The 123,480-nt window shown below is 39.1% G+C and overlaps 2 protein-coding genes across 8 annotated transcripts; one reads left to right on the top strand and one right to left on the bottom strand.

The window, feature by feature from the left end:
• The first annotated feature begins 2,299 nt into the window (after positions 1-2,299).
• On the top strand, positions 2,300-64,334 carry SHC3 (SHC adaptor protein 3). Of its 5 annotated transcripts, XM_032206124.1 has the most exons (15): positions 2,300-2,437; positions 3,095-3,109; positions 3,608-3,692; positions 4,589-4,753; positions 27,895-27,965; positions 38,355-38,418; positions 41,021-41,140; positions 44,377-44,430; positions 48,540-48,591; positions 54,675-54,801; positions 55,908-56,061; positions 57,263-57,359; positions 58,278-58,472; positions 60,778-61,073; positions 64,098-64,334. In XM_032206124.1, exons 4-15 carry the CDS (start codon positions 4,595-4,597, stop codon positions 64,224-64,226), a joined length of 1,518 nt encoding a protein of 505 aa, XP_032062015.1. In that variant the 5' UTR covers positions 2,300-2,437; positions 3,095-3,109; positions 3,608-3,692; positions 4,589-4,594; the 3' UTR covers positions 64,227-64,334. The 5 variants fall into 5 exon arrangements, with proteins under 5 accessions (XP_032062015.1, XP_032062013.1, XP_032062011.1 ...); XM_032206122.1 differs by lacking the exon at positions 3,095-3,109 and having other exon boundaries at positions 2,300-2,608; positions 4,592-4,753; XM_032206120.1 differs by lacking the exon at positions 3,095-3,109 and having other exon boundaries at positions 2,300-2,608.
• Positions 64,335-72,268: 7,934 nt separating this feature from the next.
• Positions 72,269-82,074, bottom strand: S1PR3 (sphingosine-1-phosphate receptor 3). Of its 3 annotated transcripts, none has more exons than XM_032205637.1 (2): positions 81,616-82,074; positions 72,269-76,141 (listed from the first exon to the last, which is right to left on the bottom strand). In XM_032205637.1, the coding sequence occupies exon 2, from the start codon at positions 75,958-75,960 to the stop codon at positions 74,818-74,820; it is 1,143 nt and encodes a 380-aa protein (XP_032061528.1). In that variant the 5' UTR covers positions 75,961-76,141; positions 81,616-82,074; the 3' UTR covers positions 72,269-74,817. The 3 variants fall into 3 exon arrangements, with proteins under 3 accessions (XP_032061528.1, XP_032061530.1, XP_032061529.1); XM_032205639.1 differs by lacking the exon at positions 81,616-82,074 and adding an exon at positions 81,335-81,367; XM_032205638.1 differs by lacking the exon at positions 81,616-82,074 and adding an exon at positions 80,926-81,230.
• Positions 82,075-123,480: the final 41,406 nt, after the last annotated feature.

Raw genomic sequence — 123,480 nt, 5'->3', positions numbered from 1 at the left:
AATTGTTTAGAACTTTTTGTAAAGAGAGCATCATAAGTAGTCCCATTACTACTTTGTGTGAGTTGCAGTCAAAATTCATGGCAACATCTATATTTAAGGTTATCTGACACTTTCACTGTTTCTTATAATTTAGCTAATCCTAAATCAGTTTAGAATACTTTCTTTCCAAAATCATTTTATTTCTAATGCTTATCTTTTGAAAATCCATTTGAATCCAAAAGCAATTTTTCCAGCACTGGGCAGGAATGGAAATGGACTTCTAGCACAGTTTTAACATTGTGTAGTATAAATATATACTGCTTACAGTATATATTTACCCTAATGCTGTACTGGAACGAGGTCTGTTTGCTGATTCTGATAATAAAATTAATATTTCTTTCTATATGTGCCACTGAAAATCACCTGTTTTGCATTCAGTAGAGCAACTTACCAAAGATTGTGTAACACTCTGGTTGTGTTGCCAGCGTGTTCCCTATGTATGGTGATAAAAAAATCTGTATCATCGGTGCCTCCTACCTTTGCATTTGTAGCAGTTTAATCCCTGTAAACCTCATCCTAACAAAGGAAACCAAAATTAAGTTTCTCCTCTTTCCTTTCTCTGATCTTACCCTCTGGTATTTTTTTTTTTTTTTTTAATCTCCCCTTTCTGGGTAATAAAACTTCCTTTCTTTAGTTAAGATACAGAATGAAAAAAGTCCTCAAGAGCCACTAGAACGGGAAAAAGGAGGAATGCTGACATGGAGCAGCATTGTTCAAAAAGGTCAAAACAAGAAATAGCCAGAGATGCCAAAATTATCAATAGTTCCTAAGAAACAGTGTACTTCATCAGAGACAGCGAACAATCCCTCACTATGTATGTACTGCTAGCTTTATGTATTATTTTGCTTTTATCAACACTGAGTGTCCACCTGCCATTTTATTACTGAGTCAACAATGGATTCATTTTTCTATGGCCATTTATTACTTACGGCAGTAGCGTCTGGCTCACATCCCTGAAAAAAAAAAAAAAAAAAAAAAAAAAAAAAGAAAAAAAAAAAAGAACAAAAAGCCGCATTTTTAACTTGGATTCACTTTACTAGCTGGCCTAGCATGGTTGCAGAGAGATTAGAGGGAAGGGGTGCATTGAATGTCTTACTGTCAATGGTGCACTGATAACAGTAGTAACAAGCTCAGTGGGTTTAGGCTAGCATGCTACTGTATGCGTGCAAACTACAGAAATGTTGACAGAAATGTTCAAAGATGCCTTACGATGTTCTGGCAGTACAGACAAAGTACAATTTTATTTGTACAATTTGTACAAAGTACAATTAAAATTGCAGACAAAAGACAATTTTAATTGCAACTTAAAAGAGTTAAAAAGTTTTCCTAATTTCATTATTTCCTGGATTTGGATTTGAACCTGCTGCCTGCAAGGCAAAATTTTCTACCTTTTCTGGTCCCTAGAATTACAATAGGCCAAATTTCCAAATGTTCACTTCTCCCACTTCAGGGACAGATTTTCAAAGGAGACCAGTTGCCAATCAGACACTGAAATGAGGACCAGATTTCAAGCCATTAGGAATTTGATGTCTACTGTTCCTCTGTTCTTCTATAGCATTAAATGTCAGATTTCCAGGAGAGCTCAACATCCATCAGATGTCTTGGTAGCTTTTCTGTGTCCACTGAGGCAGTGACAGAAATTAGTCCTGCTGCTGATGGTCTGGGAAACATTTATCCTCTAGATTTCCCTTCACCTCTCTTTCACTGGCCTGATGATCAAACTTCTTTTAAATATTTTAAATATCCAAATATCCACTGTGCTAATAGGGTAAATAAGAATCTGCTTTTTTTTTTTTTTTTTTTTTTCTTCATCAGAATTTTCTGAATGCGGACCTGTGAAATCTGTGAATCTGCTGGTGCACAGACAGCAACTGAATATCAAACAAAATGTGCACATTCATGTTCCCACCCTGGATGTAAATGAACCAGCTGAATGGATATGTCGGGGAGAAACCCAGGTCCGACTCTGCCATTTTCCTCACCTGCCACCCCTCTAGACATCCGGTGCCTTTCTCTGGCGACACCCTTTCTCCTGCAGGGGCTTTGCAATCCTCTTTCGCCTGCTCTGATTCTGGCTTCACTTTCTGGTGTTGCTGCAAAAAAAGAGATACCGCCTGTGCTGGGAATGGGATCTTCCACTATTCAGCAAGCCTTTGCTGAATGAGTCATCAGAGCCGGCTGGTATTGGCTGGGCTGGTGAGCACCCAAGGGATTGCCTGGCAGAGGCTGCGAGGCCTCGCTTCATTCACAGAAATGTGGGGATGCTAGCCAGCCCTTCCATTCACACACACAGCGTCTCATTCACATTTTGCAGTTTTGCTAGCCGCTTCTAACGAAGAGAGCCATTTGGGAGCGATAGGGTTTTCTGGGCAGTAGAGACAAGTAGAAATAAGCCATGGTGTGTATATTTGCTGTTGCTATGCTAGGAGGATGAAGAGAGGAATGAATGCTGTGTGGATGCTGTGGCAGGTTTGCAGTGTGGTGATGAGAGGCTATTCCGCAGATCACTAGAAACCTGCTCTTACACTGACTAGGACATTGCCATTATTCATCACTGCGGGGACAAGAGGTGCTGACTTAATTTACTGTCATAAAATATACTAATTAAATACCTGTATTTAAGCTGTTTTGGCATATTTGCACTTTGTATACTGCAGCCTCTAGTTATGGAAGAAGGAAAGAATACCAGAGGATTTTTCCTTTAAAATGTGCTGCAGTTAGTCATTTGTTTAAAAAACAACTTTGCACAGTGAAACTTCTCTGGTCTGAATTTGATTTTAATGCAGTGTGTATTGTCCTACATCTAAAAGATATTTTGCAAAGAAGATCAATTTATAGAAAAGAACCTGTGGTTTGTAATGGGCACTGTGTTTCACAATGCTATATAAATTTTGCATTAAAAAGAAAAAAAAAGAGAGAGAGAGAGAGAGAAAACAAAAAGAGAGAAATGAAATATTTGCTTTCTTCATTTTTTTTTTCTACTCCTCATATTAACTGTTTGTGACTGACCTGATGTTTAATAAGAGCTGGTGTGTTTTTTTATTCTTTACTGCAGGACATCTGCTTGCTGGTAAATGGACTTTTGAATATTCTCTTAGTACTTTCCAGTTTTTCAGAATTATAAGAAATATTCCAGTGAATTGAAGATCTCTTACACATTTTTCTTCACAGTGAATATCAGTGGTGAAAGAAAAACATCTCTGACGCTTGTTGTTGGACATCAGAAAAATACTTTTCTTCACACATAGGTACTTTATGTAATCCTGCATTAAAATAGAAGGTGGCTGTGGAGTAACAGAGGAGAAGTATTGCTTTCTCTATAAAAAATTGGATGTGACAATTTCCATGAGAAACAGCATTGACACAAATGCATTTGTAAAATCTGTTATGCTGCTTTCGTGAAAGAAAATGTGTATTTTCTTTAGTTCTATCATCTGCTTTTAAAATACTTGTGTTCTTAAAGGTATTCTGAAAACCAGGGTATCTGTGTTTTGCTGGGGGGAGGAAGGGGAATGTGTATGTGTGTCTATTAACCAGATATTTGTTATCTAATTGTGTCTTCTTTTAGATTCACAAGTATGTGAGGTGGAAGAATATTTAAGCAGAAGAATAAAGTGTGGTGTTTTACAAAGGCTGTTAATTCCTTTTTAAAGGTAATTGCCTTTGGTATCAAGAGGGATGGTGGGGGGGAGGAATTAAATGTTGGAAGGAAATATCTGTTTGAGGAGATAGGAAAAGGAAATTTGAGAATTGATTGGTGCTGGTGTGCTGTAAGTGGGTGGATGGCTTTTTTTTTTTTTTTTTTTTTTTTTTTTTTTTTTTTTTTTTGCTACAGGAAGTGATTTGCAGTGTTCACTGAGCCTTTTGTTGAAAAGGGTCCTTCTCATTTGTGTGAGTCATGCTTTTGCTGTGAGCGAGTTGGCAGCTCTAAGCAGGACTGGGATCTCTGTCACAGAAAACTGTTACTTCACCCAACCTTAACGTGGAACCATAAGAAATTTCTTAAATATATCTATTTTTTTTTTTTTTGTTCTTCCTTATACTCCTTGCTTTTTTACCCCCAAATCTTGTTATCTGTCCGTGTTGCTATGAATCGCCTGCTATGTTAGCACAGGCATCTCCTGCGTTGGCATCAGATTTGCCAGAACATATGCAGGAAACTAGATAGAAGGGCATGCTTCAACGTACCAAGTACAACCGCTTCAGGAATGATTCGGTGACATCAGTTGATGATCTTATTCACAATTTGTCCATGAACAGCAAGGTCTCAGCAGTTGCTACGACTTCAACAGCACCTTCCTACCTGGTCTCGCCAGAGGTTCTTCGCAAGGACCAAGAAGATGGACCCACCACCCTGTGTACCCTCATCCATAAAGTGTCCCACTTGAAACTCTCTCATACAGGCAGCCTTTTGGGTATCAAAAACCTGTCCTCTGCAGTAAGGGAGCTTGCTGTCTCCAAGTTGCAGGGAAACTCGAGTGCTTCTAGCTCAGCAGCAGGAGCTTCAGACAACACATGTAACCTTGTCTCTGCTACTTCGTGTTCTCAGCAGGACATGAGCAAGATGAGTATGGGGAAAAAAACACCCTCAGAGGAAATGCACCCGGGAGGTGAAGACTGGAATCAAAGTAGCAGCTTTGTCAATAAACCCTCTCGAGGATGGCTGCACTCGAGTGAGAAGATCCTGGGACCTGGTGTGACGTACATTGTGAAGGTTGGTCGGATTTCTTCCATTCTCTGTTTTTATCAATGAAAAATTCTCTGCTGGTTTTGATGACAGGCTAGACAGGCTGAAAGGATCTCTATTTGTATGCTCCGTTTTTTTTTTTTCCTGTGCATAATGCATGGTATGTAAATGCAGGAAGGCAGGGTTGGAAAGCAGTGCTAATTTCTTATATTAGAGCAAACCTGCAAATAGGCTTTTTGTCAGATAATATTCTACAGCTGTGTAAAAATACTGTTTTTAAGCTAAAAGCTGTTTTTCTTACTTTTCTGGTTGTTCTCCCTCTCTCCTCCCCATTCCAAATTTAGTTTTTCAGTGTTATCTAGCATACTGTATATATCTTGGATACATGGGCTTCCAATATGTCTGGTGCAATCTACAGTAGGAAAGAAAGATACCTTGATGTATGAAGAACTGTTTATCTTGCATGATATTTCAGTTTCAAAATACCTTTAGGGGCATAGGATATGTTTTTAGACTAAAATTATATTTGAAATCTTGTAACACTAAGACATAGAGTGTAATTCTTATCATGTTCCACAAATAGAAATACTGTTGTGGGTAGAGCAGGAAAATGCAGCTTTTTTTTTTACATAATGAGAATTCAGCCACCTTAAATGCTATTGCTCTTTTCAGTTCATTGATGTCAAGTGCAGCAAATCATAAGTTCCTAAGGTAATGTTTTTGTATGTGTTGAAAGCATTTTGAAATGACCTATTACATTAGAGCCTTTAAGAATAAGGTATATGCAGTGTTTTTTGTAGTCAGGTAAGATACTAGTTACACCCGCCAGCACACTGTGAACTAAGTGTAAAAATAATGTTATTGTCCAGAATTCATTCTTCAGTCACCATGCTGTATTTGCGAAGTGGCTTTTGCATATTAAGTGTTAAACTGTTTAGTAGCAGGCTATTAATAAGATTACAAGCCTATTTTAATCTTGTTTTGGGTGTAAAAGTCACAGCATGACTTTGTATCAGGATGCTTTAAAACTGAATGACAGCCTTGTTGCTTAACTCTTAACAGTTTTTCTCAGGTCTCATTATCCATAGCATAGTGCCTATTTAACAGTTAAACTCTAGGAAGCAGTTTTCATTTCTTTCTGTTAGTAGTATATTTTGTTAGTGATGGTAGACTGAGTCAGTTGGCCAATTCAGAGCACCAGTACTCTGAAATAGCACTTTGTGACTGTTTTGAATTTTACTGGGACTAGTAAAGAAAAGGAATGTCAGTGCTACCTTTCCAAATACTAACTGCTGCTGTTACTGTTCGAGAAGTGTCTAGATAAAAATGTCCCACTGATGCTAGATGTAGTCGTGTGGAGACCCTGTCCTTCTTTTGCACTGAAATATTTTAGTTGACTAAAGATCATTACATATTCTCCCATTATCTCAGGAAATTCAGCTGTTTTATTTGTTATTTTGCTTAAGTAGACAGACATTCACTGTGAGAATTCACTGCTGCTGTTTGTTTTACCTGAAAACAAATATAATATTCATTTTCTAAATTTTTCAGTGGTTGACTTTATGTATGCCAAAGGAAACTAAAATCCTTGACTTGAAAAGAAAATTAAAATTATGTACAAGTTGACTTACATTTAAAATTATACATGAACCCATATCTAATACTCATACTAGATACTGATAGTAGAATAGGTATTTTAATTAGCTGATTTCAAATATATGAAAGTGTATTTATACATATCACATGTATTAGAATTTTCAAAACAAATCATTAACACTATCCGACTCCTGTATTTGGTGCTTTTCCTATTGTTAGAATTTATGGATTTGATTTTTTTTTTTTTAATGGAATATTGTTTCTATTGAAACAGGTGATATTTTTAACTTTGTGTTCTCTAGCATATGAAGTCACAAAGATTTTACTAAAGGTTAAAAAGAAATATCAAAATCACTGGTTAATGAATGAATGAAAATAAACCAGCTCTGGTTGGGCCATAGTTTGCCTGTTCATTAAAGTATCTCAGAATTTTCCTCTGCAACTGCAGCATTCATATAGATAAGAATAGAAGTGAAGTTACCACATCATTAAACACTGTTAGTTCCCAGGGCTTTTATGCATTCAGACCATCAAATCAATACATAGATAACACACACTGAAGGGAAACATTCTTTGGATACCTCGTGACTATATTGACTATCTGGGGGACTCATACCATGTTTAATTAGTACCATATGCCTTGCAGAACATTCCATATGCCATTAGTTAAATGAGACAAAAATTGGATTTGTTGTTAACCAGCAAAGCTTTTATCATTTTGTGTGCAAATGTGCACCGGATTATATTTTCTCATTAAACCACGTTCAAACCTTGAACATTATCAGGGTAAATTGTCACTACTGGGCAGATTGATAACTCCTATTGGAATCTCTTGAACTAAGAGAAACAAAGTTCCTACATGCAGTGTATGACAAATCTATGACATTTTTTTATGACACTCTTTCCATTAATTTCTGTTTTCTAAGCCTACAGTGGTCAGCAGAATTAAACCTGCAAAAGTGTAATTTTGCTAACTGTTTTTTTCAGCAATGCTAATCAGGTTTTGTTTGTTTGTTTGTCTGGCCATTTTTTAAATGGGCAGTGTAACTGTAGCTCTTAAAAGTGAGTGTAGGGTTATGATAAATAGGAGCTGTGTTCTGATCTCTGTGGTCTCCTGAGGTGGAATTATTTTCAGCAATAAAACTATGGGCACTTTCTGTATTTTCTTTTTCTCCCTGTGGATTTTATGTTCAATTTTTATACATTATTTTAATGGGAAAATTTCTTCACAAATAAATAAATAAGTTGTGTAGCAAATTAGACTTTGGCTGTAGCCGTTACCTGGGACTTAAAGTGATGAGGTACAGATATTTTACTTAACAGTACTGTTGAACAGTTTAACAAATTACAGAATAATGAAAAAAATGAAATGATTTACAGTGATGGAAGCCATTGAACAGCTTAATGTTTCTCCACAAAGGGACTGATTACTACAGAGTGATTTTAAATGTTCATGTTGTCAAAAATCAAATACATATAATAAAAAAAGTTCAGACTTAGTAACGTAACAGCAGTTGAATGTTTCAGTGGAATCTATTTGTTTCCAATGATAAATGCCTACTGATGAGTTCAATTGGGTAATGGCATAGATGTTTTGAGTTTTGGTGCATTTAATTAAGAGCACAATTGACAATCATGGTAAGAGACAAACATACATCTGCCTTTAGGTAACTGACAGTTGGGTTTTGCAGTAAGTGCTTATGAGTTTAAAACACTATTTTTCAGCAGTTCAAAACTAAAGAAAGCCAAAGCACTCTATATTTTAAATATACTGTACATAGTATAAGTAATGTATAATATAATTTTAAAATCATGTATGCAGAATACCCAAAAGAGCCTTAAAAAGAAGACAGTGGTGTAGAAAAGACTCAGGTAAATCTCATATTATGTACAGATACGAAGATAATATATGGGAGAAGAAGGAAACAGGACTTAATCCTGAAGAAGCACGGCAATCCTTGCAAATATCAAAGTGAAAAGTGAATTAGGTTATTAAGATTATAGCAAAGTATATAGAAAGTGTAATTTCTGTAACATTTTAATGCATTCATATCTTGGGAGGAGATAACACTGACTTATATCTAATGAGAAAAACGGATATCTTTTGTGAAGCCATTCAAACACGTCACCAGGTGAAGGCTTCCGTTCTGTAAACATTTCTGCATGAACTTACAGGAATATTCTGATTGAAATAATTGAGAATACTAGTATATGTGGAAAGTTAAGTATTTGCTTAAGTATGAACTGTATTACTGAGTTACTTGCTCTTATTGCATCCCTTTATGTTGCACTGTAGTGTTGCCTTCACCATACATGCAGGGCAGCTATGATTTTAGCAGATCTCTGCAAGTAGACACCGAGTTAACAAAATCACTTTCCTTTTTAGTGGCTAACGCAGACTGCAAAGCACAACCTTAAATGGAGCTAACATGGTGGAAACTGCAACATATGTGGCCTTCCTGCAGAAGACCTCAGGAAGAACATTTCACTTTTATTTTTTTAAAATTTATTCTTTCTTTTATTTATTTATATATTTATTTTTCCATCTGTTTGAACAAGAATCGGTTTGCTGCTCATTTAAAGTAGGAGCAAAATACAAATGCTTTATGTCTTTGTGGTGGTACTCTGTCTAGCTGTTTGAAAAGTACCCAGTGTACCTGTAAGAAAAAGAGAAGAGGGTTCTTTGCTTCCTTCATACTCCTTTAAATAGACATAAAGTCAAACTTAGTACCTACTTTTTGTCTTTTTATTTATTTTTCAAAAACAGTAACATTACAGCAGGACATTAGTTTCCTTTTTGATTGATGCTCTATTTATCATCTTTCTTTGTAGAAAAATTAGCATTTGTTTTGTTTCATTTTTTAATTTTTGAATTCTGCTTCTCTCGCTCAAGTCACAGTGATGTTAATGGTTTATTAATGACAGTTTGATATGACCTGAGCAAAAACCTAGTAAGTAGGATTTTGTATACGTGGTTCCGTGAATAAGGAAAACATTCCCCAAACATCCTCTTTGTAATGAGTTTATGTATTAAAGAAGTGGGTTCTGTGTTTCATCCAAATGGTGGTAGTAGCACTGAACACTGAGCCTTTAATTCAGATTGTGCTATCCCAGGTACCCAAACAGTTTTAGCCAGAGTTCAAAGACTAATGAGGTTGGGTCATCATTTTGGATTTTAAAGACGCATGCATGCATTTCGTTACCGGACAGAAAAGAAATAGGTGATAAAGGCAGCATTGGTTTTTGCACTTAATTCCTGACAATATACTATATTACTTCGCAGTAATATTCCTTCACATTTGCTTTGCAGTTTTTTGGGCTGTAAAATAAGAATATTAATGCTTGTTACTCTGTCCAAAATGACTTTTTTGAGCTTCCTGCATCTGAGATACTGTGGGTCTGTTGTACAGTGCACTGATATGAAAAGAGAGTTTCTCACAGAAATTAAATCAGATCCTATGAGCAGAAATCATACAGTAGAGTCTTTAATTATAATATTATTCTAATTACAGGAATCAAGTATTATTACTGTACATTTGCACACCTTTCAGTGAAAGAACAGCACCTAATGATTTCAGTGCTGAAGGATCCAATGCTCAATATCAATGTCTGGTTGGCAGTACAGCTAGGGTGTTTCCAAAATGCCATGGAAGCTTTGACATAATTTCTGCACCTAGGGTTATTTTGTAAGTGACACAATTGGGGCACTGTTAATGTTGATTTGAATAGTTGAATTCAGAACTACATTTTTTTTTAAAGCAAAAATGATACAGTTTTAAAATCCACAGATAAATTTTGCAAATTGATTTAGGAGGCAAAACTGCATTCAGCCAGAATTCTTTCTCTGTTTTTCTCTTAGAAATTGCACTGTTGTGTTCTTTACTTGTTCTCAAATAATGGTTATAGTAAGAATATCATGTGTCCACCATAAATATCATCCACAAATACAAAGAAAACATGGGGATAAAACAAAACCTTCAGACAAAACCCATGGCTTTCTTTGCTGCTAATGCCTTTGCTGCTAGTGGCAAGACAGGCTTTTGTCTTGGCTACAGGGCACTTAACCCAGCCACACAACCGATTGAGAAATGTTTCCATTAGCACACCAACTGTTCTTTTGCACTAGACTGGCTTTGTTTTGTTGTAGGAAGTTGGAGTGCATGCACAAAGCATCAGTATTAAATTTTCTGGGTGTTTGCTATGGGAAAAATGCAGATCGGGCCTGGGACAGTGCCAGAGACAGCAGTCCTTCCTGGCTGCTAACTCTTGGTCAGGGTGAAGAATGCCGTGGAAGAGCAATGAAACAAATTCCATAGTTACAGTGAAACAAGTGGTTCAATACTGCTTCCGTGCATTTCTTTCAGTATTCATATCTTATGCAATTCTGCACACTGACAACAGCCTTCAACACAGCTTTACTTCTGGCTGAGCCAGGCTGGCCTGGGGCAGAGCCCCTTCCTTCTGGGTTACAGTGGGAACAAGGATGGGGCCCAGTGCAGCCAAGTGCCAGTCACCGTACATTTTAGAGAGGGATGGGGGCAATTTCATTAGGGTAATCTAGCATGTTTGTATAATAAGTCAGAGTTATTCCCATAGATTTTTTTTCAAACAAGTTTTTCATAGGGCCAGAAGAGATTTCCATCTCAAAAAGTTGACTCTGACAAGCCAAGTCAGGGCTAAAAGTTATGAAAAACAGGTTGAAAAAACTCTTTCAAAGTAGACAAAAGTGTCAAGTAAGAATACAAAACAAGTGAAAATAAACGAGGTGCAGAGAGACACAAAGAAAATAGTGTGAGGTAAACAGAAAAATCTGCTTAGGCTTTCTTTTTTTTTTTTTTCTTCCCCCCCCAAGGCACCACCACATGATATTTACTGTTAGTGGGGTTTTTTTTGTCTCTTTCTCTCTCTCTCTCTCTCTTTCTTTTTTTTAATCTCAGACCAAATCCTGAAATCTGATATGATAATTGACCAAATACCAGAAATAACAAGGAAAAGACTGAAATGGAGATACAGTATCTTGGGGACTGCTTGGCACCATTTGTTCCCTGGATTTGCTGTTGTACTAATAAATCTTTATTCCCATGTTTTGCTCTTCTTAGCACAGAAATGATACAAAGGAGGGCATGTCTCACCGGAAACCAGCATCATGAGTGGTATTTGACACTGTATGACTCTGATGAAGCAATTGTCGAAAACAGAGCTGTCTCTTTGCTTATAGACAAGCTTTTTCAGTTAGCCACAAGGTGTTTTAAAAGTACCCTTAACTCCCCTAGAAATTAAGTATTTCCGAAATGACACTGTCTCCACCCAATGCACGGGCCAGACTTTATTTCCAGGTGTTGAGCACTGGTGCTGCAATTTCACTCATTTTGGCCTGCTTTCCTGCTGAAGTGTGAGCAGGAATGGAGAGGAGGCCAGGTGGGCAAGTTGTGGGGAGTCCCAGTGTGAGGCTGCCCTACAAACATGGTGAAAAAAGTACTGTCCAGGTGTGGTGAACCTACCCCAAAGTGGGCTAGAGGCAGCAGCTAGGAAGCAACAGAAGCCCAGCGTGCTCCTACTCCTGCTCCTCTTACCCTAACTGTGTTGGGGCAGGACAAAACCCGTCAGGATTAATGAGCTTGACAAGGGCTATGTAAGAAACCTTGCTGCTCTGCTGGCAACACAGCAGTAAGTTTTGCTCATGTTAGAGACTTTGTCTGGTATATTTTGTTGGCTTGATATTAGCAATATTTATGATTTTTTAAAATTATTTTTATTTTTTATTTTTTGGTTCAGAGTTCTTAAATTCAATGCAGGTTGTTCAGTGGTAGGCAGAGTTTGCTATGTGATAGATGTCTGCAGAACTAGAACTCAACCCTTGTTGAAGATTTATCCTTCTGTCATTTTGGACCTTCTGTAAACAAATTTTATAGTCAAAAAATAAGCAGAGACCACTAAGTAAATAGAACCATTACCTCTCTTGAAGGATGTGCAGTTCTGTCAAAGAGCTGGAAATGGAGCTGGTCTGTGGGGAAAGAGCTGGGTGCTGGTGTGCCCTGTTTGAGCTGGCTTCGTCCTCAGGGCCCCTGACAAGGGTTGTGGGGAGGGATCCTGGTAAGGCTGGTGGCCCCTTATGGGAGTCCTTGTGGACCCCTAGCCTTCCAGGGTTCTTCAGGGCTTCTCTGCTGCATGAAGAGGCTGTAGAGATTTGTTGTGCTGGTCCATGATGCCTCTCACCTTACCTCCTCTGTTCTGCATATTGGAAGTTATACATGGGGTGCTCTTATTGCAAACACAACTGTCGAGTACATTTTGTTAAATTCAAGAAAGTTGAAGATTGGTAAAGATTCAGGTATAAAAATGTATTTTAATTGCTAGACTCCTGTGACAAAAAACAGGGGTACCTGTACCATTGATATATGAAAGCACTCTCTCTCCCTCCCTGTGTATTTTGGATTGTCTGTTTTAACACTGACCCTGTCCTTCCAAAATCACACCTTCAAATGTACAGTTTTGAAAACATCAGTATAGCTTTTCAAAAACTTAGCTCAGGTTTAGACTCAGCTTAGTGGAAAAGCACCTGTTACATCTTCCACATTCTGTCTCTGTGCTTTAATAATACTCCTCATCAAGCAGTTCTACTTAATTTCTAAGGTAATGTAAGTTCTTTATTAAAGGGATATATCTACAGTCTCTATATGGTTTTGAATATCTAATTAAGATGTTCAGCTATTGAAGCATAATGTTTTGGCTGCAGAAGCTTTTGCATGTTTGTGTTAGAGGAAATCTGATGCAGAACATAAGCTGCTACAGCTAATCTTCATGGTTCTTTAAAAGGAAGTATATCTTAGTGGTTATTCAAGGTAGCAAGCAAAACAGTCTGGAAAATGTTCACTCAATTAAAGTATGCATCTGTGCAAATGAGACATTTAATTTGTGATATTGTACTGCATATTGTAAGTGTTCACATTGATTAGTATCACATTGCAGTAATTGCATTCACCTTGCTTAATATTCCTTAAAAATTTAACCTGAAAGTATAGAATTAAAGTTTTTCCACATGCAGCCTGCTTTTCACTAAAACTTTTGGCACATCCAAAAAATAGAGGCATAATGCAGAACATGCTTGTATATGAAATGATAGTATAAGTGGTTGTCCAATGTGTGTACTACTGATTCTAGCATTTCTGATTATTTTTTTTTATGCAAAAATATGCATCTATAAGATAATAACAAAAGAAATATTGCACATGCAAAACTACTGATACTTTTGTGTGTATGTGTGTGTGTGTGTGTAATCTTGTGAAAGCCCAATCCATTTGGCATCTGCAGTGTATGAATATTTTTCAGCTAGGTGTTGGCAATCTTCTTTCATCCTCACACCAATAAGAAGTAAGAAAAAGGTCTTTTATTTGAAGATGTGTTGTTTTCAACCCCATTTGAGATGGAGATTAGAAAATTGTCAGAAGCAAAATTTGCTTCCCAGCAGTATCTTTCCCCTTACTAGCAAGAAATGAGACCTTAGAGTTGACTTAAGAAATTGCTTTTCAAGATAAGAAAAAATATATTCTTCTTCCCCTAGCTGAATACTTGGTGTCCCCCCCCCCCCTTTTTTTTTTAAAGAAGTTCTGAATCATTATCCTATGATTTGATTTTGAGATGCTGCCAGAAAGCTTTCATGGGGGGAAAATGTAAAACCAATATTAATGTATTGTGAAAATTATAGTATCCCAATTGGAATGGATATTTCTTTTGATACATTTTTGTTTCTTTGTTGGTTTTGTTTTGTTTTTCCTTCATGGTAAAATGCCCTGCATTCTCATGTTTTGTGAAGCTCTCTACAACTACTTGAGTCTACAACTCTGATACAAGAAAGTAGAAAAATTCCTATTTATTCTAGTAAAACCAAGTGAAAATACATTTTAGCAACAGAATGAAACTATACTTAGAAGTCTGGAGAAAATATTGTACAATGTTGCACAGCTTTTCTTCAGATTTCCCCTTTTCCTAGCAACTGTTAATATTTAATTATGTAAAATCTTAATAATACTTCAGAATTACATTAACAGATGTAGAAACTATTGCTTGATATTGTTCTACCTTCTATCCTTCTGTCCTCATATTGGTGGCACATTTTCTTTGGCAAATGTTGCACTCTCTTTCTGGGCATCATTCTCAAAAATATTTGGAGGCATTGAAAACATGTTCATATTTTCTTTAAGGACTCTGTTTATAAGAATCCCTAGCTACTAAAGAAGGACTTTAAAGATTTTCTGATCTCTGTGGGGAAAAGAAAGGAGAACATATTTCCATCTTTTTCAGTTGGCAAATCCGGGTATCTTCTTATATAAAAATATATAAGTCCTTTCGTTACTAGATATATAGAGCTCATATTTTTAATTTACAACTGTCCACAAAATATTATTATACTTACATTTATTTGTGTGCTCCTTTTTTTTTTTTTTTTTTTTTGGCACTGCATATTTTGGCATACTTGTAGTAAATATAATGGTGTCTGTATAAATATAATTAAAAACATCCATGTGTTTATTTTGTATATATACAATATAAAATAAAAATGATTGTTTGACTTGTTACGGTGGATTGATTCTTTATAATTTGAACAAAATCACATGAAACATTTATAAAAATTCTTTATATAAACATTCTTTAAACAGTTGAGCAAAATCACATGAAACATAGATAAAAATAGTTGCCTTCCTTTGTTTAGAAGCTGATATTTCTACTAGCAAGGTGTCAGACTTAAGAAGAATCTAGATGAAAAAGTTTCACAGTTTTTCTCTATTAATTAGTCAATGTAAGACACTTTGTTCTATCATTGATCTTAGGATCCCTCTGGAAGTCAGTGTCCCTTTACTTATGTGATTGAAATCCTTCATGAAAATCTTCAGGAAATTCTCTGTAAGAGGATTTATATGATTAAAGCTAGGCATCTAGCAAATATGCAGTGACTCACAGTCATGCAGTGAAAATTTTAAAACGTGACCTTTCTTTTTATTATTTTGCACTTTGCATGATAAACAAACACTGTTACTGTTTGGTGCAGTGAATCAAAATATATCAAGACACAGATATACAAAGAAAGCCTAATTTCCCTGCAGTCTCTTAGGAAAGTGCTTTATAACTCTACTATGATAATGAAATCAAGAGCTTATGAAGACTACCTTTTTTTTTTTTTTTTTCCTCCAAAAGAGTTTAGTAGTATAATTTTAGCAGCATTACTGATATTGAAAATCCAAGCTTTCAGTTCAAAGAACAAAACAGAGACTTTTCTGTATTTACACTGTATTTACAATACATTGTAAATCTCACAAATTGCCAAAATATCAAAAATATCATTGATTTATACTAAAAATAATATTTTAATTAAAAAAATAAAATACGTAAGTCATACAGGAGGCATAGATCTCACACAAAATACATGTGTTTGTCTCCTACATCCTTTTATTGCAGTTGTGCAAAAAAATCTTATGTTCAAGTCATAGAATCATAGAATGGTAGGGGTTGGAAGGGACCTTAAGGACCATCTAGTTCCAACCTCCCTGACATGGGGGGCATTTCCGCTAAACCAGGTTGCTCAAGCTTTCAACACCTCCAGGTATCCACATGCACAGTTTCTCCGGGCAACCTGCTCCAGTGCCTCACCACTCTCTGAGTGAAGAATTTCTTCCTAATGTCTAATCTAAACCTAACATCTTTTAGTTTAAAGCAGTAGGGGGGCTCCAGAGCTGAACACAGCACTCCAGGTGGGGTCTCACAAAAGCAGAGCAGGGGGGGAACTACATTCCTCACCCTTCTGGCCATGCAGCTTTTGATGCAGCCCAGGATATGGTTGGCTTTCCAGGCTGCAAGTGCACATTGCTGGCTCATGTTTGGCTTCTCATCCACCAGCACCCCCAGGTCCTTCTTCTCAGCACCAGTCCAATCTCCTCAGCTCTCAATCCATTCTCTACCCAACCTATGTTTGTGTTTGAGATTGCCTCAATACAGGTTCAGCACCTTGCACTTGTCCTTGTTGAACTACAGGATATTCTCATGGGACTACCTCTTGATCCTGTCAAGGTCCCTCTGAATGTGCCCCTTCTCTCCAGTGTGTCAACTGCACCACTCAGCTTGGTGTCATCTGAAAACTTGCTGAGGGTGCACTTGATCCCACTGTCCATGTCACTGACAGTGGTGTTAAACAGTTCTCATCCCAGTACCGGCCCCTGAGGAACACCACTAGTCACTGGTCTCCACTTGGTCATCAAGGCATGGACTGCAACTTTTCAAGTATGACCACCCAGCCAATTCCTTACTCACTGTGTGGTCCATCCATCAAAACCAAGTCTTTTCAATTTAGAGATACGGATGTCACATAGGACAGTGTCAAATGGTTTGCACAAGTCCAGGTAGATGACATCAGTTTCTCTTCCCTTATCCAACAATGCTGTAGCCCTGTTGTACAAGGCCACCAGATTTGTCAGGCATGATCTGCCTTTAGTGAAGCCATGTTGGCCACCCCCAGTCACCTACTTATTTTCCATGTGCATTAATGTAATTTCCAGGAGGATCTGCTCCATTATGTTGCTGGGCACAGAGGCAAGACTGGCCTGTAGTTCCCTGGGTCTCCCTTTTTTGCCTTTTTGGGAAAAGGGGTTATGTTTCCCTCCTTTCAGTCTCTGGTAACTTCACAGGATTCCAATAACTCACATATGATGGAAAGATGATTATATCTGCCAGTTGCTTCTGGACCCATACATGGATTTCATCAGGTCCCAAGGACTTGTGCACCAGCTCTTCTCTTATAGTGGGTGGTTATTCTTTCTGCCACTCCCTGCCTTTGTCTTCTGTGACTTTGGCTAAGTGTCTTGACTACTTGCCAGTGAAGACTGAGGCAAAAAAGTCACTGAGTACTTCAACATTCTCTGTATCCCAGGTAAAATGGTCTCCCATGTCCCACAGTTTCCCTAGGCTTCTTTTTATCAGTGATGTACTTGTAGAAATATTTCTTTTAGCCCTTGATGTACCTGGACAAAATTAATTCTAATAGGGCTTTAGCTTTCGTGACTGATCCCTGTCTGCTTGGACAATTTTTCCGTATTTCTTCCAGGTTACCTGTCCTTGTTTCCACCATCTATGATATTCCTTTTTGTGTTTGGCTTTGTCCAGGAGCTCCTTGTTTGCCAATGCAAGCCTCCTGGCATTATGCCCAACTTCTTCTTTGTTGGGATGCACTGTTTTTGAGCTTGGGAATGTAAGCTTTGAATATTAACAAGTTTTGTTTGGCCCCTCTTCCCTTCAGAGCTTTGTCCCATGGTACTCTACCAAGCAGATCCCTGAAGTAACCAAATTCTGCTCTCCCAAAGTGCAAGGGAGAGGGTTTACTGCCCTCAGGATCCTAAACTGCACCATTTCATGGTCGCTGCAGCTAAGGCTGCCCTTGAGCTTCACATTCCCCACTAGCCCCTTCTTGTTGGTGAGAATGAGGTCCAGAATAGTACCTCTCTTTATTGGCTCCTCTACCACTTGGAGAAGGAAGTTATCAATGTATTCCAGGAACCTGGCTGTGGCATGACTCCTGTAACAATCTGATGATTTTCCAGATTCAACTGGCCCTTTCAAATTCATTCCCTTTGACTGGGAGGACTGATGAAAATACTACCTGCACTCCAGAGACTCTTAGCCACCATTCCCAGAGTGCTGCAGTCCTTCTTGGTACTTCTCAGACTGCTCCTGGCTGCATCACTGGTGCCCACGTGCAACAACTGCAGTGGATAAGAGTTAATAGTCTATGTGAGGGGCTTGGTAGTCTCTTGGTGATATTCCTTATACAAGCCATTGGTAAGCAACATGCCTCTCTGGATCATGTGTCAGGTCAGCAGATGGGTGCCTCTGTACCCCTCAGAAAAGAGTTGCCTACTACTACTACCCATTGCCTTTTCTTGGTTGTGCATATTGTGCTGGCTTAGTCAGATCCAGCATCTCTTCTGATGTTATGGGTGTCTCCTCTTCAGCCTGCAGAGGGTTGAAGTGGTTCTGCAATGTTACCTCAGACTTTGGGGAAAGACTGTTCCTCTTGGTGCTCTTTGCCATTGCAAGCTTCCATTCTTTTGCAATACTGGCATCTCTCCCTTCTGTGTGTGTTGGTGGAGTTTTTGGCTGTGGGTTGTGGGCCCACTGAAGACTGAATCTGTAACCAGCTATCTAACTCCTCTTCAGCCTCCCTGATACCACACAGCCTTCTCACTGCTTTCTGTAGCTCAGCCTCAGGTGCAGGAAGTCCTCCACCTGGGCACACCTTTTGCAGGAAGGTCTGCCACCAGTCCCTGCCACAGGAGAAAGGTCTAGGCACTTCCATCAGTCACATTTCTGCACTGCAGCCCCTCCATTCAGCACCTCCAATTGGGTGGAGGCATTGGCCACTGTTGGTGTAGATGGTGCAAGGCCCCCAGAGGAAGCTGCAGCCTTTCCTCTCAGACAAGTGCCCACCATTCTGCCTTGAGTGTCAGGTAGGATGAGTGCCCTTGACAGATAGATATGATCACAGAATGGTGCCCAGTTGTTGGGTACATGGAGTCTCCCACTTGGCCTTCAAGAATAGGGGACCTGCCCTTGTTCCTTCCCACACAATCTGCCACTCAGAACCCGGTTGACATGCTCCTAAGGCTTCCTTTTGTACATCTGGGGGCTACTCCTGGCCTGACCCAAGCCTCATCAGCTACTCTTATGGGAGATGTTGGTTCCTGGCAGGTCTCTGCACTCCTGTGGTGTTTTGCCAGTGTGCAGGAAACAACCCTGTGCACTACAATTCCCTGCTCCATTGCAGAACATGCCTGAACTGGAGCTAAGAGCCTTGATAGGATAAGATGGTTTGTTGAAAGAATAGGCTAACCTTCACCAGTCAAGAACTGTTAAAAAGTCTGCATATAAAGGGATATTTTTAGTATTTTAACACTACTGAAGCCAGTTATTTTACAGGACAAAATAGGAAAGAAGTAGGTGTTGGTCAAAATTAGAGATATTAGTTGGAACGCTTTGTTTTGCTCTTGCTCTTTGTTGAAGCAGGGAACTACCCATTTTGGGGAGAAATGCAAACCTATTGACAGCCATATCCATCATTGTTTGTACTAGTTCAGAAGCCTGGTTGGTTTACTTGTCTCATGGAACAATTCGTGATGATAAATTTACAGCTGAAGAGTCAAGGCTTATTTGTAGTTGAACCCTGAAGAAGATGTGTTTTTAGATTTTCCGTTCCATTTCCATCCAATCAATTCTTACGTAGAGTTTTCTGTCTGGATTAGAACACACATTCTTTAATGAGAAAAAACCCTTTGGGAGACATATTGGTTCACTGTAAAGCTCTATATATGATTACTTACTGGTATAAAAATTACCAACTGCAAAAGTATGAAAGCACAGAAGAGTGCTTCTCTGTTTCTCAGAGTAGCATATGTTTATGACACATTTTTAGTGTTAGATTCTGACAATGTCTAAATATAGGGCCTTTTCCTCATTCAGAATAAGGCTGCCAATGTTTCTTTCCTACAGCATTGCTGAGCCCTGGAGCAGGTGCTCCATTATGCAGATACTGGGGAAGCACAGGGCAGTGAAGCAAAGCATTTCCCTTTGGCACATGCTGATGGAGCAGAGGCACCAGGCACCCTCAGAGGCAGTCCTGAAGATGTGCCTTGTTCTGGGTGAAAGGAAGAACACGAGGCTGTGTTGGGGCTGGAAGGATATACTGCTCTCTCCTAAGGGACATGTGGACAGGGACACTCTCAGCCCTCTCTAGCTCCAGATGTGTCTCAATACAACACTGTGGGGTTCCTCTGGTGTGGTGCAGTCCTTGCACTGCAGGAGATAATTGCTGGAGAGGATTAGTTTGGGTATTCAGAAAGTGTGTGCATGGGAGAAATCTCTGAAAAATGCGCATACTTCTTTATATAGCCAAGAGTACAATTTTTTTACACAGAAGATTGATGAAATTTCAAAGAATGGACTGTAAAAATATTTTATGTTACTTCATAACATGCATGTGCAGGATAACACTCATGTTAGGTAAGATTTTGATATCATTTTACTTGATAGCTAAGTAGAACATTTAAAGGCAAATATTTTTATCCTAAACTACCAGAGAAACTGAAATCTCTAACAGCTGATTTGAAGCTCTCTGACTGCTGCTCATATAAATGTATTTCTCTCTGAATATCCAGTCTTCCTTCTGCCCACAGCTTTTTCTAATATTGTAACTCACCCTACATTAGAAATGTCACAGAGCTAATCTTCTATTCCATCCTTCTGCTTAAAATATCTAGGTACTCTGACATAACTCTGAATGGCTGTGTGTATGCTGAGCCCTTATTCTCACTGTGCTGCTATCTGCTCAGGAGATGGTAGCCCATGTTTGCCAAAGGCAGCCTCTTTTCCACAGTTAGCACTTTACCTAACCAGCAGGACCTGCAAAAAAGGGGTGTCCTGCAGATGTTCATGGTGCCAGAACTGGGGTACAGTGGTGGCAGGACAGCAAACACTCATTCTTTGCTTACAAGAAGGAGAAGGTTTACCTGTGGTTCGGCAAACACTATCTTAAAATGTGCAAAGGTTAAAAATAAATAAACAAATGAATAAAAGAAAAGAATAAAAAAATTGCAAAAATTTGCACATTTAGAGTGCAGGTCTTTAGAAAATGCTAACTTTTTTTGGTGATATGGGGAAAAACCTCCCTAAACTTCTGTGTGTGTTTTGCTCTGGTGTGGTTTCAGGGCACGTCCAAAGCTCCAGTGCAATAGCTGACCCTTGAGTCCAGCAAGATTTAATGAGCTCCCACAGTGATCTAGGTTCCAGATCAGTATCTGAACCTCTAGCATCGTGTGTATGAAGTGCTTTTATATATACTCCTTTTCAGCATAAATGCACTAACTTTATATTTTAAATTTTCAAGTGTAAATTCAGCCTTGGGAGCTTCCCACAGTGTTCAGTACTCATAACTGATCATGATATCAGCTCATATTCTAACTCTTGTCAACTGTACTGATGGAGCACGTATGGCACAGCTTCAGCCTGTGCTGTGTAGAGATATCTTCCCAATACCCATACTTCTAAAGTGGTCCTTTTATTTGATGTGAATTCAAGACCTACTTAACCTCACTAAATGAACCACTGAAAGTCTTGCTGCTAACTGGCAAGAAGATTTAGTCTTTTTAAGCTGCTGTGTAAGCACATCATATTTTATATCATTATATAAGAGAAAAAATATTTTATCCAAACATACGTAAGAACTGCAAATACCTGTCAGCATTAGCTATGGTTACAGACTAAGCATATAGAAAAACTGCAGTTAAAAGTAACTGTTCTCATGAGGAAGCTTCTGAAGAACTTTGTTGGTTTTGTGGACTTGCAATGCATCTTCACTGTTAATAGCACAATCTCCGTCATTCCTTCTTCAAATTTTGTGTTCCTAATAAGAGACCAGGTGGTTTGAATTCACAAATACAGTAAGTGAAGAAGGGAGGGAGACCAGTTTTCTATGCATGAGCCATTTTTTATGATCAGGATGAAGAACTAGTTTTCATATTAAAAAGAGGACACCCACAGCTATTTGGATGCAGAGCAGTGCCTCCCACAGAAATCCAATGCACTAGCCTCATGCAGGGGTGTGAACACCACGTCACATACACAAAATGTGCCCAACTATTGGCATTGAATGCTTTATGTCCTCCTTATACAGACAGGCTAAGATTAGATTTGTCTGCAAGAATGTTAAGCAGTTTGTTAACTTTCCTCCTGCAGATGTGGAAGGAAATGTCCTCCTGCTGCGTGCCATTTTGCTATGGGTAACTGAACGGGTAATTAGATATTTCAAATTCCAGGTAGAACTCTGTATCCAATTTGCATTAAAAAATAGCAAGGACTCTATTGCTACAATATTAGTAGACCCAGGTGACTTCAGACAATGACTTCTTACTGCCTTTGGTAGTGGAAGGGTAATATGTAGTACTCAGAAGACAGGACAATCAGGGGGCTATTTTAGAGATTTTACCAAGGATTTTATTGCCAGATGTCCCTGAAGTATTTCAGAAAACTATTGTTTTCTCACTTTTTTTTCTTTCTTTTTTTTTTTTTTTTTAAATAAAAGCTCAGTGTTTTAATGAAGTCACAATGCTTCTATGCTTCTAAGATTCCACTGTCTTCACAAAATTAATAGATTTACTGCTATTATGTAGCAGTATTTTGTACATATGCATTATGTAGCTTATCAATGTACATAAAACCAAGGTACAATCTCCTTATGAAATGGAAGAACAAATATATTTTTTTTGATAAGCTATCTTTTCTTTTTGTGGTGATTAACTGAGTAAGTAATTTGTGGTAGATGTCTCACTCAAACCATTAAGATATTCAAGACAATAAATGTTAAGTTAAAGCTAACTTTTAAAAGATTATAAAGTATTTTGGCACTTTTTATTAGTTTTCTTTTACTTAGTTTATTTTATTAATGGGAACACCTGATTGGAATTCTTTTCTCTTTCTCTTTCTCTTTCTCTTTCTCTTTCTCTTTCTCTTTCTCTTTCTCTTTCTCTTTCTCTTTCTCTTTCTCTTTCTATTTTTTTTTTTTTCTTCACTTAAGTGGTTTAGTAAGTTGGCACTGCAAATTCAGTTAAGCTTGGAAAATGGTATAATGTGATATTACAAGGGTTCTGGTTAATTCTTCCTTGTTCATTTGCCAGAGAGAAAAACTCATTGTAAGATACTTGTAGTTAAACCTGCACTCTATAGCTTCGATTTGGGCTGCTTTTTGTTCGGTTTGGTTTTCTCTTTTTCATTCATCAATATAGGTATTAACTGTATGGATATCTGGTTGGGTTCTAAGTTACATGTAGACAAGTTTATTATATTGAAAACAAGTGTTGGCCTGTTACAATTTTTGTATGATACCCTGCTTGTTAGGGTGCATCTAGACATGAAGAATTTGGTGTTTAGGGTAGACAGCAAGTTACACAACCCATTGGGCTGTTAATGACAACACCTGAAATTAGGATGAACTGCCATTTCAATGCAGAAATATATGCTTGTTGTGATAGAAAAAATAATTTGAACTTGAAATAAAAGCTCTTGTTTTGAAATAAGGGAGTCCTTGAGTGGACTTAACTAACAATAGTCAATTCATATTAACTGGCAATTTATTTTTTTTGACATCTTATAATTTTGGGCTAGCTCTTTGTCTAACAAGAATGAAAAGGAAGGAAGGAAGGAAGGAAGGAAGGAAGGAAGGAAGGAAGGAAGGAAGGAAGGAAGGAAGGAAGGAAGGAAGGAAGGAAGGAAGGAAGGAAGGAAGGAAGGAAGGAAGGAAGGAAGGGAGGAAAGACAATGAAAGTGTAGGGGTATGACTCTAAATACACATGAGAAACAGACGTGGCAAGTAAAAAGATGCTCACTTTTGCAGACTTCATAACTAAAAGCAAAGGCTAAGCCTGGGGGTGAAAAACTTGAACTGAACTGTCTGACTTATTACAGTGTACCTTACAATACAGTTCAGGGCTTTCTGTTTTCAAAAATTAGATCCATATACACCACTCAGAATCACAGGATGCTACTTCCATTTTTCTTTGAGCACCCAGGCTGTTATAAACACTTACACAATGCTAGAGAAGATTTTGCATACATCAGTATTTGAAAGCACTGGCTAATTTATGGCAAACTACACCAACTGCATGTCTGTTTGCTGATGTAACCATGTTATCTCTTATATAACTTGCATGATGCTCTGTGTATTGCAGGTGCAATCTGCAGTGCTGTGAGCCACTCAGATTTATGACAGGCAGCTGGCTACACAGATTAAAACCTGTCTGTCTTAATTTATTGTGAATAACCATGCTGTTTTGGTGAGCTAACGGTACTCCATTAGTTTAGACACCTTCCTTTGTCTGAGAGTGGTTGATGGGTGTATCTTCCTGCTACCCATGTTTTGGGCAGAAATTTCTTTGCTAGTAGGTACTGCCTGCGCACCTGACATTCGAGCATTCATTCCTCCCAGGCTGGACTACTGCAGTGCTGTAGGTGGCTACATCTTGTCACATTTTTATAAAAATGTTTGCTGCTGTTGCTGCTACTAGCTTCTGACTCAGAGTGGAAGATTTCTTCCAGTAACTTGGTGTTTTGAATGGTGTTACAGAACACTGAGCAAGGTTTTTGTGTTTGAGGAGAAAAAGGCAATTGTGATGGTGACTACCCACACTTACCTTTCCTCTTTGCTTCACACACATGAATGCATTCAACCCTAATTTGTTGAACTGTCTGTTTCTGACACATGGTGAGAGAACTTGGTATCCTATCTAACACTGGATACCATAAAAATTTTTGGTTGTTAAACAAGAATTTTCTGACTGAGTCATAGAGAAGACAGAGATACTTTAGGGAATATGGAAGAAATCTTCATCTATGTGATGAACTAGAAACCTGGGAAGTATGATACTTATCTGGAAAAAAAGAAAAAAAAAGATGACTATTCAAGATTTCGGAACCTCATGCATAAGACACATGATCCCAAGAGTATGTGACACTGTTCTTTCAGATTCACATCAGTCTCCTGCAAAGTGCCAATTAGAACACAAGGTGTTGGCTATGAGTCTAAAACCTCTGAGTGGGAAGGCATTCTTTCATCTGAAAGATGTGTCCACAGGGCACAGTACCATCCAGTGAAGGTAGACAACCTTGAACCTCATTCAAATATGAAAAAGTAGACAGAAAGCAGAACATTATTTGAGAGAGCTTGGAACTGGTAGTCCCAAATTTTCCTACTTCAAGGTGGGCTGCATCTTGGTGTGCTTGTTTCCTGAGCAATGAGAGGGAGGATGCTAATGGGAGTTCACAAATATCATGGTGCACAGTAGCTGACTGATTAGAATATATATTAATTATTGGGTGAAGAGGAGAGTTTTTAGAAGTAGACTGTTTTATAATGATATTTTAAATGTTTCATGGAATGCCTAAAGCAAAAGATAGCATTTCTTTTTAATCAGGATATATATTTGTTGAAATAAATGAATAATTTATTTACTTGCTATCTTGGTTGTATGTCTTCTTTCTGTGGATCCTTGTCAGGATGTACTTCAAATGGATATTTTTAGAGAGCAATGTTGGTCTTGGGGAATAATTGAAGCATAGCAGTAGGTGAGTTATATGTCCCTGTAGTTGGCCTTTGGACCTTTTGAATGTCAGTATTTATAGTAATTTCATTACTTGAAAACATGCCGTGGTGATTAAGTGTTCACATCTTTTATCCCAGAAAATCAATTGCCATCTTTGCCTTATCAGTCAGGAATATTGCAAGCCTTACTATGTTGTGTTCAGCTGTCTTCATGCTACACATAAAATAAATAGAGGATAATTTTTCCATCTGACTTTCCTTCAGTCTGGTTTTGTCTCTACTTTTGTTAATGCAGATCAGGTAGTATGACTCAAAGAAGTCTAAATGCACGCCTTCTAAGTATGTTTATGGGTATTTGTCTAATTACTTGTGTGTTTACTTCAATATGTGTATGCACATGTGTTTGTGTATTTATTTGCACGCCTGCATGTACTTGTCAAACTACCTTTCAGAGTTTGCTTTTAAAATGTTAGCCTGGATCTCAAAATTGCACAATTATTTACCTTTAAGAAACCTGTGTCAAATATAGACCAGTGAAGGAACAACTGCAATCCAAAAGTCTTTTAGTACTGAGCAGTCTAAATGAATGTGTTGAAGGGATAATGGAAACCAAGTATTTCAGTAACAAACTGAAACATCATTGGGATACCTTTGAATATTTATACCACTTTACTGTATATTTCATAGTAAAAATATATCATATGACATAAATATTTGGGAAAATTTATCTGTAAAAGCGTCGTAACGCTAAAACAAAATGATGCAGAGTATAGGAAAACATCCTCCATTGCTGTATATTGGCATAACTTAACTGAGTTCATCTGATAATCTCAATTGATGCTTAATTCATCTCCAGGAAAATCTAATCACCTTCTGAGATACTTAAAAAATGAGTTAATGGGTTAAATTCTTGCATCAGAGAATGAAAATGTTGTTCTGGATGCTTTTAGTACTCAGGTAGAAGTGTATTTAAAAAGGAATCTGCTTGTAATAAGATACACAGGGTTACCTAATCTTGCAGTGATAAAGGAGTGTTGATAATCTAAAAATTTTGAGAGTATGACCTTTATTTTGAAAGCTCAGTGTGCCAGGACCTCTATCAATAACATATTATCTCTGATGATTTTACAAACTATTCAAAAATCTAAGATAAAATTGCAGGAGGATTCTAAAACAAAACAAAACAAAAAACAACCCTCCAGGAAATTGATCTAATTGATCTTGAAAAACACCTTCCCAAGAACTATGGGCTACTATAATCCAGATTTGAGCATTTTAATGAATAAGAGTAACTTTATATTTTAGTTTATATTATTTACTGTTGTAAAGACAATAACATTTGATAGCAATTAGTTAAATAATAATGTACATCTGAAACCAAGCAATTTACTTCATTTGTAAACACTTTGTGATATGTATTTTTCTATAGAAAGAAACACTGTTAAAGATCCTGATAATCATCAGATCAATTTTTTTCAGTGAAAAAACAGACATAGAATGCTGGTCTTCTTGATTTTTTGCACTAGTTTTAGATTTCATTACACTGCAAATAAATACTTTACTGATAAAAACACAGTGCTAAAATAACGTTATAAGGCTCATTGTCTGAAGAGTCATCCTAGTTTCCCCTAATTTTCGAAAGGCAGGTGAGTGGCTGAGTGCTTAGCATTCATACTAAGATACTGCTGTCGGATATGCCCATCATGAGCTAGTTTGTGCTAAGCCACACCGTACAGATACCTGATGAGAGCTGCAGCTGCAAGTAAGTTTTAGCAGATGCAAATTATGCCTGCTTTTGGAAGCATGTCCAGAAGATTCACATTACATTTTAACATAGTTTCTAACCCTACTTCCTCTTTTTCATAGAGATGCAGGGCAGATATCTGGGACAATCTGTCTGGTCTTTTCCTAAACATTAGCCAACCCTCATGTCTATCCTCTCTTGAAGAGAGGCTTCTGTTGAAGACATTTTCCAGCATTTGTTATTAATGTATTTTCTTAGGATTTTCCTATCAGTGTCATTAATGAAAATCTTAAATCCTGCCTGTCCCTGGATTTTTCTACTAATCAATGCTAGATGAATTTGCTTCAACACACTTCCTTTTTCATTAATATTATTTTCAGTTTGACTAACTTTATATGTAAAATTGAGCAGTTAAGATAGGGGAAAACTAAAAATCCCATCAACACATCATGATCAAGGTGTTACACAGATTAGATTAAACATAAAAAGAAAAGTTGAACCAAACTTCATATTTAAATGAAATAAAATGTTTATGGAAGAAATCTGTGATGTAGAAGTACATAATGATAAAAACCTACCTGGCAGTTAGGATAAAACAAATGTAAAAATAAAAAAATGTACAATGTCTTTCAATGAACATTTTCTCCGAAAACTCAATAATTATAATATGTTTTTCAACATTTTTTTTTTTCCTTACAGTACTTGGGGTGCATAGAAGTCTTACGTTCAATGAGATCTCTTGACTTCAATACAAGAACACAGATTACAAGGTAAGACTTTGTACAAGCATATTTTTAGTCACTTCTGAATTGTGTCCCCAAAGAGGAAAGGTCAGAAAAATAGCAAAACACATACTAAATATATTTGGATACCTCGTCTGCTTTTTATTATGCTTTTACAGGAAATATCTCACCCAATACCAATACAGCTTCCGTGAAGCTTAAGGATCCTCCCTCCCCCATAAAATCCTCCTCTCCCCGTCCCCCCCCATCAACACCATATGGTGTTGATGTCTTCTAGTGAATGGAGACCACAGTTTCAAATGGCCATAGACACATTCTGGCATCAAAGTAATGAAGCAGTCCCTTTCAAAGAAATGCACATAAAATGATATGAATTGAAACAACAGTTGAATTTCAGCTCTTTAAGATGTCTTACTGTCACTAATCATAAATAATTTTTGTACTGTAGACAGCTAAATATTTCCTTTATTAAATGTGAAAAAAAAATACTTATTTTTAGGCTTGGATGCAATTCTCATGAACTACATGCATTGACTTTGAGTTACACTAGCTTTGAAGGGGCCCCTGTGGGTCCTCTGAAAATGTTAATCATTTATTTGTCAAGATGTAGTTTTGATGAGGGACATAAAAGTACATGGACTGGTAAATGATAGAATTCTGTATTTCAGACAACCTAGTATGTGGAGGTATCTGAGCATTTTCCTATTCTGTTGTTTTAAACCGCTAGCATACATTTCTATAGTATTCACAACAGTAACTTTTAAAAATGCTTTCATGTCCAGGCAGTCTTGTAGTTCCAATGCAGATGGCAGATCTGTTATTACCAACTGGAAGCTGAATGATACTGGCTTATGAAACAATTGTTATACCTTTTGGTTTTGTAGTTTTTATCTCAAGGTGGACTGAATTCAGGATTTTATTTTATTTTTTCCTGCACAATCTCTCATACTTTATGTTTTCATTGGCAATGTATCTTTCTTATTATCTAACTTAGAAGCACAACTCTACCTTTAATATGTGAACATATTTGGTGATCTAAAGCAGTATGATCTGCACAAACAAAGTATCTTTGTCTTACAGTTCTCTCAATACAAAATGTTTTTTGGCTTTTACTGTGAAACAGACTTGGAATCACATTTTTTCTGTTATGTTACAGCATATTTGTCTACATGCTGGACATTTTCTTGGCTCATCTTCCCTGATGACATCTAGAACACAGGATATTTTTTTCAAGCAGGAAGATATATTTTCCTGTTTTGTTTGTTATTTTGCATTTTCGGTTTTCCATTTATCATAAAATAATGAGGGCTTATTAACTCATTATTCTGATCACGTAGTTCCTGATCTAAAACCTATTTTAAAGTAGGAGTTGGAATTGGAATCAGGATCTAGCAACTTAATCTGCATTTCATAAATTCATCCAAAAATCTTCATTCCATGTCTTAAGTACACACAGAAAGCAGTCTGTGCTATACTTCATCAATTAACATTTCACATGTAAGCCTATTTTTTATTAAGGAATGATTAAAACTCACATTTGCTGATGTGAAATTGCTCATGTGCAATAAGAAGCATAACATAGGCCTTAAGGTATCTACTGAATTAGTACTGATGTTCTGATATTACAGGCACAAGTTCCCATGTGGATACAAGCCTGTATCACAACTGTTTATTATAATACAGTCTTTTTCCAAGACTTTGTAAAACCAGTCATAGAAGAAACTGATCTATGTTGGGCCAGTATTACTTCTGTTATCATGTGGTATTTACTAAATAGCATAAAAGCCATTTAGAAAAAATGAACCAAGGTATCTGATCAGTGTGAAGGTCTGGATATATACTTTCCTAATAGACATGTGTTGCACTTGACACATACAAAACAGTCGCTCTGTTTCTAGCAGAGCATCACATTCCTGCACCTACTTGCTTTCTTGCCTTTGCTTTTCTTCCACATTGCAAAGCTCCTACTTTGTTGTTGTTGTTGTTGCTTATTTGTTTGTTTTCTTGTATTTTGTTGTTGTTGTTGTTGTTTTTCTTTTTTTTTTTTTTTTTTCTCCTGCCTTCTGGTTATGGTCAGTTTATCTTTCTGCTGGCCCTGAGCAGGACCAAATCCCCAAGGGAAGAGGAGCATCACCGTCTCATAGAAGAAAAAAATCTGTGGCTCAGTCATGGGGTGGATAAATTTTGTAGTCTCAGACACTGCTGCAAACTTTAGACATTATTTTGTAAATTCTCATCCCAGTCCCAAACAACTGTGCAATTAAGTGAATTAGTGCTTTGTAAAGAGCATCTGTGCCATTGATGAACATGAAATTACTTATAAATTTGGTTTACTATTTCCAGTTATCTAGTGAATTAGATACCCATATCACATAGGAAGCTAATAGGAAAAGGTGGTCCAGATATTTTGTATTGCTTTGAAAATTCCAACCCTTATGACTAACACATTAGGAAAGCATATATGTCAGCGTGCATGCATGGACCATTCTGACAAATGAAAAACAGATTTCAGCTCCAGGAACTGGATCAAAGCTGATGAGTCAAAAATCAGACCAGGGGTCTTTCCTTTCTCGTCATGAGGATAATCACATCAATTACCAACCTGTGCCATCTAAGACCGTTGCACTTGACCTATGATTTGGCTTTGTTTCTCTTTTACATTTTCTTGTAAATTGAAATGTTAAACTTGTAGCAATACATTTATCTTTGTGTGAAAGCAGAGAACAAATACTTTCACTTGTCATACTCTTCATAAGATTTAACAACTTTGGTGGTGCCTGACAAAAGGTATTGTTATCCTAATTTTGGTTATGATCTGGGGAAAAATGAACAGCTATGTACAATTTATAAGAGAATTTTCTTTTTATTATTTCACATTTGAAGTTTCAAGATTATTTCACTACAGGACAACTGGAGTAGTATTAACCAGTTCATTGCATTTTTTCTTTTGTATAATGAATATAACATCATGTGAATTTCTGAGCAAATAAATGGATGGGGTCCAAGCCAAGGGTCAGCAGCTATGCATAAAGATAAATAAAAGCCAGCCAAATCCACATGGTGCATCATTAAATATGTGGTGACAATTCTTGTAACACATGTGAGGTCAAGATGACATTCTTGAACAGCAAGATGAACAGAAGCGTTTAATTTTCAAAACAGAGGAGGAAAAGAAGGACTAGCAAGCAAGACTGCTCAGCTAACTGCAGGTGGCAAGTGGTCCTAAGTTCATCTGAAATCTACTCTCATCATCACGGAAAGGTGCTGTTTGGCCCCTGAACTTTTGTGGCCATGCCTTTATTGCTCACAATCTTTTTATATACTAAAGAGAAAAAGGTAAAATACTTTTGCAACACATGTAATATTTGAAATTCCTCTAATATGTTTTTATGCTTATTGTTTAATCTGTTATAGTGTAATGAGTCTTCACTACTTGAATGCATGTGTCTAGTTATGCACTGGATTGAATTAGAATAATGTTGCATGCACTGTTTGTCGTACAGTATTATCTGGACTACAGGGCTGCATGTTCACTGGCATCTAATTAAAAGCAATCAGTTTACTGCATGCAGCTTCAGAAAATCACACCTCCCTTTGCTTGAATAAAAAGGTTATATTGCATGCTGTGATAATGACAAGTAAGTCAGGAGTGAGATACTTCTTAGGAGCATTGAACTCAAATCCAAACTCTGGTCCTACTCCTCTCCTCAGTCACTGCTGGGCTGAACTATTTGAAAGAGATTCCTCTCCAAATCTGGGACCTGGGCCCATGTTTTCTAAGAGCGGAAATCAAACCCACTGATGCCAATATCCCAACCCTCAGGAGGGGAGATAATGCAAATCCAGATTTTAGATCGGGGTTCAAGTCCAGTACTAAATCATGTAAATGACATTTAGATAACACAGTGCGTGCCTCAAACATACCTGTATTCTTTGCAGAAATTCACAGCGAAAAGGACAGAAGACGACACTGAAAAGCAAGAATGCTTCTGCTGTCATTTCTGAGAACAAATAGGTACCATGTTGAATTTTGTGCTCAGCTTTCTCTGTATCATACCCTACAGCCTAGAGGGTGCATGTAGTCCACCCCTGTTTTCTGCTGTGTGGGCTCTGTGCATGGGGCCATGGTTAGGGGAAAGTGCAAGGGCGAAGGCAGTTTTTTTTAGACTTTTTTTTTTCCATCTTACTTTTGTAAGGTTTCCTATGCCTTTCTTTGAAATGCTTGCTATTGGCGACTCTTTGAGAGAGGATACTGTACTAAATGATCTGAAGTAGGACACAGTTTGGAGGTTACTGTGATCCTGGTTCAGATCCTGTCCATCTCCCTGACAACAACCAGAATAAACAGCCAGAGACCAGGATGAATGGAATAAAGCCTGAACATCACAAAAGAAGCTAAAGAATTAGAGCTACCTAACAATCTAGAACTCCAAGTACATTTTTATTTATTACTGTTAGTTTTCTTTTTTTTTTTTTTGGTCATCGTTGACTTTACTCTTGATGTATGTAAGGTTGTGCAGAAGGAAGGTTTTTGTAAGCATGCATCAAGGCTTTGTATATATCTACATGATGTTCACAAAAGCTGTAAATTATTTCAAGACTTTTTCTTAAATTTTCCGCAAATGTTGATTTTTAGAAGATTATCAGAATCTACATAATGGTTAGTTGCATATATATGACTGTGTTCCCAGCAGCCTCTTTGCTGTCACCTGTGTGTAGCATACGTTTGGCTTAAGTATAAGGAAAAAAATGCTGTTTGTTCCAGTTTTACTAAGTGCCAAACTCACTGTTTGTACATGCAGAGTGAAGAGATAACGTGTGCTATTGGATAAACACTTTCACTGTAAATTCCTAAAACCAAACCACTGTTCAGAACTACTGTATCAGGAGAAGCCACCAAAACAGATGGACTTCTCTGTTAGTGCTAAACGAAACAGAGTGAGTTTGTGAAACTTGCACGTTACAAAAGAAGGTACAGATTGCATTGAAATTGCCTCAAATATCCCTTCAAGTATGTATGTTGTTAAACAGCATACAAATGGATAAAAAATATATTTTTGCAGGTAAAAAACAAAGCCACCTCTATTAGAAAATTAATGTTAGTCTCACACTGAAGATGTAGGAGAATAAAAATAACAACTACTTTGCCTTGCCTGAATTACCAATGGACACATTGCATACTATGTACCTGGTGGTGTCCTTAATCCTTTGCCAAAACAGTTGACAAAGACAGCCTTGCTACCTTGCAAAGTTTATTCAATACACCAAAACCGAATTTGGCCAGCTTCCTTTCATTTTCTGCTTGTAGATTTTCTCCATGTCAGAAGACTCCATTTCAAGAAACAAACCAAGGATATGAGAGGAAGATAAAGTGGAACCATAACTTCTTTGCTTCACCAGTTGACCACAACCTGCTTGCCAGTGCAGCCTTCTTCATCAGCCAGGCTTCCCATCACCAGCACACTCAGGACAGGCAACGTGTCAGGGCGGTGGCACCAGGCCTGGCCCCACAATCTGGGGGTCCCTGGAGGGGAGGTGTATCTGCCCTTTGTTCTTACCCTGCCCTTCCTGCTGGCACTCTCTGCTCTGCCTCCTTAGATGCTCTTTCAGCCTTACACCAATTGTCTCTTTGCCTGTTGGCATTTGAGGTTCTGTAAGCAGCAATGTATTGGTTTAGTCTCCAGAGCCTGTGCATGTCCCCTGTGCTAGTTCAGGTAGCATTCGCTTGTTTTGCCTGTTTCACATACAAACAAGTAATATTTCAATCATTAAACAGATTTTAAAATAATTATTTTTTTTTTTTGTCTGTTTTTGTGTGGTGTTGGTTTTGGTTGTTTGGTTTTGTTTTGTTTTCCAGCAGCAACTTATTTTTATATTTAGCATGGACATTGTATCTCCTCATAAAATTCTGGTACATCAGTTGGTAATGATTTATAAATTATTAAAAAAAAAAAAAGGCAGGAATATAAAACTATTAAGAAATAACTAGGAGCCTTATTTATAGCTCTCTAAGATGTGTCATGCTTACATTAAAAAAGTCCATCTTTTGATGTCTATTTTTAAATTTCTGAAGTCCTAACCTTTGGAGGTGGCAAAGAAAAACTTGGGAACTATCAGATGCTAACGGATATTAATGAAAGAATATTAGTAGTTTTTTAGTCTAGCCATACAATGTATTTCAGACTAATAAAATTAGTCCGAGTACCTAGTCTAAATACTTGAGATTGCTATTCTTTTTCCAGATATGTTGAAAAAAATCCACACAATTTTCATGTGCTGTCATTTCCCTGAAATATGACTTTTAGAGTTCTGTATTTTTTTAACCAATTAAATCATATTAATTAAAAACAGCAACAATAAAGCTCAGCATCCCAGCCATAAAATAAAATAAATCATTGAAACCACAGGAAGAGAGGGTATTTTCATGTGACAGTGTTTCATAGAACAGATTTGAGCTTCCTGAGTGGGCTACTTTACATAACTACCAGAGTAAAACAAGACTAAAACTATGAAAAATATCAGGGCATTAGCCTTTTAATGGAAAAAAATATAAATGCAAAATGTCTTTTTTTCTTTCTCAGAGAGATGTCAAATCAATTTCAGGTAGAATAGGTCAGGCTGAGAAAATGCATATTGGTAATTTTTCTCTCAATATATTTGCATGCTGAATTTATATTTCAAAACACACAACATATTTTGTGCCAAGAAAATGACTCCACAGTATGACCATCTGCAAAGCAGAAAATACTCTTGGACAGATTTGGAACTCAGTATGTGGTCCCTCATGAAGACAGCACAGTAGCTAATTTTACAAGAGATCAGGATAACTTTACACTGGTATCAATCTCTGCCCAGCTAATGAAACGGCACATGGCATAGAAAGGTATAATGTCTGCCTGTGTAAAATAATTCTCTTACCAGAAAGTTAGTCTAGTCATACCCTAATTTTCCGAAGTCCATGCAACTGTTCAATTGTGCAAATATATCCAGAACTTTTGTTTTTACATTCTTTAGGCGAACATTTGTATGCACAAGTCAGATAATTGCACTCTTAACCTAGCAGCTGTTTCTATTTCTGGGTAAGGTTTGTGGCTCAGGTACTTATGCTGCATAGGCATTTGCAAATCTGATCGGCTGAAAAAAGATGTCTCCTCTGTACTGCCTGGCAATGCAAGGTAGAGTGAAGCCTTTAGGAGGTCTTCCACATCTCCATTCTGCCTGTGTTAAGATCCCCAAAAGATAATTGAGATTATAAACAGAGAGGTCCAGGAACCTTCCCCAGGAAGAGTGTATGTCTGTGTAGTGGCAGATACTCACCTGCCCTTTTTCTTTCTGTTTTCATCATATACTTCTTTAAGACTCCTTAAATCACAGGCAGAAAAGTACTGCAGCTTTTGTTGCAGGTCCATAAAGGAGTCAAACTGCTCTGATCTTGCTTAGACAGAACTGCTTTAATATCTTTTTCTGAAGTTCCCAGAATTTTCATTAAAGACATTGTTAACACAAAATCTGCCATTGTTTGAATGTATTTAATATTCACAGAGTTTTTAAAAAATGAATTTTAAAACAAATTGTCAAATTTAAGTTCAGATGACATGCCTGACATCTATCTCAATGAGCTCTCACTTTTCCCAGGTCTTCCCTCCACTACTGGTGTTCATGCAGACTTTGGGAACACTGAGTTCAGTAAAACTAAAGTATTTTACTGAAAGGAAGGCCTGTAACTGGAAAACCTATAGTGCTTTGTTATTGAGTGGGAGGATGTGTACCCCATCTTTTAAGCTGCTCTGTGCTTTCCTATTTATACCACAGAAATTGAGACTGCTTTGCCAGCCCCCAGCCTGGGGCTTCAGCCTCTTGAGCAGGTTCATTTAGTTTCCTGTACTCAAGAGATGGTTTTGATTAACAGGGTCCTTGAGTCAGGTAGGTCTATTCAGTTACAAGCTTTTAAACCCCAGTCCTGCACTAGAAAAATAACATGCTTTTGAACAGTTGCTGTCAAGTGTACTGATCAGAAAATTCCCTTTTTCTCCTGCACACTCCATGTTGCTGCAAGAGATAGAATACGGTATAGGTAAATAGGAAGAGAAAGGAAATTATGGGCAAATGTATTCATCAAGCACAGCTTTTGTCTCTGAAATGTAAATCCTTTTTGTGAGAGGCAAAACCTATGAGGGATCTTAATACACTAGTCAGACCACTGATGAAAACAGAGCTCGTGGGAAGAAGAGACAAAGAAGATGAAGGTGGTGCCTCCATATCAGTGATTTTGAGTCAGTGAAGCTCAGACTCACCTGGGGAAGCACGAGGCATGGGTCCGAGGGACATCAGTGAGCTGGGAGGCATGGACTTCTCACCTCATTGCCTTTGAAGGATTCAGTTCGGTTGCAGGATAGAGATGGGAAACCTCAAGTTTTATTTTGGTGCAAAGTTTGACAGGCTACGTCTGTAAAAATAATGGCTGTCGCTCCTGCCTAATTCTAAGAAAAGATTTTAACTGGTGGAGAAGAAGGATATTTATTTTTCATAATTAATGTTTTCACAAGTAACCTACATCTGAATATTGCTGTGTTGTATTTCTAAGACATGAGACCTGCTCTTAAAATAAAACAATTTTTACCTGGTATGTAAGAAAAGTTAGTAACTGCTTTTACTAAAAGACTTGTTTGGATCAAAGAAGCATAGTAGTGAATGTGGGAACTAAATACAAGCACTGAACTGTGAAATGGATTGCTGTTATATCTATGATGGTCTGAGGATATATGCAAGGCAGGGTTTGTAGTGAGAGACAATCTTATTAGGGGAGCAGATGTAGCTGAGAGATAAAAAAGAAAAGACAAGCTTTGGAACAAACAAGCTCTCTTCCAGACCTGAAGAAAGGATTGTGTGCCTGAAAGCTTTTTGATTATCTGTTTCTATAAATCTTGCTCTTCTTCAGAATGACAGGATTTTAAACCTGCTGCAAAGCCTGTTCCTCCCCCTCTCTCTGCCCAAAAAAAACCATGCGAACAGGTGATTTGAACTTTGTATCTACCCTAGGTAACAGTACCCCAGGCATAAATATATAGTAATTACTGATCGCGCCTGGATAAATCTGTGACATTTGCAGAGCCATTATATATTGAATGTTGAAACATATATGACATTTCTTTCCTGGCTCACTTGTTGATCCTGTGCATTGACCTAATGAATGGTTGAAATACCATCCTGCATATGACACACAATTAAAATAATAGGTATTTTTATCAAGGTTGTATTGAGGTGTTGAGTATTTTGGCTGTTCTTTAGCTCGTAGTTTATTGTTTTCCATTCTATATTTATTCATGTGGTTCTAGGTCTAAGAATAATGCGCTGTTAATCCCAATTGATATTTAAAACAAACGAGGTTTACAGCCAACTCTACAGATCTCTGGGCAACTGTTTTGTGCAGTGTCAATTTGACAGGTCTATTACAGCATAATAGTTAATTGCCACAGGAATATCTGGGTGTGCACAGTAGCACATTTTAAACACTGACCAGCTTGATTGTTCCGATAATTAGTTTTTCAATACTGAAAGAATCTAAAATATTTGTTGCAGCTGTATGATTTGAAAAAAAAAATAATAATCTAACATATAATTACTGTCCTAATTCATATTCATTTTCAACATGCTTTTCTTTCATTCAACGTGGATACAGTGGGAAAAATGAAGCAATATTAGAAAACTGAAGAAAAATGCTCAAGGCATTCATTTGTTTACAGTGTAAAAATAGGGGCACAATTAAATTATTCAGGTCACACTGAACAATTTATCAATTAAAATTTTGTATCAAAATATACTTCTCATGTCTTCTATACAATGTGTATATTATCATGAATATTTTGTACTTCTTAGAATAAATTTTCTAAAGCCAAAAAGGTGGGACTGAAAATGTGTATAATACATGAATGAGAAAAATGGTAATAACTAACCTTTACTTTATAGGAAAGTTTTTTTTTGTTTGTTTGTTTGTTTTTAAAAAAATAAAAGCAGTAAAGAAATGTTAGTTAAAGACATTTCTTACGATCAGATTCCTCATGGCTTAATAAGGTACAAAAAAGAGAACTGGAAGAAGGTGTCAAAGTAAGTTTTCTAATTTACAATGAGGAAAGTTCTTTTAAATAGTGAGAAAAATCATTTTTATAATTTGTAGCTCTCAAGATACTCTTCCTTTCACTAATGTTGACTGTTTGCTGCCTTCTGCTTTATGCTAAGGTAGCCTAAATCTGAATGGCACCTCTTCTAGTAGTGAGAAGAAAGCTAACTGACCTACTAAGTATCTTCACCTGTGAGCAGAAATGCCATCTGGAGCTGTTCTCTTCCAGTGCATCTCAGAAGTATGATGAAGAAACTCATGATTTCACTTGCCATAAACCTTTTTTTCTGTCTCTTCAGGGAAGCAATCAGTCGTGTTTGTGAAGCTGTGCCTGGTGCCAAAGGAGCCTTCAAGAAACGAAAGGTATTTTTCTTTTCTTGTAGTGAAGTTGACTTTATTTTCTTAGTTCAACACCAAGGAGACCAGGCACAGCAAGCAGGTGGTTTAAAGCAGCTTTGAGAATTGCAGATCATTAATCATTTCAAGTATTGGCTCTTTTCACCTATTAATTTGCCTCTCTCCCTTTTGGTTAGAATCATCTTTTATAGACATCTTGAAGTATGAGGACATGTAGGAAATACATTGTGGCTTGCCTTTATGTTCATACTGTAGAAACTCTGTTTTTGCATGTGTGTGTGTGGTTGTTTAGTTTGTTTGTTTTTGGTAAATTTGCAGGTGAAAGGCTAAAAAGCAAACAAAAGGGAATGCCTTTTCATAAAGTGTATGAGTAAGTTGTGAAAATCATTTATTTTGGGGGCCAAAAATATACATTGTTTTGAAACTGATTAGATATTTTGATGGAGCATAGCTTTACTGGTGACAATTAAGAGTTTGGAAATTGCTGGTTTCTGGAAAGAGAAAGAATGTACTTGATGATTCCCCATTTCACATACTATTTCCATAAATGCTTGTAGCCAGATGCTCTGTGGCCTGAAGGCAGGTCCAAGTGTTATTATGGCTTGACACAATTCTTTTCAGGCATTCATTCTTACTTGTGTAGTAGGAATTAGGGTCTGAAGGCAGGAAGTGGAGGAAACCTCAGCTCAGCCCCTGTACCTTCTGCTTTTCCACATGCCCATTAGCAAAACTGGAATTTAATACAAAGTCTAAGGGAAAGAGCACAGAATGCAATTAATTCTAGCCCTTGTGCATGTTGTTGGGAGCAGAAGGAGAAGGACAAGGTCTACCTGCTTATCTCCCACCTGGCCATCTGGGCAGAGTCCATGCAGAAGGGGGAGTCTGATACACCACTTATGCAGTGGGAAATCTTCCCCAGGTGAAAGGCAACCACATATATGACAGCCTAATTGGAAACTGTTTCAGAAATTAAGTTGTGGTTTTCTTCTCTTTCTCAACAAATTTATCTTGCTGTCATTTTTAGATGCTCTGACCTTTGTTTTTTAAACCTGAAAGAGGAAAATACCTTTATTGGAAATGCTCAGTGATGCAAAATGTAATTCAAAAAGTAGTTTAAATAGAGCCCTAAGTGCCTAGTAAAACACCTTATCGTATTACTCTTTTAAGAAACAGTAGTGCTTAACAGTTACTGAAAAGATATACTATTTATAAAGTAAGCCTGCTGGCTGAGAAGAAAGTTTGCCCAGCAACAGAACTTCAGCTAAATGTTGAAGGCAATTATCTTTTTTTAACTCTGTACTTTCATGGTTTTGCCACTGCTGGTTTACAAGTTTGGTTCTTGAGGTCAATTTTTCACACTTACCCTCTCGGAGAGGGGATCCTCAGGTATCATCTCGGAAGCACAAGGGTTTAAGGAAAGAAGAGAAACAAGAACATTCAATGAGCTTGTTGTAAAGAGGTGCTAGGGAAAATACTAGCTCTGTAGCATGGTGTAGTAAAAAGAGTGCAGCACAACCGTTGCATACAAATAATATATAAACAGTATGTTTTTAATAAATGAAAGAGGTAAAAAAAACAAACAAACAAAAACACAACAAAACTGAATTAAGCTTTAAAGAGGATCAGAAAAGTGGCCAGTCTGCTAGAAACTTACCAGACTTGCAGACCATAACATAAATACAGTGGCAGAAGGATGCTGCCTCTACTCACAACTCTGCTTTTATACCCTAATTACCAACGTCAGTATTCACCTGTACATCTACAGCAGGTGACTGGACTTGGTCTGTTATTTCTGGCAATCTATTGTTAGGGCTGTGTTTATCTGTTCTCTTGTGGTTGTGAGATTTCTCCTGGCTGCCAGAGGTGTGAAGTTTGTAAGCTCTGTGGTCTCTCGTAGGTAACCCCTTACTTTCGTTCTCATCCAGCTTGCAGCATAGAAGATATGCAGCGAAACTCATGTTGCTACACAACATCTTAGGATCTTATGGGATGCTTACCTACAGAAATGAATATTTTTACATCTCCTCCGTTTTCACACCATTTGTACTGATTTTATGAGTTAGGAGTAATCTTCAGCTGTACATTGTATCCCCACATACAGAGGTTTTAGACCCTGCTGGGCTTTTACCTACTGTTGAGAAGTCTATGAGTATAACATCACTCTATTTTTTGTGAGTATCCCACCACTGTCACAGGAATCCCACTTCCCATTCAGAAAGGGAGAAGAGCAGGCAATCAATGCAGAGCAAGCAACAGATCCTGAAAGGATTTTGAGTTGTTTTTGCATGTCATTTTAAGATAATGATTTATGGTGTTCATCTTAGTCTGGTCGCATAGTCCCTTGATGAAGATAGGATTGATATCTCACAAAAAAAGATAGGTCTTAGTAGGTCTTAATTTGTTAGGTCAAGTATTGTGTATACCTGCCCAGATATCATTAGCAGTATTAGTAGTTTTTCCAGAGGAAAACAGCTATTCCAATTAAGTGATCTTTGAAAAGTCAGCAACTTTTTAGGAACCTTTAAGATTTGAGCTAATCCTACCTGCAAGGTAGGTTGTCCCAAGTAAACAGAACACAAACTTTTTTTTTTTTTTTTCTCCCTCACAGCCACCAAACAAAGTTCTTTCTAGCATCTTGGGAAAAAGCAATCTTCAGTTTGCAGGAATGAGCATAATGCTGAATATCTCCACCACCAGCTTAAACCTAATGACTCCTGATACAAAGCAGGTGAGTGCAAGTGCCATGTTAATTTGTGAGACTTTGGAAGAACAGCCTACTGCACAGGTATTTGCTGTCTGCCCAAAGGTACTGTTCCTCAATAATGTTTATAAAATGAGTGAAAAAATATAAGTCATATTGGGAGTCGTAGTTTGCTCTAGTATTCAGAAGTTTTGATGAATTATTTTCTTCTTGCCATGTTTAGGTTTTGTTCTTAAGAGACCTATAACATGAAAAAGCATTTTCTAGTCCTGGGAGTTCTTTTTTCATACAGTTACAAACTTTCAGAGAGTTCAGAGGGATGCGTTTGGAGTAGGTGACCAAAGGACTGAATGAACATCTCCAATTTTATTTTCATCCTTCCCATTTAGAACCCTAAAGGACAATCTGTTCCTAAGACACTGCTAAAAATACAGCCACAAGGATTTTGCAGTGCAGTGAAATGCCAGTCTTCTTGAAAGACAAGGCAGTCTTTTTCAGGCAGCTTGTTTCTTCTTTATGCTGAAGGTACATACAGGCTTTGGGGAATCACTGCAGTGGATTGTAAATGATGTATGAGATGAGAAAAATCCTTGCTCAGGGTATATATAAAGAGAAAGCAGACAGACTTGCGTAGTCACTGCTGTGCTATTTGCTGTGAGCCACATACTGCGTACAACTTTCTGCCCAGATACAGCTAGAGAGAGAAAAAATAAAATAAAAAAAAAAAATTGCCGTCGTTAGGAGCCTCAACATTAAAGAAGAAAAAACACTGTGTTAAAAGGCTTGCTGTTTATTATTATGTTTTCATTGATTTGTCTTCATTCTTATCCTCATTTAGAAAGCATCTCAATCATCTACAGTGAGCACTGAGACTGTGAGAGCAACATTATGGCTGCTTGCAGTATTTTGGAGCCTTATTATGGAATAGACACAGCAGTGTTTTTCATAAGGATGGCTGCCCCCAGTCAGAAGCATATGAACTTGATGTTTATTAGATCTATCAAAAGAGTAGCAAGCCTGGAAGTGGCCTTGTTTTCAGCTGACATCAGGGTAGAAATTAAGTTAAACTGAATTATCCCAGGGAAGGATCCCAGGGAAGATGCTTTGTTGCCTTTTTTTTTTTTTTTTTTTTTTCTCCTGTGAGTGATGAAATAATTTTCAGTGAGCTAAAAAAAAAACAAACAAAAGCAAAACTAAAAAAGGGTTGACAAAACTGTTTATCTTTCTCACACATCATTCTTTTTGAGATGGACTTGCTCTGGATGCTGCAGGCCTGTGAAACATCTGGTTTCTCAGAGATCCCCAGTCTGGCTGTGGCCTCTCTAGTTTCTTGTTTGTGCCAAGCATTTGATTTGAAAATAAGCGCAGCCCAGAAGCTGTGCTCTTTGAAGCCTCACCCAGGAAGGCAGTTTTGGATGTCTGTAACAGCCTTCTTTTCCCAGAGGAGCTGGAAGGAAAAAAAAGACTGTTTTTTGCCTGTGGCTAGCAGGCAAGCAATGGACTGTGTCCTGTACAAAAACTTTGTGAGCATGCTGAGTGGAAGCTGACATTTTAGTTTGCTTTTGTTTGTTTGGATACAGTACTTGGGTAGAGTGAGATATTTCAAAACTATATGCCAACATTAGTGAATTGTTTCACATAAAGTAGTGACACATTGATACATTGATATGTTTTGTTTCAGTATTTCAGTATTAGGGAAAAATACCAAAGAACCTAAAATATTTACCTGTGGAATAGGAAGAAAATTCTGGCTTGAACTAATAGTTTTGAAACTTTTATATTTCCTTAAAATTTGAAAAAAAAAAAACAAAAAACTTTGAGGAATCTGCTCTTTTATTTATTATGATGATGAACATGATATTTGTACTTATTAATTGTGCAGAATATTTGTAATTATTTGTAATATTAATTGTGCAGAAAATCTTCAGTAGTTCATTTTTATTGTTAAGTTCACCTCCCCTATATGGGAAAAAAGCGAAGGAAATCCTCGCTGATGAGTAGGGAATGATGGTTCTCCAGTGAACACTTTAAAATTAACCATATCTTCAGGAGTATTAAAATAGAAGCACTCTTTACATGAAACAAGCACTTCAGGTTGCTCACTCTGTCAGTTCTGTCTGACTTGGTGAAGCAGTGTGATTCAGAGAAACATGTCAGGTGGCTTTCTTTTTCAGGAAGGATGGTTTAGGTCTTTAGGATTCAGGATAAGAGAAGAACTCACAGAATATTTTTATAACTTTTTTTTTTTTTAATTTGTTTTTGTTTTGTTTTCTAGAACAGTTTTCTTAAGTGTATGGCTCCCTCTCTAAAGTGAGCAACTAAGATCCAAATGACTACTGTCATATGCTCTGAGACACTGAATTAGGGGCCTGTCCTAAACCAGATGAATTATTTGGTATCGTTTTTATGAGTCAAATGAACAAGTGAAATTTTCTTTCAAATGACCTTTTCTTTCCTCGTTGTTACATGATTTCATTATTAAAAGATTTCATAAGTTAAATATCAGAATAGCAATGCAGCAGAGCAGTTATCCCTGTATTAGAGGTTCATGACAATTCATCTGTTCCCAGAGAAACATCTTATTAGTTCAAATTGTACATAAGCAAATTGAATTTAGTAATTTCAAAGCCCTGGAATATGGCTGAGATTTTGGCCATAATGCTAGATTGCAGCTAGATTGAAAATTCTGTTTGCATATTGCAATTATGTTTATGTTTGAAACATAAAATAGAATCCTAAAATCATTTAGGTTGGAGAAGATCTCTAAGATCATCTAGTCCAACCTTTAAAAATGACATGGTTGCTACTGGAAGCAATGTTAGGAACCTCAGCTCCTGTGCAGTTAGGCATGATTTCATTGATTTCACCAGAGTGGAATAGGCAGAAAAGTATTTTGATTAATAACATCCTTAGCTCCATTCATCACTAACTGTAATAAAGCAAGTGAACTTTAGCAGATTAAAATTTCTTATACTGTATGACAAATCTATATGATTTAATGACGTTCTAAGCACACTTAACAATTTTGCTGTGTCCTGCTAGGTTTCAAAGAACATTGGAATGGATATACTATTTTTGTTTTGTTTTGTTTTGTTTCTTTTAATATATTCTCATGTTACTCTTTGGATTCCTTGTGAGTGAAACAGTATATTTTGATATTGTTTTTGGATTTTCACCCCTGCATGAACCAAAAAAAGAAATCAAAGGTTAAACTGTGTAAGAAAAACCTACTGACTTGCACTTATTTCTTCTGATCCATACAGATCATAGCAAATCACCATATGCAATCTATCTCCTTCGCATCCGGAGGTGATCCTGTAAGTATTTATCTAAACTAAAGCTTTCCCTAGCATAGATATTGCTTTGAGGACTGTGTGACAAAATTTATTGCATAGCCTACTGAAAGAAAAATATAACTACAATAGCTCCTGTTTCTTGTTTCATAAATTCTTGATTGTTGCCATCAAACTCTTTTTGAGGGAAACTACTGACAAGCAGTCATGAATCCTGCTTTTTGAATGACTGAAATGAAAAGTATCAAAGGGCTGTGAGCATTCATATAATAATTGATAAGTAGAGCTCTGCTTTTCAAAGTAATGTAGCATAGTCTTATGGGTATTGTGTGAATTTTCATCCTGACTGTTTCTTATTTAGTCTTCTTTGCAGTAATAGACAACTATGTTGCATTTATATTTATAGAAATGTATGTACTTTTTATTTTTTCTACTTGTTTTGAAGTGTACATTGAAAGGAGTGTGCTAAATACTGTCTTCAGGTACATTAATTACACACATGCAGTTTGAAGACAGGCTTTCAAGAAGAGTCTGGATCTTTGCAATTTTGCAAAGCTTTCAGAGACACCTACGCATTTGATTCATTTAGATCAAAGGGCAGACTCTGGCTTGTTATGCATTTCCCTGTTTTTATCAGTAGTCCATCTGAAGGCATATTAAATGTGCTCAAAAAGTATTTCTCACCTAGGAAGAAGTGGGAGAATTATAAAACACGGACAAAGCTTACCTCATAACCTTAGAGGATTGAAAGCTTTTAAACCTAGATTAATTGTATGTATGCCTTTTCCTTCATCATGTGATTATATGTCATTTATCAGTCATACAGTAAGGCAAGGTGATTTATAGCCTGCTTTGTGAGTTATTTCACTCAGTTCAACTCCATTAAGTTGAAAACAGGCAGAACTTCCTCTGTTAATTTCACTATCCTTGGTAAACATAAGGGCAAACTTCAGTCTCAGAATAGCTCTGCTGAACTCCATTAAGTTCCAGAAGGGAAAAGGAGGCCATATCACAACAATCTGGGGGGAAAAAAATAAAAATGGATCAACAGCAGCTTTGAAATACAACAGATTGCAATGGATGCTGTAAATGAACAATTCCTGAAGTGGGCAGAGGAGTGATTAGCACAGTTCCCTGCCTCCGTAAGAAGATTCTTCGCTCCCCATCTGCCATCCCAAATGCTAAGTCCTGGAAACACCATTGCACACTGCCCACTGATCGAGTGATTTACCAGAGAAGAAGAGAGGAGCAGCAGTAGAGATTGGATTTGGAGTAAACAAGCTCTTCCAAATGTTTTAGAGAAAATCACGTTACTGAGTCAGCAAGCTACCAGAGATATCAAATTGCATCGTATAAGGGAGCCTGTAAGAGACAGTGAAATTGTAAAGTTGTATTCCCAGTAAGTCCACAGCATGGTGACTTCATTCTGAGGGTGGAGAGGGTAGGTGTAAGGATCTAATGACACTGTGCAGGCTCATCTCAGCAGGCTAGTATATGATAAACTTGCTCATGAAGCAGGTGGTTCCTTTGTTCTGAGAGCACAGGAAAGAGGACAAACGCTAGGGATGTGACTTAAGTCACTGCTTTATTAACCCATCTGTAGATTATCAGAACATAACTTTAATCGGGCCTCAATGATTTCCATTTAGTGGAGGACTGTCATCACCACACCTTCTCCTGTAAACACAGTTGGGTCCCAGCCCATAAGCTCATCTGCTTCTAGGGAGAAAGGCCATACTGTGCTAAACATGAGGAGCCCAGATCTGTGCCCAGACTGCTTAAGGGAATGCCTCCCTCATACTGAATTTTGAAGTTTGGTTTATTTAGAAGCAAGACTGTCCCCACTTCTCAACCCATCCAGTTTTCTGCTCTGGATTTCTGCCACACATTTGTGCCAGCAATTAACTTTGCAACTTTCCTCCCACTCCCTAAGCGTTAATTGCCTTTATCACTCAAAATATATCCACTGGAAAAGTGTTCCACAGTCTTGGAGAACAGCTTGAGTACCATATATATATTTGTAATATTCCCCTTTGCAATGAGTCAGTTTCTGGCTTTATTTGTGCATGGGAGCTTAAAATCTCTCTACCAAATCCTTTTACACACCATTTCAGGATCATTTTTAGTTTATTTCTAAGACTGTGTTCTGGTTCTGCTTTAGCAATCTTTAGCCCCTCCTTATGATCCACCCTCATTTTTACTCCATAGTCATTTCAGGTGGCTGTTTCCAGGCTGCTAGACAAGACATCTGGTTTTGGAGATGCCTGTTAAGATAGAGGGAGATCTCTTACGTTTTCATGAGACAGATCTCTGAAAGGTCCCTTAGAACAGTAGCTTTTCAGTTTCTGTCCAGATGATGCCTCCAAAAGCATACACTTTTGATGGGAGTCTTTTAATTTATCCACTGTGAAATGTGCTTACCTCTTGTGCTTAGTGGTTCATCATAGCTCAAGTCTGAAAAAAACTGTAAATGAAATGAAATATATGGTTTCAGTCTCTTGCACCCACATCTAGAAGAGCTATGAGATAAATCTCTTATTTACTTAGGCATAAATATATCCATTAGTTACGTCTGTACTAGTGAATAAAATAACCCATGGCTTGCTTTAAGGCCATGAAACCAATCAGAAATTTGCTTCTGTGCATCCACTCTCTTTCCTCCCAGTGGTCTCGTGGGATCAGTGCCCAGTATGTGTTGTTCCCTTGGACAGTTTCATGGCATTGCATAGGAAAACAGCACAGGCAAGCAAGGGAGAGCAGCAACATTTAAGCATCACGAACAACTGTGGGACAGCTTTCAGGCTTCTATTTTGGTCCTGTTTTATTTACCATTATAGACATAGCTAGTTTTCTTTTCACATTAGCTGTTAATTTGCGTCATTACTTCCACTCAAGTCATAGCCCAGACACTATGTCACTGGGTTCTTAAGAAATTAATAGGCAAAGTGCTAAAGGTAGTCCTCTCTGCTGTATTTTTATTTTTTTTTTCATCCAGAGCAACCTCGTTACAGCTGTGTCTGAGTGCCTTCCAATAGTGCATTATGTGACATGGCTACCCACCTGTCACCAGAACCATGAGTGTGCTTTATCATTTCCCTTATCATCCACTTAGGAAGGAAATTACGTATACATGCAGCACAGTGATTTGTTTTGGTAGGGGTGTGTGTGTGCTTGTGCTACAGAGAGCTAAGTTAAAAAAAAGTCTATCATTTTGTTGAAGACTGGTGTTTGTTATGACATTAGATCTTGACATAACAGTCAATGGTCTTCAATTAGCATCCGATCTCTACCTCAATTAACTTTAGATATACATGAATATCCAGGCATGTCAAGATATACCGGATCTAACCAAAGCTTCCTGACTGCATCAAAGAACACCAACATTTTCCAGATATGCTAGTAGGCCTCATGGTATCTGGGTGAACTGGCCTTTCTGTTTCATCTCCATGGTGATAAAAGTTTGCACCACTTGTGCACCATGTGAGTGTTGTAGGAGAGTAAGCAAAAAAATATCCCCAAAGATTTGAGCCCGCTCTTGTCAGAAAATCTACCCGGTATGTGGGAGAGGGGATGGATGAGTGATGCCCATGGGCTGAGGGAGATCATCCTAGGAGACTGCTTGCAATAGCCGAACAGTACTTGAGCACCTCTGTTCCATACATAGTTGTAGTCAGTAATGTAAACACACCTGCTTGTTACCCATGAATAAACCTCATTGCTCAATATTTCTGAGGAACGGGGATGTCAGTGCTACTCTTTCTGCTGCAGAACCTGCTGATAATTAGTATTCTGAACCAAAATCTTTGAGTACTTGAAAGATGAGGACTTGAAATTTTTAATCCCTTCTAAATTAATCCTGACCCATATCCTACTAGATTTGTTTAACTGATTTTAAATGGCTTTGGTCTGAAGAAAGCAAAGTGATAGGATCAGTATTAAAACCCATAAATGTTTTTATAGGTTTTAAGTAGTGTACATCTGTAAAGTAAAACATGTCACATTGGGACTATGCCCCCAGGAGTACATACACTCTCAACTGTGATAATTCAATATAATCTGTGCAAGAATTTTTTACATTTAAAATATGTCTTTTTTTTTTTTTTTTTTTTTTTTTTTTTTTTAATTTTTAATAGGATACAACTGACTATGTTGCATATGTAGCTAAGGATCCTGTTAATCGGAGAGGTAAGTTAGAAATACCTATCTGGCATTTACTTTCCTTTGAGAAACATGAATTATTCATGGTATAATTTAGTCTTTCTTTTTTTTTTTTCCCCAAGAAAACATAAATGCAGCCCAATAAAAAGTTGTCTTTGACAGTCATGGAATGACTGTGTAGCAATAAGAAGCTGCCATACGCAAGTTAGTTCTGAAATTTGGAACAGATCTTTTCTGTAACTCATCTTCAAATATCACTTGGATTCTCTTCATCTCTTAAATCAAAAGCTTGCCTGTCTTGGCTGCAAGCTTCTAGGCAACAGCTAACTCATACCTACACTCAATCAAGATGCAAGAACTAAGCAGCCCTCTGATTAAGAGTCTGAATCTGTTAGGTCTAAGTACATGCCAAATTCTTCCTCATAAAATATTGTTTGTTGAAGTTTTATTCATGGAGATGCCTGGTTCTATTGCTTTCTCAGCAATCAGTCAGGTATTGGGAACCTCTTGTTGATTGTCTTCAAAGACTGAGATCCAGTGCAGAGTTTCAAATATAATAGTACGTTATAAGAGTGTAAATTACAGTGTGGAATAATAGATAAAGAACTCATTTCTGTTTGTAATGCCGAAAGCATTACTGGGTCTTAATACTAGACGCAGAATATTGTATAATGTACCTGAGAATCTATTTATTATTCAGATTCATAGAGAAGAAAAGACTACTCAAAAAAAAAAAAAAAACCAAACACAAAAACAAAACAAAACAAAACACTGAAGCACTTCCAACAGGATTTTTTTTTTGCAGAATTTAGACACTTTAACTTCAAACCTGCAAACTCCAAGCTGCCACTGAGCCATGAGTATGACTAGTTCAACAGTTTTGGTAGTTTGTGTCCTTTAGTTATCTTAAGTACCTCGATGATCTGTTGTGATCATGTGCAGGAATGTCCAGACTTGCCAATGTTAACTCAGAAGTAGTACTTGAATATTAGTGAAACATCTAGAAAATGTATGTGGAGTGGGAGGAAGGGAGACAGTTCAGCTCTTCATGGTGCTTCTTATGTTTCAACATCATGTGCCTTCCTCTTGAAAGGCTCATGCATGAAGCTGGAGGCAATACAGTGTGGAGCAGCACTCCAGCTGCTCTTGTTTTACAGCACTGCTCTTCTGAGTTGGAAAGAAAGAGATCTTGGTGGCAGTGTAGTGGACTGGCATTGTAGCCTGACAGTTTCTTGTTATGCTTGTCTATCCTGGAATGAGGAGTCATCTAAGTGCCTGATATTGTTTTCTTGTGAAGCATTTATATCAAGCTATTTCTCATTTTTTAAGAAAGATTTGACAGATTGAAGTCTGTAGGTCTCCAGCTGCAGTTCATGTCCTTCATCCTTCATATCATTTGTTTCTCCTTTAACTTTTCTACATTGTTTTAAAAATGTAGATAATGACTGTTATTTTTTGAAGTAATCTAATATTAATCTCAACAATCTATAATAGAGGTTGCACTTTCCTATTCTTATTTGCTTCTAGCTTAATCATTAGCTGGTTTTCTCATTAGCCATTTTTGCTGCTGTGTAGCGATGTTATCTCAGGTGAAATTCTTTAATGCTGTAATCTTTCACCCTCCTGAGCCAGAGCTTTCCATAAGAGGTTTTCCCAATTGCATGTATACCTCAGAGGTGGCAGATCAGTGACTTTGCATGTGCCTAGTATTAAAACTCATTTTTCAAAAGGTCTAATTTACCAAGGGTAAATTGCTGTGTTTTACCCTCACTGGCCATTCCATCAACCTTCATGTTATCTATAAATCACTTCAGAAGTGAGTTTGATTTTACTTCTGTATCTCACAAAAAGTGTTACTGCTGCTTTTCTTGACACTAGGACCAATGTTGTACTACAGTTTGCACATTCATATTAGACTCATTTACTCCCAAGGCTGGAACAGCTCTCTTCATGCTTTATATTCTAGATCTAGATAGCTGTAGACTGTCTGTCTTCCACTGTAACCTACACAAGAAATCATCTCTGTGTGAGCCAAACCTTCTCAACCTTTTACAAGAAGCACATCTCCTACCTACTGAAAGTCCATTCACGTATCCAAGGAAACAGGTTATTCATTATGTCACCTACTGAAACTACTTAATGACTCATGCTTCATTTCAGCTCCAGACAGGTTTAGCAGTAAGCAATGTCGCCTCTTTATATGCCCTCTCTAGTTACAGAGTGCAAAAATTATAGCTTTCTTTAACCTAACTACTGTGGGTCCACTTTCCCAGAGATATGCTTGTACCTTATCTGGGACTGATTGTTCACCACCAACAACATTGGTGCAGAGAGTGTAAACAGCAAATATTCTGCTGCTAGCCAGGGATGTCAGCCTCTGCCTCTGAATATGTGGAGGGTCCTGGTTTTGGCTGTCAAGTCTACTTTCAACATGCATCCTTTTTATTACTACAACCGTAACAGGGTCCGCAATGTAGGAAGTATTGTTATTATTGCTCTTCCTTCAGCTTGAAATTTTGAAAAAAATTAGGAAGTTGAAGAGAACAACTTGGAAACTTGGGGTGATAATCAGAACATGACAGAATGGTTAAGGTTAGAAGGCACCTCTGGAGGTCATTTGGTCCAAGCAAGGACAAGTAGGGACACCTAGAGCAAGTTGTCCAGGACCATGTCCAGAGGGTTTGTGAAGACCTCTAAGGAAGGAGGCTCCAGAACCTCTCTGAGCAACCTGTGTCAGTGCTCCACCACCCACACAGTAAAGAAGTTTTGACAAGTGTTTGAACTGTCTGAAATTCAGACAGAAACTCTTGTGTGCTAATTTGTTTCCATTGCCTTTTGTTCTGGCACCGGGTGACAGAGAAAAGAGCCTGGCTCCATCCTCTTTGCACTTGCCACTCAGATGTTTATAGGCATTGATACAATCTCCCCTATGCCTCCCCTTCTCTAGGCAGAACAGTCCCAGCTTTCTCTGTCTCTCCTGATAGGAAAGGTATCCTAGTCCTGTCATCATCTTGGAAGCCCAACATTGGACTCTTTCCAGTACATCTGGATATCCTTTGTACTGAGGAGCCTAGAACTGGTCAGCACTCAGGTATAGCCTCACTCCAGGTGCAGCTGAGTAGAGGGGAAAGATCACCTCTCTTGACCTGATGGCCATACTTTGCCTAATGCAGCCAAAAATACCATCAGCCTTACCAGCAAGGGCACAAGGCTGACTTATGTTCAAGTCAGTGTCCACCAGCAACCTCAGACCATTTCCTGCAGAGCAGCTTTCCAGCTGGGTGACCCCCGCCACGTCCTGGTGCCTGGGCTTGTTCCTCCCCAGGTGCAGGACTCTGTACTTCTTGCTGGACTTTATGAGATTCACAGAATCATAGAATCATAGAATATCCTCAGTTGGAAGGGACCCACAAGGATCATCGAGTCCAGCTCCTGGCTCCACATGGGTCTACCCAAAAACTCAGACCATATGACCAAGAGGATAGTCCAAATGGTTTTTAAACTCTGACTGGATTTTGCTACAACTGGGTCCCTGGGGAGACTTTTCAGATGCACTACTGCCCTCTTGGTGAAGAACCTTTTCCTGATATCCAGCCTGATCCTCCCCTGTTGCAGCTTGACTCCTTTCCCTTGGGTCCTGTGACTGGTCACCAGAGAGAATAGATCAACTCCTGCCCCTCTACTCTCCCTCATAAGGAAGCTGCAAACCATGATGAGGTCTCCCCTCAGCCTCCTCTTTTCTAGGCTGAATGGGCCTAGTGACCTCAGCTGCTCCTCATACATCTTACCCTCTAGGCCCTTCACCATCTTCATCACCCCCCTCTGGACACTCTCCAAGAGTTTAATGTCCTTTTTGTACTGTGGTGCCCAGAACTGCACACAGTACTTGAGGTACCAGCACAGAGTAGAGTGGGACAATCACGTCCCTCAACCAACTGGCAATGTCGTGCTTGATGCACCCCAGAGTACAGTTGGCTCTCCTGTCTGCCAGGGCACACTGCTGGCTCATATTCAGCTTGTGGTTAACCACAACCCCTAGGTCCCTCTCTGCGGGGATGCTCTCCATCTTCTTGTCCCCCAGCCTGTATGCACGAGTCAACCACTTACCCCGGTTTCATGTCATCCATCAGTTTAGTGAGGGTGCACTCTATCCCATCATCCAAGTTGACAATGAAGATGTCAAGCAAGACAGGACCAAGTTTTGACCCCTGGAGTACTTCGCTCATTATTGTTCTTCAACTAGACTTTGCATGACTGATCACTACCCTCTGGGCCAGACTGTTCAGTCAGTTTTTGATCCACCTCACTGCTTATCCAGTCCATAGTTCAACAGCTTCTCTATGAGAATCTTATAAGAAACAGTGTTGAAAGCCTTACAGCAGTCCAGGAAGACTGATCCCCCCACACAACCATGAGGCTGATGATTTCATTATAGAAGGTTATCAGGTTGATCAGGCATCATTTCCCTTTGGTGAATCCATGATGAATACTCCTGTTGTTTCTCTTGTCCTTCAGGTGCCTTGAAATGGTTTTCAGGTTTAACTGTTCCATCACTTTCCCAAGGATTGAGGTGAGGCTGACTGGACTATAGTTCCTTGGATTGTCCTCCTTTCTTTTGTTTAAGATAGGAGTGACATTTGCTTTCCTGCAGTCTTGAGGCACTCCTCCTAGTTGCCACAGTTGAACAAGGACTATGAGGTGACCTCACAATCACTTCTTTTTGCCCTTGATGTCCCTGGACATATTTAATTCTAACAGGGCTTTAGCTTTTCAGAACCTGATCCCTGGCTGCTCAGACAATTTTCCTGTACTCTTCTAGGTTACCTGTCTTTGCTTCCACCCTTTGTAATATTCCTTTTTGTTTTTGAATTTGTTCAGGAGGTCCTCGTTCATCCATGTAACCTTCTTGGCATTTTTGCCTGGTTTTCTCTTTGTTGGGATGAATCATTCTTGAGCTTGGAGGAGGTGATCCTTTGTCCAGCTTCACTGGGCCTTTTCTCTCCAGGGCTTTATCACAGAGAACTCTACCAAGAAGAGATTCATCAGATCCCTACCAACATCCCTGAAGAGGCCAAAGTCTGCTCTCCCAAATTCCAGAGCTGTGAGCTTGAATTGTACCTTCCTCACTCCTCTAAGAATCCTGAATTGCACTATTTCATGGTTACTGCACCTAAGGCTTCCTTTGAGCTTCACATTGTCTTCCAGCCCCTCCTTGTTGGTGAGAATTAGGTCCAGCATAACACCTCTCCTTGTCGGCACCTCTATCATTTGAAGAAGGAAGTTGTCATCAACACAGCCCAGGAACCTCCTGGATTGCCTATGCCCCACTGTTCTGTCCCTCCAACACATATCAGGGTGGTTGAAGTCCCCCATGAGGTCCACAGCTTGTGAAAGTGAGACTGTTTCTATTTGTTTATAGAAAGCCTTATTTAATCAATCTTCCTGGGCAAGTGGCCTGTAATGGACTCTTAGTAGAATGTCACCTAGCCCTGTCTTCTTTTTAATCCTGACCCATAAGCTCCTCACCCATCCCCAGGTAGAGCTCCATGTGTTCCAGCTGCTTATTGACATAGAGGGTAATGCCCCTTCCTCATCTTCCCTCCCTGTCCTTCCTGAAGAGCCCATATCCTTCCATTCCAACACTCCAGTCATGGGAGCCATCCCACCACAGCTAAAATAAAATTAAAGTGGGTATAAAATTAATGAAAGCAAAGAAAGCATGGAGTAGTTAAGGTTGCTGTTGCTTTTGCTATCTACTTATATTTGTAATCTTATATTTGTAAGCTCAATTTAGAGCTCAAAGTTTTCACATAGCCTATTGCATTCAATTAATAACAAGTGTGAATTTTATGGAGTTTCCTATCTTTCTGGACTTATTAAAGTTGTGGAACTGATTTGAGCTCTTGCCTGTTGCAGTTACACACTATATCTATTTTATTTAACCTTTACAGTCCATTGTCTGAAATTCATCATGCCTGCTTCAGGTTTTACTGAAATGCACATACCACAAATAGGCCAATTATGCCTGACATGTAGGTGTTTTGTCATAGGTCAGTGCATCCCGCTCTAATATAAAGATTGATTTGAATGTGTCAATCTTTTTCATGTAGCTTGTCATATACTGGAATGCTGTGATGGCCTTGCCCAGGATGTCATCAGCACCATAGGGCAGGCATTTGAGCTTCGATTTAAGCAATACTTAAGGTGCCCCTCCAAGATACCTACTTTGCACGATAGGTGAGTACGGTTACAGAAGACTGATAAAGAACCTTCTTTATTTTTACTTTATAAAATATGCTATGGACAAATTTGCTGGAGATGAACAGGATTTAAATGCTTCAAAAAGAGATTTCTGCTGAATTAGCAAAGGAGGGCTTGCTTAATGAATCTGAGAGGAGCAGAGTCATTTTAAAAGAATGGACTAAATATGGATTTCACAGTGAAATTACTCAAAGGATCATGTGTTTTCTATTGTGGTTAATATGCAGTGTTTTATGGCCAAGAATGAATATTATTTGTCACATTTTATCATTCTTGTTACTGTGATAGCAGCTCCGTTAATTTGGATGAAGTGAGCTAGAGTTGCTGGGCTTCCCAAATGATCAGTGATGTTTCGCTATTTCTAGTATTAGCTGAAGTAAAGGTTTTAGGAATGTAATGTCTCATAGACAGGCTTTGACTGCATTGTTCTCTAGAGCAATAATGTCAGATTTGTTGGCTTTCCTATGTTTAAAATGCTGTGGTATAGCCTTCTGTTTCCTTTAGTGATCTCTATTTTTATCATGGATCAGTATATGCTCACTAACATTAGAATAAATCTTATTTCTTACATAAGGGTAAAATGAGCACATGGTGAATATTAAATGCTATTATTTCTATCTGGGAGCATTCTGTACTCACTTTGGAATGGAATAAATGACTGTTAAATGTAGACTGAAAGCACAGATCCTATCTCATGACTTCATGAAGTTCTTCAAGATTTACAGTGGTGATAGAACAGACATAATTAAAGACAATGTTTTAGGGCTTAGTCAGTCAATCAAGTAATAATATTATGAATGCTACTGTGAGTTTGTTTGTGGATTATTTAATGGTCTTTAAAGCTAAGTTTAAAAAAAATATATATCATTTTTCAGGCTAAAGAATTTCATCCTTTGCAAAGGGAAATATAGATAAAATTTATCTAATCAGGGTATCTGCTGCATGATCCTGGCCAATGATGGTAGCTGAATTTTCAAAATAATATGCAATAGTGATCCTCTCACAGCCAGTCTTAACATGCTGAAAGTATTTGTAAGTGCTTTGCAAGTGACACACAAAATCAAGCACTCACTTTCTTACAGGGTGCAGAGTTTTGATGAGTCATGGATGGAGGAAGAGAGTGAGGCAGCAGAACATCCCTATTACAACAACATCCCAAATAAAATGCCCCCTCCCGGTGGCTTCATTGATGCCAGACTCAAAGCAAGGATTCCCACTGCTGCAGACACAGCTCAGGTCGGTGCATCTCTGCCCTCTTGCTGATAGATCCAAAATTTACATGCATACATACATACATACATATATATATATGTAAAATATACTACATATATATATAAATATAATATATATGCACATATATATAAAAATATATAATATATAATATATATTATATGCATATGATATATGTATACATATCATATATATGTTATATATAATATATTATATATGTGCTATATGTAATATATATAATGTTATATATTATATATGTTATATATATATTATATTACACACATATATATAATTTAAATATATATATATTTAAGATGGATTTATTTGGAACATAAATGTGTGATTAGTTTCATATTTAATGGACATTGATCTAGGAGACAACAAATTAAGCATTTGAGCAAAGGGAGTTGAATTCTTCATGGTGTTAAAAAAAAGAAAAAAAAAGTTCAGAGAAGAACCTGGGGGTTACTACAGTTTTAAGAAACATATCTGTCTCAGAGAGTATGAATTAAGAGTGCAAACAAACTAGAAACTATTTGATACAGAAGCTTTCATACAATCTAATACAGTCATTGCTAACATTTCATTATGTTAATAACTCAGCAGCAACTGATATTTAGCCAGGTTCCTAGGTAGGTCTTTCATTTCACACTGAACTGAAGCCAGCTTGGATATTTCTACCAGCATTGCTGTCAGAGGTTTGACTCTTATCCATACAACCACTTAAGAGGAGTTTTGAGATCCAGTCCAACTCTGTTTAAATCTAGAGGGGCCTTGACTGAAGAAAACATACTCCTGTCAATATCTAAGTGAGTTCCCTGGTACCAATGTGAGTCTTTCAGCTCATGTTTTTGAGGGTGTTTAGGGTGTCTACTGATCCCTTGTGTGGTTTCTAAGAAATGGTTTTCCCAGCCACAGTTTGTCAGGGCTGCCTGTGTGGAGACAAACATATTGAAGGCAATGATGTATTATTTGGGATTGCAGGGGTTGATAAAAGCAGGAAGGAGGGAAGTTTTCATGAAGGTCACCAGTAATGTCTTACTCCTACACAAATGTTTTTCTGAGATCTATATTCTGACACAATAATGAATCGGAAATAAAGAGTGGGAGTACACAGAATACAGTCAAGGAAATTGTCCAAGCCACTCATAATATATCAGTGTTTTAATGGTAATTGCAATTTTCTTTGTACATGTGTCCATTCTAGTCTGCAGCAGGAGTGGGAAGAGAGCGGATCTATTACCAGAGTCGTCACTTAGGAGACAAATTCAATGAAGACTGGCATCATGAACCTGTTAAGCAAGGTGAGTCTTACCAGTTTGGGTTGTAATGTAGCAGGATGTCTTGAGTGGGCAAAGCACACAAATGTCTGATGCCTTGAAGACTTAAGTCAATGAGCTGCACTTTGTTGGTCCCCTTTGTCATGAATTTTGGTGTTGACATCAGTGAAAAGTGTTTGGTAAGTATTCCTGGATGAATTATTAAATGCACACCTTCACAAAAACTTATATTTTGCAGAACACTTCCTGTACAGATTTGCCCCAAACATTCAGCTATCTAGCTTGTCTGAAAAGTTCATGGTATTTAAAGACAAACTTTTGGTCTTTTCGTAAAATCCGACCCACTAGGATACGCACAGTGGATTTTCCAAAGGTAGGGTACAAAGTCAGAATCTTTTTAGGAATGTAGAACAATGCACATGTCTGCATATAATTTGGCCTCTACACATAACAAACACTGCATCATTTTAATATTGCAGTTTATGAGTTATAAGCAAACCACTTCAAAACGTCTGTGTCAAATTTGACCCCTTCCACCTTTATGTGACAGCTTTGAGGTGTCTTGGTGGACCATTTCTTTTCAAATGCCAGAATACGTTGTCTGTTGTTAATGTACACTGATTTGGGAACTTTGTTTCATTTCATCCCCAATGAGTCCCCAGCTAATTTGAAACTCACAGTCTTGATTTACAAAAAATACCTTTTCTCCAAAATAATTAAAAATAAAATTCACTGAAACACTGTTATGACTGTTTTCAATGGCATATTTTTTCTATTAGCTTCAGCAGTTACTGTCTTTCTATCTTCCATTCCAGGGAATTTTAAACCTGTGGTGATGGGTTTTGATATTATCATCTGTTCATTCTAACAACATAATTATGTAAAAGATAAAAAATAAAAAATAAATTAAAAAAATAAACCACCATCTCTTGAATTTTCCAGGATCTCTGGATATTTATAGTGTGCCGGAAGGGAGATCACAAGTAACTCCAACAGCAGAGATGCCAACTTATGTGAACACTCAGCATATAAATATGGAAGCTCTATTGGCACTTCAGGCAGATGCTGAAAGTACCTTCAGTGGAAACGCAAATAATACCAAAGAGAGTAGCCCAGGAAAGGATCTATTTGACATGAGTGAGTTTCCTTCCTTTTCACTCCCTTTCTAGCAAGAGACTTTATGTATTAATTCTGTATAAAAATAATCCTAAAATTCTCCAGATGAAATTTTAGTATCCCTAGTGAAGTCACAGTGAGCCTTAGAATTCATGGTGGTTTCATATCTGACTGAGATAAAAATAAGGGTAGCCAAAGATCTGAAGCTAATTTGTATTAGATCTGTGTTAAGCTGCAGTCTATGTTATCCATAGCATCATGCGTAACTGTGCCAGAAGGAAAATAAATTGGGAGCCCTGTCATGCATGAAAATGAAGGAGTGATTGACTGGAGAACTAGCTCCTTGCCTGTCCTGTGAACTTGTTTCTAGGAAGTCAATGCATACTGCATTTGACTTTGTGCAACAAGAAAATTGAGAGGTAAAAGTAAATTCTCTCTTCTTCCAGGTAGGTCTACAGACCTACCTAGCCATTTATTTTACCTTTGAAGTCAACTTTTCCGGACTCAGTGTCACAGCTATAGTCTTCAAATAAAGTTTTAAGCATCAGTCATAATTTTGATGCTGATGCTACCCATATACAAGGTTTTCAGTCATGAGCAGATACTTAACAAAAAGTATGGGGAAAGCAATTTGATGTATAGAAAACCTTCCTTGTTCTGTTCATCTTACTTCCTTTCAGTTGCTGACACATGATTTATTCAATTTAGTTCATATTATTAAAAGGCAGTGAGACAAAGCAGTTGATGCCTACATGTTATCTGTAAAATAACATATCTACATTTCTGTAATTTCAGTCTACATGAAACTGTCTTCCTGGCATGTTTTTGCTGAAATGTGTCTCTGTTTCTACAGCAAAGATTTTGAACTGAAAGAAAGGGGGAGGTGAGAAAGTTAAAGAGTGCACCTATCTATCAATATAGTTCTACAATGAGAAAAGTCTGCTGACTGAAATGATGGATGTTAACCTTAATTTCTAATAACCACGCCCTTAAAACATGGACAAGCTTACCTCTATACACATTCTTTTCCTAAAAATAAGACAAACTGATTTCTCATCTTGCAGCCTGCATTAGGCTTTATTGACCATTGGATCAAAGAGAAAAGCATTATCAGAAAGTATGTCAACTAGTCCAAAGTCAGTGGTTTGTCAAGCTAAACATGTGGAGTAGTGCAGGCTGTAATGTAGTGAAGACATACATACAAGTCAGATTTAAGAAACATACAATTTAGTTTAGATAATGCTTAAATCTGTGACAGCATACTATTTATCCTATCTCTCTGAACTAAATTAACTTCTCAGTGGCCCCACAAAAGCATGGCTATGTACCGCTAGCCTCTGAGCAGTCTACTTATAGCATGTGTGTTGCTTCACAGTACTGCTCTCCAGATGTTCTTTAGTAAGTCTAGTGGACTCAGAACAATGTGTCTTTTTAATATGTGCTAGATGGGCAATTGAAAATCTAAAAGTGCAAATAGCATGTGGTAGGTCAGTAGAGCCTATAATGAAACATACACTGACCTATTTACTATTTCTGTAAGACTGTTGAGATATGCAATGACACCTCTTTCCATTCCACTCTAGGGAAAGTAACACTGAGTTTAGGATTCAGCTGAAGTTTAAAAGATTACTTCCCAAGGGTTAATTTCAATTAGGTAAATCACAATAAAGGTGTTAACCTGTCTCTGTGTCCCAAAGTCCTCTTCCTAGGCTGAGGTTAGGAGTAAGCTGAGTAATAACAGCGACTGATCCTTTCCAGACCTACCCATGGGCTGGAGACTCAGTAATGGATAATGAATATATAATAATGGATAATATATAATAATGGATAATGGGTAAATGAATATGTTCCTTGAAGAGAGACCAGATATGACTATAATGACTTTGGGTACCCATATTATGCAATTTATTTTAAATGAAACTGTCTGACGTAACCTGTAAGGCAAAAAGAGAGCTTTGCACTGTACCAGAGCACATAAATACAGATGTTGACAATGGCCATTACTGAAATAAAATCAGTACCTTTCAAAAGTTTCTGCCTATATTCGCTCTTAATTTTTATCACTGTCTTTGTGTGCATAACACACGTTTTTAACATATTACACTCTTAATACATGTTTTACTACATGACAGATCAGTAAGCTTTGTAGCTTTGTAGTATGGTTTGTTTTTTTTTTTTTTTTTTTTTTTTTTTTTTAATTTCTTAAAGGAAAGTGACTATAACACAGAATAAATCCAGTTAAAAATGTCTGGAATATATATATTTTTTTTTTCCAACATGATTTAACTCTTAATTATCTTGCACTTGTTTCTCTTTCTATAACCAGAACCATTTGAAGATGCCCTTAAGAACCAAACACCTGAGCCTGTGTTGAATAAATCCACTTCCGTTGAATGTACTAGTCCTCTTTTATCCAGAGCTGCTGACTGGACTACAATGGAAGAGCTAAGTACAGAGCCATGGTATCAAGGAGAGATGAGCAGGAAAGACGCAGAACAGCTGTTAAAAAAATGTGGAGATTTCCTTGTGAGAAAAAGTACCACAAATCCAGGTTCCTATGTGCTGACAGGCATGCAAAATGGACAAGCCAAACATCTTCTTTTGGTGGATCCAGAAGGAACCGTAAGTGCTGATTACGGAGTAATACAGGCACTTTCTGACTTCTGTATTTTTTCTGAATATGTTTAAACTTGTTTACAGCTTAGGCACAACTGACCAGAATGACAGCTTAATGTAAGGTGTCATCACATCCAATACTCTCCTGATATCTAGTAGAAGACATAGTGCATGCATACATGCACATTTCAGGGATAGCAGAAGACCTCCCGCATAACATCTGCAGGAGGTCTCAGGGACCTGGTTCCCTATCAATGTCAAACTTTGGCCACTGCATTATTAACTTAGTCAAAAGTGTAGCTAAGCCCCTTTTTGGTCTTCTAGCTGAGAAGTTGCTGGCAACTGTGCAAGTTCAACCAGCATTTGTGCTGGGAATTTCCACATGATCTCTGTCAGTGAGGACACAGATCAGGCCCCCCAAAGCCATTATATTTTCCCCCTCTTAAGGCCATGAGACGACTGGAGTAAAACTGTGCCCCACTGGGGTAAAATTGCTACATCTGTTTGCTGCACAGGCACTCCTTTAGCTGATGAAGCCTCCCAGCCACAGAACAGCAAATGCAAAGAAACTCCTGTTTTTACATCCATCTGTCGTGCTTCTGGGGGAGATGAGCCTCACCAGAAAGAGCATTGCCACACATTTTATTCTTGTCCCGTGGTAGCTGACAGATAGTAACCCCTCTTCCTCTCTAAAGGACAGCTTTAAAAGCTGGAAAGTAAACTCCTGGGAAGGAGGTGGCTGTTTAGCATCTATTTCATCTGAGAAGCCTGCAGAAGGAAGACCAGCAGCAGAATTATGCTGGTCCTGCATACTACCACACTGCAATGGCCACAGTACTTGCCAGTCTACTTACTTACCTTCGCCACACGAGGACAGTCAAAGAATGTTTTTAACACTTTTTCTGCGCCATCAGCCAGGTCCTGGGCTTGGCCAGGAAGCCAGACCCTATGCATCTCTGGGAGCAGCCTCCTTCTCTAAAATGTTGACAGCTGCTTTGTGACCCTGCAGGTCTCATAATTCCCCCTTCAAAATAAATGCAGAAATAGCTGCTACAAGGTGCGGACATGTCCCACCAGGAGCTCTGGAAGCCAAAAAGTAGATGTGATATCTGCTGTTCCTCTCACTGGCAGGGTTTTACCCAGGCCTGGGACAGTTCCTGTTCTCCATCTCAGCAGGGCTCACTGGGTGTTTCTGCTGCTCTGCAGCAGCTTCAGCTGGCTTGGAAGGCAAAAGTGACAACAGTGTTTTCATATCTGTATTTAGGTTAGCTGAGCTGTCTGTGTGATTTGTGGGGTCCTGCCACAGCTCCTCAGCAGCCTTGTTTGTGACTTGTCAGAGAGAAGAGTCATTCATAAAACACTGGCGTGAGGCAAGCCTCAGCAGTGCTCCAGTGGCATGTGCTTTTCCTGCCTGGCCTCTGTGATTATTTGTAAAAACTGGTTCATAAAGAGTGCTTGAAAGTCAATTCACACACAAATTATCAAGTGGCACGTTACAACTCCTCAAGGTGTGTTTCCAGGGCAGTTAACTGTGCTGCCACTTCTGCTCTAATCCAGCTCACAAAAGATCTCTAGTTTAGATAAGGGATGCGTAAAGGTGAGTACTGCAGGTTTTCTACTGGGTTTAGGATTGAAGCTTGAGCCGTGGTGATGATGGTGCATACTACTGAGGGTGAGAAAGCTCTCACTTGAGTTGAATGGGCTGAAGATGTGTTAGTTTGAATATAGGTAATGAAAGTTCTTGATGTTTTAAAGATATCTTAGTTTTGAAAAATATAGCTTTGAATAATTATAGAAAGTAATGTTTAAAAGTAGTATGTTTGAGAAAGTATGAGAGCCAGCTGGTTTTCTTCAGCAACGCTGCTAAATGCAGACTCAGTAGATAGTATAACTTGCCGTTGGTGTTGTTTGCTACTTTCTTTTCCTGTGACATTGTGTCCCAAGTTCTTGTAATTTTGCCAGAACTTTATTGTGAAGATTGAAATATTTCAAGCGGGGTGCCCACTGCAGCATAAACTGTTTTTTGAAAGTTTTAACAAATTTCATTATCTATTTTCTATTCTATGATTTTTTAGAAACATTCAAGGAGAATAGATGCCATTTTAGAGCAGTGTTCATACCATTTTGCTTGAGACATTGTAGAACTATCCCAACACAAAAGCATTATCACAACTTTGCTCTGCATGTGGAAGCTGTATGCCGTAAGTTATTTTAAACATAAGAAGGAAATGTTCTGGGAAGATGAGGTTATGTAATTAAAGATAATAAAGATTAAATTAAGTTAATTAAAGATGTTTTTTAATATTAATTAGGTCTTGGCCTACCCTAACTTTTGACTGTTTTACCTTGTAATATCAGTTTTCTCTTATTGCAGCTGTAATAATTCACTTAGCAGGATTCCAGTGCAGAGTACTGGTAAATGGACTAGAAAAAAATGACATTCCCTACCCTAAAGTGGTTCACTTTCAAAGGCCCAAGCATGTACCATGCAGCACTGTGCAAACTCAAGCCAAACACAAGTGGTGGGTGGTTCACTTTCAGAGGAAGGGAATTTCCCAGTGTACGCCAGAGGTGTTTTTTTTTTTTTTTGTTTGTTTGTTTTTTTGGCATCTCAAGAAGAAAGGCTTTGCTGTGGAAAACACAAAGATGCTGAAATGCACAGAGATGTTCTGGCATCCCTGGATGGATATCCCTTTTTAATAAAAAGGTGAAAGAAGTTAAAATGAACCTGTAATTTCTTGAAAAAGAAAAGTTAGTCTAAAAATTGAACTTACAGTGAAACAAAATGTTGTACGGAAAGCAGACTAGCTCATAGGTATCTTGCTGAGTATCTGTTTGGAGAGACTAAGGAGAGTCAGAGACAAACACACAGAGACTAAACAGCCAGATTTCCACTGCTTTTGATGAGAGAGTGATCTGTCGCAAATACGTAATTAATGGTACATTTTTATTTTTAGAGAATTTTGATGCAAAGTTATGAGAAAAAATATTTTGCTCCTTAACTTGTTTTCTTGCATCCTTTTTTTGAAGGTTCGTACAAAAGACCGTGTCTTTGACAGCATAAGTCATCTCATCAATCATCACCTTGAGAATAATTTGCCAATAGTTTCTTCTGGGAGTGAACTCTGCTTGCAGCAGCCTGCTGAGAGGAAACACTGACTCCAGATAACTCTTAGTTTTTGTAACTTGCAAGTTATAACTTGTGGAAAGTGCAGATCTGAAAACATGTATGTAAAAAAAAAAAAAAAAAAGGAAAGAAAAGAAAAAAAGAACACACACAAAACAAACAACAACAACAAAAACACACACACACCATATTCCCATATGTTTCACCAGTATATTTTCTTTAGGTTTAAGAAGTTCTATTTCACACAGTTTACTTGAAAATTCTCAATGCTTTATGTGGACTTGAAGTCACAACAGAAGGTTTTCTTAAAAATTAATTTCAATAAAATTGTTCTGATCCTCAATTGTGAATATTGGTAGTGTATATATACACACACATAATATATAAATACAGTATATATTTATATTTTTCAAGTCAGTCTGTTGATGGTATAGAACTAATCTTCTGTGCCATGTGTTTTTAACAGAAGAAAAATGCCAATAGTGATTGTTCAGATAAAAATAGAATACAGCAGTCTCAATTTTTGAGAAAACAAATATTGGGCATCTTATTTATGATTTTATGTAAGAAGCACAATAATGGGGATTACAGTTGGAACATGTTGGTTAAGTACCTTGGAAAGAGACTGAATTTAGCAACATGGATTCCAACTCAGAAATTTAGCATAAAAGGATTTTTTTAAAGTGTTATTCAGTGTCATAGATATCAAAAGCATTTTCTTTCTGATGTCAAGTCTGAATTCCTATATGATATTACTCAAAGCATTTGTATCTTGCTTTAACAATGATTTGGTGTGATCTCTCTGTGTAAAAAGTGTATGCATTTGATTTTTCTAATGATAATACAACAATATTCTGCAACTTCAATTTGTTAATTTGAATGGTAAGATTATTTATAAATAGTTCTCTGGTTATGGTGAAGATCTAGGTGTCCTTGACTATCAGTTTCCAGTGAGATGTTATATACTGATTAGGCAGTTTCAATAACTTGTAATTAGTAGATTTAATGCAAGACTTCTGTGGCTGGTTAAAGACATATCTGAAAAATCTTTTAGTCTTATGGATAGTGAAAACTATTATGACTCAGTGATCAGTTTTGCAAATGGTGTCATTTGCATTTATCTAGTTATTAGGTGCCTCTTCCCAAAGTATAACTTGATTTTGACCTTCAGCAAGAGATAGGTATTGCAAATATACAGCTTTTCTCTAAATATGAAGTTAGAAATATACACTAAAGATGCGTTTCTGACAGATGTTTCCTTGTCTTTTGGTATTGGGAATTTTTTTAGTGAAGGTCTGTACTGTTCAAACGCAAGCACTATATTAATTTGTTTTCATGTTTTATGAGCCTTAGTTCTTTTTTATGTAAAATTATCAAGACAAATTCAATAGACACTGTTCCTGTAATGGCAAAGTTTGGGACAGAGCTGTGATTTAGCCGTCAGCATTCAAAGGTCTTCTCTAGCAGAAGCATCTCAAATCAAATCATCAGACTTGATTTACAGTGGCCAAAAGTTAGCAGGCTAAGTCTAGGTTAAACACCTACCTGTCCTCAAGTAGTCAATTAGATTTGTTTTAAATTTTTTTTTTTAAGTTTAAGAATTTTTTTAATTAAGACCAAACTGCTTGAAGGATTCACTTAGAATTCATTCAGATAGAATCACTACGTAAGGGAGAAAAAAAAAGAAAAAAAGGAAAAAAAGAGTCTTGTACCTATTTCTTGTACCTCATGCTTTGAAATATGGTCAAGTTGCAACTTTGAAAGACTTTTATTTTGGTTGTCCTCAAGAATTAAAATTATTAAGGTACCTAAGACTATCATGTGACCCATGAAATAAAAATACATTTGATTATGTAATCAAAACATTCTGAAACCAAATGAAGACATTTAGTGAACCAAATGCTTCTGATTCATTTTGTTTCAGACAGTTATTATCTGATGTTTCTAGGTCTGGATGTGAGCTGAAAGGAAAGGAAAGAAAGTAAATACTGCTTTGCAAATTACCATGACACTTAAAGTCTTCAAATATTTAATTCTTAAAATTTGTGTTTTCCTTTTACCAAGTTGGAATTTGCAAGGAAAGTGAAAAGATCTTATAGCCAAAGCAGTATCAATCAGACTGATTTTTTTTTAAGAGTATCTGTTCTTACCATATTGCCCATTGAAGTATCTTTGTTGTCTCCTTTTTCATCGTATGTAACACTTGTCATTCCGGTCTCCCACTTTCCTACAGACATGTCCTGGAATGTTTTTAGTATGATATCAATAACTGTAACAAAAGGCCTCTTTTGTACTTCAAATATGATTGTGTATCACTTCCGCAATAGTCAGGTGCCTAACTTCTTCAGCTGCCTTCAAAAATCCCACCTGCTGCCTATCTCTGTCTTGGATTCTTAAGTATCCTGCCAGTGCATGCTGGGAAAAATATGGCAAGATACAGATGTATGAATGAAGGCACAAAACATCCACTGAAATAAGCAGATAACATTGTTTTCCTTTTTTTTTTTTTTTCCTTTTTTTTTTTTTTTCTTTTTTAACCATTACCCCAGCTGTAGCTTTAATAGTTTAGCAGCCAAATAGCTGCATAATTTGGAAATTAAAGCTGATGGTAAGGAGACTTGAAAAAGCTTGCCAGAAACATCAGTAGTTGTTCCCCAAACTACATTTCACAAACTCTGCCTTCAAGAAAATGTGTCTGTTTTAAGCTTCTCTTCCAGCACATCCCGTTGCCGAGCTTATCCACTGATGATGCAAAGGTTACAAGTAGCTAGATCATATGTACTTTGGTCTTTGGTGGTGGTTTGGGCTTCAGCATTTGGGCTGCAACAATACTCCACTGTCATAATGGCCTGGGAGATCCTGTCTGGCCACATACGAAGGTCCAGAGCCTTTTCTAAGTCACTGAAACCAAATGATCTTGAACCAACCAACAAGGAAGAGCAAGCATATGGGCAAATTAATGCTTCTTTGGCAGATCCTACTTTTTGTAATTGTCATAGATTTGGCTTTCCACCATATGAGAATGGTATAAAAACTGTATAGCCATTTCGTCAGCAGGTCCACTACTGTTGTCATTAGAGTGAAAGAGACATTTTACATTGAGCTCAGCAAGAGAGAACTGAACCTCTTAGAAAGTCATTTCTCCTCATTTCTGTGAGGAGCCAACACTGCTAGCAATTTAAGAGACATAAAGCTATGGGACCAATGTTGTGTTATTAGCTGAAAACTGTACAGTTGACTGCATAATAATTTGAGTTTTTTAATATTTTCCTTTGGCTTTGAGTCTCCTTTCCTTTTGGTTTTCTTCTCTTTTATGCTGTCTCAAGGGCTATACACTTACTGGTTTTAAAAATCTGGTGATCATTCAGTATGATGACTCAAAGAGCCGGGATTTAACTGAAAGAACAAATTTACTACACTCACTAGAAATCACTGAGATCATACAATATTCAGTTATCCTTTTATATTTTCCCAGGGAATAGCTGAGAAGTCAGAATTGAAACTATTATCAGTAAATCTGATTATCAGTTTTGATTCCAGTTGTATTGCAACTATATGAACTATGGCTAATGAAAATTCATTAGATTCCTTTAAACAAGACTGTTAGAAGTAAAACAAATGCTTCTGATTGATTTTATTAAAGTTCTATATTAATTGTTAGGATAGTAACAATTTCATAATGCTGAAGCTGAAAGTGATAGATTTGAGAGCTGAGGTATAGTCATGTTCCCAAAGTTTTAGTTGTTTCAGATGCTTCACAAGCAACGAAATGCCAAAGGTAGAAATTGCGAGTTGAAAACAGAATTACCTTCTGGTTTCAATGGGCATTTGCACACTGTGAAGACTTCCAGGCTCCCTTCCTGAACAAAAGAGAAGGATGTTCAAGTTGGCTATGCCTAGGTGCAGGAGGAGATGCAACCTCCATGGCCTCTCTGCCCAGGGCTTTGCACATGAGGTGAAGGTAAAATGTTAAACAGAAGCTTCCCTTCACTTCAAATCCTACAGGATTCCCAACGGGAGATGATGCTAGTTATATCAGATACCTCTCTGTTGTACTGTATTTGTTCAACAAAAAGCAGAGGACAAAGGACATAGGCCTAGGACTGGGATTTGGTTGCAAAATGTGCATTGTCATGTAAAGAAAAAGTTTATTAATGGCCTGGTAAATGTCACCTTTTTGATATCCTGGCATCCTTCTTCTCCTTCACATAATAAACTGTTACTATCTTTGTTCCCAAGTATCACATTGTGCAGTAAGAGGAGGAGAATTTATAAAATTTATACAACAGTGCAATTGTTGCTGACATATCAAGTTCCAGATACAGTATTCATAATATAACTTATGCATATTTAGAAATTTGTAAGTAGTAAATGCTGCATTTGAAAACTACATGAAATGGTAGATCCAAGAATTTTTATTGTAAACCATATTTGCATTAAGTCTGAGCTGATGTAATACATACACTTCTCTTTTTGTCTTCCAGACATTTTCAAAGTATGTCTGTATAAAATCTAAATTGTTTTATTGTAGTTACTGTCAAAAATATGTTGATCTGCACCGCCTTTTTTCAGCAAAACTATGATTACACTCTCCACAAACCTATACTGGCTCAAAGCCGTCAAGATATGGAAAAAATCTTACTCAATGCTCTGTGCTCAGTCACTTATTCTACCCCCTTACTCAGTGTCTCACCTTGCTCTCATCAGCATTGGGTGCAGCTGGAACATGTGCAGGCCTGTGGAGAAGTAACACATAAAACTTGTCTGCAGTTAAAGAGACTTGGAAAAGCCAAAAGGTGAAAAGCTGCCTTGGGAGAGAAAACCCCAGGGTTAAGAAGTGTGAGGTCTGGAAACATGAGCCAATAGGCATATGAGCCACTAATGAGAAAAGAAAGCTGCCACCAAATTAAAAACATGCTAATTGTCTGATAGGGTTAAGCAGAACCTTGAGGAAGAGAATTGCAAAATACTTGTACAATGCCTAAGATTCGTCTCTTGTTCATCTGCATCCTCCAACATGAGCATCATGTATGGCTTCCACTGAGAACAGGCAGCATTATTTTATTATTATTATTTTAATCTCAGTAAGGGAGATAGAGCTACAGAGCTACATATTTTTAGCAAAAGCATTGTATAAAGGAAAAGCTAAGTAAAGGGTGTTTAAACCTTGTTTGACACCAGAACAAGCTGTGAAAACCAAAAGAATAAGGAAATAAAAGCTAGGTGACTCATTCTGCTACCCCACTTTGAGGGAACCAGGAAGGATGACTCAGCTAATGAAGGTAGCCTCAAATTTTGAGATTAAGATGTGCAATTACAGTTCATGTAGTTATCGTGAAGGTCAAATAACATAAAGGATAAAGACAGCTTTCTCCAGCAGGCCTCCTTTTTCTTCAGTGAGGCAAAACTACCAAAACCACCCAGGCAAATGTTCATTCAGAAAAGGTGAAATTTTTCGTAAGTGAAGGATGTAAAGATTATAATTGGTAGAAGATATATATTTGTGTCCTTTGTGGCTGGACTGGTGTGATAACTGCTTCTAAGTAAAGTCCTGCAGAGTTAAATCTCAAAGGAAGCCAGGTTTCTTCTTTTGAGTTAAATGTTTTTCTTCGCATTGTGTGGACAGCAACAACAACAAAAAAGTGGCTATTTTACTGTAAAAGGGAGTCTGACTGTACATTTGATATTTATTAATATTTATTACTTTTAGAAATATTTTTAATTGAGAATTGCAGGAAAAATAATGTTTGTGGAAATATTGTGATCATTTATATTCCCCCAAACTTTTGTGAATCTCAAGTTTTTGCTTGTCTGCTGATTGTGATATTCTGGTTATAGAGGCAAATTTTGTCTCTGAGAAAGTCTTTGAGCAACAGAATTTGGAATATGTGTCATGCAGCTGTTTTCTGATTATTCAGTTTGTATGTGATTAACCAAAGTAATAAAATAATGAGCACTGCTATCAACTCTAAATGTATCTAAAGTGGGACTGAGTTTGTTCTCCTATGCCCAGGTTCCCTATTTGTTTGTTTGTTTGTTTACTGTTTTTAACTGAAGATACACCTGTTTTGTAGCAGAAAAAAAATAAAATCTCCAGGATTTACTTGGATATTGAATATTATTAAGCCAATGAACTACTCCCCTCAGTAGAAACAGACCAAAAATGTCAGAGGATGAGGTAACACGTGAGAGGGTTGACCTCGGTTACACTAACTGTATAGTAGAGCAGCTTTATTTACTTGGACAGAGGCACCTTTGACTTCCATTTTTCCATTTTGCCAAATAACATTTTCAAGATACACATAATTAATCATACAGGCCCACACATTTGGGGCAGATGATGTGCTCACTTGAAAAGGTAGCTTTCCTGCTTGGCACACTGAGCAGGTGATGGTGGCCAGTTCCATGGTCTTTCCATGGAGAGTGACAGCAGGGACAAGGCCCGTTCAAGAGCAGCTATTTAGTGTGCTGTGGAGCAGAGAAAGCCTTTTGCTCTGAAGAAAGCTTAGCTGGATTGACAGTACTCAAATCCCCTTCCTCCAATGCCAAAGTGGCACTTTATACATGTAAAAGTCCTTCCCTCTTACCCATTTGGAGAAAAGCTGAGCCCGGGGATGCCCCAGGAGGTTACATCACTCTTGGAGAGAAGAAATGTAGCTCTGAAGGCTGCAGGGGTGCCAGCAAGCCTCTTCATGGTGCCTGCAGCCCACGCAGGGCTGCAGATAGCCTCATGCATCAGTAGTAGCCAAGCAGAACCCCCCATCACTGCTGTTGTGCTTGTCCCGTGAGTTTTGTTATGAGAAGGGATGGCCTTCAGGCCCAAAGTGGTCACTGTGTCCACAGCTCCCAGAATGGTTAAGGGGCCAATCTATCTAAATATATCGTTGGAAATGCTGGGTTAAATGGCATGAAGCCAGGTTGATGCCAGCAAAGCAGAGCTGGGCAGGGGCAGATCGGCTGCCCTCAGGCTCCTAGCTTTTTGGCACCTGGCACGTTACACCCAGGTGTTCTTCACTAAAGCAGTTGGAAATAACAAATGCTTAAAGCAATCCCTGCTTACAGTCACTTATTGTAAAATGTGCCTTTTCTACGGAACCGCTGTGTGCTGTGGCCAGCACAGTGAGCGCTTTGAGTGGGCAAGCCCAGGGTCCGAGTCTGCTCCCAGAAGAAGAGGCAGAACCTTCCTCTATCTCCAGGGGCTGCAGAGCCACAGCCAACACTGTTCTCATGGATAGTGCTTTCAGGCACAGCACCTAGAATTTAAATCTATATTTTCTATGGAAGGCCAACCCCTTTTTATGCTCCTTTAAAAGATGACTGCTACATGACAACTTCAGTTCAAAGATCTGAGATTTAAATATATGTTTTCTAAAAGTTTAGGGTACCTAATGAGTTGAAAATGCTCTGTAAGACTGTCAGCAATAAAAGACTCTGGTGAAAGCTCCTCGTGAAAACTTTTATTCTCCTTAGGTGGTTGCATTTGCATTTCTTTTGTAATACAGAACCAAAATAAATATTCTAATTCGTGAAATAATATGAATGAAATGTGACTCTGCTTTATGGTTTTTGCTCCATGTAGAATCCATTATGAACAGGAGATCTGATTCAGATTTCTAGCATGCTTAAATCAGCCTAGATAATAAAAAGCTTGGATTCTGGGCAGCATTTTAAGGAATTTTCTGAAATTTTTAGGGGAAAAGAAGCTTATCCTCTATCTTTTTACATTTTCAAGGATAAGGAATCTTCCTGGTTGGTTATGATCCAGAACTATGACGCCCTCAAAATTTGACGCCTACTCTAAAATTTTTCTCTGAAACCTTCCCAAACCTGTGTTTTACCTAATACATCCAAGTGGGATGTACCCACTGGAAAAAAATCTCTTTAGATATATTATCAGTATTTAACATGAACCCATGAGTATTAGGAATCTGCTTAAAGTATGGCAGGGTAGTGAACTAGCAAACAAAAACAAACAAACAAACAACAATAAAACAAAATAAGAATAAAACAACAGAAACAACATCTAGAGCAAAAAATAAGAGACATATCAAAGTAGAGTGATTTTTTTTTTTTTATATATTTTTTTTTATTGACACTCAATCACATGGCCTCAATCAGTTGTTTGCATTGCTTGTACCTTGTGTTAACTCTAACAAATAGCTAAGGCTAGCATCCGGATGTTAAAATTCACTTTTACAGGCATGTTCCTAGACTTTGGCCACTACAAATACTCATTTTTTACTTTTCACCTAAATACGGAGAATCATGTAACATCACAACACAATGTGAGGGTTGGTGTGGATTCAGCCACAATGTTTTCTCAAACAGTTGTCCTGCCTAGGCCTATCTCCTCTAGAAATAGCAAGGAATGCTGCCAAGTGCCATCACCTCATGAGATAATGTTTAGAAGCACACAAACATTTTAGCAGGCAGTTTTCAAAGACACAACTTCAAGGCAGACCTTCAAGATTGAAAATACAGATGAATAGCACTGTAACATCTAAAAACCTAAGCCACAACAATGCAATGTTGTCAGTTCTATTTCTAACAAAGCTACAGAGCTGCTGACCTAGCCTGTATCTGCAGTTCATGCTCCTGTTCATGCTTAGCTTAGTTTAGTTTGTTCTTTCTCCATATGCACTTCTTTTCAACATTTTTGGTAGAAGTTATTCATTTTCTACTCTCTTTCACAGTTATTTCATTCAAATTCATTTCATATTCTTCTTTGTTCTTACTGTTTTCTAACAGCATATAACATTTACAAGTAGACTGCTAGCTTGTAAGAAGATAATCACAATGCAAACGTCTACATTTTAAAGGCTTTTGCTACACACATTACACCACTTACACACTGTACGTACTTTGAAAGAGTCTTAATGCTGCTGTTTAAATGATTAAGACAGGAGTAAAGCCAAGGATGAGCTCCTACAAGTTGTTAATTAAAAAGCCTCAACTTCTTCTGATTATGCTTAAGGCAAAGTGTGGTTTGAGGCATTAAGCAGAAATCTTCAAAGGAGCCCAAGAAAGTCAGATGTTTACATTGAGAACTAATCTGAGAATTTCCCTTCCAGTGAAGGGAAAACCTACACTGAAGACTCCAGCTGTAAAGTACTAGTACTGATGGAAGTACCATGGGCCACTTCCATGGAGACTTACACTCAGATGTTTATGAAGTCTTAATTACTCTAGGTCTTAGGGAACCCCCCTGATGCTGAACAGCATCCTGTACTGAGGCTGGTAAACCATAAACCTTTTTTCGTACAGGTTTCTGTGGAACAGCCCCCCAGAAGAATGATTTTGGGGCTCCAGAAAAGTTGAAAGATCATCCAAACTGAATAGATCATTCCATATCCAAGGCAGGGTCAGGTATAAATGGAGATACACCCTTCAGCATGACCCTGCTGTACCGCATCTTTCCTCTTGTATCTGCAAAAGTGCTCAGAGACGGTAAAAGCGTAAGGTCCCATTGCCAGAAAAAAAGGATTTTGTCCTACTGGCTGGGCTTCTTCCCAGGGAGAAGCTATAACACAATCCCATGCTGTGGTAGTGCCTGGAGGGAAAACGAGGAACTCCACAAGGACCAGGTTGTGGTTCATTGCTTTCTGAAATGATACGTCTCTGCTTCAGAACTGAAGAATCTCAGCTTAGGTAGTGCATTCACAATGTACACAGGTTTACATAGGTTTGACATACATTTTTAAATACATTGAAAACAGTAAGTAAAAATATATGCATTGAAATAGTACATACCCTTGATATATTTATTGATGGGTCACATTTTACCTACTTTAAATAGAAAACATCTATAACCTCATTTAATGGCTATTTACTACTGTTTTTTTTTTTAAAGTTTTGAAATGTCACAGTGACAACTATCATTTTGTCTTTCACTAAACGTTAAAAGTTTGACTAACAGTGGAAAAAACAAATGTACTGCATTGATATGGCATGTTAAAGTTCCTGTCAGTTTAAAGCTACTACTTCATGTATTTTAAAAATCCCCTTCAAAACACACCTATATTTTTGAATAATTTGTCACCTTACACTCTATACTACAATACAATGTTTAAAATATTGTAAACTCTAACCAAACATTGACTTTTTTAATATGGAATTGTACAAATATACAGCTATTTATACCACATACAAGTAAGGCCATTAACATAACAGCAAGATACATATACAGAACTATAATCCCCAATAGATGTAATGAGCTTTTCTCCCAGTCGGCAATAATCAGGCTCATTTTCTGATTATCAGCAGTGTTTAGTGAGTGCTGAAGTTATGTCTATTAGATGAATATTTAGTGAATATTAACAGGTTTTCTTGATGTCTTGCAGGATCAGGTGGTGCCAAATGCAACCTCATCATGCAATGCCATCATGGTGCACAATGTCAATAGATGTACATGGACTCTGTACTGGCTGTTGGGTAGCACGGAAAGCTTCTCTGAATCAGGTGTGTTACTGGAAGAACACACAAAGCAAATGATTGTTGATAATTAAGTCCTCAAAGTTAAATAAGTGGTTAGTGTTTTCCCCTATGATTTAAGTGCATGAATACTTAAACTACACTTGTAGTTTAATTCTAAGCCACAGAAAGGTCCTTGACTTGAAGAGTCCCTTACTTACAGAAGTTTCCATTGTGAAATGAAGATTCACGCTTCTCGATGACACACGAGGGAATGCTCATCTGAGGGAAATCTTCCTTTGGCTTCTGGGTATTGCTGCTGCTGGATTTACTTCGACTGTGATCTGGCGTGGGCTGAATAGGCAAAGATCTGGCTACCCTGGATTTCACCAGGCAACCACAAACAAGGCGAAAGAAAGCCCGACGCATTTCCTTACTGGCCAAAGTATAGATGATGGGGTTCATTGCAGAATTGATGACTGCCAGAGCAATAAACCAGTTCGCTTTGTACAAGACAGAGCACTCCTTGACTCTGCAGGCTACATCAATGAGGAACAAAATGAACAACGGAGACCAGCAGGCAATGAAGACACTAACAACGATCACAACAGTCCTAAGGAGAGCCATGGACCGCTCCGAGTTATTGTGGTTAGTGACATTTCGGCTGCTGGATTTTACCAGGATGTAGATGCGTGCATAAAGGATAACAATGGCCACAAGAATGGCTATGAAGATACTAATGCAGAATACAACATACTTCTTGGAATAAAGAGGCAAAATGGTTGAACAATCTGGCAAGTTGTTTTTACAGTTCCAGCCGAGGATGGGTAAGGCACCCAAGGAAATTGAAATAAGCCAGCATGTTCCAATGAGAAGGAACACTCTATATTTCTTATTTGCATCATAAGGTCTCATCTTAATCATAGTCAAATGCCGCTCAATAGCTATTGCTAGTAAGCTGAAGGTGGAGGCTCCCAGTGCAACAAACATACTGCCTTCCCTAATGAACCAGATTGTTGAGGACAAGCTCAGAGTTTTCTTCCCAGACATAAGAATGTTTACTTTGTAAACAATCCCAGCTAAAAGATCACAGAGAGCTAGATTGCCAATGAAAAAGTACATGCGGTTGTGAAACTTATTGTTTTTCCATATGGCAATCAATACCATCAAGTTTTCCAGGACTATGAAACTACATAGGATCAGAAATGCAATAGTGGTTAGGTCTATTTTATCAGTTGCCTTTTCCCTTAGAATGAGCTTTCCTGTGTAATTATAATGCAGTACAATCAGAGAGTCCATCCCTTCACTTGATTGAGGGCCAACAACATCAGCAGGGGGCACAGTAACTGCTGACATCTTTTATGAGCTGATGTGGGATGTTTCTTCTTCAGTATCACAAGAATTTAGTTCCAATAATTTTCCACAAGAGGGAGATCAAGCCACGTTCCTCCAAGTACTCCTCTGGGCAGGCAGTGGGTATCCCCAGCTCCAGCGAGTCTCGCATGTTAATTTGGGAGAATGGCTCAGAAACCAGTCCCTGAAAATAAAAACAACAAATGCGACATAAGTTTCACTGTCATTGTATGTCACTCACAGCCTGTGTGGATGCTCAACCTGTAACATGAACCCTGGAGCCAAGAGGGATGTTGACCATGATGAGGTGCCGAGGTCTGGCATTGCAGTGCATTTACCAAAGTGGTGGTGGGTAAGCTGTAGCTCTTGCTGTGGAAGTATGATGCCAATGTGGAGAATTGCTCATAAGTATTTCCTCTTACAAAATTTCCATATGAAAAATATGTAGTAGTGTCAAAAAAAAAATAATATCAAAAGCTCCCAGCAAGCACATATTCACAGCGATTGGCTCACTCCTTCTTAAAAAGACCTAAGTGTATGTGGCACTACCAAAACACCAACCAACAGTTGGTGAGCAGTAAAAGTCACTGCTTTCTGAGCTTGATCCTCTTCCCCAAGCAAATCTTCAGTATTAAAGAGCCTGAGAAAGTCATCATTGACACAAATGTGCATACTGCCAATGCCCCCCTTAATGATACGAAATTGTTCTATTAACAATTAAGGAGGTGCTCTGAAAGCCAGCCATCACAAAAACAATCCTATTTCCAATTCAAATTAGTTGGTTTTTTACTACCACTTGAAAAAAAACACAACAAAACAAAACAAAACACCACACACACACACACAAAACCATGTTTCTTTCTAAATATCATGTTTCATCCTGGTTCACTTTTCTTCTATTTTAAATATGTATAAAAGACATCCATTTAACTTTTTTTTTTTTTTTTTTTTTTAAGTATTATACAATGAGTGATCATCCTTTTCAATTTACTTCTGTTTTTCTTTAAATCATGACTTAGATAAACTGCAACGTTTTTCCATGGACTTTGCTATGCTGCTTTTTAACTGCAGATTGATTCCCCTAGCTTTTTTTTTTTTTTTTTTTTTTCCCCATTGCTATGCATAAATATTGGAAGAAATCTGCACAGCTTTGTAAAAATATCAGGAGATGCCAAAAGCACTTACTACTCTACCAGAAACATTAGAGCTTAGGGGTTGCATACTCCAATGAGAAACAGTGCTTTTGCCTCAAATGTATGTAGTGAGGTTGAACGGAGAGCCAATTTTTCAGCTTGGTAACCCAGCCAGGATAGGAATGAGAAGAGAACTGGAACCAAATTTGTAAAGTTTTTGTTTGTTTGTTTGTTTGTTTGTTTTCTGGTAAAATCTAAAAAAAAAAAACAAAAGGTTGTGCTGGATGTACAGGATGCTGGTCACTTTCTTTTGCCCCCAAATGAAGTAGCTTAGTTTAGGGAAGAGAGCTCCTGACTCTTTATGTACACAAAGGTCACAAGCACTTCCTAAACATGTGAAAGAAGCTTTCAAAAGAAGGATATCAAGAGAAGAAAGTAAGATTTCAGCCTCCACCAGCACAACAGTTTTCAACCTGTGGCCTGTGCATCCCAAGGAATCAGGTATTCACTATTCTGTGTAACAGAGCAAGCACACTCTCAGCAGGCTTAGGTTTAACACAGAAGTGTTTGGACTTCTATGGGAAAACACGCAGGTTTCTGAAGATCACAAAATCACATGAGCTGCTGCTATTCCAGCACTCTGGCCCAGGCACTTAAAGAATTGGAGATACCTTTTCAAGTGCCTTGTGAAAGAGGGGAGGAGCAAACCAGGTCCCAGATGCATGTAAAGGAATTTAAAGGATGACCCACACCATTTTTTCCCACCCTTCCTTTTCCTGGATTCTCTCAGTCAGAAGAGAATTTATCTGAAGAAAAAAAAAAGCCTATAGTGAGATGACTTGAATTCTTTAATACATTCAGGATGCTTTAAAATGATTTCTGAGAGAGTAATTTACTGCTATTATTTGCCCATTCTACTTTTTAGGTGCAAACTGCTTTGGTGATGAGACACACAGGGAGGCAGAGACACATCATCCAAGAAACACAGTTGTCACTTAGTGTCATAGGTCTTCTACTCTCTGAAGATGATGGCAACCCCCTCATTCACTTCCCAGGAGCAGAAATTGGCCCTCAGGTTGTTGACTCTTTTTCTGAAGGACAGTAACAGTGAAGCTCTTCAACAGAAGAACTTCACCTCAGCTAAGGTTCAATCTAATTGTAATTCAGTTAAAATCTACACACTGCTGTCACAGAAATTATCACAGTCTTTCATTGTATTGGATTATAACAAGATGCCACTGTGTTCTTATGAATTGCAAGTGCTTTCCACTATACAATAAACAACTATATTTTATTAGAAAAGCATTTGTTAACAATAGCTTAACTAGCAATACTCATCAGACTGCCTGAGAGCATCGTATTCAGTATCATTGCAGCACCACACGCAACAAAACACATGTTTCTGTAAGCCTCTTCCAAGTAGGGTTATCATACTTCTCTACAAAAGCAAAAATACGTTCTTTCTGTGAAGAAAATGATAGGCAAGACATGGGACTATATCAGCCATACCTCTGTGGATGTAAACTGTCATGACTCTACTAAAGGCTATGGCACTAAACCAGTTCCCCTGGCTGAAGGCATGGACTCAACCAGCTGAAATCACACTAGGTCTCTTCCATTGTTCATAATTACTTCTTCCCTTAAAATTATTACAGCAAATTTAGTATCACAAAAGTAAATCTGCTTCTGACAGCCCAGCGGCAAGACAATGGAGGCTGTAACAGTATTTGCCAGGACTCTTGGAGAAATAGTCTCATTCACCAGCCACTTGAAAGTTAATATAAATAATAATGTAGTAAATTATTTCCTTCTGGCAGCATCATTTCAAGGTAATATCTTTCAGCCATGTTACTTTTAAAAAAAATGCTTTCATTTTTTTCTCCTCCTTTGTAGCCAGTAACTCAAAAAGAACGTTAATTTTCAAACAGTTAGCAAGAATACAGCTGGTTGTTTATTATAGTAACAAGATAGCAGCAGCCAGATCCAGGATATCTGAACCACTGCTTCATGACAGCTCTACAAATTATTCCTCAAAAAGTCATTGTCTCAGTCATACATACAGATGACTGGTTACTAGTTGCAAAGCATGATCCTTAGCTTGAAATACTAAAAAGAGGACCTGAAGAACATGTCTGTGCATATTGGGCATTCCCCTGAATACGTATCTCGATATCCGGAGCTCTCAATACTGCCAGAAATTCATTTTATTCACTCTAAAGCAAACAGAGTGTCCCTATTGCTGCACCACCAGGTACCACTAGAAATGCAAACCTATTGGCAGGGCAGGGGCAGCCCGGCTATGTTTTTGTGCAGATGTGATGGCCAAATCAATGTTCACCAAACAGCTCAAATAAAGGAAGTGTTATGATACCGAGAGCCACAGTCTTGTGGAGGACAACTCAGTTGCCTTCCTCAGCTGCTTAGCTGACCTTTGTCCTCCTTGCTCTGTGGACGGAGGGAGAAGCCGGGTGAGCCCATTGCCCATCCTGGGAAATCTCCCTGCCCACTGCTATGCTTTGTGGTTTCCACAGCTGTTTGTGTGGTCTCCTGCAGAGCTCCAGGGTCCTAACAAGGTCAAGCACCCTTCCAGGTTGGAGCTGGGTCTCACCACCATGGATCATATCCCTGGGGTCCGACATGGTACTTACAATTCCTGTGCCGAATGCGCCACAGGAAGGGCAGTGCTGCGTGGATGCCTCACCCTGCCCTATGGCAAGGAGCACCTCCACCACCCTCCTCAGCCCCAGCACACAGCAGCACAGGCAGTGCCATACCTCTCCCCAGCTCCCCACAGGTGCCAGGAGGCAATGGGAAGCTGGTGGTAATGTGGATGCCAAGCCCGTCAGCAGCTATTCCCTCAGCATTTCTGCCCTCAGCTCACAGCCCGCTCTCCAGCAAGAATCCAATGGGGGACTGAGGGCTGTTACCATCTCAGGGGTCACTGGGTACTTTAGAGCAGGAAAAATAATAAATTTGTGTCTTCAAAACAGTGTGCCAAACTGCTCTTAATTTTCACGATAGCCCAAAGTCAACGGAAGTGAGAGCAAGATTTAATTCACGGCTTCCTACATTTGCCTTTGCAAGAACATACAAAGCAATATGTTCAGTACACCCACTGCAGCTCAGCTGGAGTCCATATTTTCCTACCTTCCAGACATCCACAAAAAGCCTTGGCCAAAGGGGCTGGACCACCCCCCACTACCAACACCAGCACACACATTCCTGTTCTCCCTTCTCTTTCACACACAGCCATATGCTTTGGCCACAAATGACAATTTAAAGAAAGGCAAAGGGAAAGACAAGAATGCTTACCCACTGCCAAACTTCTGTATATTTTATTTTTAAAGCTTTTCCCAAAAAAATACGTGCAAAAGTGAAGACATGCAATTTGTCTGGCACACCCTGGCAGTGTTAAATTTTAGAAGAGAAAAGGCTTTTGAGAACCACAGCACATTACAATACACATTTCCACCACGGAATTATGCCGTGCTGGATGTAAACGGAGTTTAGACAACAAACATCTGCTGCAGAACAATGTCCTCGACAACTCAAACAAACTTTCAAAAAAAAAAAATGTTTTTTTTTTTTGAAGTATACGTGCTGGCAGCTTTCGGCCTCGGAAAAGCCTTTAATGAGCGGTTATTTTTTTTGGCGTCCGTGTTTCAGGCACCGGTTTGCGCCTCGCATTCCCTGGCAGCACGCGTGCACCCATCCACCCACCCGTCCCGTTCCCGCACGGCCGCACGTGGGATGAAGGCAGGCTTCCCTCGCCCCCCGCCCCAAACCCGGCGCCCCCGACCGCGCACCCCTGTCGGGGGGACCTCCTGCAACTCACCAGCTCCGTCCGAGCCGCAGCTCAGCCCCGCGGCCCCGCACCGCCTCCTGCGCTCTCCGCCGCCGCCTCCCAAACTTTTCCCGGCCCCCGGCGAGCCCGGGGCAGCGCCGCGACGCCAGGTGGCCGCGCAGGAAGGCGCCGCCATCGCGACAGGGCGACAGGGACGACCTGCTGGGGTGGGGGGCAGCCGGGTACCTGCCCCGGCCCCGCTTCCTCCTCCGGCGCTCCGCGGACCCCGACCTCGCCGGCTGCACGGCGCCGGGGCTGGGCCGGCCCGGGCGGGGCTGGGTGAGATGGGACGGGACGGGGTGGTCCCGAAGTCGCTCCCGGAGCCGGCCCTGCCCCACCGAAGCACCCCCCGTCCGTCCTGCCCCCTCCTCACCTCCGAGCTCTCTCCGCCCCCTCTCACCTCCGTGCCGCCGGCCCTGGGCCCCGGCTCGATGCTCCCGGCTCGCCGTCGCCTCCTTCGGCCCTCTTACCCGTGTCGGGCCGTGCCAGGCCAGCCGAGGGCACGTCTGGCCGGGACGCGGCCGGCGCTGCGAGCAGCCCGGGGTAAAGGGCGAGGCGGCGGAGCCCGCGGGGAGCGCTTGTTAGGGCCGTATAAATGCCGGTGGGGAGAGAGGGGGAGGAAATTCTGGGTAGTCCTTACCCAGTTCGTGCTATTAGCGTGCTAATGAGCGCGAGGTTTACCTTTCCTGCCTCTGCCCTTGAGTCTCATTGTGCCTAGTAGTCTGTGCGGTCCTCAGCCGGAGAGGGGTGACACCGGGTGAGTGAAGTGTTCGGGAATTCCAGGCGAAAATAGTGGTGGTCTGCCCTGATCTGCCACTTACAGGAGGTCCTCAGCGAGGTACGTCTTGGCAGTCACCGAGTCTCTCGAGGGTAGCGATAGGCACGCAGACTGCTTCGGGAGCAGGATCCACGCTTCTCCAGAGAAGTTGAATTCGGGATCCCAGAGCCTTCTAACTCAGACAAACTTGCGAGTTGCCCGTGGGTACAGCAAAACCTTCTGTCGGAGAGTGAAAACTTTCTGTCAGAAGCAGATAGAGTGAACTGGCAAGCAGCAGTGCCACGGCAGTGCTGCTAAGTGCGGGCAGGCGTGTAGGGTTGCCTTGTCTCGCTGCAGTGTTTTTCTTGGGAGCCTCCTGTCTGGAGCTCAGCATCGTCATGCTGGGACTCATGCCACGGGCTCGGCTGTCAGGTCTCCTGCGCTGCTACTCCATAGGGAATAAAAGACCTAGGGAAAAAAAAAAAAAAAAAAAAAAAAAAAAAAAAAAAAAAAAAGCAGAACTAGGATTTTAAAAGCCAGAAGTTTAAACAAAGCTGATGTAACAGAACAGGAGGTGGTTTTCTGTCATCTCTTTTTATCGGACTGAAGATAACTAAAAAAACACTTCTGGTTTAGGACCTTGATAGGAAATAAGGGCTACAGAGAGCACAAGACTGATAAAATTGCTCTGAAGCTGCTGGCCAGGTATATATGGCCCCACTTAGCTATGTGACAATGCAGGGTGGCACTGCCCTAATCTCCTGGTCTCCCCATCATGTGTGCTGTGTGACGGCAGCTCTGTGCTGTGGAAGAACAGTGGACAACTTCTTCATTGTGTAAAAGTGCAAACTTATTTTTTACAGCAAAGGGGGCTCAAGGCCTGTGAATCAGGGCTCTCCTGATTCCACAGAAAAGCGTTGTCCAACTGTTTCCCCACAGACCACCCTAGGAAGCTCTGTAGTCCTCATGGCGGCCACTTGCCACAATGCTCCCAAGGCCCACTTCTTGCAGCACAGACGTTTCAGTAAGCAGCCCCTGACCTCACTCTGTGGTCTACGGTTATTCCTCCTCCATTTCCTTGTTTTGTTGTTTCTCCATCAGTGCCTTTTTGCTACTTTGAGAGTGGAGTCAGAGGAAAAAGCCTTGTTGATCTGAGTAGGTAAGGTCTCAAGAATCCACCACCAAAAAGATAGTGTGGGCAGTGGTGTCAGGAGGTGCCAAACTGTGCCCTGCTGCCTGCGGTGGATTTTCATTTAGCTTCCCCGCTGGGCATGCCACAAGCTGGTAAGAGTGGTGAGATGCAGGGCCCCACCGCAGTACAAGGAAATTGCTCTTTGCTGCAGCAGAGTGTGTGTGCATGGGAAGTGGTGTAGTGATAGTGCAGACCAGACATTATCTCTGAGAACTCTTAAGGTCATGTTTGGCATCCAAGGCCCTTCTTCTGCCACAAAACACCTCGAGCAATGTGGTCACAACAGTGAGCAGGAGGATCTGACACCCCAGCTCCCCTCTCCTTCCTGTGCTGGAGCAGTGTTCATGTGCCCAGCAAGCAGTGGTTTCTTGCAGCCGCCTTTCAACCCCTGTGGCTGCTGCAGAAGCTGATGGTACCACTGGGAAGGCAGGCACAGGGCAGTGCAGAGCAAGATAGAGAAGCCACCCAGGAACAATGTCTTGTAGAAAGTCCCTGCGCAGAGGCTGGTGGGGACTTTCCTGGGATGGTACCTCAGGCCAAAGCAGCCCAACAAGAACCCTGAGGTAGCTCAGCACAACCCCCTGGTTAACTTCCGAACATCCTGCGGCAGCCCAAAGGACATGCATACTGTGCTCAGTTTTCCAAGAAGCTCTCAACCGTGTTGAAGCACTCGTAAAAGAAATGGCATTTTTGTGGGGTAAAATTATTAGTAATCAGGTAAGGAATAGAAAGCAATGACAAGGAACAATGATCAATTTTCATAGCAACAGGAGGTTAGCAGCTGAGTTGCCCAATGATGAGGAGTCTGTTCTGACCTGGAAATTCATGAGTAACTGGGCAAACAGGATGAATAATGGGAGATCAACATTTGCTGATGTTACTGGGGGCACTCAACAGCAAAACTAAAACTGTTGACAAGAAGTTGCCAGGACCTGAAGGTCCAGAGTGACCTGATGATAAAATAGTGTGTTAATTTCCAGGCTGTTAAGTGAAATATAGGAAAAAACAATTCTACTTGTACATGCACAAATTTGCCTGAAGTGTTATCACACAGAAGAGAAGTAATTGTGGACAGTTATTTGAAAACATCATGCATTCGTTAACTGTCAGTGGGAGACTAAATGTTAGGAAAGATTAAGAAAGAAATGAAGATCAAACCAGAAAATGGATATATGCTTCTGTGAGCTCTACGAACTGTCACAGGTACCTCTGGCTGCTTCATTTGCTTCATTCATAAGTGTAATAAATCACTAATAATAATAATAATAATAACAAAAACAACAGAATGGTTATAAAAGTTTTCTGTGTAGGGAAAATACAAGTTGACTGGGTCATACTGGTCTGAGAAAAGGAAAAAAAAAAAAAAAACAGTTTAAAACAAAAGGAAACAAATTTCTGGAAGATATAATGTTGAATTGTGGAACACATTTCTGTATGTGAGAAAGGTAAGAAGTGTTTAAATTAGCTTAAAGAGTAAAGGTTCATGGAGTAAATAAATGACTTAAATATGGATAGGTATGGTATGGTGTGGTATGGTATGGTGTGGTATGGTATGGTATGGTATGGTATGGTATGGTATGGTATGGTATGGTATGGTATGGTATGGTATGGTATGGTATGGTATGGTATGATATGGTATGGTATGGTATGGTGCAACGGCTGTCAGGCGCAAGCAGGAGCAATAGGTGTAGGAGCTGCATGCTTGAAGCTGGCATAAGACAAATCCTGTCTTTTTTTTTTTTTTTTTTGTAAGAAGTCATGGTCTTGGCTACGAGGACAAGCTGTGGTGCAAGTAACAGCACGAATATTGCCTGCTTCTGCAGGTATGGAAAAAAAGGAGATTTTTTGTTTGTTTCCTTGGTGTGGCTCAGCCAAAGCAATGGGCTTGGCAAATGACCTAGTCAAGTTGTTTGAGCAGTCTTGAGTCTTACAGCACATGGCAACAGCTGACGACTTTGTTTTTCTGTTATGTGTGTTAAATGGAGAATATGAGATTAAAAAGTTTTTTGTCTTCCAGATGTAATTTTTGGTTCTGTGAATTCAGTGAAAAGAGGATGTACTATTAATAAGGATGGGTTTTCAGCACAGTCTTTAAAGTTAAAGGAGTGATTAAATGATTTCTATTTACAAGTACCTTCAAATATATAAGTATGTGATAAATGCTAGAGAAGCTTAAGCTACCCTCAGATGACAGATACTGTGGTTTCTGTACAGACAAAATAGACCGTGTGACATCAGTAATATTATCTTTCTCTTGTAATAGTTACAATTAAGTCCTTGAACGAAGTCTTTTTTTAGTTATTATTTTATATTTTTTTATGTTAACCAGTTAGGGCCTGTTAAAATTTGGGTAATTTCTGTTCATCAAAATTAAAAACTCATCCATACAATGTCTTGTTAAAGTCTTAGTTATAATTTCCTCATACTGACATTTGTTTAATGCTTTATACACCTGTCATTGATTTAATTCCCTGGTGTTCCTGAAGAAATGGTCCATCATTTGGAACTCCATCATTTACTTTTTATTTGACTGATTTGGTATGTAAACAAAACATCAGAAGGGCAATCTTAAAATTACAATTCAAAATAGTAGGATATTTATCTTATTTCTTATCTAATTTGACAGATTAAATATAATATTGTTTAATCTAGAAGTGATAAAGAGAAAAAATAAATGTTTAGTTATTTTTTAAATTAATATAAATATTAAAGAAAAAGAGAACATCTATTTGGATTGTTGTTGAACCATAATCTGCAGTGACCAATATATATTTAGTTATTACATAAAAGAAAATATCTACCAATCACAGTTAAGTATAGGAAGAGAAGATTCTGGATACTTCCATAATTATGACTTCACGTTCTTATGTCATTGTATGTCATAGCTATGTATTTGCCGAATCGTTTTGATTTTCTCTGTTTCTTTTAAAAATATATTCTCTCCTTTCTTTTGCTGCAGACACATCTACCCTATAAATCCAACATAGGAATGACTGAGGCCAAGGTCTTGCAAATCCTGTTAATTCAACATTTCTAACCCACTTTTATCAGCATTGTTTGAATCACAGTATTTTGTAATGTGTTTTAAATTCATATATTTGAATTGGGGATATTTGGAAGATCATATTCTGAGACAGAGCACCTGAAAAAATTAGCATTGCTTTAAGATGCCATTTTGGAGTTTGTTTTAGAAATGGTCAATAACCATGGTAACAAAGTGCATACACTTCTTGCATTTACATCTGCTTTCTACTCCCTTGCATCATTATTTGGGATGATGAAAATGGAAAAAAAATAATTGACTTTTTGAAAGCTGAATGCAAATTCATATGAAGGTTGCAACTTAAAAAGCCCTTTTTAATTCACCTTCTTTTGTATAAATGTAATGTAATTTCTGAGGGGTACAGTCTTGCATGTATCATGTATATATGCAATATATGCACATAGGGCATATTCTAGCTGTATGGTGTAAACTGCTGGGGTTATGTGCGTAACAAAGCTGAACTCTGGCTGCTTCTGCAATGACACCTTTCTGTAGAGATAATGGGACAGATGCTTAGAGCATGGCCAGATATTTATTGTTAATGTTACATTAAGACAGACTCAGCTCAGCATAAAGCACTGTACAGTTTGCACTTGTTAAAATAGTTGTAATCACAGCACATCCAGCCAGACATGATGTATATAGTGAAGTGCCAAGAAAGGAGAAGAGGAAATGAGTTCAGAGAAACACCAGACAGATACTTGGGTTTCCCTATCTGCGTCCTGTGGCTTAGTGCTGTAGACATGAAGACAGTGCACATACTTCTCTTTCTGGAGGGCCATTTCTCCTTGCTATTCTGCATGTTGTGCGTACCTTTTCCCATTAGCTGGAGTCCCCTCCCAATGCACTCAGCCTTGGGGCACCATGGAGAGAGCCCCGGGGTGACCGGGGCAGCCTGTGTGAATGCCACCGCTGCAGCATCACCTGCAGCTCCCACAGAGCTCCTTGTCACCAGCCTGCCTCTGTGGCCCACCCTGCCTGCCCATGGACACTGCTGACCCCCCAAAGGGGTGGGCACAAAATGCCTGAGGCATGGTGCCTGCTGCCAAATCCACAGCTGTAGCACCATGTACTGTCATCCCTGGAGGAGTGCTATGCCTCCCTAACACTGTGTTGCATGTTGGGAATGCAAACATGCCCTTTTGAACACAGTGCCCCATTTTGGCTGTTGTTTTTGGTATGTGTGTGTAGTTACAGAGGGACGTACTTTCTCCTGTGGAAACAATTAGAGGTGGCTGGAAGAACAGAAAAACTCAGCTCTCAGCAAAAGCAGCAATATGTAGAGATTATGTTGTTTGAAGAGAAAATGACTAAAACTGTAAGTGATCTGATTGAATTCCTTTCAAACTAGCCAAGGACAATTAAATGATTAAAACTTAAAATATTTTTGATTTCTTTTAATGGATTGTACAGTAAAGAACCAACATTTTAATTAGGAGGAAATGTAAGCAAGCACAGGCTGAGCAGATGTTATCCAATTAGGATGGAAATACATAGACAGACAGTTTCTTTGTCAAGCAAGAGTCTTTGTACAAGTGGCTGTCACATTTGTAAAGGGAAACAGCACATCCACAGAATACAGAATTAACATCTTCACTTTTTTTTTTTTTTTTAAATAACTCCTCTACTCAGAACATTAGAGTAGCAAAGTGCCATTCTGAACCAGCAGGAAATGTTTTTTGCTTACTATTTTTGTAAGAATATTAGCCCGTGGAAAATAAGTTCTTTTAAGAACTGATCCAAAGCAGTAAACTTGAATCTCTGGATTTTGGATTCAAATCTTCTAGTAATGTGAAGAAAGTGTCTCCTAAGATCCTGCTACTGGGGGTTAAAAACCTTCAGAATAAATAGGGCAGTTTTAATTTCAGAGAAAATCAGATTACCCCATGATTTGATGCATTTGAAGCACAGTTCAAGAAAGTTTCCTTCCACTGAAGCAAAACAGAGCTAGTTGCCATCATGTATTGTGGCGGGCTTCATTCACTGAAGCATCACTGCTCTGCATCAGGGATGCTAAGGATGCAGCTGTTTAGATGAAGTGTATTGAAGGCCTGGGGCAAGCAAAAAAATATGGAAGATAATGAATATGACAACAGCTGTGTTCTTGGGACACCTTGCTGGAAATGGTCCTCTTTTGGGACAGCAATGAAGCACAAACAAGAATCTGAAGTTATCCCCTGAGTTAGTATGAATGAATTGGATGAATAATCTTATTTTCTTGCAATGCTGAAAGAATGGGCTTTGTGTCACAGTGATGCTTACTGTGCAGTATCTAAATGTCATGATACTGGGGTCACAGACTTTCCAGCACTGATGAATTAAGCTGAGGGTATTCCTGACCACAGTTTTCCTTTCTACCGTTGTCCTAGAAGTGCTTACCTCTTCTGTAATGCCAGTTATTGCTTAATCTGCAATTATACTGCTAATATATCCCCAGTGTAAGGGGTTGCAAGGGCTGTTTAAGCAGGTTGCTGTTACCATCACACCTCTAATGTCTGGGTGCCTGGAAAGGGGCTGCCCCACCAAGGGTTATCACATGCAGCCACGCTCTCACCTATGGGTTTGAACAGAGCTGGTCACTGGGCCACAGCCAACATGGGGCCATAGCCACCCTGGGCACAGACAGGAAACAGGAGATGGGGCTGGAGATGGGTCCCAGCAGCTTGGCTGAGCCAGGATGGGGTGCACAGCTTAAGCTGAAATGTGGCCCCCTGGCTCAGGCAGGAGTTGTGACAAGGGTCACAGCTTCCCAGCTGTGCCTGGTTGAGCTATTAGGATGATGCACCTTGTCCCCAGCCCCCCACAGAGCCTTGACATTGAGTCTGCCCCTGCTGAGCCTGTGAGGGACCGTGAAGGGAGTTCTGTGATACTCCATGCTTAAAAACAGTGTGGTTGTGTCCTATGTCAAGTTTATTCGGCTAACAAATGACCATCCTGCCAGTACAATTCCCTCAGATCACCTACAAATTCTCTAGAAGCTTTTTCTGGAAAGCACAATTCAAGCTGCATGTTGAGGCTCACAAGCACTGGCTCATTCAGTGTGCAAGGACTGTACAACTGGTTATGTCCCAGCCTGCACCAGCTGGGGCAAAGTCCCTGCTGATGGGGAATGTCAGGAGCTAAAAAAAAAAATTGTAGCAGGACATGTGGGACTCAGTTCTGAAAACCTGGCACCTCTTCTCTTAACATGGCAAAAAGTTAAATACACTGGCTAGCCCTAAACAATCCAGGCAACATAGGTCAGAAATAAAAAAGCAGTTAAGTTTCACAGTGTCTGCAGGGTATTGAAAAATACCTGCAAGAATGGGCATCCTGGATTAAGGCTACCTGTAAACCCCCTAATATCTGCTTGGGAAGAGTAGGAACCTTCATCAAACAACTTGCTGTTCCACAGTGGCCACATGAGGTGGCTATAGGTGGGAGACCACTTCATACAGAGGCCATTATTTATGTTACTAGTATGCCATGCTAATATTCAGCTAAAATCTGCACCTAGGCTTGCATCTAAGCAAGCAGCGTATGAGGTCAGTTGAGGCACTGAAACACTAGCTGTCTGTTTCATGAGTGATTTGTATGCCATGAATGAGTATAATGAAGTGAAAGAGTAGTGGAAGAGGGGAGGAGAAGAAATTACATTTTTAAAAGATAATGGACCTGGTTTTCAAAACCATTGAGAAATTCTGATTCTCACCAAGGCTAATAGAGGTTGAGAGTGCTCAGAAATGTTAAAAATCAGACATCTGTATTGACTTTATAGTAATGACTCAACATCATGATTAAGAAACGTATAAAACAAGCACTGTTCAGAAAAGAACTCTTGACCTCTCACAGCAACCCCTTAATGATCTTATGTCCTGCTCCCTTTGACATCTGTTTCCCTTTATGCAGGAGAAAAATTCCTCCCATTCCAACCACATAGCATTCCTAAGAACTGTTATTACTCTCTGAAACAAGAAGTTCCCCAGAAGCAATATGTGCCATTTCTGTGAATCAGACTTGAGAGCCTCTTAGGAGCTAATGGTGTATTTTCTGATGTTTTATGAAACAAGAAGGTTGAAATGTCCCAGTAAGGGTCCTTGTAAATAATGCCCAGCATACACTACAGCACAGCCTGCAGGCCAAACTGACAATCACTTTTAGTGGTCCTATGATGTCACAGGATGCAGTGGGACTGCCAGTGGAAGAAGACCTTTAGGTGACTGAGGTTGTCCAACATATTTCCCTATATCTAAATGATGCCATGTCTGTATATAAAGTAGTGAAACTGCTTTAAAAATTCGAACATGGTCATTGGTGTTCCTCTTGGGTCTGTCTATGTGGCATAAGGCTGTGATGTGTGGTAGCACCCACAATACAGCTCAGACAGTTACCAGAACCATCTCTGTTGCTCTGGCATAGGGCACTCCTAGGTCACAAGTTCTGCTAAAAATGCATATTGTTAGGGACACCCTGCCACCTCTTCTGTCCTGTCTGGCACATTTCTAGGGGTAGTAAACTGCATCCTATGTACTGATGTGCTTTTGTTTTTTGTTTTTACATTAAGCCATTTTTTTTCTGGGGTTTCTATATCATAGATTCTTAAAATCATAGAATATCCTGAGTTGGAGGGGAACGATGAAGATCACTGAGTTCAACTCATGTGTCCACAGAAGACGACCCAAAAATCAATCCTGATGCCTGAGAGCACTGTCCAAATTTTTTTTGAACTCCAGCAGGCTCAGTGCCATGACGACTGCCCTGGGGATCCTGTCCCAGTGCCTGACCACCTTCTGGGTGCAGAACCTTTCCCTATCCCCCAGCCTGACCCTCCCCTGTCCCAGCTCCATGCCATTCCCTTGGGTTCTGTCGCTGTCCCCAGAGAGCAGAGCTCAGTGCCTGCTCCTCCGTTCCCCTTGTGAGGGAGCTGCAGGCCGCCATGAGGCCTCCCCTCAGCAGGCTCTGCTCGGGGCTCAGCAAACCAAGGGACCTCAGCCACTCCTCATATGTCTTGCCCTCTAGACTCTTTATAGCCCTCCTTCAGGCACTCTCTAATAGTTTTATGTCCTTCTTATATTGTGGTACCCAAAGCTGCACATGGTACTTGAGGTGAGGCCTCACCAAAGCAGAGCAGAGTGGGACAATCCTTTCACATGAGCAGCTAGCAATGCCATGCTTGATGCACCCCAGGATACGGTTGGCCATTTTAGCTGCCGTAGCACACTATTGACTCATACTCAACTTGTTGTTCATCAAAATTCCCAGATTCCTTGAACCCCTTGAGCCCCTTGAACCACAGTTTTTATATACCCTATTCCAGGTGCAGAATCCAGTATGTGCCCCTGTTAAACTTTATGCAGCTGGTGATTGCCCAGCTCTCTAATTTGTCAAAATCTATCTGCAAGGCTTCTCCATCCTTGAGGGAATCACTATCTCCTTCTAATTTAGTATCATTTAGAAACTTGGTATGCATTTGAGTCCAGCATCATCAGTTAACCTACAATAGCAATCACTACATGACATAAAAGTTTCCACTTCTTTTTTGCCAATAAATTTGTTGGCTAGGCTCTGTTAACAGAGAACTTTTTTTTTTTTTTTTTTTTTTTTTTTTTTTTTTTTTTCCCCATATATCACTTACCGCTTAATGCAAACAGGGAGAAATATCGGGCTTTTTTCAAAGTCAACAGAAAGATCCTCATTGATATTACTGGTCCTTTTTTGACTCCTATTTTCTATGGCTTCTTTTCCTCTACAGCTTTCCCTTGCTCTTCACTTACTCTTTAGATTTCCATATTCCTTTATGTTTCTCTGAAGCTCAAATTCTCAAGCAACTGTGTTTTTAGTTAGTTAGTTTATTTATTTTTCTATTAAATTTCTTGTATTAACTATTCTTGTTTTCCTATATATTCCTATAACTCTACTTTCTTCTTTTATGTGTGAACTCTCTTACACTCTCTTATTCCTTTGTTGATATTCATAATTTCCATGGATTCACCTTCTGCCTACTCCTTTCATTTCTCTTAGTTGTTCAGTTCTATACTAAAAGTCTTTTAAGTATCACCGGGACAGCAATATTTAATGCATTAGTGTTACCAAACATCTTGACAAGTTAACATCTTGTCAGTTTTACTACCATAGCTTACAAGTTCCCAGATGTCTGCTGAAGTGGGAACAAATTGGTTAAGCCTGGTAGTAACTCTCATGGCTTATCTCCTGGGTCTCTGGCACCATTGAAGTAAGTGAATGCAGAACTAGGTGTAGCTCTTGGATCACCTGATGCGTGAAGCAGGGTATGCATATTGTCTGAGGAGAATTATTACTCATAATAATTTCCCCCACCTCCAGAGGAAAGTAGGAATGTATGTCTCCAAAGCACGTTATTTTCTGGGATACTTTTGGAATAATGTTATTTATGCCCCACCCGTTGGTGAGCCTGGGAATAAAAGGCATAATCAAGGCCTTATTTAACTTAAATACAGAGCTCTGTGGTTCTGGAACAGCAAATCCTTCATTTGCATCTTTGCCAATGGCCATGCAGAGTACGTGGACACAGAATCCTTACAAGTGACATCCTTCCTGTCTTTACTATGTAACAGTGCATGCACTGGGGAGAGCTGTGAAAAAGGAAGGTAAATAAGCTCACTGTCATCAGGAACATCACTGCTGTTACAGTGTATGTTGCGATAATACGTTAGTGTAAAAAACACAAGTATATGTCTCAGAGTCCACAAATACCTGCTCCACACAAGCTCAGATCTCCACTGAGTTTAGATACTCCCTTCACCCAAGCTGTTGGCACAGGAAAGAGGATTAACTCCAAGGCAGAGGACCCATTTCAGTGGGAGTCTCTCACATTGACGCTCAATCTCTCACACATTGAGGCTCAAACAGCAGGAAGCCTCAAGATTCTGGGTTTTCTGTCAGGGAAACTCATAAAGCAGAATCAATAGCTAAGCATAAAATTCAGTTTTAAATCTATCAAATTTCTCTACATTTTATTAGATTAAATTTTCCCTGGAGTTTTATAAAGGCTTGTGAACCTTGCTGGTGCTGGTGTTTCCTCTGATGTATTCTAAAGAAAATGTCTTAAGTTATATATGGGAGATCATTTTACTTGAGGTGAGAAAGATGTAACAAGCTGTTTACAACTCATTCTGAGTGTTGTTTGATACCTGCAGTATTTACTTTTTGAGAAGTCCAGATGTATTTCTACAAACATCTGTCATTGTTCTATGTCATTGAGAAAACTCCCTTTTTTTTTTTTTTTTCTTTTCTATCATATCACTAATTAATTTTTTACTAGTATATCAGTTATCTATGTATCTTCATATTTTAGCAGTCTTTTTCATTGACTAATGGCTAATGAATAAGAGGCCATTATCAAAAATATGGAGTTCAAAAGCAGTGGGACCTGGACCAGTGCAAGGTAGTGGTCAAAGACCAGTGTGCGTATGTGTGTACAATGCTACATGAAGATGGTGTTGAGGTTGTACTGCACCAAGTACAAGTATCCAAAGTATCCAAAGTGCACCAAGTATCCAAAATGTTGTACTGTTAATAGCATATCAGAAGGTATAAGTCATGATATTTTGTCCAACAGCAATGTACTCTTTTAGGCTGCAAAGGAACAGACTACCTGTATAAGATATAAAGAGAAAAAGCAATAATATTGGTAAAGTACTTTACACTATATTCCATTCTCTGGTAAAGCACCTCTCCACTATCAATACTGATGGAAAGTGTATGTGCATATATGCTCTAACACTGGATGCAGTGGACAGTGGCTATGTGGCTAATTCTTGCTTTCAGATACTGGTATGTTTATACCAGTAGCTCTTTCTCAGTAAAAGATGGTTTATAGCCATTCCTCTTCTAATAGGTTATTGCCTTGTTCTGCTTCCAGACACAGTTTTCCTTGCCCTGGAAGACAAAGAAATAGCACATGGTAATGACTGTGGTAGGAAACCCTTTTTACAATAGTTCTTTTTATTAGTAGACTTTGGAAATTTGGTTAAGAAATGAGTTCTTTCAGTTTTACACATTTAAATCTAAGTTTTCACTTAATTTCCTCATTCACTTTCTAGAAACAAAAAGTGAAGTGCTCTTCTCTAACATTAATTTGATTACAGTCCAGAAATGATAGGTCTTGCATTCCTTCTGTGAAGTGATTGACAACTGGTCAGAACTTCACCCAGGGTGTGTCAAACTGAGAGACATTTTCCTGTCCGCTGGGGTCCACAATCCCTGGCTTCAATACCTAATTTTTTAAGTCTACTTATGCATATAAAAATGAAGTCTTGTCAGTGAGTCCTCACCCTGTATATCCTGTGAAACTCTTCAATATTGTTAAGGGCAGGAAAAGATGTAGGAAAGACTGAAACAAAGGTCTGATGCTCTTTGAGACATCTTCCTTCAACATAATAGAAAATTTCCAAGGACTCTGGGCAAGAATAGATACAATTAAAAGAGTATTTCATCAAAAACAAACAAACAAATAAACAAACAACAACAAAACAAAACACCAAAATTCCACTGAAATGTATGCATGCAACAGTTCAGATTTGAGTTTTAGAAATAAAATCTATGTAATTTCAACTACTGTTTGGTGATTTCAAAACGTGCTTTGCAGCCATATTTTACAGGTGTTGATTTTGTAATCTCAGTGAAAATACCTGCACTGTTGAATTTCTCTCTGTATCTTATCCTTTCTGCTTTCTTCTCTTAGCTTCTATTTCCTGTGGTTAGTCAACAGGTTGCATTCAGAAGAGTCCAAGAGCACCAAGCCTCTTATCACTAAAATGTAGTTTGTGTGTCATTTAAGAGCAGTTTCTTAAGATCTCCATAAGCAGAAGCTTTTCATGTGAATATATTTATTTTATTTTATTTTATTTTATTTTATTTTATTTTATTTTATTTTATTTTATTTTATTTTATTTTATTTTATTTTATTTTATTTTATTTTATTTTATTTTATTTTAATGTTCTAGACAGATATTCAACATTTCAGTTGAATATATGCATAAATTTGCTGACTTGGAAGTTTTTACATGATTCTTTCCAGGCATTTAATCAGAAGAAAGGGAAAAGTATACCACTTGTTTTGGAGTTCAGTCTGTTGGACCTTGTACTTCTTGCTCTCAAAAGAGGTTCAGCAAATTCCTGTAATCCTCAAGAGGTGTGCATGTGAGAATAAAGTGGACCATAAAAACAGATAATAGACCCATATGAGGTGAGACAGCTACCTACCACCACCAGCTATGAACAGCTGGAACAGATTTTGGGGGGATTTCTGTGATCCACATTTGTTGTCATGTACAAACACTTAGTCATGTTGACATTTTTTACATGCTTGTTTTGTAAGCTGAACCTCAGTTCTTGTTTTATCAGTTAAGGTTCTCTAATATATGACCAGCTTAAAATAGTGTGGCTTAAAATAGTTTGTTTGATATGAATTCTACCTGTTACAAGAGTGGAAAATCAGTCATTACTCCATAACACAGAAGAAGAAGAAATGACATAGTGTCTTAAAAACTGTTGTTGAATATGGCATGGTTCCAGGCATATCCGTGTGGCTGCTAGTTAGAGATAACAGAGATAAGAAACTTTCCCCAATGGATGCAGTGATATGGGTCATGTGAGGCTGCAAAGGATAAAACATCTTACTATAGTTCTCATATAAGTATCTGTTCCTTCTCTCCCTGTTTCTCATGAGCTAGAGAAATGCACCTCACTAATTTAATTTCATCAGATAATATAATCTCCAAAGTGTCTTCTTGTAGCATTGAAGAGGTTCCCATTCAGAAAATGAGGACCAGAGTATCTGTGCATATGAGATCTATTTCAGAGAAGGAGACGTGTGCTGGCCCACTCACCTGTGTATTTATAGATCTCTCATGAATAATCACAGGATGCAAGGTGAAGCATATCTTGACAGATAGCTAACAGAAGAGTGAAATAATAACAGAAGTACTATACACATACAGGGTGTGTATGGCTTTGGTAAAAGTGGCCGTTTTGATGGATGAACAGTGATACAATTGCAGGAGGGAGTCATATTTGTGAATGCATGCATGGCAAAGCAACAGGAGTATCCATGAGCATACTGCCTCTTAAAGACAAAGGCAGAAGGATTTATTGGAACAAAAGTTCTTTTAAAGTTTATTGTATTGTATTGTATTATATTGTATTGTATTGTTTGTGTATGTTTAATTTTGCTTGGTTTGGTTTGGTCTGGTTTGGTTTGTATTGGTTCGGTTTGGTTCGATTCGATTTGTTTTTTCCCCCACTTTTCTATAGGATACACTCTTGTGTTCTGCTCTTCCTTGAGTTGTACAAAAACTGCATTGCTCATCTTTTCCACTGTCTGTGGAGTATCTTCATAATAGCCATTCATGAATCCATCCTTAAGAAAGCAAAACAAAGTTTTGCCTTCAGGAGCCATCAGGACCAGTGTACTATGAGTGACATGGAAGAGGAGCTGGAAAGCAAAGGGAAATTTCACAGAATCACAGAATTATCTAGGTTAGAAGAGACCTCAAAGATCACCGAGTCCAACTTCTGACCTAACACTAGCAAGTCCTCCACTAAACCATATCACTAAGCTCTACGTCTACATACATGTATGTCTTTTAAAGACCTCCAGGGATGGTGACTCAACCACTTCCCTGGGCAGCCCATTCCAGTGCCTAACAACCCTTTCAGTAAAGAAGTTCTTCCTAACATCCAACGTAAACTTCCTCTGGTGCAACTTTAGCCCATTCCCCCTTGTCCTCTCACCAGGCATGTGGGAGAATAGACCAATCACCACCTCACTACAGCCTCCTTTAAGGTACCTGTATAGTGTGATAACGTCGCTCCTGAGCCTCCTCTTTTCCAGGATGAGCAACACCAGCTCCCTCAGCTGCTCTTCATAAGACTTGTTCTCCAGAATCCTCACCAGATTCGTTGCCCTTCTCTCAAGCATCTCCATGCCCTTCTTGTAGTGAGGGGCCCAAAACTGAACACAGCACTTGAGGTGCGGCCTCACCAGAGCTGAGTACAGGGGGACAATGACTTCCCTACTCCTCCTGGCCACACTGTTTCTGATATAAGCCAGGCTGTGCTTTCGGCCTTCTTGGCCACCTGAGCACACTGCTGGCTCATATGCAGCTGACTATCAAACAATACTCTCAGGTCCTTCTCTGCTAGGCAGCTTTCTAACCACACATCTCCCAGCCTATAGCTCTACTTGGGATTATTGCGCCCCAGGTGCAGGACCCGGCACTTGGCCGTGTTGAACTTCATACAGTTGGCCTCAGCCCATCGGTGCAGCCTATCCAGATCCTCCTGCAGAGCCTTCCTACCCTTGAGCAGATCGACACACACGCCTAACTTGGTGTCATCTGCAAACTTACTGAGGGTGCACTTGATCCCCTCATCCAGATCATCAGTAAAGATATTAAAGAGAACTGGCCCTAGTACTGAGCCTTGAGGGACTCCACTAGTGACCGGCCTCCAGCTGGATTTGGCTCCATTCACCAAGACTCTCTGGGCCTGGCTACCCAGCCAGTTTCTAACCCAACGAAGTGTATGCCAGTCCAAGCCAAGAGCAGCCAGTTTCTTGAGGAGAATGCTGTGGGAAATGGTGTCAAAAGCCAGGTCATTCTCCCAGGTCATTCCTGGAGTGGTTGAACTTTCTGAAGAAATGTATCTGTTCTTGGCTGAAAATAAATGGCATCTGTGGCAGAATGAAGCCATAGACCTGACACAGTGAGCAGGAATGGACTGATTGCTGAATGCCAAAGGCCACTTTATTAGTCGCATGCAGAGCTGCTCTGCTTCATAGGAGCCCTTTTTGAAGTGAATGAAAGTGCAGTCATCACTATCTGGAAATTAAGTCTCTGTTGTTATAATTAATTAGTCATTAACTGATTTGGTGTGAGTAGTCAATACAGTGGGGTTGTGGAGCTAGATGTATGCAAAGTTGTTTTCCTGTATAACAGGTCTAGCCTTTCACCAGAGAGTCTTAAGGTTTTTGAGGGAATTACTGAGTTAAGAATTAATTGCTGAGAATCCTCTGTTTATGTACAGGGAAGTTTATTTCCCCTCCCAGTTTTAAATTCTGTTTGATTACTGTGGAAGATGTCTTAATGGTTATGTACAGCATCCTAAAAGGTCTATGATACCATGAACTTTAAAACATCTGATTTGCTTTTTGTGGTCACAAGAGGAAGATTTGGGCTCAGAATTACCTATGACATTGAGATTTTTCCATTAATTCTCAGCTGGCAGACTTATATTTTATTTCTGCAGCTTATGAGTCTCTTTGCTGGTTACTTGGGTGGGAGAAAGACACTGGTATTGCCCTTCTTAGTAACTGCAGAAGGAAATATACTTTCAGAAGATGAACAGATATTGGTACTGGGGTTCTGTCCTGTTGAGAAATATTGCCTTCTATGAGTGCTGTTTGCTATTGTTTTTAAAAAAAACAGGCAGGTTAATCAGAGAGGTGAGATGGGCATGGTAGCAACCTTCACTGTTGCTTACAATTGGGTATATCTGGAAGTGAAGAGACCAACTTCATACAATTCTTGACAACACTGCCATTTCAAGGAGTGAGGGAGGTAACGTGAAAAAGAGAAGGTGAGTCAACATGACAGACTTGCAGGGTGGTGCCCTGCCTGTGCCAGAGCTGCGTGCCTGGCTTGGGAAAGCAAAGCGTGGCTAAAGTGGAGCATCTGCTGTGGTATGACTGTATGGCACAGTCCCATGTGAGCAGACCACAGTGAAAGGCATGTGCACCCAAACCGAACGCCATTTTGGAGTGCAAGGGTCTTGGCCAGCAGGTGACTGGAGAGGAAGCTGAGAGAGGTGGTGGGAGGAAAGCAGGTGGGATCAACCAGCAAGACCCGAGAAGGATGAAGCGAATATCACCGTGGCAGACATCTACATGGTTTTACCACATACCTCTGCATAAATCCAATTCTGAAAAGGTTGGAGAGCATACATTAAAACACCATCTGGATTGGAGTAAAAAAAAATTTGTGTATCAGTACATCTTTCTGCAAAACACCTCAGACTGACCAGGTAACAAAGAGTAGTAAATAAGCCCTAACTCTAAAGTTTGTTTAAATAATTGTATGATTACAATGAGTCAGAGGTGTTTCCTGTTTATTTGTTAATCTGAAGGCAAAATTAGCTGAGGATATTTTACAGACTGATATTTTATTCACTTTTACAAAAGTATTTTGTAAATTGTGTCGAATTTGTAAATTGTGTTGAATTGTTTGAAAGGTTCTGAGGTGTTTCTATTTGTGGAATATATTATTTTCTTTCTGTGGTTTCCTACACAACTGCTAGATCCTTATTGTATCTAAAATAAAAGCAATGACAGGTCCACTGAGCCTTTTTACTTTTATTTAAAAGAAATGACCAATGTATTTGTATGCAATGTGGTTGTATGACAGAAGTTATCATTACAACAGGACAAAATAAATTGCTTTACTTTAGCTTTAGTTGCACAGCATTTGAACAAACAATATCAAGCTGGTACAGCCAGGAGTAAACATCTGAAAACTCTTTCATGATTGCAAGAAGTACTGCAAAAATAGCCAGCAAGAGGTGTGGAACCTGAGCTGGCTGGGCACCGCACTGTGCCACACAGGCAGAGCTGCACACTGAGCCAGAGGATTTTTACTCCTTGGACCCACTGCATCCCACCAGGACTGCAGAGGGGACCCGTAAGGATAGCTCAGAGGTAACTTTAAGCCCCTGGGTATATGGGGCTAGGTGAGGCAGCAGCCGCAGTTCGGGGCACCCTCCCTGTTCACCCTGGAGCAGGCTCTCAGCTATGCTAGCAGCTCCGAGCGTGACCAGGCTGGCCCTCCTGAGAGCCTGCGGCACCTTCAGACAGCCTCCAATGGCATCAAATCTGACAGGACAACCTTACGTAAAGGGTGTGATAACTAAAACTCGACCAACCAAACAAATCTGTGCTATGGTTTGCGTTCAAAGTCGCTCCTTTGTGCTAGTGGCTCTCTAATCCTGTGTACAGGCAGCGTGTGAAGGCAGAGCTGAGGCCTGCAGGGGCACTCCACCACACCACTTTGCTCATTGTGGCAATCTGGCCACAGGAAGCAGCCTCATCTGGCCAAAAAAAATTAAAAATAAAATAAAATAAAATAAAATAAAATAAAATAAAATAAAATAAAATAAAATAAAATAAAATAAAATAAAAATAATAAAATAAAATAAAATAAAATAAAATAAAATAATAAAATAAAATAAAATAAAATAAAATAAAATAAAATAAAATAAAATAAAATAAAATAAAATAAAATAAAATAAAATAAAATAAAATAAAATAAAATAAAATAAAAAGTAGGCATTGTGTGACCGTCATCTTTGTACAGCTCAAAGTGCAGAGAGAAGGAACTCTCAGCAGCCACTGGCCTTCCAGGGGCAGGTACAACAGATTTCCTACAGTTTCTCTCACACACATAGGTCTTGGTGCTGTGAAATGTCTTTGTTTTTATTAATAAATTTTGCTCTTGCAGTGACTGCTTGGGGTACAATGTGAAAGGCCGCCTCTTCCTCAATAAGCTCTGGACTCAGTCATTGCAAAGGCTACATGAGGTGCCAAGTGGTAATTAATTTCAAGCAGAACATAATTGCAGCTGAGCCTCATGCTTCCTGGGAATGCGCTTGAAATAAATATTTAAAGAATTTGATTCTGGAATGAACCACAGATGTTACAGACTTACCCTTTGGGCCAGCTCTGGACAGAAGCAGGTTGGAATAAAGCTCCAAATGGCTTCAAATGTCAGAGGATTGTGGAATGAATAATGAAAAAGAGTACAAATTTCTGACATAGCATAAATACTGGCTAGAGTGTGCTCCACTGTTAGCAAGAAAATATTTAACAGGAAGTCCTAACAGCTCCTTCATGGGGTCTTGGCAAGAAGAATTTCCTTTCCTATTTTTGTAAGCTGACCTGGCTCACACATCAACGAAGCCCCCAGGAGGCTTCTTTTCTTTTCATTTGGGAATTCCAGTGGGAAAATTTACAATTACTTTGATCTAAAGCAGCTACTCACATGGCTGCTGCCTTCCTGCCCTGGGAATGCCGTAGGGAAGCAGGATCCTCACCGCTTATGACTGGGTGCTGCTAGCTTTCAGACATGTTTGCAACTGTGCTGGGCTGTGTGGTTCACAGATCATTCACATCTCATCTAATTCATCTTGTCAGGCTGCCTGTGTCACTTATTCCTGCTGCACCAGTCAAAGGCCATACAAATCTGGTAGTGTGGTCCTGAGCCTGTGCAGCCAGCCCTACACAGCAGGACCCGTAGGGAGCTTTTCTGCATTTTTTTTTTTTTTTTTTTTTTTGGAAAGAAAGGACAGATATTACTTTCAAAGAAATTAAATAAAACAGTGCCTTATGTTAAAATACACCGAAGACATGAGAGGTAAAATGTCTATTTCTCTTCATTAAGTATACATAACTTACAATTTATTTATAACTTACAGTGACACAAGGGCAAATATGCTCCTAACAAATGTGTCTTTTAGGTGCCTTAAGTTAGATGGGATAAATCTGGGCATACTTATGTACAAGAGAAAGATGCAAGTACTGGCTCTAACACCATTCCAAGCTGAAACATCCATACTGGATAGATATTGTCTTGTTCCAAAATACTGCTTCTCTTTTGCTAAGCTAATCACTTTTGTTGAGCAACGCTGATGTGGTTACATTGCTTCCAGTTTCATATCCTTCTAAGCTTCAGTGTTTCTATCATGCGATATAAATAGAACATGAGTTCCTACGTGCTGATTCTTTTATTGAGGTTTTAAAGGGTTTAAGACATTGTTCTTAGGAAAAAGAAAAACACAAAAGAAAAAGTGAGTAGCATGGGATATCTATTATCCTCCCACTTTATAAAAAGTACACAAGGGATGTATTCTATGAAACTGTAAAGGATAGATAATAAAAAGTTGTATTTTTGCATAGTAACTCTCCATTATCACTTGACACAGAATTAATGCATCCCTTGACGGAGCATAGTTATCCAGTTCCATGCTTGGAGTATTTCACAAATGCAAAGTTTTAGAAGCTTTCTACCATATCCAGTTTAGCTCATGCTTCCATGGGCAGTATTTTATCTAATTGATTGGGCACAACAAGCAATCGCTTTGAGTTCTCATTTAGCATGTTCATATTAGTTTCTTTACATGCTTCTGGGGGATATGAGAGACAGACATCCTAATGATCAGATTTTGATTGTTGATATTGGAAAGAATCAAATCGTGTATTCTTGGCCATGATTACACGGAAATGCCCAACAAGTTGGGCTAGGATACTTCTCTGGAGGAACAAGACTCATCTTTCATCATGCTGCAGACTGTTAAGAGAAATACTAAAGTATGGGCTTTGATTACTTACAGAACACCAGCATTCATCTGGGAAAATTCTCTTCTGAAGTCTCACTAGTGTTTTGTGGTTTGCAAACTGATATATCAGTGCTGTGAAGCTTCATTTGCTATGAGAAGCCGTATTTTTGTTTAGCCTTGCAGAAAAAAATAAAGCTGTAAATCATATTTGCCTTCTTCTGCATATTCTTAGCAGTTACAGAGTTTATACATGTAAATATAAAGCCAATATTTCTCTACTTGTGTTTTTTTAGCCCTATTTGTGGCAGGAAGGGTGCTGATATCTCACGGCCAAATTTGTCTTCCATTACTGCAGACACTTGGTGGGGTGGTTGGTTTAAGAAGGTAGCCAGTTAGCATGGACAGGGAGGGACACAGATACGCATACGCATGCCTGCGTGCACATCAATACTCTAAAAAGATGTTCAGGCAGTCTTCGTGTAGGAGGTGCTTCTTTCTCTGCTGACCATTGTGGGACAGTCTGAGGAGGTGATGCATCTGTGTTAGGTACCTCTGTTAGCAGTCCAAAAATTAACTGTCTTATTGTGACTTTTTTTTTTTTTCTCTTGGCCTATTAAAACCAAAATGTTTTCCACCTCAAAAGTATTGAAAACCCCAACCAGTACAAAACACAGAGTGTAAATTAGGTGCTAGACAATAACATCCTCTCCAGTCCCCACTAATGACTACTTCACCTGGAAGCAGAGCAGAAAATTAAAAAAAAAAAAAAAAAAGTGTGGTTGCTGACCAAATGGTCAGAGACATAGCTGCTATCCTGGGATTTACAAATATCCAGCGGTCTATATCTCTGTCCCCTTGCAATACGTCCTCATTCAGTTTTAAAAAACAAATCATGTTTAAATTATGTCAATCTAGAGAGTACATACACACATTATTTAGTGTGTTACTAAAGTGGATTATGGGAGTGTTCTAGTTGTCAAACAATGTCTTTGTAGAGACAGGAAGTTTTAACTAATATCAAGTTTAATAGAAATCCAAACAACCTTAATCCTTTGGGGTAGGTATGTTTTATAGTGCTCATGCAAAAAATAATGTTTAATTACTGTTTTTAATGGCTTTTCCATTTCTTCACATGTGTTGTGAGTCACATTGGAACCCAGAAAAGACTGCTAGGTTGCTCCAAGATCTTCTGAAATAAATAAAGAAGATCTCTCTCAGTCACTAGCAACTATTTTTTTGAACGTCTCCCGAACAACTGTAGCTGTGTAAATCACGGCTCTGAAACTGGTCCCTCTGGAGTGATCTCCCTTCATTGATGGACTTTTTTTTTTTTTTTTTCTAGAGAGGAAAAGAAAATGGATGGATGCCAGGATTATTTACAAGCAGTCTAATCCCCTTAACAACTCTCCCAAACCATTCATCTGGTTCAGAATATGAAGGATACTCAATTATTCAATGAAAAGGTTAAGTCTGTGGTAAATATGCATAGTCAGTAATGAAGTGTACTTCCCCTGGGTATTTTTAAAAGGATGCAGACTGACAGTTGTTTACCACATCCTTTCTGGATATGTTTTCTGAGGTTTTTGTTTGCGACACTGCTTATGCTTATTCTCAAAATGCAGCTCCTTGGCTGCTTTGCTTTATTGAAATTGTAACTGGGTGACAGTGAAGTAAGTCAGCCATGAAAATGTATGTGTATCCAAACCAAGGCAATAATTCCCACAACATTTTTGTGTTAACTCTGAGTACCCTGCTACATGGGAAGTGTCAGAGTAAAGCCCACCTAACTTTTCTAGATCCAGGCTTGCATCCATCTTTCCATCTGTCCATCTGTCTCTTTGCTTTGATTTTCATTTTTTCTGCTATATATTCCTCTGTATTTTGATGATAGCCATCGGTATGTGTTACACACATACAAAGAAACTTATAACCATGTCACTGTTGGTATTTTTTTGGCTTTGGTGCTTAGATTCAAGCTGTATTGTATCTTCAGCAGTGGCTGCAGGTTTGTTCTTGTAATGAAACCTTTTGCAGAAAAACTAGGATTGCAAACAGATAAATTACTTGACTAAAGATAGCCCCTACCTTTAACCAACATTATTTCCAGCAACGTCTTGCCTTGAGTGTTAATTTCTAGTGAGTCAATGCAAGGATATCATATTATGTTCTTGGAGAGGCCACACACGTTGCATTGAAAGATGGAGTTTTGTGCACAGCATCCATTTAGCACTGGGGTCTCCACCGGGGAAAAGCACAAAGTTCCAGTGCCCTCTTAGCCCTGGGAAGGGACCCTGCAGAAACCAGCTCTGACAGTCAGAGCATTGCTCTGAGCTCTCAGTCAAGAGCTAACAGAGATTTTGTAAATGTCAATCCTTTTCCTCTGCTCAGGGGGCATATGGAGGCCAGTGGGAATAACTATATTTCCTGCATTTGCAGCCAAAGGCCAGGTGTCCATGGACTTTTCTCCAGGCTGTGGGGCTGGCTTGAGCAGATCCCAGTTGCTTCCTTCTCCTTCGTGGTCCTAAGCTGCTCCCTTCCTCCCTCCATGGTAGTCTAACAGTCATGGCAGTGTACATTTGACTGTCTTGGGAGTTAGCCCTATTGTGGAATCGTTTAGGTAAAAATGTGGCCAAAAAAAAAATTTTTTTTTTGAATTAAAAAAAAAGCAAAAAAATAAATAATTGGAATGCGATCAGTTTCCTGAACTGTGGCCTGAGAAGTGAATTTTGTTTTGGATCAGTTTACCCATGAATAGGAAGGTCACAGAATATTATCTAGAATAAAACGGTTAAAATTAATACCTTGACTGAGTTGTGTTCATAGGGATTGATCAGGGATAGGAAGGACAGACTTAATGAGGAACACAATGTCAGGTATATTTGTATAACAGTCAAATGTTCCTTGTCTTTAATTCATCTCTTTAAAGGAAAGGACAATGAGAGTGTGCATTATAAGAGCATGAAATGCCTTGAAAGAAAAAGGGCTGAAATATGACATAAAGAAGTCTCTTGGAGCTAATCTAAATGTAGACAGAAATAACTAAGTTTTTGTTTCTTTTCACTGGCATTTAAAGCTCTTGTAAATGTTTTCTGCATTTGGATTATGAAAGTACACTTATTTTTCACTGTATCCTGGGTTTATGTTAATGCTGTTTTCCAAGGGATAAATACCATTATTTTAACATTATTCTATTAAATATAAAATATAAAAAAATATAAAATATTATTTTAACAAATACCATCCTCATTTTTTAAAACTGGACCCCTGGGCTACTTGACTGCTACCCAGTGCTATGATTTTTAAACATAAAATGAAATGCAGCATTACTCCACCGACCTGCATGGGAGCTGGCAACACAGAGACCTGTGTGCTACAGCTATCTTTGGGTGACTAGTGTGAGGCAGGAACACCCTGACAGGGTGCTTCCCAGAACAGGACACTGGGAAGGGTGGCCAAACCCAAGGGCTCTCATGGCTCCCTAGGTTCAAATAAGACCCTACATCTGGTCTCATGGACTGAGAGTAAATGTTCACTATTGTGCCTGAGTTTGTGGGAATGGATGTGAACCGCCTTAATCTGTGAGCCAGAAATCCATCACAAGAAAGAAAAGCAATATGAAGAATTTTTTAATTAATTCAAGTAAGTCTACATTCAATGGGTTGGGAAAGTTGAGTGGTTTAAGAAAACTTTAAAGAGCCTTCATTTAAATAACACCTCATTTGCTATCTTAACATTTACAAATATTTGCTTTGGGGGATGGTCACCAAGGTCGGGTTTCTTCTATTGCACACTAACAAACTGAGATGCTTTTAATACTTATTAATTTCCCATACAAAGAGTAACAGTGCAATTAGAAAGTCATGTCAAAATGTTGCTGACTTTTCTTATTTCCTGTGGAATCTTTCAGTGGGAAAATGTCTTTCTCACAGTGTTTTAAGACTATTAACTGCCCTTGTTGTGAGGGGAAGGACTCTTTATATGTGGTTGGTTTTCATTCTCCTGTTGTATCCTTATCATTTCTTAATGTTTATGTTGCAGTAATGCCCAAAGCCTCCAAACAAACCAAGGATGCTACTGTGCTAGGAAAAAAAAAAGGGGGGCAGCCCTTGGCCTGAACAGCTGATGAACCAGTTTTTATTTGCTCTTTTTCATCTTATGGTAAAATAGGTCTTTTTGACCTCAGCTTCAGTGTTACTGATAAATGCAGACAGTCAGGAGAACTCATAGGCAAAGGCTTGCAAGTTACAATGACCTCCCTTATGCGTTGCCTCTCAGCTGTAGGGCAGTCCAGAAAGACCAAAAATACATGGAGAAATATAATTTCCTATAGACCTGCAGCTAATCAAATGCCCAGATATTATAATGACTATAAAATGAGCATTTACCTAGGAGGTGAAATAAGCTGACAGATGTATTTAAATGCATGATACTGACTTATTAATCTATTTATTTTCCTTGGTCAGTGGAAACTCTGCCACACTATATTGGACTCCATTTTGCAGTTAGGCAGAGGTCACAGAAATTACACTGGTGCAGTGTGTGGTTCTTATACCAGAGGAGAAATTCTTGGAAATATAGATCAGTGCTACATACAAGTTGTGCAAGGGAGGTTTAGATTGGATATTAGGAAGAATTTACTCATGGAGAGGGTGGTCAAGCATTGGAACAGGCTGCCCAGGGAAGGGGTGGAGTCCCCATCCCTGGAGGTATTTAGGAGACCTGTTGACATTGCACTAAGAAATAAGATTTAGTGATGGGACTCAGTAGGTCAAGTTGATGGTTGGACTTGGTGATCCTGAAGGTCTGTTCCAACCTAGATGATTCTATGGTTCTATACGAAAGAGGAATAATGTTAGAAAGGTTGTGCATCTGAAATTTATCATGGCCTTGCTGTCTTTTAATGTGTGGCTTGCTGTGCCATCTGAATTGTCTCACTTCTCAGGGGAACATGTGGGTGGACCCATGCACAAAAATGGTGCTACTGTGTAAAAGATTAAAATGTCCTCACAACTGCAGCAATGGAGAGCACCATTGAAATGCATCAAAGTAAATATGAGAGGAAATTGCTCTCTGTGCAGACCCTGACTAAAACAAGAAGTTGCTAGCTTCCTTTTGCTTAGAAGACATCAGAGAACAACTGAACTCCCTTAAATAGTGATTATAGGCTGTCAGTGGAAGACTTACGGAACCGGAAACTTTACTTAAATCAGCAAAGGAACAAAGTACTGGAGTGCTGGATCAGAATGTATCAAAAAGTACAGAAATGGAGAATAACATGCTCACAAAGCAGTGCTCAGCTGGAAACTGTTTACACACAGCTCAGGAACACTAGCTGTATCTTCACAGATATCATAAACCTGTATCCCATTTAGACAGCCAGGTTGCTTAGCTTGAAGAAAAGGAGACTCAGGGGAGACCTTATTGTGCTCTACAATTACCTTAAAGGAGGCTACAGCGAGGAGATGGTCAGTTTCTTCTCCAAAGTACCAAGTGATAAGACAAGAGAAAATGGTCTTATGTTGCACCAGGACAGGTTTAGATTGGACATTTGGAAAAATTTCTTCACTGAAGGGGTTGTGAAGTATTGAAACAGGCTGCCCAGGGAAGTGTTTGAGGCACCATCCCTGGAGGTTGTCAAAAAAACTGTGGAAGTAGTGCTTAGTGGCATGGTTTAATGGTGGAATGGGCAATGCTACATTAAAGGTTGGACTGTATGATCTTAGAGGTCTTTTCCAACCTGAATGATTCTGTGATTCTGTGAAAAGCGAGGATCAAATCTGAGGGATCGCTATTAAAAGACTAGCTCAACCTCTCACCCAGACGCTTGGGAAAGTTGAACTAAACTACTTGCTGCCTAGGTAATTAATTTTGCTTATTTACAAAGAAGAATGAATTGCCCTGCCAACGAGTATTTTACTAACAATTATGAGGCCAAGGCAGTGGAAAAATGAAGTGAATACAATAACACTTAATTATTCCTCTCCTGTGGTACAGCTGTAGCCATACCTGGTCCTGCTCTGCTCTCTGTGCACACTGAAGCAACCCTGCTTGGTGCTGCTTGCCAGAGCACAAGGACTTGCAAATCCAGCTGCCTCACAAGCTACCCCACATGCCACCAGTCTCTTCCTCCAGCCACCTGAGCTGCCCAGCTTTAGCAGGGTCTTTGTCTAACTACCTCTGCTCTTCAGCAAAACTCCCCATGGTACTGAGTCATGAGTTTTTTTTTGTTGTTGTTGTTTGTTTGTTTGTTTGTTTGTTTTTTAATTTATTTCAGATTTTAGTCTGAAGGGTCAAAGCAAGGGGCTTTTCCTCAGGAAAGGGAACAGCTTCCATCAGGCATACCTGTGCACGTGGTGGCCCAGCTTTCCAACCACGGCTGCATTTATTCTTCCTTCCACTTCAAGATGTGCTTCCTTGTTTTTTTCTTCACTAGACGTGCCTCCCGGCCCCATGCATTAGCTTTGGTAAAGTAAGCAAGCTTGGGGCCTGGCCACTGGCTCCTTCCAGTCATCTCACTGTCTGCCAGATGTTGATGGAGAAGTCCTCTTTCCAGCAGGGCAAGCTGGTGGGGAAGGGAAGAAGGAAGGGAAGGTGCTCTTTTCTCTGTGAGCTCCATGCAGACATTTTTTGCTGAGGTTTTACAGAGTCTGCAGAGATTTTTTATTATTTTTTTTTTCTCACAAATAATTAAACATTTCTTCTGAAAGCATCCCATTTGCTTGTGAATATTATTGTGGTTCAGAGCAGAAAGTCATGTGATCTGAGATTCACAAGAGGAGATAAGGAGAGCTCAGACAAAACATCTGTGCATGGCCTGAAGTAGCACAAAATTCCATCCAGTCATTTCGCCTCAGATTAAATCTACACAAAACAAACTTTACAAACATGCATGCAACCACAATATTACTACCAGCTTGGCTACAAATGGCTTCTATTCCTTGGAGTATTAACAGAGGAAGTTTCTGTGGGATCAGCAGCTGAGGTTGCCGGGACTGTGAAGTATAGGGAAAGCATAGGTGGTGTTTGGGGGAAATTCAGCAGTATGTTCCAGCTTTTAAAAGAAAACAGAAAATGGGGACCACCAGGTTTGCTGCTCCTCACAGAGCCTGGGAGAGTTGGACTTTGTTTAAATATAAAAACATGGGAAATTTAGAAAGGGTCTGGTTTGGCTGGAGTGGCTAAACCCAAAACCCCATTACGCTGAACCACAAATGACTGGGATGCCAGTTATTTTATGGAAGCCCCAGGCACATCAGATGCTGTATCTCTCTTCACTGTAGTGGTGCCACAATAGTTCAAAGGTTGTCTGAGTTTTCCTTGTAGTCAGTGGAGCAGCAGCATAGTAAATATATGGATATTTATTTAAGTCTTGGCTTTCTCAGCCATGGCTTAGCTATAGCACTGGCAAAAAACAAGCAGTTGGAGCCATCAGTTAAAAGCATGTGGTTTATTTATGTCAGTTCAATTATCGGGAGACTAGGGACAGGAAGGTTAAAAAGTCCAGGCTGAAGTTTCCTAAAAAGCCAGGAATACAGGAACACCCAACCCTATTTTAAGATAAAGGGGTAAAGGCTGTCTAGAGAAGAGAGGTTCCTTTCAAGTTGTTGACGTATTAGAAGTTGCTGTGCTGCACAGAGATAACTGCAGTGCAGTGACTTCTCTACGTATATTTACCCTGACACCATAAGGCAGTCCATTCCTGTCATAGCCTCCATTAAGCATAAGCTGGGGGGCAATTTAACTATACCAACCTGACAGCGCTGAGACTTTTACAAAACAAAACAAACAAAACAAAAGATCACTAGCAGTGGGCATTTCAGAACATTTGCAGAGTCTCAGTGCTGTCAGTCAGGTTATTTTAGGGTCTTTTTAGATCTGGATTTTAAGAACAATCACAGTTTTAACCCATAAGGCTACTTTGTACCTAAGCAAAGTGTATATGGACTATTCAAAAATGGCAGAAAAATAAAAGCAGCACAACATTTATTATGCTTTAAAAAAAACAACAACAACAACAAAACAACAACAACAAAACAACAACAACAACAACAACAACAAAAACGAACTTTAAGGCTAATCCCTGGTTTATTATGGGCATGCCTCATTATTTCTGTGTGTCAGGGGTTGGCTCTAACACAAGTTGATTTACTGCTTTCTCTGAATCTGTGTATCGGCACTAGACTACATCCAGACCAGCTGGCTAACATCATGGTGGGGGTAGTGCACACACAACTGTACCATTCTGCTGGCATGTGTTGTGATCCTCACTGTGCTCCCTGGACTAGAGAGGCTCTGCTGATGCATTTTTCATGGGGCATGGAATAAAAATAAGAGGGAGGGCAATCTTCAATTTTACTTATCCTCTTGGAGTGAGCATCTGGATAAAGTGTACCCTCGGATGTATGTGTGCGACTCAGAAACCACTTTCTCAAAACTTCCGTGGCAGCAGGGGCAGCCTCCTTACTTTGCCTGAGAGCTTTTCTGCCTGGGAAGGGCCAGCTGGGTCAGGAGCTTCCAAGGGGCAAGAGCTGTGCTCTTCTGTTTGGTGGCTCCCTCCTTCCCTCCACACTGGCTCTTGTGCCCAGCTTGGCTTGGCCCACATCTGGGGTGTCTCTAGTGTCTCTGTCAGGATGCAGGTCTTCCTCTCACGAAATCTGCACCAGGAGGGTGGCTGGGCACAGAAGTCATGCACCCATTGTGCCCTGCCTACGCATCCCTGTGGCACTAGCCTGCTCCCTTCCCGCTCTAAGCAGTAAAGCACGTCTGTTTTCCCTGGGTAAAAAGTCACTGCTTAAACATTAGCTACTGTCCCTTGGAAGCTGTTTCTGCCAAAAAAAAAAATTCCTTCATAAATAGTAACATCTGCTGGTCCCAAGAGCCAGGTCCTTCCTTGCAGCAAACACTGCCTGCAGTCCCCAGAGGAGAGGGACGAGCGTCCCACAGTGCCCTGGTGCAAGGAGCATGATGCACTGCATCCACTGCCCTAAGGCCTGGGGGGTCTTATACTGAAATGCCTGGGGTTTGGCTGCCCAAGATGAAGTGAGCTGAAAATAAAACTGCTACGGAGTCCCGTGCTTCATGCAGCTTTGCTGCTGCCTGCCCTGGCTGTGAGTGCACTCTGCAGGCATGGCCTGTGTCAGTGCTGGGGCTACACATTGGTTCAAGAAGCATGGCATGTGGCTGGCCTTATGGGTGATACCAGACTCGCTTTTAGAAGCTGCAGCATGGCAAAATGTCCATTGGTTTTCAGGACTGTGGAAGAAAATAGCACGGGACTGTGAAATGTATTTTGCCAATAGGGACCAAGTTATACATGTAGGTATGTCAATAATTCTCAGAAGACTCAGTTCAGCTCTCCCTTATTTGTTTAGACCAAGAATACTGTTCAGTGATGGAGACCCAATGCATGTGGGTCAAATGCCATAACAGACAGTTCTATGCTGTAAATATGAAGGGTGATGACAATTCCTAAAGTAAATGTGCAATTTCATAAGGTAGGTGGTGGAGAGAGACGCAGACATCTGCAGACCTCTACTGCCTGTTTATACCACCAAGAGATATGAAAAGGTGATGTCCCCTACCTACTTATGTAAGTAGAAAGCGGGTCCTCTGGATCCCCCTGCAGAAGGCCCTGGCTATGGCAGAGCCCCAACTTCTTCAGCAACAGGTATTTTCTACTTTGAGCAGGCTACTAGCTGAGTCAGTACAACATGGCCACTAACAAGATACATTTTACTTGTCTCCTGCAAGAGTATTGGCATTCTCTTCTGCAGAAAACTGGAAACCAAAGGGCTGGTGCAATGAACCTTGCAATGAATCTACTTCAGTGGGATTTGAGAAATGATGTAGGGTAATTTCTCAGTGAAAGAATCTGAGCTGAGCTGAGCTGACTATCTTCAATGTTGCTGCCAGTGCTGCTTGAAGTGCAGACTAATATCCCTGTGAGTTATGGCTGTGGTTTGGGCATTGGGCTGGTGTTTGCACAGTGGGGTGTCCCACAGACACCCTCTGACCTCTGCTGGTGGCAGCCTTGGGTGATGGTGGTTACTGCAACCTCAGGTTTGTGGATCCTACAGCACAGAGTTGTGACCATGAATGGATTCAGCCAAGAAGGTCTCAAGAAAGTATCTCTTTAAGCTTGGCTGGAAATTCAGCTTCAGCAAATCTTCTCATGGATGACTCAGAGTTCAGAAAAGGTGCTCAGTAGCCAGTCTTTATGATTTCCTATCAGCTGTTTTCAAATTTCCCATTTGTGTTGTCTTCTGCAAAGTTAATTTTGTTATTAATTTTCCCTTATAAGGCCTTTATGCTAGCTTGATACACCTTCCCTTATACAGCAAATAAGGGACAATACCTGAAGTCAAGGGATGCTTTTCCTTAGTACTGACACGGAGGCAGAAAACCCACGTAACTTTTGGTCCAATAGCCTTGTGTACTTTAGGAAGTTCCTGCACCGTCTTCCAATAAGTAAAATTTTGTGCTCTCACATACCCCGTAACCTCATCTGCCCCTGTGTTTATGTTACCAAATACTCATGGGTTCTTCAGCTTCCAGGACTATTGAGATACCTCAAGATTTATAGAGCAATTCATGGCCTTTAATTTTAAGTACATTACAAAATGCTGACTTTTACTGAAACACAAGAAAATCTTTATTCATAAGAGTATGACCAAACACCGTTGGTCCAATGCCATTTTTCTGTCTTTTATAAAGGGTTATTCTCCTCCCTCCGAGTACAACTTGTTATCTGCTCATTTCCTGATTTATTGTTCCCTATGAGTCCCTCAGAGGAATGCTTTTGCTTCAGAGGGACATAACTGTGTACTGGAAAGCTCAGTTCTCCCAAGGAGGCACATAGGAGGATAGAACAGCCACCTGGCATTAGTAGAAATATTAAGAACAAGAGAAAGTAAGATGTGTCTTGAGACTTGTCAGAGATGGAAAGTGTCCAGCTGTGGACAGAGGGACTGTGCGAACTTGAACGTCAAACCATACTCTTTTTTGTTGTTTTTGTTTTTAAGAGAATGTGTCCAAAAGTTTGGAAATACAAAAGAAAATGCACTTTGGTCTGAAGTGAAAGGGTCTCAGGAAAGACAGAACAGGTAGGATTTATTTAGAAGTGCTATGTTTCATTTTAAATACTGCATTTCAAGGAGCTATAAGAGAGAAAAAATACATAACACCAAATGAAAATAAGGTGACGAGAAGGTTGCTTACAAATTCAGGTGGTCTGGGAAGGAGAGATTTGACAAGACATTTTGAAGAAATTAAAATGATAGAACTGAGAAAGGCACAGAGTTTCAACGACAGAGAAAAACTTTTCAGGACTTCTGGAAAAGCACCAGTTTGACCCTAAACAAAGACTTGACGGAGGACATTTGACTCAGGTTTCTCTTGTGGAGGCAGGAAGCCATCAACTGAAAAGCTGTTGCTGGATGTTGGGTCTACTGTGAGACTTGCAAAGCATGATTTTTATTTTTTTTTTCTTCTTGTAAATGAAGAGTTTGTGTGTGTGTGTGTGTGTGTGTGTCTGTCTGTCTGTCTGTCTGTCCAAAAATCCCATGCCCTTTCACCAGGTTTTCTTTCTAACCCAAATAAGTTTCAAACCCTGAAACACTCAGCTAGCCTGGAAAGTCAAAAGAAGTAATGTTAATGTTTCACAGTAATTGTACTACAGCTATGTAGGGAGGATAAAGAGCATTAAATGTATATGAAGGTAGAGAAGGAACACATGTAGGGATATGATGTCTTGTACACCTTTTTTTGCTCTCTCTGCCCTGTTCACATACCCATGCAGGTGCAGTGTGCCAGCCCCAGCTCAAGCCCAGGGATCCCTAAACTGTGGCAAGGCAAGACTAACTCATATAGACATGCCATACAACGGGAATATTTTGGCTAAGGGTACCAGTTTGCTACTTCTTCTGATTCTCCTGTGCAATTTGAAAAGATGATACCTGAAGCTTCACAGTTCAGCTTGCACTGTATTCTAAGCAAGGTTTATTGTTTGCCTGGCTGGTTGCAGGTTAGCTTTAATCTACGTTGACTCAAATTGTTTCAGCTTTGGATCAGCTAATTCAATTCACAGCTGTCTTCAAACTGTAAAATTAGGTACTGTATCTCCTTCTAGTATGCCCTTATCTCAGGCAGGAGCACTGTCTACAAAAATAGAAACATCAACAGTCTGACAGAGTATCACAGTATCACAGAAAATCCTGAGTTGGAAGGGACCCACAAGGATGATCCACTGAGGGAACAGTGTTTGTTCAGCCTGGAGAAAAGGAGGTTAAGGGGCAACCTTATTGCTCTCTATAAGTACATTAAAGGAGGCTGTAGCAAGGTGGGGGTTGGTCTATTCTCCCATGTGCCTGGTGGTAGGATGAAAGAGAATGGGCTAAAGTTGCATCAGGGGTGTTTTAGGTTGGATATTAGGAAGAACATCTTTACTGAGAGGGTTGTGAGGCATTGGAATGGGCTGCCCAGGGAAGTGGTTGAGTCACCATCCCTGGAGGTCTTTAAAAGACGTTTAGATGTCGAACTCAATGATATGGTTTAGTGGAGGACTTGTTAGTGTTAGGTCAGAGGTTGGACTTGATGATCTTGAGGTCTCTTCCAACCTAGACAATTCTGTGATTCTATGATTCTGTGATACTGTGATCATCAAGTCCAACTCCTGGCTCCACACAGGTCTAACCCAAAAATTCAGACCATATGGCTAAATGCACAGTCCAAACACTTCTTAAACTCCAACACTTTACTAAAGACTTTGGTTCTGGTAATTGCAATTTAACTTCAGGTTCACTTGGATTCTGGTAGTGTTTTTGAAGATAGTTTTTCTCAAATTTAGGGAAGAAAAATTATGTCAAAATCTCTACTATTAAAGAACAGTACATTAATTGGACCCTTCTGATAAACTATTTGCTGTTCCAAAATCTCTTTCCTAATTATTTAATTTCTTCACATTATTCTGTTTTAATTTACTGCTTCCATTACTCTGTTTAAACTTTCTCTGTAATACATCCTGGAATTTATTCTTGTATAAGAACAGTGTGACACAGGTAGGAAATTTCTGTGTAGGTTTTTTTCTGTGCCATTTTTAAACCTGGTACATCTGATACCTGAATTATTGCACCTATTTTTTATGACAGCTGAAAAGGGAGAAAATAACATGAGGCAGAAAAAAAAAAAAAAAAAAAAAAAAAAGATAAACATAAAAGATAACTCACAGTGGAGGTAAGATAGTAGGTACTATATGCATGTCATGTCCAAACTGTTTGATGTTGCTGCATTCTTATAATCTATAGGAAAGATTGGCAGAGTCAGGATGTCTTAAAATCTTGTGATTTCAAAACATAATTATTTCCAGAAAGGTATGGGAAAAACTTTCAACTTTGTGAGAGTCCATCTCATAATTTTTCTTCCTGAAAGGTATGACTTTTTATATTAGTGTGATATTTTCTGCTAAAGTAGATATCAGTTTAAAATAAACCAAACAAAAATAAATGAACTATTCATCAAAAATGTTAAACAGAATATTTGTTGCCAGAAAATCTTTCTGGGGTTTTCACTTGCTAGGAACCTTCTTTATGAGCATTTCTCATTTGTAGACGTTTGGGAGTTTAATGCTGAAAACTACCTGCTCCAGTGGTACACATCAATAAAAGTACAGTGAGGATTTGATGAAGGATAATTAATGTTGTTAGTTAAACAGGGCTTGACTCTCCAATTCACTACCTTATGCAGTTTTCTAGATTACTGCTCAAATTATACAAATTGTTATTCTCACTAACATTACAATACCCAAACTCAGAACTGGTGACTGAGCAAGCAGTGATCCAGAATAATACCAGAAGAGTATGTAGGTATTTGCTGGTTTGTAAACAAGGCCGGTAGTTTCGTCTTCACATGGAGTCTAGACAGCAGCAATTAGCAGTAATTAGTAAGTGCATCTGCTGTCTGCTGAGTCCATGCTAGCTCACGTGCTGTAGAAGAGAGGGATCAAAGAGTTTTACTTCAACTTTGATACTCCATAAAATAGAGCTGTGCCTTGAATGCCCATGTTTTGTGTGCTTGTTCTGCTCTAATATTCTGTTTTATTGCTTTTGAGGGGCTCATTCTCCTGCTCAGAAGCCAGAGTGTCAAATGAAAGTGATGTGCCAATATTAATAAAATATAAATAAATAACAAAAATAAATTCATCACCTGCCTTCATAGGTCTTGGAGTTGGAGTGCTATTGTGCCAAAAGGTGGATGCTAGCTGTGCCTCAACCAGTTACATCCCACTTTGTACCAGATGGGAATGGGCTGCATGTCAGAAGCAATGCAATTTTAGGGCTGTAGTCCTGGCTTCTGCTGTAGTCCTGGCTCCTCAGCTTCCCTGCTACCTGAGAGCAGCCCTGTGTGTGGCTGAGTGGAAGGCCACCACTCAGCTGTGGAAAATTCTGTTGTCTACCGTTCACACAAAGAGAGAGCAAGAATGTAAGAAGGAAACTTCTTTTTCTCAGTTTGCTTTAAAACATCTGTGCATGTCTATACACCCCCACAGGCATTGCTGTTGATGCCTCACATACCCTTAACAGATCTACTTGTAATAGCGCTGCTGCCAACTATACCACGCAGTTGCAAGATTAAAGCAATCTTAGTTACACAGCCTGTCAGCTGTGTGACCTACAGCTGCGTGTCTGGGTGGAAGGGGTTGTTTCTCCCTGACACTAACACCTCTCTCTGTGTTGTCCTCCCTGTCATGCAGCAAAGGATAAACCAGGAGCCTGTGTTTCTGGGAAATACCTTACACCTGAATGTTGTTGGCCCTAGAATGTAACATTTTTGTTGTTCCTTAGAGGCAGAAGAGCATTGTATGTTTAAAATCCAACTCTTTTTTGTTCAATAGTCCTCATTCACAAAACAGGCAGGACCATGTTTTGCAGTGAAAATATACTAGCCACTAGATTACAGAATTTTTTTTTTCTCTCTCTCCCCCTCTTTCAAGCTTTGTTAATGAATCTTATGTGAAAAACAGAACAGTGTAGCTGTCCCAGAATTACTCAGGTTAATACTTTGGATGCACTCCAGGACTAGGAGCAGTAACTGACACATTGCAAGTTTTGTCTTTCTGTGTTTCTGCCTCTTTGCAGCTCTTTAATGAGGAGGTGGGATTTTCAGCAAAAACTACAGCTAGCTATACGTTATCTCTGACAAACTGCCAGTGGCCCAAGAAATTTTTCCAGGACTTTGGAACAAGATTTTTCTGAGAACCAAGGACTGAGAGTAGCTGAGAGAATGGGCTCCTTGCAGGTAGCTTCATCCTGCAGACAGGTTGCTTGGTGGAAAAGACAGAGAGAAGTTGCACTAAACACAAGCCCACATTTTAAAGGCAGATGGAGGTACAGGAAAATGAGAAAACTGTGTGAGACTGTTCCATATAATAAAGATCTTGTTTATTGCTAATGGTTTGGTCAGCCACTTTAAGCAGCCCTGGGGAATATGGTTTCTGAAGCAACTGTAGTCTGTAAATCAGTGTTTTAACATCACAGTTAACAGGCCTCCACCACATTGAATGCACAGCAAAATTCAGATCCAAACTGTGACACACATTCAGGGATACACAAAGTGTCTATAATGGATTAGCTGCTCTTCAGATGAACAACAACCCAAATCTGTAAGTGTTTTGTTGCTCTTACAGGGTGAAAGAGCACAAATAGGCAACCCAGAACAGATCAATGCGTTCATTACATGACACAAATGAGGCTTTCCATCATATACAAACTACAGTTTCCTAGCTGATTTAATAGTAAGGTTAATCCAGAGTGCAGAGGGACAATCCAGTCTCAAACTGAGACATGGGTCATGTGAAATGGTCACAGTATCCCAGCCTGATACAGATTAAAAAACACTTATCCTGATCTTTGCTGCTACATGAATATCTAAGAGCATTTTTGTATCCAAAAGTATCCCCAGATTGTGAAATCTCCTGAAGAATAAATAAACATCTTTCTTCAGGAAAAGAGGCAGAAACTGTCTTCTCAAGGAGGTTCTCTGAGCTTCATCCTTTTCCTTCATTTCTTATACACAAGGATCTGAACCAGAAAAGGTGTTCAATTGAGATGCTGTACTTTGACTTATATTTATTAATTTAAGCATGACAAAAGCCAACATTTTTAGCACTGACAAGGCTATATTAAGTGAACTTACAATAAAAAAAATGGACAAGTCATTTTTAAATAGGCTCAAATGTTTAGATAAAAAAAAAAAAAGTTTTTTTTTTTTTAATATCAAACATTTAAGAAGGAAATTATAATTAGCTTGCTATGATCAATCTTCTATTTCCCATTTAAAGAATCAAACACCATTGAGAAGTGTTTAATCTAAAATGTGACTTCAATTTTAATTTTCCTCAACTCCTTGGAAATTTTATATAAAATGCATAAATAAATTCTGTGCAAAATGAATTGGTCAAGTGGTAAAACTGGACAAACCCAAAAAGATTAAAAAGCGGAAAGGTGTTCTTCAGTATTTTGTCAAATAGTTGACCTGCAAACATCCACAGGCTGGAAAACATGGAGTGGGAACATTATTCTGAGATATGTAAAATGTGCAGTTTAGTATTTCTAGCTCTCTTTGAGGATAATGAATGATGATAACTCTCACAACACCTTCTGAAATGTCCTGCCACATTTCAGTCCACATCCCAGCATTAACAGCATCTCTATTTTCTGTCCCATACTACATACTAGACCTGCAAGTACTTTAAAACTTTCATGGGATGCAAAATAAGTGGTTGCTAAAGTACTCCTTTGTGGCTCTCTGCTTTCTAAATGCTAATGATGGGGCTGAGGCTTGTAGCCCATCGGATGCAGGTACCGCTGGAAACAGGTAAGGGGTATCCCCTGCCCACTGTGTGTGTTACCTGGCCAATGTCATCCCATCCTCAGTGGATTACCTAGTTGGGATTGGTGGTGGCTGCTGTTGCCAGGACTTTTGGCTTTCTACACCTTATAAAACTTCTCTGACCATCATGAGAAGACTTATTCTTTTTCTGAGCTATTTTGATTATTTAGCTTTATGAGGCTAATCTTTCTCAGACTGAGAGGGTCCCAAATCTTATAATTCCATAAAAGAACAGTGATTGTTTTTACAGCCTATGAAAGTTAACATTTCAGCATGCAGACACATTGTTGCTTGTAGGCTCTCTGAATTTGTTTTCCATTTGCATCATGTTGTTGCTGGAAGGCAGAAAAGGAAGAAGAGTTGTATAGATGCATTAATTTCTTAATAAGGCCCTACTTAGGGGACTGTAAAATTTGCATGTAGTGAACGATGATCTTTGAGTTATACCAGTCCCCATTACTACTTGTATTTCTCCAGAAGCAATAAGGAAGATGAGTTTTAATAATTTTTCCTTGGAAAGCTAGGGCAAACCTCTCTATGCACACATTTATCCCAAGCCCATCTTTTCCTTCAAATTTGATATGCCTGGTAGAAAAACATACACATGGGTAAGGGCTAGCTGAAGATTTTTTGTTTTATGCTAGTTCACAATTTTGGCATATCATATCTGGCATTCCTAAAAAAAATCAGAAAAGATTTCTAGGAATTATCTAGATGCTACTGTTCAGATAGCAAGAAGAAAATCCAGTGCATAACTGACATCAGAATGAGCACTGAGTCTAAGGCAAATGTAAACTCTTACAGCTATACAGTCCTCATCTTATGCCTTCTTCTTTGTGATTTGGCTTGTTTTGCACAGATGCTGGGAAAGTCTGAGACCCAGTTTGCATGGATTGAAGTTTTAATACTTCATTTATAAATGAAAAGAAAATGCCTACAAGTTTAATAGCTCCATGATGAAAATTGAGGTAAAGAGCCTAAACATTTCTACCTCTCCATCTCTCCAAATTATAGACCTTCCATCAGGCCTATATCTTTCCATACTTTTTGCTTTCTCTGTCACTTATTATTACTGGCACTTTCTTCAGCTCCAGATGTTATGTAAGAACCAGGAAGGTGGGTGAGGAATAATACATTGTGATTGCTGTGCACTCTTACACTTAAAGTTTCATCAGAGTATTAATGCTGCTAGACCTATTGGTTAGGAATGAACAGCAACAAAATCTGTATTGAGCAGGGAACATCACAACTTTAGCCTTGAAAAATTAACAATAAACTTATCCATATAACTTGTGAAGTTACTTTACCTCCCATTCATCCTTTTTCTCAGGTTTCTCTGTTATGTTTGTAGGGAATAGTGTATCTTGATTATTTATATATCTCTTCCATTTTATCTCATTTATTGATCAATAAAAAATCTTTTTAAGTATGTCATCAGCAAGAGAAGGTCTAAGGAAAACATTGGACTGATAGTTGATGAAGATGGTCAGCTATCAAGTAGGGATGAAGACAGAGGTGTTTAATGTCTTTTTTGCCTCAGTTTTTACTAGTGGTGCTCTAAGAATGAGTCCATCAGGACTCAGTATTAGGTTCAGTTCTATTCAACATTGTTATCAATGATCTGAATGTAGGATTGGAATATATCCTCAGCAAGTTTGCCAGTGACACTAAACTGGGAAGGGCTGTTGACTCCCTGGAGGAATGAGAGGTTTTGCAAATGGGTCTAGATAGATCAAAACATTGAACAATGCTGCATCTGGGATGGAGTGATGCCAGACACAGGCACAGACTGGGATGTGAGTGGCTGCAGCAGCTCAGCAGGAAGGGATCTGGGGGTGCTGGCAAACTGCAGGCTTAGCATGAGCCAGCAGCTTGCCCTGCCAGCCAAGTGGGCAAACCACATTTTGGGGTGCATTAAATACAGCATAATCAGCCATCCAAAAGAGTGAGTGTCCTGTTGTATTTAGCATTGGTGAGGCTACACCTTGATTATTGTGTGCAGTTCTGGACTCCACATTATGAAAAGGATATTAAAATACTTGAATTCATCCAGAGAATGGCAACAAAGCTGGTAAAAGGGCTGGAAGGCATGCCCTGTGAGGATAAGTTAAGGACACTAGATTTGTCCAGTCTGGAGAAGAGGAGGCCAAGAGGTAACCTCGTGGCTCTCTGCAACTTCTTGAGGAGGGAAAGGGTAGAAGGAGGCATTGGCCTCCTATCCCTGGGAATCCATGGCAGGACACACAGATTGACACAAAGCTGCACCAAGGAAGGTTCAGAGTGGACATTAGGAAGAAATCATTAGGAAGAAATTCTATACCATAAGGGTGGTCAAACACTGGAACAGGCTTCCGAGGGAGGTGGTCGATGCCCCATCCCTGACAGCATTCAAGATGTATTTGGACAACGATGCTAATTGTTGTTTTCTAGGTTTTAAATGTCTGCTGATACCTTTTCAGGTCTGTGCCTTCAGTTTGACAAATTTTCAGGGATTAAATTAAAAAGTACTTGGCTTGGTGTAAGCACTGCTCTGCAACAATTAAAACATCAGCATGTTATCAGCACTCTTCTCATCCTAACCCAAAACATAGCACCCTACCAGCTACCAGGAGGAAAATTAACTCTGTCCTAACTGAAACCAGGACACTCCCCTGTCTAAAGTCTTGTTTTGAAGACTCTCTTTCACCTCCTGTGCAAGTCTTCTCTAGCTTAAATAAAACTACCTTAATCAAAAATGGAGTGAAGAGTATTATTTAGTGTGGAAATAAATGGCTGAAATTTCTCATGTTTTCAGTTTAGTTGTGCTTGTAGTGAAAGAAATTCACCTTTGTGCAATATCAGTGCATTATTAACTTTACTCCAAATATTGTTCTGTTTCTATGTTGCAGTACGCTTTTCTCTTTCCATTTCTCCAGTTGCAAAAGCATTGCAGTAATATTTATCTAATTTTAACTTGCATTAATCTTATTTCATGCACATTTGTGAAATATCTCCAATGAGATGAAAAGGGCTGGAGAAGCATTATATTTTGAAATTCTAACATTTTAATAAGTTACTCAAATGACTGTTTAGGGCAAAAGAAATAAGAGCGAGACTGTGGAAACAGAACTCTGATGGAATGATTTTTAAAAGACATCTGCTTGTTCCAGTTTTACAGAATTGCTGTGAAGATTCTGATGAGTTCTGCTTTGCAGAAAAAGTGTATGTGAATGTAACATTAGACAAGACATCTGAGAAGGGCCACAGGAAAGTGGTTAAAAATCTAAGGTCAAGTCAAAGGAAAGCAAATGCAAAGTTTAACACAGGGCTTTAGTTATGAGTAGGAGTGCATCTTAGTACAAAGTGCTGCTACTGTTTTCTTTCTTTCTTTCTTTCTTTTTTTTTTTTTTTTTTTTTTTTTTTTTGTTGTTGTCATGACTGCATTAGCTGCCACTTTAGGGAAGTGTTTGTATTCTTAATACAAACATCGAAGATCTCATCTGGCATTCATTTGTGTGAGTCAGGACTGAAGCTTTTTGCCTCTATGAAACCCTCTGTGAATTCTGACTCAAGCCCAATGTGTTCAATATTTCCATAACTCTGCCTGATTGTATACCTTTACGTGCACCGATAGCATCTTATACTCCCTAAGAGTTTCCCTGAAAGCATACAGTACTTTGTGATTTTGAAGTGGCTAAAAGCAGAATGACTTTGCATCTGAGAAATTAGAATATCTTAATGCTTCTGAGCAGGATCCGGGGTAGGTGAAATGTGCTATGTAGGATTGATGGATTTTTCATCTACCTTTTCAGTCTACTTTGAGGGCTCCATATTTGACAGTGAAGCTGCTGAGCAAACTGGCTTTAAGCCACCAAATCACTTAAGCTTATACTCATCGTGAGGCAAGTGAATTCTCCAGTGAGATCTCTGAGAATCAAGGGAGGACTGCTCTTTTGAGTCACCAGTCCAGAAACTTTCACAAGGAGAACAGGGGAGCATTTCTGGAAAAGCAATTAAAAGCAATACTACATCTTGTTACTCTTAATTGTGGAGTATGTATCTCAATGTATCTCAGTATCTCCTGAAGCTGGAAAGAGTTTGGGGAGCTAGTCCATTGCTGCCCAGGACCTGAAATGGTTAGGAGTATGGAGGAATTAAATGTTCATTACTGAATGGAAGATGGTGTGATTGTGAATAGTCAGAAGTACAACCTACATCCAAACAGAAAATATCCAGAGAAGCACACTGTCACTCATTGGGCCAGCTGCGTTGGGCACTGTCTCTGAGAGAAGGCCACAACAGCCATCTCTGGAACACCATTGTTCAATCAAAAATTCCCTGCATCTG

Source organism: Aythya fuligula, chromosome Z (genome assembly GCF_009819795.1).
Source record: "Aythya fuligula isolate bAytFul2 chromosome Z, bAytFul2.pri, whole genome shotgun sequence".
NCBI classification, from domain to species: Eukaryota; Metazoa; Chordata; class Aves; order Anseriformes; family Anatidae; genus Aythya; species Aythya fuligula.
The sequence above is the reverse complement of the archived record's forward strand: the minus strand, read 5'-3'. Positions and strand labels throughout refer to the sequence as shown.

Bases quoted from the DNA above. Each gene is read 5' to 3' on its own strand.
- SHC3 (XM_032206119.1), top strand. From the start codon at position 4,214: ATGCTTCAACGTACCAAGTACAACCGCTTCAGGAATGATTCGGTGACA. The intron at 54,802-55,907 runs GTGAGTACGGTT...ACTTTCTTACAG, and splicing joins ATACCTACTTTGCACGATAG to GGTGCAGAGTTTTGATGAGT. The intron at 57,360-58,277 runs GTGAGTCTTACC...TGAATTTTCCAG, and splicing joins TCATGAACCTGTTAAGCAAG to GATCTCTGGATATTTATAGT.
- S1PR3 (XM_032205637.1), bottom strand. From the start codon at position 75,960: ATGTCAGCAGTTACTGTGCCCCCTGCTGATGTTGTTGGCCCTCAATCA.